This window comes from Cetorhinus maximus, unplaced genomic scaffold (assembly GCF_964194155.1).
Source record: "Cetorhinus maximus unplaced genomic scaffold, sCetMax3.hap1.1 HAP1_SCAFFOLD_598, whole genome shotgun sequence".
Lineage (NCBI taxonomy): Eukaryota > Metazoa > Chordata > Chondrichthyes > Lamniformes > Cetorhinidae > Cetorhinus > Cetorhinus maximus.
This window is the reverse complement of record NW_027596540.1, coordinates 63977-206949: the sequence shown is the minus strand read 5'-3', so window position 1 is coordinate 206949 and position 142973 is coordinate 63977. Positions and strand designations below refer to the sequence as shown.

Below are 142973 nucleotides of genomic sequence, written 5' to 3'. Positions count from 1 at the left end.
GTAAGTGGAAAACTGGCGCAGTGACTGTTGGGGTGGTGGAAAAATTGCCCATTGCAGGGGTTCAATTTATTCTGGGTAATAATAGAGCTGGATCACAAATGTGGGTGATGCCAATGGTAGGTCAGCAGCCTGCAGAAGTGTTTTCAATAGAGGTGTTACAAAGGGAGCATCCTGGATTGTTTCCAGGTTGTGTGATAACGAATTCACAGGCACACAGGTTGAAGCAAGAGAAACAAAAAGGATAAGCAGTTCAAAGGCATGAAGAAGGTATTGAAATACAATGAGCAGGCTCTGTGTTTGATAACATTGTTCGTAAAGACACAGCAGAGCACAGTTCAACTGAAGTGTTTAACTCAAGGCAATTAATTGAGTTGCAGCAAAAGATTTGCAATTAAAATAGTTATATCAGACAGCTTTCTCAGAAACAGAGGCAAAATGTATTCCAGAATGTTATTCACACAGGAAGACTACAGCTCAGAATTTTATTGCTGGAGACAAAGTGTTAGTTCTGTTACAAGTACTGAGTGACTTGTTAAAGGCAAGGTTTAGTGGGCCTTACAGGATTGAAAAGAAATTGAGTGAAGTAAATTATTCAATAAATGCTCCAGATAGAAGAAAGAAGCAGATGGTGAGTCATGTAAATATGCTTAAAAAGTACTTTGACAGGGAAGAGAAACAAAAAGAGGTATTAGTGGTGGTAAATGATGAGAAAGAGGTAGGAATGCAGGACACTGACATTGATTTTCCTCTAGTCAAATTGGATATTGAGGGGAACTTGAAAGCTTAAACGTAATATTGAGTTCCCTTACAGCCAAGTGTCAAAATGATTTGGAAAAGCTATTGCAGTCATAAAAAGCTATTTGTGGAAATAAGTTGGGGAGGATAGATTTAGCTATATATGATGTCTCTGTAGAAGTTTCATCTTCGAGGAGGCAACATCCTTATAGATTAAATCTGACAAAGTTATTACAAGTACAGAAAGAAATTGACTTCATGCTTCAAAATGATATCATTGAGTCTAGTTGCAGTAACTGGAGTTCGCCTATTGTACTGGTACCGAAACTGGATGGAACACAGAGACTGTGTGTGGACTATCGAAAGGAGAATACAGTGACAAAAGCAGATTCATATCCTAAGGTTAGAGGGTTGTATTGCGAAAGTGGGACAATCAAAATTTATCACAAAGATTGACTTGCTAAAAGGATATTGGCAAGTACCGCTTTCGGAGAGAGCAAAGGAGATATCGGCTTTTGTGACGCCAAATGGACTATATCAGTTTAAAGTCATGCCAGTGGCATGAAGAATGCACCTGCGACATTTCAAATACTGACAAAAAATGTCATTGCAGGTCTAAGCAATTGTGCGGTTTATATTGATGACTTGATAGTTTTCAGTCAGACATGGGAGGAGCAGTTACAGCATCTGGAAGAGTTATTTACTCGATTACAAGAAGCTAATTTGGTGATGAGCTTGACTAGAAGTGAATTTGCAAAAGCGCAAGGTACATATCTAGACCATACTTTTGGACATGGTAATGTGGCTCCAAAGGATGTGAAAGTCAAGTTTCGGAACAAATTTCAAGACAAAAGTGCAAGGCTATTCAGGTGGAGTTTATTAACGTAACCATTTAATCTACAGATAATACATGTCACTGGGTGAGAGAATCTGATTGCAGATGCGTTATCAAGTGTTTGAAACATAAAGGGAATATTGGACATTTTAACACCTGGACACTGAACTGGAATGATTTCTGCTGATACCAAGGATTTGCATATATATTGTTATGTTAATGAATGCAACTGGTAATGTAATAGTGTAAGTATATAGTTAAGTATAGGAGACAGTGTAAGATGGGTTAATTAAAAAGCTGTCTTTTAGAATTATGGGAGTTCATTTTTGATTAGGAGGGGGATGTCAAGATATAATAATGTCCGTAATGTTATTGAAAATTTTTAAAAATAGAGTTTAGTGGTGTCTGTATCTATATATGTGTGTCTTAATTGAATTAAAACCAGCTGGTCTAGAGGCTTTGATGTATAGGAGAGAAGTAGATTTGAAATGGTAATTAGATAAACATAGGGAAATAGAAGGTGAGTTGTAAAAGGGCCAATTTGCATTTTTAAATAGACCATTCAAAAGAGTGGGTGAAATATTACACCTAACCAGGTGAAACTCAGAAACAATATGCTTATTTTTTCAAAGCTTACTAGCAAAGTGGCTATTATGAAAGGGTCTTATTGTCAGAAGATTTAAAATTGTAAAAAAGCTAGTGACAATGAGAATTTGCATTTAAAGAGGGAAATATGTATAAAGGAAGAGAAGGCTGTTGGTAAAAGGAGGGGGATTCTAAGATCTAAAGCCTCCATCAAGTCCGTATGCAAGGGCCCAGTGCTGAAAGAAACTCATTTTGAATGTGACTGTCCAGGGAGTGCTTTGCCAGGGGTCATAGAGGTCTACAGCACAGAAAAAGGCCCTTCAGCCCATTGAGTCTGCGCCAATCAAACAAGTACTAATTATTCTAATCCCATTTTCCAGCACTTGGCCCATAGCCTTGTATGCCATGGCATCACAAGTGCACATCCAAATACTTCTTAAATGTTATGAGGGTTTCTGCCTCTACCACCCTTTCAGGCAATGCGCTCCAGATTCCACCACCCTCTGGGTGAAAAAAAATTCTTCCTCACATCCCGTATAAAGCTCCTGCCCCTTACCTTAAATCTATGCCGCCTGGTTATTGATCCCTCCACCAAGGGGAAAAGTTCCTTCCTGTCTACCCTATCTATGCCCCTCATAATTTTATACACCTGAATCATGCCCCCCCCTCAATCTCCTCTGCTCCAGGGAAAATAACTCTAGTCTATCCATCTCTCCTCATAACTAAAACTCTCAGCTCAGGCAACATTCTGGTAAATCTCCTCTGCTCTCTCTCTAGTTCAATCACATCCTTCCTACAACGCGGATTCCAGAACTGCACGCAATACTCTAGCTGTGGCCTAACCAGCATTTTATACAGTTCCAGCCTAACCTCCCTGCTCTTATATTCTATGCCTCGGCTAATAAAGGCAAGTATCCCAGATGCCTTTATAACCCACTTATCTACCCGTCCTGATACCTTAAGGGATTGGTGGACATGCACACCAAGGTGCCTCTGATCCTCGGTACTTCCCGAGGTCCTGTCATTCATTGTGTATTCCTGTGCCTTGTTTCTCCTGCCCAAGTGCATCACCTCACACTTATCCGGATTAAATTCCATTTGCCACTGATCAGCCCATTTGACCAGCCCGTCTATATCCTCCTGTAATCTAAGGCTATCCTCCTCACTATTTACCACCCCATCAATTTTCATGTCAACTACGAACTTACTGATCAACCCTCCTACATTCAAGTCTAAATCGTTTATATATGCCACAAACAGCAAGGGACCCAACACCAATCCCTGTGGAATCCCAATGGACAAAGGCATCCAGTCACAAAAACACCCCTCGACCATCACCCTCTGCTTCCTGCCACTCAGCCAATTCTGGATCCAATTTGCCAAATTGCCTTGGATCCCATGGGCTCTTATCTTCATTATCAGTCTCTGATGTGGGACTTTATCAAAAGCCTGTTTAAAGGTCTGTTTAAATCTGTGTTTTACTGTTGCCTTAACTGAGGTGTAACTGAGAGTCAGGTTAATTAGGGGATTTTTGTAGTTTTAAGAGCAGTAATTTTGTAGACATATGTATGTGCTTACAATCTTTCTTGTATTAATAAATGTCTAATTTAGTTTTATAAAAAACCTGAGACTCAGTGATCTTATTACTACTGAATTCAAAGCCTGCATCTCGAAACATACAAAATGCAAAAATGGATTATGACAGTTGTTTCAAGTTTCCTTCCGGGATTTGAACATCTCAGCATTTGCCATTGGCTGTGTCATAATACCCACACAACCCTCCACTCAATGGATTTCCTCCCTGGCTGTGGTCATCCCTATCTCTGTAATCTCCTCTACCCACAGAACCCCCATGAAACATTTGTTCATCTACCATCAGCCTCTTTAATATTCCTGATATTAATCACCCCACCACTGGTGGCCGCTCTTTCAGTTGCCAAGACCACAAGGGTTTTAAATTCCTCCTTAAACCTCTCCGTCTCCCTATCTCAGTTTCCTCCTTTAAGGTGCTCCTTAAAACCTACCTCTGAACAAACTTTTGGTCACCTGAACTCATGTCTGCTCATGAGGCTGTGTCAAATTTTGCTGTGTAACATTTCTGTGAAATGTCTTGGAATATTTTATGACATTAATTTGTATTTATATCTCACTTTTGTCATTGACTTGGACATATATCACCATTCCTTCATCATCACTGGTGAATAACCTGTAACTCCTTACCTAAGAGCACTGTGGGAGCACCTTCACCACACGGACTGCAGCAATTCAAGAAGGTCAAACTTCATCATCTCCACAGGTAACTGGGGATTGGTAATATCTGCTGGAATGTATGAAGAGAGAAACAAGGTTAACATTTCAGGTTGTGCAAAATAAATTACACGGAATTACGATGATGCAGAATTTGATGGTTAATATAAGTTCTGAAACATGAGAGAAATGTACAATCGCACCGGAAAAACAATTCCTGACTGTAAGATGCTGCAGGAAGATAAAACTGGTAAGTCGGCAGCACAAGGTCGAGGGATGAACAATAGTGGAAACCTCATTTAGACACGGTTGCAGAAGTAACAGTAAAATACTAAACACAGCTCAAACACACCCAGAGACAGAGGAAGTTAGACGACAGCAAAGAGGTGATCAGGGAGGGCAGAGGTGAAACAGGGCAGTGGAAGGACATGGATTAGATCCACCAGTCCAAGAGCCATGGAAACCCTTACAGACAACACAGCATAGCACTAAAAGCTCTAAATTCTAGATGAATGGTTAACTAAGCCGACAAGTGAAACAATTTCGGTTTTCAATTTTAAAATCTCCTGCTGGAGCCTGCAGGTGGAAATATATCAGAAGCACTGGAGTCAGAAAAAAATCTCCCAGTTGAGGAAATACTCAGGGAGCGGGGTGATGTCACTGAGCAATTGTCGGTGTGTGATGTCATAGACACGAACACAGAACATCTGGGTCTGTGCAAACCAGTGATCATTACACATTATGAAGGATGTGAGGGTCCTGGAGAGGGTGCAGAGGAGATTTACTAGGATGGTTCCAGGGATGAGGAATTTTAGTTGCAAGGTTAGGTTGGAGAAACTGGGGTTGTTCTCCTTGGAGAAAACGAGATTGAGGGGAGATTTATAGAGAGGTACAAGTTTATGACAGGTTTACATGAGGTAGATAAAGTGAGTTGAGATGAGTGCTTCAATCCAGTCCCACAGTAGGAGCACCTGAACGGCCTCTCACCAGTGTGAATTCGCTGGTGTGCGGTTAGTTCAGACAATCGAATGAACCCAGTCCCGCAGTGAGAGCACCTGAATGGTCTCTCATCAGTGTGAACACGTTGATGGGACATCAGTTCCCCAGAGCTTTTATAGCACTTCTCACAGTCTGGACATTTAAAAGGTCTCTCCCCAGTATGAACTCTCTCATGTCTCAGCACATGAGACAATTGAGTGAATCCCCTCCCACACACATAGCAGGTGAACAGTCTCTCACCACTGAATTCGCTGATGTACAGTGAGTTGAAATGATCCCCTGAACCCAGTCCCATAGTGAGAGCACCTGAACGGTCTCTCATCTGTGTGAACACATTGATGGTACATCAGGTCCCCAGAACCTCTGTAGTATTTTCGACAGTCTGGACATTTGAAAGGTCTCTCCCCAGTGTGAATTCGCTGGTGTGTCAGCAGGTCGGATAGCCGAGTGAATCCCTTTCCACATTCGAAGCAGGTGAACGGCCTCTCCCCAGTGCGAATGCGTCGATGAGCTTCCAGCTCAGACAGGTAACTAAACCTCTCCTCACGTTCCCCACATTTCCACCCTTTCTCCCCACTGTAAACGGTGCTTTTTCCTTCCATGTTCAAAATCTGATGACATTCAGGTTACGATAAATTGAGCGACTCCATCAGATCCTGATGTGATATTTGCTTTGAGTTTCCCAACTGCAAATCCTCCCCAACTAATACTCTGCGAAGTTGATTTAAAACAGAAAAAAAGGGAGTGAGAGAGAACCCACAAAAACACAAAGGCAAGTTCTGAAATTGAGATGAATGAATCTGGTAATTTGTGGAGCTGACACTAGCAAAAGTGACCATGAAAGCTGCTGGAACCCAACTGGTTCACTAATGTCCTTCAGGGAAGGAAACCTGCCACCGAGACAAAGGGGAGGCAGAGAGCGAAAGAGAGGGATTTTATATATCTACAGCTCGACTAGAACTTTGACAGAATCTCCCAAATCCTCAACCTCCACTAACTAAAAGGATGAGGGGAGCAGGTGTATGTGAACACCATCACCTCCAAGCTTCCCTCCATGGACTGCAGCGGTTCAAGAAGGTGGCTCACTCCCACTTTCTCAAGGGCAATTAGGGATGGGCAATAAATGCTGGCCCAGCCTGCAACTTCCATAAATGAATTTTAAAAAGTCCAAGTCACACACCATGCAGATTTGTCTGACATCCAGCACTGGATGAGCAGAAATCTCCTCCATTTAAATATTCCTTCCCTGCCACTGGGTCAAAATCCTGGAACTCCCTTCCTAACAGCACTGTGGGTGTACCTACACCACATGGACTGCAGTGGTTCAAGAAGGCAGCTCACCACCACCTTCTCAAGGGCAATTAGGGATGGGCAATAAATGCTGGCTGAGCCACCAACGCTCACATTATTACCTTCAGTGCATACTACAAATTCCACTCCCTAACCACTGACTCTCTCCCTCTCCTTGGCAACTGCTTGAGGCTGAATCACACTGTTCACAATCGCGAGATGAGCTTACAGCCACATACCCGCATCAACACCAAGACCGCCTATTTCTGCCTCAGTAACATCACCCGACTCCGCCCTAGTCTCAGTTTATCTGCTGTTGAAAGCGTCATCCATTCATTTGTTACCTGTAGTCTAAATTATCCTAATGCATACCCAACCGGCCTCCAACATTCAACTCCATCCTCCCACCCCCAGAATCTTGAGGTCATCCAAAACTCTGCTATCCATGTGCTTACTCACACTCAGTCTTGTTCACACATCACCCCTGCGCTCACTGGCCGACAAAGGCTCTCATTTAAAAAGCACCAAAACTTTAAAATTCTCATGCTTTCCTCCATGGTTGTGATGATCCCGATCTCTGTATTCTCCTCCAGCCACAGCCCTCACCGCCCCCTCGCCAGGATCTCTACACTGATCTAATTCCAGCCACTTGAGCATTCCCGATTTTAATCGCTCCACCATCAGTGACTGTTCCTTCAGTTACCTAGGCCACAGCTTTACGCCCCACTCTTCTTCTTTAAAATACTCCTTAAAACCTACCTCTTTGACAAAGCTTTTGGTCTCCTGCCCTAACATGGCTCATGTGGCTCAGTGTCAAACGTTACTTTGTAATATTTCTGTGAAATGCCTTGGAAAATTTTATTATGCTAAAAGCATAATTATTGTCACTGCCTTGGACATATATCGTTGATTTGCCTCATCAATTACACATTGTAACTCAAAGTGTGAAGCAGCTTGATGGACAATTGTCCTCAGTTTGTCCTTGGGAACCTTTCAAAAAATGCCCACAACAAAGATGGCGGCCGCGCACGCGCCCTGCTGCGCATTGCCCACAATAAAGATGGCGGCCGTTACCACGGGGCTGCAATCGGAACAAAACTGCCGTCCTGGCTCCGTGCAAAAGTGGGAACGCTAAGGTCTTTTTCGGGGTTTTGCGGATTACGCAACATGTTTACAAAACCTTTCCGCCTACCCACCGGATCCATCGCTTCCTCCGTCCCCCTACTTTTCCCCTTACCGATCCAGATCCGGCAAATAACCGTCTCTCCATCGCCATTACTCGCTATGCGCATGCTCCAATGTTTTTCACCACTGCGCCAGCGTACTGCTTTCCTGTGATGTGGACAGGGGATATTCCCCACCGCGGGGGATGATGGGTGAAGGCCTCGCCATTGAAAGTACAAATTATTGTATCACGATTTGTTTTCCTGGTGTGGTACGGAGACTGGGGCCGGAGGATCAAATAATAAACTTAGGAAACAAATTATATCGTTATATTGAAACTATTGGAGAAAATTCTGAAGGAGAGAATCTTTCGCCACTTGGAGAGGCAAGGTTTGATCAGGGATAGTCAGCATAGCTTTGTCAGAGGGAGGTCATACCTAACAAATTTGATTGAATTTTTTGAAGAGGTGACCAGGTGTGCAGATGAGGGTAGTGCAGTTTATGTAGTTTATATGGATTTCAGCAAAGCCTTTGACAAGGTTTTGGCTTGAAGGAGGCAGAGGGTGCTTTATTGACTGGAAGCCAGTGTCCAGTGGCGTACCACAGGGATCTGTGCTTGGTCCCCTATTATTCGTCATTTATATAAATGACATAGATGACTATGTAGGGGATGGGATTAGTAAGTTTGCGGATGACACAAAGATTGGCCGGGTGGTTAACAGTGAGGTTGAATGTCTTGGGCTACAGGTAGAAATAGACGGGATGGTCAAATGGGCAGATAAGTGGCAGATGAAATTTAACCCTGAAAAGTGTGAGGTGATACACTTTGGAACACCACTAGTCACAGCTCTCCATTCAGAAAAGCACCCTTCCACTGCTACCCTTGAATGTGTGCGCGCACACACTCACACACACCATTTTGTGTTGAGCTGGTTTCAGTTGTGCCTGTTAACCAGTTGATAGATTTTTAATTGGATACCATTAGGATCCTGCAGCAGTCCATTCGACTGAGGAGACAGTTCTAGATTCTGTCTGACACCATCAGTGGGTCAGGTGGAAGCTAAATAGAAAATCCTGCAGGAAAAATAATTCTTAACATTAAAAATCAATCTGAGCAATTGACTCAATACTACACCAGTGTGAATTAGTAAACTTTAACACAACAGGGTTTGTCACTAAGTAGTGTAAAGTACAGTGCACTAATGCTCACCTTTAGTCTTGCCCCTCTATCCCAATCTCTGGGAGATTGTTACTAGATTCACCCCATCCTTTCGACACAAATATTACCCACATAACACTGGAGTCATTAGAAATTGATGTGTGCTTCCCACATCCCATCAAAGAATAAAACAAAATATATTTTGCATGTGAAGATTTAATCATTTCAAGCATAAGTTTAATCTCATTGACAGCTATCAGCAGCTATTAACCCTGTTATGTTTTTGATCAGTAAAGGCTGGTAGGAGTGAAGTATATTTAAAAGGACAGTGTGTGGGAAGCACACATCAATAAAACTGGGAATTCTTGGACATACGCTGCAGGTTGTTCTTTTTCTGGGAATCAAACTGTTGTATTATTGTCCCAGCAGTTAACAGCCTCCTGTGAACTCATCCAGCTTCTAGTTTAATGCAGATTTTAACCCAATAAATTTCAGCATATTTCGATTCAGTGACTCGGGACTGACACACAAACACGTTAAACCTTTTTAGACTTATTAAGAACCATTTTCCGTCTGGAAACTTAAACCTGCTGTTTCACTTTCAGTCAGGAACAGATCACAATTTTATACCAACCTTTGATTTGGCAGCACGTTTCCAGCATTCACCATTGTTCTTCCTGACTCTAAAACCAGTTGTAAAAGTGCCTTCTGTTCTGTGTCTAGGAGCTCTGAACCATGGAAGAGAGCAGCTGAGGCACATTTCTTACACACCTCAGGATTCACCCACATTGGGATTGTGCCATCAGTGAAGAAAGATGAGAAAGACCAAAGTGTTGTTTGGGGGTCCCTCAGTGTGACCCTGATGGACTGTGTCCAGGCTGAAGTTCTGTTCCTACCGTAAGATCCTCCCCCAGATTGTCCTTTCTGACTCCAGCCAGGTGATGTTAAACACTCAGGTGAGGAAAAACAAAAATATACAAACAAAGCTGATTTATTTCACATTTATTCAGAATATTGAACCTCATCAACAGGTCAGGACAGTCAGAATGAACATGGTTCAGTCCTGGTATGATTAACAGCATCAACAGGAGTAGAATCCAAACTTTGCAATCGCTTGTGAACCCACTGGTGTGTTCGGAGGTGTGATGACTGAGTGAATGCCTTTCCGCAGGCATTACAGGTGAACGGCCTCTCCCCACTGTGAACTTGCTGGTGTTTCAGCAGATAGGATGAATGAGAAAATCTCTTCCCACACACAGAGCAGGTAAATGGCCTCTCTCCAGTGTGTACTTGCTGGTGATTCAATAGGTTGGATGACCGAGTGAATCCCTTCCCACACACGGAGCAAGTGAATGGTCTTTCCTCAGTGTGAACCTGTTGGTGTGTCAGAAGGTTAGATGAACGGGTGAATCCCTTCCTACAGTCAGAGCAGGTGAACGGTCTATGCCCCGTGTGAAGTTGTTGGTGTATCAGAAGGTTGGTTGAATTAATGAATCCCTTCCCACAGTCAGAGCAGGTGAACGGCCTCTCCCCAGTGTGAATTCGCTGGTGATTCAGTAGGGCAGACGGACTGCTGAATCCCTTCCCACAGTTGGTACAGGTGAACGGCCTCTCTCCAGTGTGAGTATATTGATGTGTTAGCAGATTCTTTTTGCTTTTAAAGCTCTTGTCACAGTCAGAACAATTAAAAAATTTATCAGAGCGAACAAATTGATGTGTCAGAAGGTGGGATGACTGAATGAATCCCTTTCCACACACGGAGCAGGTGAACGGCCTCTCCCCAGTGTGAATACGTTGATGTATCAGCAGATCTTTTCTGCATTTAAAACTCTTCTCACAGTTAGAACATGTAAACGGTCTCTTATCAGTGTGAACAAGTTGGTGTGTCACAATGTGGGATGACCGAGTGAAGTCCTTCCCACACACAGGGCAGGTGAATGGCCTCTCCTCAGTGTGAACTCGCTGGTGTGTCCGAAGGTTGTACAAATGGGTGAATCCCTTCCCACAGATGGAGCAGGTGAACGGTCTCTCCCCAGTATGACTGCGCCGATGAACTTCTAGTTGGGATGGGAAATTGAATCCCTTCCCACAGTCCATACATTTCCATGGTTTCTCCATGGTGTGGGGGTCCTTGTCTCTCTCCAGGTTGGACGATTAGTTGAAGCCTTGTCCACACACAACACATGTACAGTTTCTCCCCACTGTGAATCGTGTGATATTTTTGCAGACTGTGTAACTGCTTAAAGTTTTTTCCAAAGTCAGTTCACTGGAATACTCTCAATCGGGTGTGTGTGTGTGTTGAGGCTTTTCCAGTCACAGCGATGTTTGAAATCCTTTCCCAAAGACAGAATAGACAAATATTTCTCCTTCCACATTCAAAAGTTGATGATATTCAGGTCCTGATGAACTCAGTGCCTTTGACAGATCTTGATGTGATGTTCGCTTTGCGTTTTCTGTCTGCCAGTCATCCCCGTTTCATACCCTGTAAAACGAGTTTACAAAAGTCATCACTTCAAATCCAGGACAGAAATTCTGAACAGACAATTCTAGTTTCAATGGAACATCTTTTTTTCTCATGTTCCCCCAAAGCTGTAAATCCCCATCCCACACACTCTCCCTCCTCTCTGGGCTGAAATCCAAACCCATCTCACCATCTCTTTCCTCCACTCCCAATTTTCTCCCTCCCTCTCCTCTGCCTGGGTTCAGTTCTCCAGCTCCTGTGTCTCTGATTCAGGGTCTCAGGCGGGACCCCAGCTGCCGTCGGGCGGGACACAGGAGGGGGGACCCTCCCGTGTGGGTCTTACCCGGACCCTGAGTCCGACCCCCAGTTTCTGAGCCCCCCGGGAGGCCCGCGGTCTCCCCGCAGTTTCTGAATCTCCCGCTCCGGATCCTCTTCCCCTGAACTCGGCTCTGTCACCGGGAAGAAGCCCCGGGGCTGGAAACACGGGACATGGAGGCTATGATCCGGGATTGCGGCCTACACCGGGTGTTTCTGAAGCCTCTTCCCCGACCCGCCGGCTCCATTCGGCCTCACTCACCCGCCGCCTCCAGTCAGTTTCTGTCTCCCTGTGGCTCCGACACCAGCCCGGCCGACCTGACCCAACACCCGCACTGCACATGCTCCAGTCAGAGCGGCACTGCGCCTGCGGAACAATCGCCTGTTGTACAGATAGGGCACATTCTGCCTCTCGGTGAATGCTGGGTAACCACCTCCGCCATCGACAACCTGTTTCATCGAATACAACATCATCTTTTGTGGTCCGATTACGATTTGAACCCTGGATATAAAATGGTTAAGTCAGTTGACACAGCATCTATGGTTCTATCCTGGATTTGATTAACAGCAGGAAAAAACCCTCAATGTCAAATGTGAACTCACTGGATTCTTAGCAGGCGGTGTGAACGAATGTGTCTTTTCTCGCAAACAGAACATTTAAACAGCTCCTCATCACAAATTGATTGTATATCAATTGCTTTGAACTTTTAAAGCTGAAGTGTTAACTAGTGGAAATACTGAATAGATCCCTCTGCGCATATAAAGTATCTGAATGGTCTCCCTCTGACGTGACTGTGTTCTTGTGTCAGTAAATGGGATGACCAAGTGAATACCTGTCTACATACAGCTGGTGGACGGTGTTTTTGTGGTGTGATTATACCGATGAGTTCCCAGCTCAGACATGCTTCGCAAACTCTTAATATAACGATTTCCATATTCTTACATTCCCCTGGTCAAAGAAAAGCAAAAATACTGTGGATGCTGAAAATATGCAATAAAAATAGAAAATATTGGAAATACTCTGATATTGAGCAACTTCCAGATCAGAATTGACTTGATATGATGTGTTGCAGCCGTAGCATTTGGAAGTTGGTAGGCACGAATGTGATCGACAGCAACCACAGCTGCAGTAAGTGCAGTTCATGGAACTTCAGTTCAGAGTTGTTAAGCTGGAGCCTGAACTTTGGACAATGGGGAGAAAGTTGCCTGGACAATTTGATTCAGCAAGCAGCCACTCGCCTTAAGTTACATAATATCAGATTTAGTCTGTGGTCAGGCGTGGGAGGGTTTGACTACTGGTGATACAGGTATGGGTATCAAGAAGGTAGCAAAGGAAGCGCATTAGCCTTTGCACTTGTCCAATAAATCCAAAGTTCTTGGAGCCATGAGGACAGCAGCTTGATGTATGAGAAAAGTGACCATGGTACCGAGTTACAGGGGACCATTCAAGTTGGGGGTGGGGGGTGGCGGGGAGAACAAAATGTAGGAATAGTCGGGGACAGTAGCCAAGTGTGTGAGTCCCGAAAGCTGTGCAGCCTGCTCAGTAATGGATTTAAGGACATCACCTTGGGCTGGAGAATAACGTGGAGAGGGAGGAAGAGGGCCCAGTTATCGTGGTTCATGTAGGTACCAGCTACATAGGTATTATCGTGTAAGAGGTTCTGCTCAGGGAGCATGAGCAGCTAGGGCCTAAATTAAAAAGCAAAAACAAAAGTAATAACCTCTAGATTACTCTCTCATACATCAGTAAATTGGCATAGAGTAGACAAGATCAAAATGTTGAATGTGTGGTTCAACATCTGGTGTCACAAGGGTCATTTGGAAGAACTCCTTCAGACTTTTATAAAACTGGATTGCCTGGGCGGTTATGTTATTAGGCTAGCAATCCAGAGGCCTGGATGTGTGTTTGGATCTTTACATGGCATGAGGGAATTTAAATTCAGTTCATTAAATAAATCTGGAATTGAAAGCTAGCCTCAGTGACAGTGACCATGAGACTATCTGATTGTTGTAAAAACCCATCTGGGTCACTAATGTCCTTTAGGGAAGGAAATCTGACAACCTTACCTGGTCTGGCCCACGTGTGACTCCAGGCCCCAACAATATGGTTGACTCCTAACTGCCCTCTGAAATGGCCTAGCAAGCCTCTCAGTTATACTCAAGGCAGCAGCTCGCCACCACTTTCTCAAGGAGCAATTTAGGGAAGGGCATTAAATCCTAACTTTGCCAGCGGTGCCCAAGTCCCGTGAATGAGAATAAAAGCTTGGAGGCGATCAATCTCTCATCAGATATTCAACTAGGGAAGACTGCATTATACTACTGAAACTGGGGCAGGTCTTAGGGAATAGCAGAAATATATATATTCTGCTATATCCGGCACTGTATCAGTCTCGGGAGTATCGGAATAGTTTCACAATGCATTCTCTAAATTTGCCTCTGACGCCAAATTGGCAGGGGGTGCTGGGGGAAAGAGTGAGGAGGGCTGCAACAAATTACAGGAGGACAGCAACAAACTTGCAGGATGGGAAAATAATTGGCAAATAAAGTTCAGAACAGATAAATGTGAGGTAATTCATTTCAGTGGGAAGAACAGAGAGGTCACGAATTACTTGGAAGATGGTAGTCTAGGTGTAGTAGAGGAACAAAGGGGTCTCGGTTACGAATACGTCAATCATTGAAAACCGTGCCACAGGTTAGCGAGGCCGTAGAAATAAGCAAACAAACACCAGGCTTTATCTCTAGAGGGCTAGAATTGAAAAGTAGGGAAGTTCTGCTGAACCAGCACCAAACCGAGATTAGACCAGACTTACGGTACTGTGTGCAGAACTGTTCACCATATTATAAAAAGGATACAGGGGCACTGGAGAGGGCGCAGGGAAGATTTACAAGGGTGATCACAGAAATGCGTGGGTATATATATCAGGCAGGGGTTGGCAGGCTGGGTCTCTTTTGGAAAAATTGGAAGGCTGAGGGGTGACTTAGTAGAAGTCTTTAAAATGATGAAAGGTTTCGATAAGAGTGGATACAGAGAGAACGTTTCCTCTTGTGGGGAAGTGCAGAACCAGAGGCTGTCAATATAAGACAGTCACCAAGAAATCCAATGGGAAATTCAGGAGAAACTCCTTTACCCAGAGAGTGGGAGAGAATGTGGAACTCATTCCCACAGGGAGTGGTTGAGGTGAATAGTGTAGATGTATTTAAGGGGGAAGCTGGATGAACACATGAGGGAGAAAGGAATAGAGGGGTTACAATGAGAGATTTGGATGAGGAATATCGGAGGAGGTTCGAGTCGAGCATAAACAGCAGCATGGGCTGGTTGGGCCGACTGGTCTGTTTCTGTGCTGTATAATCCTGTGTAGTTTCCGATCAGTGTCTCAGTTCCTTCTGCTAACATCCTTCATGCCAAAAGCCAACACATTTGTAAGAGTAGGCAGAGATTTAAACAGTAGTGAATAAAAATGGGGCTCATGAAATAATTCAGGAGCCACCTGCGAGCTTTCCTCATCACCGTCACATACACGGGTGGGCAGTTTAAACCCACAACACTACACCAGCACTCTACTCGCGGTCTCAAATTTCTAGAACACAGCCAGGACAGTTTTTCTAGAACAGTATATTTTCAAACTGGCTCGGGAACAGGCCAGGCGAGAGTTAGAGAGGAGGGACAACCGGGGCGTGGGGGGGGGGGGGGGGGGGTGGGGTTTGTTAATCATCCAACAGTCAATGACTGCATTGCAAAGGGTGACCACAATACCACTGAATTTGAGCTCCGGTTTGGGAGGGAGTCAGCGGCTGTATTTTGGTTGAGAGAATGATGAAAGTCAATATAAGTTACAATGGTACGATTTTTAAACGGGGGATTCCCTTCCTATTTACTTCCTAAATAATGAATTATTTCATGAGCCCCGTTTTTATTCACTGTTTAAAGGTCTGCCTGCTATTACAAATCTGTCGGTTTTTCGCATGAGGGGTGTTAGCAGAAGGAACTGGGGCACTTGTCGGAAACCACACAGGATATAGGGCACAGAAACAGGCCATTCGGCAGCACAGGGAGAGGCCATTCAGCTCCTCGGGCCTGCCCCCCTCCCCCATTCCCCATTCATTAGGATGGCGGCTGATCTTCTGCCTCGACTCCACCTTCCTGCCCTATCCCTTCGCGCCCAAAATCCTATCAGTCTCAGACTTGAATAGACTTAGTGACGGAGCATCCACAGCTCTCGGGGAGGGGTGGGGGGGGGGTTAGAATTCCAAAGATTCACAACCCTCCGAGTGAAGGAATTTCCCCTCATCTCAGTCCAAAATCGACGACCCCTCACCCTGAGAATGTGACGCTCCCACCGCCCCCCATTCTAGACTTTACAGCCGCAGGAGGGAAATAGTCTGTCGGCACCGACCCCGTCAAACCCTCGAAGAATGTTCAAAGTTTCAATCAGATCACCTCCCATTCTTCCAAACTCCAGCGGTAACAGGCTCCCCTACTTCAATCTCACCTCGTAGGTCCGCCCTCTCGTAGGGATTCACGGAATGAGTAAGGAGGCCATTCTGCGCTTCACCCCCATGCCAGCATCCCAGGGATCAGTCTCTTGAACCCTCACTGCATCCCCACCAAAGGCAAGTCTCCTTAGCTAAGGAGACTGAAACTTGTGCACATGTGCTCCAGGCGTGGTCTCGCCAAGGCCTTGTATAATGGGGGCAAAACTTCCTTACTCTTAAAACAGCACCTCCCTCGCAAGGGGAGAGCCGACATGCCATTCGCCGCCCTTTATTGCTTGCTGCCGCCAGCGGGGCAGCTTGCAGCGTTTCGGGTGTGGGGCACCCAAATCCTCCCACGCGTCAACATTGGCCAGGGCTCGGCAAGGTGGCTGAAGGGTGCAACGCCAAAGCAATTCGCTCCGGGGCGTCGCCCTGGCTCCGTTTGAGCGAGGGGCACTCGGCGAATCCCAAGTGAAATTGGCGCCGTTCTCCCTTTTGCCCACATGCAATGATGATGGTGTGATGATGATAATGATGGTGTGTGTGTGCACGTAATTCCTGCCATTTCGTCTTACCTGGACCTTTGGTGCTCTGAGACCCTTTACTGCCTTATTTAAACTCTTCAGCCTGCCACTGGTCACTTGCCTACCTCCAACCTGATACGCTTCACTGACTTGCTCTAGGACTATGTCGCAACCTCTCCTATCTCTTAAAGCCTATCTTCCCTCTTAAGAGGGAAACTTTTCATTTAAGTCCAACAGTTCTGACATGCAGTCAGAGCCACATTAGTTGGCCAATGTTTGGGCGACCTTTGACCCTGCCTAAACTGGCATCCCAATGAGGTCCTGGCTGCCTTTTATTTCACTTTTTAAAACAAAGGGGAGCCTCTCCTGTTTAGAGTAACCTTATTTCAAAAACAGTGTTCCCTCTTATAATGTTTTATTTCTACTTTATTCCATGACCAGCCCCTCCACCTCACATCCTCAAATGGTGTCGCTTCCCCCTCCATCCAACGGCTTAAATATCGGGGCGGCCGCAGGGAGGGGGCAGGGACAGCCATCGCCACGCCCCCGCGTCCAATCACGGCGGGCGCTTCTGCATCGCCCATCGCGCGGCGGCGGCCCGCCGTCCAATCAGCTCCCCACCACAGCCAGACCCCGCGCGGGCGGCGGGCGGCGGGCGGCTCGAGCTTTCCCGCCAACGGTCGGAATTCAAAATGAGGACCACGTGGTTGGGGTGGTTATTCGGCCCCTCCAGCCATTACAAGCCCCTTTCCCCAAAAATGCGTCGCAAAAAGGCATTAACATGTTGAAGGATATGGGGACCTATCTTCTCAAAAGACATGAAGATGAAGACATTAAGATGACTGAAAAAGAGAACATCTTAAAAGGCATTCGCAAAAGGAGAGCACATCTTCTTAAAAGGCCATGAGATGACTAAAAAGGACATATTTTCTCAAACGGCATTAAGATGATTGATAAATAGAACACATCTTCCCAAATGACTGGAAAAGAGGACAAATGTTCTAAAATGCATTAAGATACAGAACATGTCTTCTCAGAAGGCATTAAGATGACTGAAAAAGAGAACATAACTTCTTAAATGCATTAAGATAACCAAAATGAGGACATAAACAAACATATGAACTAGGAGAAGGAGTAGGCCAAAAGACCCTTCGAGTCTGCTCCGCCATTCAATAAAATCATGGCTGATCTGATTGCAACCTCCTCCTACCCCTGATAACCTGTCACCCCCTTGTCAATCAAGAATCTATGTAGCTCTGCCTTAAAAAGATTAAAAGACCTTGCTTCCACCGCCTTTCAAGTAAGAGAGTTTCATGACCCACCACCCTCCGAGAGAAAAATTTTCTCCTCATCTCTGTCTTAAATGAGTGACCCCTTATTTTTAAATAGTGACCCCTAGTCTAGATTCTCCCACAAGAGAAAACAGCCTCTCCACATCCACTCACCCCTCAGGATCATAAATGTTTCGATCAAGTCACCTATTACTCTTCTAAACTCCAGCGGATACAAACCTAACCTATCCAATGTTTCCTCATAAGACACCCACCCATTCCTGGTATTAGTCTAGTAAACCTCCACTGAACTGCTTCCAACGCACTTACAACCTTCCCTAAATAAGGTGACCAATACTGTACACAGTTCTCCAGGTGTGGTCTCACCAGTGCCTTGTACAACTGAAGCATAACCTCCCTACTTTTGTATTCAATTCACCTCGCATAAACTATTACATTCTATTAGCTTTCCTAATTACTGCATACTAACCTTTTGTGATTCATGCACTAGGACACCCAGATCATCCAGAATCTTAGATCTCTTCAATCTCTCACCATTTAGATAATATGCTTCTTTTTTATTCTTCCTGCCAAAATGGACAATTTCACATTTGCCCACATTGTACTCCACTTGCCTGGTCTTTGTCCACTCACTTAACCTATCTATGTCTACCTCTTTATGTCCTCTTCACAGCTTACTTTCCTACCTATCTTTGTGTCGGCAGCAAATATAGCCACCAAACCATCTGCCCCTTCATCCAAGTCATTTACATAAATTGTAAATAGTTGAGGTCCCAGCATTGATCCTTGCGGTACACCACTCGTCACATCCTGCCAACCAGAGAAAGATCTATTTATGGCTACCCTCTGTTTCCTGTTAGCCAGCCAATCTTCTATCCATGCCAATACATCCCTACACCTATGAGCTTTTATTTTCCACAATACCGTTTGTGTGGCACTTTATCAAATGCCATCTGAAAATCTAAGTACAGTACATCTACTGGTTCCCCTTTATCCATAGCACATGTGGCTCCTTCAAAGAACGCCAATAAATTGGTTAAACATGATTCCCCTTTCAAAACACCATGTTGACTCTGCCTGATTGCTTTGAGTTTTTCTAAATGCCTTGCTATAACATCTTTAATAATAGCTTCTAACATTTTCCCGATGACAGATGTTAAGCTAACGAGCCTGTAGTTTCCTGCTTCCTGTCTCCCTCCCTTTTTGAATAAAGGAATCACATTTGCTATATGCCTATCTAATGGAACCTTCCCAAAATCTGGAGAATTTTGAAAAGCTTCTTAAAAGGCATTAAGATGATCAAATATCTCCTCAAATGCATGGAGGCGGCATATTATAAGGCATTAAGATGACTGAAAAAGAGAGCATTTCTCAAAAGGCATTAAGATAATTGAACAAAGGAAAATATCTTCTTTAAAAGGCATTAAGATACGGAAAAAGGGAAAATATCTTCTTAAGAAGCATTAAGAGGATTGAAAAAGAGGACATATTTCCTTAAAAGGCATTAAGATGGCTAAAAAAGAACATAACCTCATCTAATTGCTGAAAAATTGGGAGGAAATATCGAAGGCAAGTTAATCAACGGTCAACGCCAGAATGGTTGATCAAGGCCAAATAATTACCTCCATGTCCAAACAAGAGTTGTCAACACAGGCCATCAAGAGTCACTAAACTTTCTTGAAGTGCAACCACCCACTAAAAACTTAAATGTAGCCCAAAGAGTTTCAGGGGAGATGACGGTGTAGTGGTACTGTCACTGGGCTAGTAATCCAGCGGTCCAGGCTAACGCTCAGGGGACACGAGTTCCGATCAAGAAGATTTAGCAGAAGCAACATATATTCAGAAACAGGAACCTGTCCTCTGTAGGCAAAAGGAACATGTCCAGGCATTGCGCCTTTTTTTGAATTAAACAAAAGCCTGGGGGCGAAACAGTTCCCTTGGTGCATTGTCCAAAGTAACACCTTGACCAATCTGCTAAGTGCAAGACAAAAATATTCGCAGCATGTCTCCTCAGCAATAAACAACTCATCTATTCTAAACAATTTGGTAGATATCATGCCTTTATAAAGCACCTTTCATGACATGCCAAAGTACTTTACAAGTCATTGAAGTACTTTTGAAGTGTAAGCACTGTGGCATTGTAGGGTTACCAACGCGATTGCTTGCTTTTTTGAATGTCATTGAACAAGAGATAAATGCTCATGGCACAGTAAGGAGAATTCCCCTGCACTTCTTCGGAATAGTACCCTTGCGATCCTTTACATCCACCCGAGAGGGCAGATGGGGGGCCCTCAGTTGAAAGCCTCATGCGACAGTTCAACATTCCCTCAGTACTGCATCAGGAGTGTCAGCTCTGCTTGTTGGCTCGAGTCACTGGACTGGGCCTTGAATCCACAACCTCTGACCCTGCGGCCAGGCTGCTAGCCAACAAGCCATGCTGGGTATACAGTCAGGCTTTGTATTCAAAAATCAGGGTGATTTGATTGAAGTGTATAGAAGATCCCGAACGGCCTTGACAAGGTAATGTCGAAAGGATGTTTCCTCTTATGGGTGAGTCCAGAACTAGGGGGCACTGTTTTAAAATTAGAGGTCGCCCTTTTAGGACAGAGATGAGGAGAATTTTTTCTCTCTCAGAGGGTAGTGCGACTTTCGAATTCTCTTCCTCAGAAGATGGTGGAGCCGGAGTAATTGAATATTTTTAAGGAGGAGGTGGACAGATTCTTGTGAGGCAAGGGAATCAAAGGTTGCCGGGGTTAGATGGGGATGTGGAAATCGAAACACAAGAGGATCAGTCATGATCTTATTGAATGGCGGAGCAGGCTCGAGGGGCTGAACGGTCAACTCCTGTTCCTATTTCTTATGTTCTAATGTTCCAATCATGTCAATATTTCCTATGGGGGAAAATGTTAACATCTCCACTGTTAGAGGTGAATAAGATTAGGGCAGGTTTAGATAAAGTAGACAAAGTAAAGCTGTTCCCATTAGCGAGGTACAGGAGACACAGATTTGAGGTTTTGCACAGGGGATGCGAGGGAGATGTGAGGAAGAACTTTTTTACATAGCGAGTGGTAATGAACTCGCTGCCCACGAGGGTGGTGGAAGCAGAGATGATGAATGATTTCAAAAGGAAATTGGGTGGAAACCTGATGGAAATAAACTTGCAGGGGTACGGGGATAGAGTGGAGGGAATGGGACTGACTGGATTGCTCTACAGAGGACCAGCATGGACCCAATGGGCCAAATGGCCTCCCTTCTAAGTGGTAATGGCTCATTGACCATCATCTGTGGCCTTATACCCTACTATTGAACAAAATGTTAAAGTCTCTTTTCCTACATATATCCAAAAACTTTCTACACAAATTTCCATTTGCTTTTTCAACTCATTAAAACTTCTAGCATACAAATTGAGGCTTTAAAAAAATTACGCATTTCACATGATTAAATTTATCCATAGGGTTTTTATTTGAAAGGGCCGACTTTTCTACACGACAGCAGCACAGAAACAGACCATTCGGCCCATCTGCTGCATGCCAGTATTTCTGATCCACATGAGCCTTCTCCCACCCCCTTACCACATCCTTCTGTTCCTTTCTCTCTAATGTCGCTCCAACTTCCCTTTAAACATATCTATGCTATCCACCTCAACCCCTCCCTGTGGTAGCGATTTCCACATTCTCACCACTCGCTGGGAAATGAAGTTTCTCCCGAATTCCCCATCGGAGTTTCCATTCAAAAGGTCTCAACCTCTTCCAGCACTTTGAGTTTAAGACTCAATATCCATACACTTACAGCTGTATGTTCACTGTCTAAATATATATCAAAGGCTCCTTGGTAGCTGGAATATAATGGCACTGAGATAGACGAGTCACTGAATGTTCTGGTTCAACCCTTATCAGACTCGAAAGAGTTTCAACCCTTATCAGTGTGTGCATTACTTTTCAAAACTATTTAAATGAAATGCAGGAGGGGAACATTTTAATAAGTTTATTTGGATAAAATTCCTGTTTAATATTTTGAAAGGTGATTATTTGTGCAGTGATTTAACATCTCCTACTTGGGCAGCCCTTCAGGGTCGAGAATGACTTACTTACACTCCAGTCCAGTGGGTTCTATGGTGGCTGAGAAGCCCAGCGTACGATCTCAGACTGTGCCACATGCAGCGGCAGCTGGAGATTGAAGGGTGGGGCAGATGGCTCCTCTGCGGGTTTGCGCGCTCTTTCGGACGCCTGGGCTTCACCTTCACAAAAGAAACTCCTCCATCCATTTTGGTCGGTCACAAGCCAGGGACTCCCATGAGTCGGTGTTACTTGGGGCGGGGGATGCGGGGGAGGGGGGCGGTGAGGAGAAGCGTCACTGAAGCGTCTCCTGCCTCCACTGAGTTCTGAGTACAGCAGTTGCTTCCAGAGTCTGGTATCAGGCATATGAAAGAACTGTCCTGCGCACCAGAGTGGGTTTGGAGTGATTTGCGCCTCACCACTGGGCATATTGGCTTGGGAAGAGGAAGCTGGTGTTGGATGGCTTTTCTAGTTTAAAAAATAAACGGCAGGAATGATTACACATAATTATGCTTTTGAGGGATTCTGCATAGAGGTGGTTGGACATTGGAGACTCATTTTTCAGATTTTTTCCCCCCAAACACACCATACTTTGGGAAGTCAAGATGCCAAATGTGCTGATGCTGTAGCATATTAAATCATTCTGCTAGCATAGACGCGACCCAGAGGGACTCATCAACTTGGTAATGATATTCTTTGTTCGCCAATATGCAAAAATTTGAGGTTTAGTCGTCAGAATCCTCCAGGCCCACTTCAAACTCGCAGGCTTCCCTTCTAAAACGGAACACAATTTATTGGCTGCGATCTCACCTTAAATCTGGCCCTGCCAAAGGGGCTTCCCCGAAGGAAATGTTGCCAATTTCGCTTTCTTTGGAACAGAGGAGACCAAGGAATAGAATGTAAGTGGTGTACAAAGTTAGGCATTTTATCTATAATGGAGAGGGCCATGATGCAGAGTGGATATGAAGTACCCATTTCCTCAAGGAGCTCTGTATTTGAGAGGACTGCCTAATTGTGTTGATACGTGCGCGTGCAGGAGATTAATTGGAGTCAGGTTGTCTTTAGGTTTTGAAAGATGTAAAGGATAGGGGTGTTAAGCTTGAGGTACAAGTAACTAGGTTAGATCTAAAATTTGCATTTTTAGAGAAGTTGAGAGTTTGTTTGAATATCAAAGGGGAGTCAGAGGTACCAAAAAACATCTTTACATTTCGCAGGGAGTTCCATAGGTAGAGTAGTGGGGTGACGATATTTTATTGACCCAAAAAGCAAAGACAAGACAGAAACAGAAAAAGATTTTATATGTGGAAGGATTTGAGTTTCAAAGGTGTGAGAACAGTGGAACTGGGATGGAAGGGGAAAGAGTTTAGGATTAGAGATAGCTGGAGCTCTGGGCCCGGAGAGCTTGCCATTTGAACCGGCCATTAGTAAGTCCTGGGCTGCAACAAGCAGTTTTATTCTGAAGTGGATTCCAACGTAGAGTGGAAGAGGTTAGAGGTCATGTGCTATGCCTTTATTAAAGCTACAACACTTCACCTTGTGTAATATTACTGGATTTTATAGTTAACCATCTATAAAGGGACTGTTGCCCGGGAGGTGTTGCCTGGGAGGTGTTTACATGTAGGATTGACCAAGTAGAATTTTCCTTTTTTTGGGGCATGTTTTTTAAAAACTAACATTAATGGTGTAACTAATCGTGTGTGTTTACGTTTCCTTTTATTGTTGCTAATAAAACTTTTGGGATTTTAAGAAATAAAAGTAAAAGCATTACTGGACTTCTTACTAAGATCGGTACATCGCCTTGTTTTCAGAATACAAAACAAAGGGTATCGTCCATAAGACAAGTTTCCCTGAGATTTGGTTTGCTCAGCAATTAACACCGGCTGTGGTTATAACAATGGAAGATGGCCACACTCCCAAGGACCTTCCATGTAGCAAGGTACATGGACCCAAATTACTAGTGGACAACAAAAGCAATGGTTCAGGGATAATTGTAGCCATGACACGAAGGCCCTAACCATCGACAATTGCACCTGGAAGTCAATTCTTTTAGGTTGGCATGCTATGCCACAAATGGCCAGTGGCAACAATCCCCAATGTCACTTGGCAGCTTCATGGTGCAATGCCTGAGACAGAACCTGTCACTTGGCCTTCAAAGAGAAAGGTACACCAAGTGAAGACACCCCTCTGAATGGATCATTTGCTACCTGCCCACCATTGCCCACAGATTGACCTCACCAAGGGGAATGTTGGTGTCCTTCAACAACCAGGAGACAAATATAATGTCATTGGCAGAAGGATTAGATGGGCATAGAAACGGAACTATCCATATAAATATTGTGGCTACGAGAGGTCAGAGGCCAGGAACCATGTGACAAGTAACTCATATCCTGACTCCAAAGCTTGTCCACCATCTGCAAAGCACAAGTCAGGAGTGTGATGGAATACTCCACTTGTCTGGATGAGTGCAGCTCCCACAACACTCAAGAAGCTCGACACCATCCAGGACAAAGCAGCCCCGCTTGATTGGCACCCCATCCACAAACATTCACTCCCTCCACCACTGACAGTAGCAGCAATATGTACCATCTACAAGACGCACTGCAGGAATTCACCAAATCCCCTTCAAAGCACCTTCCAAACCCACAACCACCACCACCTAGAAGGACAAGGGCAGCAGACACATGGGAATACTACCACCTGGAAGTGCCCATCATTGTCACTCACCATCCCGAGTTGGAAATATATCAGCCATTCCTTCACTGTCATTGGGTAAAACTCCTGGAACTCCCTCCCTAACAGCGCTGTGAGTGTATCGGTACCACATGTACTGCAGCTGTTTGAGGCAGCTCACTACCACCCTCAAGGGCGACTAGGGATGGGTAATAAATGCTGGCCCAGCCCGCATAGCCCACATCCCATGAATGAATTTTTAGAAATTCATGTGATGGGGTACAGGCAGCAACCTTATACACATTTATTGGATGTGGACATCGCTGGCCTTGTCAGCATTTATTGCCCATCCCTAACTGACCTTGTTCAGACATTAAGAGTCAACCACGTTGCTGTGCATCTGGAGTCACATGTAGGCCAGATAAGGACATCTGAAGGTCAGTGAACCGGATGGGATTTTACAACAAGAAAAATGGTCAGACATGGGGTCTATTTTATTTTATAAATTGACTTCAAATTTCACCATTTGGATTTGAACTTAGGGCCCCAGAGCATTATCCTGGGTCTCTGGAATACCAGCCTGGTGACAATACCACTACGGCACCACTTCTCCAAAAAGTGCACTTGGAAATCTGCGTGTCATGCTGTAACCCACAAGGCTAGGGACCAATCCCAGTTGGCACAGACATGGGCCAAATAGCTTCACTATGCTGCAAATCAAAACAAAAATTGCTTTTAAAGTTATCCAGGGTTTGGGAATGTGTGTATACCTAATCCAGTTTTACAGAAACAGAACTACACAGTTAGCATAGAGAAACAAATTCCAAGGTAGCTGACTCCAGGATAAATTGCATAAGTTATTCATTTTAATAAATCAATTCCTCACGGGTGACAGACAGCTCCAATACAAAAGTCTTTGATGACCCACATACAAACATGCATTTATGAAAACAGTATTTACAGGAAATTTTTGAACAGAACTGGAAAATGAAAAAGTGGATGACAAACAGGTTACATGCAGCAGTTAACAAAATGTTGAAGTTTTTTAAAAAAAATTTTTTTAAGTCAACTGCAGTTAAACCCTTCACTAAAGCTACTTTGAAAAGTCAGATAACAGTCACTGTGCACATTAATAATTTTATTTAAATTCTGAAGTTTCTCAAATAACCGTAGTGAGTTCAGTTATCAATTGGAAATAGACTGAAACGTTAAGTTGTGCGAATTTTGACACTCCCAATAGCATTCCTTTCGTGAAATAAAATGAGACTCACTCAGCAGTAATCTGTACAAGAAACAGCTTTGTTTACATTTTCAGCAAAAAAAGTGAGTTTACTTGCATTGCTCAGAAATCACATCTTTCATTTCTTTTGCACACACTTGGCATTTCCTTTGAATCCTGGCCTTTCACCCACCAATTCCCCCTGCAGTGACAATTCTCTAAAATCTCCTCCTGTTGGGAGGAGAGGAAAACAAAGCAGTGCCGTCAATAGTCAGCCATTCTGCCAAAATATTGGCCTCAATTAGTGTTGATGTGCTTGAAACAAAGGTTAAATTTTTTTTAAAAATTGAAGTGTTGCTCGACAACCACACTGGACTCAGGTTGAAGTCAAAAATATCACGCCCATCACCTTTAAAAGTGGAGAGTCAGCAATTCAATCTACACTCGGGCTTCCAAAGACGGTCATTGGCTGTTTAATGATGGTGTTTACTATTACAACATCTACAAGAGCTATTGCTACTTTTAACATGGGAAGGATAGAAGAAATGATCCCCAATATTGCATCAACACTTGGATGTACAATACAGGTTAAACTTACAAAAGAAAACACATCTGGGTTATGTTGCTCATTCAGACAAAGAGGGTCAGTCAATATGTTGCATTGACATCAGCTGGAGTTGCAGTAATGTGCTTAGGCGAAACCTCACACCCAGCTAGCATGGTAGCTACCAGCTGCAGTGAAATACGAGTCTTGTAATGCCTAGCCTTCAATTTTGGCCCATGCCCATGTGGACTGCCAATTAGAATTTCATCTGCAAGCCAATCTCGTTTAGTTAGTTGTGGAAGGTCTTGGGATGAAATGGCTATGTTTTGTACTTGAAGAGAATGCATTGTGCATTAACAATCTTGGACTGGCAGAGCATGGAATGCCTCTGCAACAAGATTACATTGCAGACTATGGAGGAAAATAGGGAATTAAGCCACTTCACCCACCAGAGGATGCCAATGTTGGCCTTTGATATTGAAGTTGAGCTTTCCTCTCCCTTCATGTGTACCAAACACCATTAGATTGTTGGGCCTCAAACAATGTTATTCACCCTTCAGTACATCCTCCATTTTCCTCTGAACACGGCAGGCATCGTCCGTAAACTTCTGCAGCATGGTATCCAACAAGCGGATGGTGGAAGCCCCAGACAGCTTCCCTCCAGGCAGGGTCTCGAGGAAGGGAATCCACTTCACGTAGCTGTGGGGGACCGACACGTTTATCTTCGTCCACTTCAGCAGCTCCTCCGAGACGCCCTTCTCCGTCAGCATCTTCGCCATCGTGGTGTGGATCTCATCCGAGAGGACAAAGGTCGGCTGGCGAATCAGCTTGGCCCTTTTGCTCAAGGCCGGGTAGTCCAGCCCCAACAGGACGCGGTAAAGCCGGATCTCGTTGTACAGAAAGTGGACATTGGCCTGGTAAGGTAGCTGCTCGACCGGGATGGGGTCGATGAGGCAGCTGTAGACCGCCGACACCGGAATGAACTCCCTCAGAGAGTCCTTCAGCTCCATCTTGTTGGCCAGGTAGTGCAGGGAGAGCAGCAGGGCATGTTTCTGGAGTGGAGGAGAGGAATTTCTCTGCAGAGCCTGGACGCATTCCAGAAAGTCGAACCTATCAACCTGGTGGCAGGAGACACAGAAGAAGTGAGCAATCGCGTATTCAATGTTCAGATTTGCAAAGTGGTCGGCGGTGAAAACATTCAGGACGTCATCAACGAACTCCTTGTCCCTGTAGCCAGGAGGGCCCAAGTCAATCTTGGTGCGGATGAGGTAGAACTGCTTGCCAAGCCGCCTGAGCTCGCTGGCAAGGGTTGCGACCTCCCACGTGAACCACGTCGATGACAGGATGAAGAAGCCGACGTACTTGTCGACCTCCACCGTCTTCAGGTAGTTGCCCGACGAGAGGCCGGGTCCCGGAACGCTAGGCAGCTCCCAGAACACGGAGCTGGGGTTTCCCGGCCGGCAGTAAGGCGCCGGCTTTGTCACCTGTTGGGCGGGGCCGGTGGGTGCCGCGCCATCTTCGCCATCCTTGAAACCCATGACTGAATTAATGAAAGCAGACTTCCCCACTCTCGGGGTCCCGGTGACCGCCACATGAACCGTCACGCTTTCCAATCTGCTCCTCTCAGCTTTCACCAAAGATGCCACTTCGGATATCCCGCCACGGCTCATGGCATCTGAAAATCTTCCTATTATCCATGCAATTTCAAAATCCATGCTCGTAAGCTGAGAGAAAAATGAAACATAGTTAGAATCTAATCTACAGCGTAGAACAAAGAATGAACACACCGATGAGCTCCAAGAGTCCTCCTTCCGTTTCTAAGAACCACAAACAACACGTGGGAGGAGAGAGGGAGTGGAGGTGCCACATAATGGATGGCACTAGTAATCCGGAGACACAGGGCAATGCTTCAAATCACAGGGCCCGGGTTCAAATCCTGTCATGGCAAATGGTGGAATTAGAATGCCATAAAAATCTGGAACTAAAAATCTAGTGACGGCCACGAACCCAAGTGGTTCACTAATGCCCTTCCGGGAAGGAAATCTGCCGTTGTCCTTACCTGGTCTGGCCTACATGCGGTTAATTCTGACACCCACGCCCCATGAATGAATTAAAAAATTTAACTCAAGGCCAACTGAGGGAAGTCACCTTTTTCTCAGGCCTTGAGGAAACAGACAGGTCACTTTGTATAGATGGATGCCTGATTTTAATCTATTGCGTGCTAGTCTGCTAAACACAACAAGATTTGTCACACAAGGAGGCCATTCGATCTGTCAACTGAGCAATTCAGCTAGTGCCATTCCCCTGTAGTCCTGCATATTCTGCAAAGATCAAATCCAAGGAAATTGTACAAAGACCAATTACATTTCTAAGGCCAAGGCTTGGCCAACAGAGACGACCAGTCTGATAGTTCAAAGGACCCCAAAACCTCTTGGAAATGATTAATGATTGAAACATTAACCAGCAAGAATCCAGACTAAGGAATATAAATAAATCCTTTGTCCGAACCAAAGTGGAGAAGTGGGAGTAATATCACATGATTTCCCCACCATCCTAGCTGGGAGAACCAGTTACCTTGCCTTGTGGAGCTGCGAAGCAGATTGCTATCTTCCATAGAGCAAGTGGCAGCAGAGCCAGGATTCTGTCCAAGTTTAAATGGCCCTAGCCCCCATCTGCACTGTTTCTACCAGAACCTACAAGACTAATTCATCTCATCATAGAAGTTCTGCGCACTGGAAAAGTGAATTATCCAGGATTAGTCTTCAAGCTGCTGACTCTGAAAGGAAAACAACATTGGACCTTTGATTCTGGATTCCAGTGAAATAATTTTTATTTTCTGTGGTCTTTGCCCTGTCCTTGTTCCTTTATCCCTCTTTTGTATGAACGTAAAAGTGGGTGGCAGGTGTGGTACGTGTTTTCTTTGTATGTGTAAAATAAACTACTCCTCCGATTCTACCCTCGAGTTTGCTGTGGAGTGGTTAATAAAAATTGGATCACATCAAAACTGAGGCTTGGGGAAAAAAATGCCACTACTTTTGAAATAATTCATCCCCCCTACTTCCACCACCCCTCGCGGGCATCACGCGCGCAGTGTTAAAAAATAAAAATGTTCTTCACACTTCTCCTCCACCCTCTCCCCGCCCCACACCCCGTCTCTTAACTAAAATCTGTGTTCCTAGTCCATGGTATCATCAGCTTTTCCTCGTACAGGTAAAACGTGGAGAAGCTGGGATTGTTCTGAGAATGGAGAAGCTTAAGCAGACAATGAGGTTCTCAAAAAAAATCACAAACCGTTCAATGGCAGCAGAGTTTGATTTTAAACGGGGGCTGCTGAAAAAACCGTAGCAACACGAGAAAGTTTTTTTTTTAAAAACCGTTGTGAAATGATGGCAGCAGCAGATTCTAAAATGAATATTCCTATTTGTGGAACTTTAAGGCTACAGGGAACACCGCAAGAGCGGAACTAATCAGATAAGAGTCAGTACATGCAGGGTGGGAAGAATGGCCTCCCCGTGCGGTACAAATGCAGAAACTGTTTAGCCTGCAGATGGTCAACCGTCATGGTCTAGCATTCAGCTGGATGGCAGTGTAAATAAATGCAGGATTAATTACATCTAATGGAGGCAAGTCCCATATGGAAGAAGTCAACCAAACCCATTTCTACTCGGATGTAGAGAGGACAATCTCAAGGCACAGGGCCCTCTATGACCAGTTGTCTATGTTAGTGTGCGGGTAAATCATTTCTTCAAAAGATCTCAAGCAGGCTATCAGGGTCACTGACCAGGGGAAGTCAATTCTGACAGCATAGAATAAACAAAACACTCAAATTCAACCTTTTGATTTGCACATCAATCCAAGAAATACTATGATTGAATGCCAAAAGTATCTTTACAGTGCAAGAGGACAACACTTGGCCCGTTGTGTCTGCACTGGCTCTCTGAAAGAGCATTCTGCGTAGCCCCACTCCTCTGCCTTCTCCCTGTAACCTCGCACACTTTTCAGGGAGCAATCCAATTTCCCTTTGAATAGCTCGGTTGAACCTGCCTCCACCACCCCTTCAGGAAGTTCGTTCCAGACTCCAACCACCCTCTGGGTGAAAAAGTTTTCCTCAAATCACATTTACTGCTTTTCCCACAAAAATTTTGAATCTGTGCCCTCTCGTTCTTGATGTTCTCTTGAGTGGGAACAGTTTCTCACTATTTACCCTGTCCACAGCCCTCAGGATCTTGAATCTCTCTTATCTAGTCTCTTCTCAGCCTTATTTTCTCCAAGAGAGTCCCAGCTTATCCTTATAGCTACAGCTCTTCATCCCAGTTATCATTGAGAATCTAGAGAAAATATATCAATCAATATTTACTTTGGAACATAGGGAAACCTAATACAACCCCTCCTGCCCACGCCAGTGGTAATGCTCCAGTCAAGCCTCCTCCTAACTCAGTATACCTCTCTATTCCCATTTCCCTAATGTATTTAAAGGGGGAAGATGGATAAATACATCTACACTATTCACCTCAACCACTCCCTGTGGGAGTGAGTTCCACATTCTCCCGCACTCTCTGGGAGAAGAAGTTCCTCATGAATTCCCCACTGGATTTATTAGTGACAATCTTATATTGATGATCCCTAAATCTGGTCTCCCCCACAAGTGGAAACCTATTATAATCACATTCATATGTTTAAAGATCCCAGTCAGCATCTAAAAGCTAAGTACTAGGGAACATGATTGGGTGATTGTCAAAAACAAGCCGGAATATCCAATTTAGAACAAAGTCAGATTTTTCGTTGTAAAATAATGTAACATTACAACTCAGTCAGAACTCTAGACTAGAAACTCAAATTAATGAGCATCATTATTTGTCAGGAAAATCAATAGCATTTCAAATCAAATTAATTGTGCAAAGCTGCTCAATGGCCTGATTAAATCTATCACTGCAGTGCTTAGCACATTTAGATTTAACATATATCTCCACCAAGACAGCATCATTCAACTGAGAGATTACATCGTGCTAAAAAGGGACTGGAAATTAATTACAGACACCAAACATTCACTTTCCCTCTCCCAATAACCATTTCTATCTCAATTTCAAATCAGTTTTCCTGGTTTACGCTGGAGGCCAACAGCTCCAACGAACATTAGCCATATTAAAAGGAGGATCGGCTCTGCGCTACCAGTCACAATTACAGGACAAAAAAGGTAGCACTTTCAAATAAACCAACACAAATAGCCGTCTTCCTCTCGGACATGTTATTCCATGGATCATTCACTAAGAAACTTTAATGGTTTTGGACAAGTCTGGCTGAGCTCACTGGAAACAATCAAAGCCTCCCTAATTTGTTTAGTGGAAGGACAGACAAGGAGCTGCTCAGCAATTCAAATTGCCAAAAACGCAAAGGGAACGTTGCTTCAAGAGCTTTGGGTTCCTCCTTCACCACAGAAGTAACAAGCATGCGAAAAACAGTGCTATGACCAAGAGATGAGGAAAAAACCTATTGTTCCCCTCACTAGTTCACAAAAACTGTTACCAGCCATTTTAACTCTCTACCTTGTTCTCACTCCAACCTGTCCTCAGCCTGCTCCACTTTTCCAGTGAAGCCCAAGGAACAGCACTTCATCTGTCAAATCAGACACTGCCTACAGCCTTTAAAGTTCAAAAATTTCAGACTAATCTCTGCCCCCATTTTGTTTCCTTTGCCAGTTTCACTTTTACTTTTTTTAAGCACTCAGACAACAGCTGCTCTTAAAAATTCTGCCATTCACACCTATAGACACATTTTGTTTCTTTACTTATCCCAAAACTAATTGCCTTGACACCACACCATAAAACCGCTCATCCTTCAATCACTTACATTTCAATTTTGAAAACAATCATCTCCACTTGCTGAAAATCTATTCCATTTCTATCTTTACTCAGTTCTGATAAAAGAACTTGCTTTTCTCGTTTCTCACCAAAGATAGTGCCCAGCCAGCTGATTGCTCCCAACATTTCCTGTTTGTCTTCAACTGAAGGTTCATCATTCACTAACCACCCAATCATACAACTCTGCCAAATGCTCCCACAGCTTTTATATAATGCTAATTGATCTCTTCTGACTACTTAACTGAAGCACCTATGTCAATGTGTAAAAGGTGCAGCCCAGTTTCCATTGACTCATTGTCGCCTCTCAAAATATTTATTATGTAACATCTCCACCATCTCATTGAGCCAATTATTGGTTAATGGAAGCAAAGTGGCATCCAAAGTGACTAACTTGACTCAGAAACCAGCTGTGAAATGTTGCATCCACTTAGACATGATAATGGTCAAGTAAAATGGCCACTCCCTTGGGACACGACAGTTAAATAGTGGTCAGGGTGCAAGGGGTAGTAATCTCGCCCCCGAATCAAAAAGTTGTAGATTTGTAGTCCCATTCCAAAGACATGAGCACAACATCAAGTCTCACACTCCTCAGTGGCAGTATTGAGGGTGGGCTGCCCTGTCAGAGGGCCAGTACTGAGAGAGTGCTGCTCTGTCAGAGGGTCAGTACTGAGGATGATCTGCACTGTCAGAGAGTCAGCACTGAGGATGATATGCACTGTCAGAGGTTCAGTACTGAGGAGCGCTGCACTGTCAGAGGGGCAGAAATGAGGAGCGCTGCATTGTTGGAGGGTCAGTACTGAGAGAGTGCTGCAGTTTTGGAGTGGAGGTCAGTACAGAGGGAGTGCTGCCTCTTAGAGGGTCAGCAATGAAGGCAAGAATTACTGACGGTGTGTTGCACTGTTAGGGGTGGGGAGGGTGAGTACTGAGGCAGCGCCGCCCTGTCGGAGGGTCGGGACTGAGGCAGCGCCGCCCTGTCGGAGGGTCGGGACTGAGGCAGCGCCGCCCTGTCGGAGGGTCGGGACTGAGGGAGTGCCGCCCTGTCGGAGGGTCGGGACTGAGGGAGCGCCGCCCTGTCGGAGGGTCGGGACTGAGGGAGGGTCGGGACTGAGGGAGCGCCGCCCTGTCGGAGGGTCGGGACTGAGGGAGCGCCGCCCTGTCGGAGGGTCGGGACTGAGGGAGCGCCGCCCTGTCGGAGGGTCGGGACTGAGGGAGCGCCGCCCTGTCGGAGGGTCGGGACTGAGGGAGCGCCGCCCTGTCGGAGGGTCGGGACTGAGGGAGCGCCGCCCTGTCGGAGGGTCGGGACTGAGGGAGCGCCGCCCTGTCGGAGGGTCGGGACTGAGGGAGCGCCGCCCTGTCGGAGGGTCGGGACTGAGGGAGCGCCGCCCTGTCGGAGGGTCGGGACTGAGGGAGCGCCGCCCTGTCGGAGGGTCGGGACTGAGGGAGCGCCGCCCTGTCGGAGGGTCGGGACTGAGGGAGCGCCGCCCTGTCGGAGGGTCGGGACTGAGGGAGCGCCGCCCTGTCGGAGGGTCGGGACTGAGGGAGCGCCGCCCTGTCGGAGGGTCGGGACTGAGGGAGCGCCGCCCTGTCGGAGGGTCGGGACTGAGGGAGCGCCGCCCTGTCGGAGGGTCGGGACTGAGGGAGCGCCGCCCTGTCGGAGGGTCGGGACTGAGGGAGCGCCGCCCTGTCGGAGGGTCGGGACTGAGGGAGCGCCGCCCTGTCGGAGGGTCGGGACTGAGGGAGCGCCGCCCTGTCGGAGGGTCGGGACTGAGGGAGCGCCGCCCTGTCGGAGGGTCGGGACTGAGGGAGCGCCGCCCTGTCGGAGGGTCGGGACTGAGGGAGCGCCGCCCTGTCGGAGGGTCGGGACTGAGGGAGCGCCGCCCTGTCGGAGGGTCGGGACTGAGGGAGCGCCGCCCTGTCGGAGGGTCGGGACTGAGGGAGCGCCGCCCTGTCGGAGGGTCGGGACTGAGGGAGCGCCGCCCTGTCGGAGGGATGACATTCGGATGACACATTAAACTGAGGCCCAGTCTTCTCCAATTGGCATTTAACAGCTAATTCTCTTTGACTGAATTGCTTGTTAACTTTGATGTGCTCCATGCAACCCACCTTCCTGTGGAACTAAGAAATTTTTGGGATGGATCAATGATTACTGGCCATCTTCTAGTTGTCTCTATCAATGTATGACATTTAATACCCCCATGCTCTAAACATGCTTACACAGGGCTAGGAATTGGTATGGTTAAAATTTAAAACTTTTTTTTAAAACTTAAAGATAGTTTGTCCTGTTGTAAAATTGTTTGTTCATTCTTTCATTTATTGCCCATTCCTATTCGCGCCTTGAGAAGGTGGCGGTGAGCTGTCTTCTGGTGTCAGCTGTGGCTCAGTTCATAGCACCCTCGCCTTTGAATCAGAGGGTTGTGGGTTTATGTCCCACTCCCGGAAAAACCCAGAACTGTGATTGTACTCGAAAGGGTTGCAATCTGTGACTGTTGATAACTCGAAAGAGTTTGAACAGCTGCAGTCCCTGTGGCGTAGGTACACCCACAGTGCTGTTAGGGAGGGAGTTCCAGCGATAGTGAAGGAACGGCGATATACTTCCAAGTCAGGATAGTTTGTGACGTGGAGGAGAACATCCAGGTGGTGGTGTTCCCATTTATCTGCTGCCCTTGTCCTTCGTGGCGGTGCAGGTTGCAGGTTTGGGACGTACTGTCAAAGGATCCATGGTGAGCTGCTGCAGTGCATCTTGTAGATGGGGCACACTGCTGCCACTGTGCGTCGGTGGTGGAGGGAGTGAATGTTTGTGGATGTGGTGCCAATCAAGCGGGCTGCTTTGTCCTGGATTGTGTCGAGCTTCTTGTGTGTTGTGGGAGCTACACTCATACAGGCAAGTGAAGAGTATTTCATCGCACTCCTGACTTGTGCCTTGTAGATGGCTTTGGGAAGTCAGGAGGTGGGTTACTCACCTCAGAATTCCCAGTCTGTAGCTCTTGTAGCTATAGTATTTTATATGGCTCGTCCGGTTCAGTTTCTGGCCAATGGTAACCTCCCAGGTGTTGATAGTGGGAGTTTCAGTGATGGTAATTTCATTGAACATCAAGTGGAGATGGTTAGATTCTCTCTTGTTGGCAATTGTCATTGCCTGGCACTTAACAATTCACGAATGTTACTTAAAGAAATGGTTCAAATTGTTCATCCCCCGAGATGCTCCTGAGTTTAGTGTGACACTGTACAATTCAGCTGAGTGCACTGCTAAGGTTTTATTGAATGGCGAAGTTTAATCAGTCAGACAATAGATTATTAGGCAAGAAGGGGCCAGCATGGAGCAGAAGGAGAATATTCAGCCCCTCGGGCCTGCTCCGCCATTCAATAAGATCGTAGCTGATCTTCTACCTTACTCCACTTCCTCACCCGACATATCCCCATATCCCTTAATATCCAAAAACGTATCAATCTCAGTCTTGAATATACTCAACGACTGAGCATCCACAATTTTTTAGGGCAGGGAATTCCAATGGTTCACAATGCTCTGAGCGAAGAAGTTTCTCCTCATCTCAGTACAAAATTGCCAACCCTTTATCCTGAGGCTGCGCCGGCCCGCCCACCCGCCACCCCGCCCCCGCCCCCGCCCCCGCCCCCGTTCTGCCTCTCCAGCCAGGGTGGAAATCCAGACTTGGAAATTTATCGCCGTTCCTTCACTGTCGCTGGGTCACAATCCTGGAACTCCCTCCCTAACAGCACCGTGGGTGTACCGACACCACATGGACTGCAGGGGTTCAAGAAGCCAGCTCAACACCACCTTCTGAAGGGGCGATTAGGGATGGACAATAAATGCTGGCCCAGCCAACGAAGTCCACATCCTATGAACGGTTTTTTTAAAAAAAGTGATCGCTTATTGTCTCAAATTCTAACTTGATGGTGGACAGATTGGCATACGGTATTTTTTTCAGGCACCATCTGGTTTCTGAGACAGCTTTGCTGAATCATCTAGCACAGTGTGCATGACTAGAGATCAATAAAGATTTTAGCTTTCCATCACAATCTGTAAAGTGAGACAAGGACAGAGGTCACATCTCTACCCAAACGGGAATCAGGATAATTGCGTATATTTCTCAGTATATTCACTGCTTCGAGGCATTATCTCTGTCCAAGAGTGGATTAAGGAGAAGAAAAGGCTTGCGTTGCCATTAAGTTACAGCACAGAAGATGGCTATTTGGCCCATTGTGACTGCTGGCTCTCTGAAAGAAGTCATACAAGTTCTGGTACAATCACATTGCTTTTATATTCTGTGCCTCCATTTATAAACTCAAGGAACCCATTTGCTTTTATTACCACCTTATCAACTCTGTTGAGTTGAACAGTAGCCTTGTGGTCATGTTACTGGACTAATAATCTCGAAACGTGAGTTCAAATCCCACCATGGCCAGAAGGAATTTAAATTAGGCTCATTAAATGAATCTGGAATTAAAAGTGAGTAACAGTGATCATGATACCATAATTATTGTTGTAAAAAACCATCTGGTTCATTAATGTCCTTTAGGGAAGGAAATCTGTCATCCTGACCCAGTCCTGCCTGCATATGATTCCAGAACCACAGCAATGTGGTTGACTCCTAGCTGCCCTCTGCAATGGCCCAGCAAGCCACTCAGTGGAATTCAAGAAGACAAATCCCCATCATCTTCTCAAGGGGAAATGAGGGAGAGGCAATAAATGCCAGCCATGAATGAACAAAATAAGGGACCTGCCTCCCTTAGGTTTGGCCTAATGCCTCTCTGCTCATCTCCACATGACCCATACGTTACGTTTCCTGGTGGCACAATGATCAAGGGTTGCATTTAATTCTGAGGATACTAGCTTGGGTGCCAGGAAGTGGGAACTTCAGTAAGGAAAGCAACAACTAAACGCAGAGTAGATGGCGATGTAAGGTGTAGAGAGATTGTATTTAAACTACATAACATTGTGGTGTGAGCACTCATCCTTTTATTTTCGTGTTCAGAAGGTGCCAGTGTGTGGTACACTCATGTTCCTCCATCTTTGGCAGGAAGGGATCATTCTGGCTTCCTGTTATGATGTGGTGAAGACAGCAGAGACAAGGTGTTTATAGTCTGGGATCCTTAAAAGCCCGTGTCTCTCGTGTGGAGACATCAGTTGCAAGTTTCATGGTCTGGTTCGCTTGGCTCTCAGTCCCTGTTCCAGGGTCAGTCCCTGTTCCAGCTTTAGCAATGCAAGATCTTCATGATGGCTTTGCGGAACTCCACATTGAAGGTCGTGTAGATGATGGGGTTGATGACGTAACCCAGCCAGGCGCAGGCGCTGTAGAGCGCTGGCGGGATGTAGCACATCTGGCAGTGGACGTTCAGGATGTGAGTGATGAAAAACAGCAGCCAGCAGATGATGAAGATGCCTGCCAATCCGACAGAGAGAGAGAGAGAGGAAAAGAGTCGTCAATGCACGTGTGGGCCATTTGTCATCGCAACACAGTGACTCGCGAAAGGGTTCCTACCCCACTCAGCTCCTCAACCATATGGCAACAGGGCATCCATTAATTACTTATAGTTGCTAGTTCTTTGCTAAAATTCACATTACATCTCTGGCACACAAGCTTACAAATTTGGTATCATCGGTATAGAATCCGATCCTAGAACATAGCGATTTCATACAACTTAACCTATTATTCTAGATCATTGTAACACTATAGGACTCTGACTAATCTACTGAGAGTATGGTAACACTATACACAGCCAATTAGTCTAGATCATTACATTTCCGTGCAGCTTGGCCTATTGCTCTAGAACTTTGCGGTCTAGTGGAATGCAGCCTATTGTTCTAGATCACAGCAAAACCCATGAACTTGGACTGTTGATCTAAGTCATTGTGCTACAATGCAACTTAACCTATGGTTCTAGATCATTGTGCCACAACGAAACTTTGACTATTTTGCTAGATCATTTCCAGACTATGGAAGTTAGTCCACATTTATAGAGCATGTAATTTATCCTACAGCCCTAGATCATTTCAGGATCTATCCTGTTCTTATAAATCATTGAGACACAATGGAATCTCGTCTATTGTTCTAGATGGTTGTAACTACATAGAACTCGGTCTGTTGTTCTAGATCATTATAATAACCGATAGAATTGGCCTGTTCTAGATCATGTTGTCACAATGACACCTAAAACATTGTTCGCGACCACCGAGGCTGTGGATCTTGGGCTATTGTTCTAAATCATTGTGTCTCGGTGGAACATAGTCTATTGTTCTAGTTTGTTCTAGACTCACCTAAGACAACCGCCAACCGTGTTGCTTTCTTCTCCTTCTGGTGGGACAGTTTTCTGTCACTGCTGATTTGGCCACTGGCACCTGTTTCTCGTCCGACACCCTCTGCACTTCAAAAGCGCTCCGCCTGAAGAACCTTGCTGGCCCATCGCACTCGGGGTCCCCGGATGCCTCGATGGAGGAAGGGGCCTTCCATTTGTCACACCAACTCATTCATACTCAGGAGAAGCCATTCAGCTGCACTTTCTGTGGAAAGAGCTTCAGGCAGTCAGGCACTCTCATTACACACCAGCGAGTTCACACAGGGGAAAGGCCATTCACCTGCTCTGTGTGTGGGAAGGGATTCACTAAGTCATCCAACCTGCTGACACACCAGCGAATTCACACTGGGGAGAGGCCATTCACCTGCACTGTGTGTAGCGAGGGATTCACACGGTCATCCCACCTGCTGATACACCAGCGAGTTCACACTGGGGAGAGACCGTTCATCTGCTCCGTGTGTGGAAAAGGATTTACTGATTCATCCTGCCTCCTGTCACATCAACAAACTCACACTGAGGAGAGACCGTTCAGCTGCACTTACTGCGGAAAGAGGTTCAGGAGTTCATCACACCTCATTGCACACCAACGAGTTCACACTGGGGAGAGGCCGTTCACCTGCTCCGAGTGTGGGAAGGGATTCACTAAGTCATCAAACCTACTGACACACCAGCGAGTTCACACTGGGGAGAGGCCGTTCACCTGCTCCAAGTGTGGGAAGGGATTCATTAATTCATCCAAACTTTTGGCACACCAGCGAGTTCACAAATGACTGCAGGGACTGGATTATTCTGTTAATCACATCCAGGACTGAATCATTCTGACAGTTCAGCTTTGATTCTGCTGATGTTAATACCCCCGGTAACTGGGCTTGATCTTAGTATTTGTAACTGTAGCTAATTGTGTTCTAGGGGCTGCAATTTTTAAGAACTGCTGTCTGTGACCTTCCCTGTAGTTCAGGAACTTGCATTAGTCGTTAGTTCAGAACAATATTATGAACTTTTTCTTCAATCCTAAATTGATCTTTGGTACGAACTCTACAATTCAGTGACTGAAAGGTTTCACTGATTAACATCTCCATTTAGAAAGTGCTGATTAATCCTTGCTGACAATTCTTACTGACATACATATTACACACAGTGACAACTCCATTATCCACCAGAAAGAAGGGGAATGAGAATTGGTGGAGAATCAAGAGTCCCCAAATATTACCCCTCCCGTCTGGTACAGAAATCCCTCGAGTGGGAATGGAGACAAGTCCAATCCATGCCACGGGCTGTAGGAAATCACCATCTATTAACCGTAAGAAATCTTAAGTAAGTTGTTGACTATTGTAGAAATAACTCTCTTTCTTATGAAAAAAGACTCCATAGCAGCTTGGTGCTGACAAGCATGGATAGGGCTGTTGTCTGAGGACATGTCTCTAGCACAGGCCCTGAACCAAGACATTTCTAACCCTGATACAACTGGATCCCATGACCCAGATGTAAAGCAGCTGTCTGTGGTTTTTTTAAATTCAATTCATTCATAGGATGGAGACGTCGCTGGCTCAGCCAGCATTTATTGCCCTTGTTCAGAGGGCATTTTAAGAATCAACCACATCACTGTGGGTCTGGGGTCACATGTAGGCCAGACCAGATAAGGACAGCAGATTTCCTTCCCTAAAGAACATTAGTAAACTAGATGAGTTTTTTATGACAATGATTTCATGGGCATCAGTTTTTTTTTAATGAATTCAAATTTCATCATCTGCCATGGTGGGATTCAAACCCAGGTCCCCAGTGCATTAATCTGGCTCTCTGGAATACCAGTCCAGTGACAATACCACTACTCCACCACCTCCCCAATGACTGTGTAAAGGTTAACACAGGCTCTTGAGAGGAAAAAAAAATCTCTTTGACTAGGAAGAAAATTCCATACTGATCCATATTGGCTCCAGTACAACACCCACACTTTGGCACACACCAGCAAACTGTTGAGAAGAGACCGCTGCCATCAGCCACAGAGCCCAGCACTTACTCTGCATCATCCATCTGTTTGTTCTCCGGGACAGTAAACTGTTCTCACTCCTTCAGCTTCAAGGGTCTCTTTCTGAAAGGGCTCCAGCCATGAGTCTGTAGCATGTGGGGTGTTTGTGACACTATGGCAATGACCTGGGACAAGTTGTTTCAACATTCCCATAGGTCCACGAACAGACCCGTGATAACTCCACTAGCACCCACGAAGAGGAAGACCCTTGCCTGGCCAGAAATCTGGACCATCCAGGAACTTCATGCCAGAAAGGGATGACCCGGTGCATTGTCCTAATTGTAACCGCCTGGGCCACTATGCCCGTCACTGTCACGATAGGTGCAGTAAGGAGACTGACATTAACAGTGAGTCCTGCTTTCCCCCTCCCCCTGCACAGGTGAGTCCTGATCCTGTTGATCAGTGGCTGGAAAGAACGGAGGCAGCGATAGAGACTAGGTGAATTAGTAATAGAGTTTTGCTGGCTGTCACAGTGTATCAGGTACCCCAGGCACATATCTCCAGACTCCCAGTGACTTCAGCAGGGCTCCCACAGAGTTGTTTCCCCTCTCTGACAGATAGTGGGAGACCGGTATTCTGCACTATTGATAATGAAGGCCATCAATAATCCACGATCTTCCTCCTGACCCCATGAAAGGTGTGCCCCAAGTTTTATCAGGCTTTGCAGAGGAGTACGAACCCGTCACCTCTGATGATCCTGAGGTCCAGGCAGTTCTCGAATCTGTGCCAGGTGCATTCACATGGTTGTGGAGACAAGACCAAACCGGAAGATATTAGCAGACTGATACATCCTCCCATGAAGAAGTGTCCTTACCCTGCTGAGAGTATACCATACATTCGAAACACCGTCCAGTCATTGTTAATGCAGGGCATTGCTCGCAAATCTCAAAGATTCAAAAATTCTTTCAAGGAAGAAGCTAAAAAATTTGGAACCAATTGGCATTTAAGCGAAAATGCCACCAACTTAGGTGCTGAGAGAAGTGAAACGTTATAATTACTCAGTGAAAGTAAATCTTTAAGTACGAATTACAATGCACTTGTACAATTGTAACAGGCATTGAAAGGCTTGCTTCATGGAAGAAACACTTTAGGTTTCAAGTCATGTTTCAGAGTTGAAACATAACCAGTGGGAAGTTCCACCTCCTTTAACTCTTGTTGGTCTAAGAAGGTTGAATCTTTTGTTTAACAGTAAAAGCTAACTTTTTAAATTTTATTTTTCCTCAGTTTTAACACAGTCATTTGGAAAAATACTTGAAGAGAGAATCAAACAAAAGAATAAAATTTGGGCAAAGATTAAAAAAAATGATTAGAAAAATAAGTTTAAAATGGTAGTTTCATTTATCTTTGATCTGAAGAAGTTATGTAACGTTTCCACAATTGTGCACATTTGAGAATGTTTGCTCTGTGCTTTTGCAAACATGCAGAAAAATTAACCCTTTCCAATGATGTGATGTTTTGAACTAAAAATTTGGCTTTATCCCATTTGTTATCTTTAAAGACAAAGTACTTGAGAATGGGAGTTATCTCCAAACTGATTACAAGTACCTAGACTTCTTTCTCTGATCCAATTACACCATATTATGAGAACATTAAATTGGATGGCAATGTTCCTCCATGGCTCATGAGTGAGATAGAATGGTAATTAATGCGATGCCCCACTGAGAATAAAAGATAGAGTAAATTATACCACCAAATGGGAATTGGAATAACCCCCTGTCCCTACCTTGGGTATACTTCAATAGAATAGATCAATCTGGTAGCCATGAACATTCTAGTGAAACTCAGAGAAGTTTAGATGGGATGAGTAAATTGATAGCTTTCTTTGTTTGTATCCTTGCCTCTGAACTCTTAAGAAAACTGCATTTTATAGTCTGGCCACTACCCAAGGCATCAGAACCATAAGCAAAGATCTTCAGTCAGATGCCCCGTTTGATCTTTCAATAAGATCACCTGAAAGTTCAGGAGTGGTTTGTATCAGGTGGAGCATATGTGGCATGATACTAACATACCGATGTGAGTGTGCAGGTGTGATTTGTAACGTTTGAAAAAATTCCGAGGAGACTGTGACCTCCAGCCATGGAGATCAGCATCCCCCTGATCCAGGACTAGTAAACCATTCTGAGGAGACTGCGACCTCCAGCCACGGAAATCAGCATCCCCCTGATCCGGGACCAGTAAACCATCCCGAGGAGACTGCCACCTCCAGCCTCGGAGATCAGCATCCCCCTGATCCAGGACCAGAAAACCATTCCGAGGAGACTGTCACCTCCAGCCACGGAAATCAGCATCCCCCTGATCCGGGACCAGTAAACCATCCCGAGGAGACTGCCACCTCCAGCCTCGGAGATCAGCATCCCCCTGATCCAGGACCAGAAAACCATTCCGAGGAGACTGTCACCTCCAGCCACGGAGATCAGCATCCCCCTGATCCGGGACCGGTAAACCATCCCGAGGAGACTGCCACCTCCAGCCATGGAGATCAGCATCCCCCTGATCCGGGACCAGTAAACCATTCCGAGGAGACTATGGCCTCCAGCCATGGAGATCAGCATCCCCCTGATCCAGGACCAGTAAACCGTTCCGAGGAGACTGCCACCTCCAGCCACGGAGATCAGCATCCCCCTGATCCGGGACCAGTAAACCATTCCGAGGAGACTGTCACCTCCAGCCACAGAGATCAGCATCCCCCTGATCCAGGACCGCTAAACCATCCTGAGGAGACTGCCACCTCCAGCCATGGAGATCAGGTTCCCCCACCGCATATCCCCATCCATTTGTCCACACCGGGACCAGTAAACCATTCTCACCTGTTATGGGTTGTATGTTCTTTCTGCCTATTTAACTGATGTATCATATCTAAACTGTTGCTTCTTAATAAAATGCTTTAAGATCACCTAGGACTTCGACCCACTTTTTGGGTAATCTGTGACTCCCAGAGTAAAATCTTACACTCGTCCATGAGAGTAACCGAAGATATGAGGACTGAAATAACCTGGAGTAATGATGAGGTGTTAGTTGTGGCTCAGTGATTGTATTCTTATATCTGAGTCAGGGGGTTGTGAGTTCAAATCCACATCCAGAAACATGAGCATAAAATCCAGGTTGATATTTTGATGCAGTACTGAGGGAGCACTGCATTGTCAGAGGTCCCATCTTCCAGATGAGACATTCAACTACAGCCCCATCTGCCCTCTCAGTTGGTGTAAAAGTTCCAATAGTGTTATTCCAAAGAGCAGGGGAGTTCTCCCTGGTGTACTGCTTCATATTTATCCCTCAACAAACATCACTGAACAGATTATCTGGTCAAAGTCACATTTCGATTAGTGGGATCTTGGTGTGCATAATTTGGCGACTGCACTTTCTCCATTACAGCAGTGACTATGCTTCAAAAGAACTTAATTGGCTGTAAAGCACTTTGGGACATCCTGAAGTTGTGAAAGGCGCTATATAAATACAAGTCTTCATTAACAAAGGAGAAAAAGCCCAAAAGTGGAACAGTCGGTAACAGGATATCAATCAGTCTCTTATCTTAGAGAAATCAAGGACTCGAACACTGTGTTTGACACAAAGCTGATTTATTTAACCTATATCCAGAATATTAAACTCCAACCTAGTTACAGAGATTATTAACATCAACTGAAACAAACTCCAGCTGTCAGAATGAACATGGTAACAGCATAACACATAATAACAGCAGAATCCGACTCCTGCAGTCACTTATGAACTTGCTGGTGTCTCAGCAGGTACGATGAACAAGTGAATCCCTTCCCACAGACGGAGCAGGTGAACGGTCTCTCCCCAGTGTGTGTGTCGGTGTCTCTGCAAGTGAGATAACTGAGTGAATACCTTTGCACACACGGAACAGGTGAATTGCCTCTCCCCAGTGTGAACTCGCTGGTGATTCAGCAGGATAGATGACTGAGTGAATCCCTTCCCACAGGCGGAGCAGGTGAATGGCCTCTCTCCAGTGTAAGTGCGCTGGTGAATCTGCAGATCCAGTTTGCCTTTAAAGCTCTTCCCACAGTCGGAACATTTAAAAGGTCTCGTGTCAGAGTGAACTTGTTGGTGTCTCAGCAGGTGGGCTGAAATGGTGAATCCTTTCCCACACTCAGAGCAGGTGAATGGTCTCTCCCCAGTGTGAGTTCTCTGGTATTTCAGCAGGCTGGATGATTGAGTGAATCCCTTCCCACACACGGAGCAGGTGAACGGCCTCTCCTCAGTGTGAATTTGTTGGTGCATCAGCAAAACCTTTTTGCTTTTAAAGCTCTTCTCACAATCAGCACATTTGAAAGGTCTCATGTCAGAATGAATAAGATGGTGTGACGTGAGGTCGGTTACTTGACTGAATCCCTGCCCACACTCGGAGCAGGTGAATGGTTTCTCCCCAGTGTGAGTTCTCTGGTGTTTTTGTAAGCTGGATGACTGAGTGAATCCCTTCCCACAAACGGAGGAGGTGAACAGTCTCTCCCTGGTGTGACTGCGTCGATGAATTTCCAGCACGGACGGGGATCTGATGCCCTTCCCACAGTCGCCACATTTCCACGGTTTCTCCATGGTGCCAGTGTCCTCGTGTCTCTCCAGGTTGAATGATCAATGGAAGCCTCGTCCACACACAGAACACGTGCACGTTTTCTTCCTGCTGTGAATGGTGTGATTTTTTTTTCAGGCTGTGTAGCTGGTTAAAGCTCTTTCCACAGTCCGTGCACTTGGACACTCTCCCGCGGATGTGTGTGTGTCTCGGTACTTTTCCAGTCACGCTGATGGTTGAAATCTTTTCCGAAAGACAGAACAGACAAACATTTCTCCTTCCACATTCAATGGCCAATGATATTCAGGTCCTGATGAACCGAGTGACTGTCAGATCTTGACATGATGTTTGATTTGATATTTCCCTCTGCAAATCCTCCCATTCTAATATCCTGTAAAAGGAGTTTACAAAAGTCATCACTGTCAGTGCAGGATAGAAATTCAGAACAGATTATTCTAGTTTCTATGGAACATTTTTTCCTCTTCCTTGTTTCCTCCAAGCATGTTGCCCAATCAAACTAAAAGAAACCAAAATCAGCAACAAAGTCCCAACAAAAGCAAAGGGAACTTTCCCAGCTAAACCAGAATGCTGTTTCCAGTGTCTGAGACACTCAGTACCCTGAGGTGCCCACCAGTTGTGGAATGTACCAAGCATACCAGTGGACACTGTTACCTCTCCAGGGCCACCTGGGCACAGACAAGACCACGGAAAAGAGGTTGGTGGCCAGGGTGATTCCCCCCACCACCCTCCCCATGGGACTCACCCATCCTGGATCTACAAATGGCTGTTTCAACCAGGTCCAGGAGCAGGTCCAGGGCGTCACACTCAGTACAAGCATGAGATACTGGATATTAGAGACTGTAAGATCATACTTTGTGAAACTGGCCAAAAAACTCTGTTAAGATGGCTGCAATTTAACATGTGACAACGGACATTAAACTGTGGACAGCGTTCGATTCCGTGGCCAATATTTAGTTAAACATGGACCTGAATAAGGGAACTTCACAGGCACCTGTGAAGTTTAAACATCTCACTGTGTAAGGATGAACAGGCATGTGGGGAATATGAAGTCTCTATACTGTCGGTCTCAGAGTGCCATATCTAACAAAGGAGGATATTTGAGCTCAAGGATGGGCAGAGATAAGAATGAATGACCATTATCGACTTCTTTTGTTTCATGGTGGTCTGGACCCTAGAAGTGTTAACCCTGCAGTCTTGTGACTGGAATTAACTGTCAGTGACTGGAGTATAATACAACCTCAACAAAGCAAATCTGTGTCTGAAAGACATCTGAAGCACCATGAAACATCTGAAACAACTGAACCATCATAGCTGAAAGTCTACCAATGCAGCCAAAGTACTGTACTTGTTCCAGCTTCCAACTCTACCTGAGAACTAATCTCCTGGCTGTTCATCAACAAGAGGATGCACAGTTTGATGAGAATTATTTTCTTCTAAAAGCCCTTCACTCCAACTAAAGGATCAGCTCAGCCAAGAAGACAACAGGCCCGTATTGATATAAAGACTGAGTTATAAATTCCATTTTTATAATTACGGCTTTAACTTCATCCGTATCTCTGTGTGTGAGATACTGAGTGAGAAGAGTGATTGAGATGTTGCATTTAAACATCCAGGGCAAGAGTGTGACAATAAATAACCTGTTTACTTTTAAAAATCACCAGAAAGCCTGCTGCTGGAATTTATTTTAAATTAAGAAAAATCACTCAGAAGGAAAGGAAATGACACACAAACATCCTGATTATGGACTGGAAGGGACCACCTAAATTCTGTCTGTAACAATGAGAAGATCCTCTGACTTACCCACCCGCACCCCTCCACACTGGGCAGTCAAAGATTAGGAGCCTGGGGCTGAAGTGTAACCAAAAGTTGTGTAACTCATTCCAGTAACAATACGGGGACTGCAGCCTCTCACACTATATACGTGCCTTTTAAACTCCACCAGCACTAGGACCCGGTTGGGAACACAAATCTTGAAACCCCGCCCACTTTGTTACATCACCAATATGGCCGCACATTCACTCTGCCCCCTTGAATCAAGATGGCAGCCGTTAACCTGGGCTTTTTCTCTGGAAATAGACTAAAAGCTGCAAACGCGGGAGCTGCAGGTCCGTATTCCAGATTTGAGGGCTTCACCAGGCGTTTAAAAACCTTCCCTGTCCACCCACCGACTCCACCGCTGCCTCTGCATTTCCCTTTTCTTACCGGCTGCAAATGAGACAAAGAAGCATCTTGCCCAACCGCCATCCCTCGTGTTGCGCATGCACCCGACACTACGCCTGCGCACTACTCTCCTGAGGCGTGGATAGGGAACATTCACTACCGCTCGTAATGCTGGGTATAGAACCCGCCATCAAAAATCAAATAAGCGAATAGTCATTTTTCGCTGTGATGTCGAGATTGGGGCAGGGTATCGCAATGAATAACATTCGGATCAAATCCTACTGCATTTCTGTCTCTGGCCACCGCATCTTTCTATCTGGTCTTAGACCTTCCCCTTCTTCCTGACAGTCCCATGTCCATCACTCACCTCACCACATTTCCTCTCTCTCTCCACAAATGAAGACCAGACCATTTCAATCTCTTCTCAGCTACTTCCTTTGATGTTTCCACAATCTTCACTGACCCCCTGATGTACTGGTTCCTGATTGTATCCTTTCTTGTCACTCCACACATCCATCTCAGTATCTCTATCACATTAGTATCCAGGCATTGTTCTTCTCTTCTTGAGATTGCCCAAGTTTCTGCTCTGTATAACAAGGCCGGTCTCACAACTGCCCTGTAGATTCTTCTTTTTCAATTTCAGTGACAATTTTCTATCAAATCACACTGCACTGCACTTCTTCCAATTACTCCAACCAGAGCTAATCCATTTCCTAGTTTCCATACTTCCATCTCCTGTCATCACTGACCCCAGGTACTTGAAGCTATTCACATTCTCCAAGCCTTTGCCTCTAATCTTACACCATCACTCTGATTCTCTTCCCTGGACTCGAACTGACAGTCCATAGATAAAAGCAAAATACTGCAGATGTTGGAAATCTGAAACAAAAACAGAAAATGCTGGAAAAACTCAGCAAGTCTAGCAGCATCTGTGGAGACAGAATCAGAGTTAATGTTTCAAATCCGAATGACCCTTCTTCAGAGCTCTTCTGACAGACCATAGATTGGGTCTTTGGTTCACTAATGTCCTTTAGGAAAGAAAATCTGCTGTCCTTACCCAGTTTGGCCTACATGTGACTCCAGTCCCACAGCAATGTGGTTGACTCTTAACTGCCCTCTGCAATGACCGAGCAAGTCAGTCAGTTCAAAGGCAATTAGAGATGGGCAACAAATGCTGGTCTTGTCAGCGACTCCCACATCCCATGAAAGAATAAAAACAAAACTAATCTTTATACCTGTGTCTTCCAGTGCATTTCTCCAGTTTCCCAGATATTGATACAAACATATGAATTAGGGGCAGGAATAGGCCACTTAGCCCATCGAGCCTGCTCCGCCATTCAATAAGATTATAGCTGATCTGAATGTAACCTTACCTCCACATTCCCACCTACAACTCACCGCCCCCCAAGATAACCTGTCACCCACTTGTTAATCAAGAATCTATCTAACTCTACCTTAAACATATTCAAAGACTCTGCTTCCACTGCATTTAGAGGAAGAGAGTTCCAAAGATTCACTATCCTCTAAGAAAAAAAAATTCTCCTCATCTCTGACTTAAATGAGCGACCCCTTATTTTTAGACAGTGACCCCTAGTTTTAATTCTCCCATAAGAGAAAACATGCTTCCACATCCATCGTGTCAACACCCCTCAGGATCCTATATGTTTCAATCAAGGCACCTCTTACTCTTTTAAACTCCATCGGATACAAGGTCACTCTGTCCAATCTTTCCTTATAAGATGACCTGCCCATTCCTGCTATTAGTCCAGTAAACCTCCTCTGCACTGCTTCCATTTACATCTTTCCTTAAAAAGGAGACCAATACTACACACAGTACTCAAGATGTAGTATCACCAGTGCCCTGTATAATTCGACAATAACCTCCCTACTTTTGTATTCAATTCCCCACGCAATAAACAATAACATTCTATTAGCTTTCTTAATTGCTTGCTGTACCTGCTTATTAACCTTTTGAGATTCATGCACTGGGACACCCAGATCTCTCTGCATCTCAGAGCTCTGCTATCTCTCATCATTTAGATAATATGCTGTTTTACTCTTCCTGCCAAAAGGGACAATTTCACATTTTCCCACATTATATTGCCAGATCGTTTCCCACTCACTTAACCTAACTAAATCCCTTTGTAACCTCCTTATGTCCTCTTCACAACTTATTTTCCTACGTACTCAGTCATGTTCTCATCATCCTCACCACATTTCTCAATGTCATCTGCAAATATAATTGACCATGGCATTTCCTGTTATACTTGCTCAGTTAGAACATCCGCGGCCATCAGGAAGAGGAAGAGGTTCAGTGTCCATCCTTGATGCAATTCAACTTTGACGTTGAAACTCTCTCTCCCCCCATACTGCTTCTTACTCTTGGCTTGGCACTCCTTGGACATGTCCTGTAATAGTCGTACATGCTCCTCAGGGACTCCATGAATTCTAACACATCTCAAGACTTCCTCCCTGGGCACCCGGTCATAATTCTTCTGTAGATCAATGAATACAGTCCTCATGTTGCATTGACCTTCCAGATATTTCTCCATCCCTTGTCTTAAAACAAAAATAGCATTGGGATATCTTTCTACTGATGTTAAGAAGCTCTAGCCCAGTTATATACGTTAATATTCTGGATAAAAGTCAAATAAATCAACTTGATGTTAACAGAGTGATGAGTCATTTAAATATCCCTAATACAAGTTTGTTCCTTTTGAAATGTTCTCTCTCTCCCCTGTTTTCTCCATCCTCACCTCTGACAACAGAAGAGCTTATGGACTTCTTTGTCTCTAAGATTGGGACAATCTGATCAGCTGCCTCTGCTGCTTCCCTCCACTCCATTAGTTCACTGGTCTAAACTTCCTCTAAAGATCTGACCAGCCCCAGCCCTGAACCCACATCTTTCTTTAGTTTCTCTCTTATATCCTCTTATCTTCTCACAAGCTCATCTTGTTCATGAGACCCAGCTTCATCTCTATTTACCCTATCCCCACTGGACTGCTGTCCACCCAGGAGAGTTTTGGAGGAGCGTAAGCTTATGCAGGGTGGAAGTTGGGAGACCAGCCAGGAGGGCAATGGAATAGTCGAGTCTGGAGGTAACAATGATGTGGATGAGCAGCAAATGGGTTGGCGTGGGATGGAGACAACAGATATAGAGTTGGAAGGAGGCGATCTTCATGATGGAGAGGATATGTCATCGGTAGCTCAGCCCTCAGCTCAGAGTCAGATCGGAAACTAAGGTTGCAATGGATCTGGTCCAGCCTCAGAATGTGACAGGGAGAGGGATGGAATTGGTAGTGAGGGTAACTGAACTTAGGATGGTGGGTTTTTATAGGCCTGAGTATTAATCCACCTCATGGGTCGCAGCTGTACAGACCTGAGCATTAACCAACCTCTGCCATGTATGATTCCATTACAGTAACAGGCCTTTCAGCCCAACCTCGATCTATAAAAAAAATGTCTGTTCACCAATTGGGCTTTCAATGACACTGTTACAATCCATAATTTTCCACGTGGCCGAATATGTTCCATCAGTGACTGCAGAGCCCAGTGTAATTACTCAGCACTGGGTTGTACTCTGAGCATGTGCAGTACAAGTGATGGATGTGGAACATGATGATCAGGATTTGATAGGAGATGACATTGAATTACAGAGAACGTCGAGTCTGGAAACAGACTATTTGATGCAACTCATTTGTTTTCATGGTTATCTTCAAAGAATCTCACTCCACTGCATCTCCCTCACTTCAGCCTTTCAGCTTTTCATTCTAATCTCCTTTCTCTCGTGTACTCATCTAGTTTCCTTTGAAAGCAACTAAGTTACTTCACCTCAACTGCTTCCTGTGGTAGTGAATTTCACATTCTAACTACTCTCTGACTAAAGACATTTCTCCTTATTTTCCTGTTGGTCTTATTAGGAACTATCTTGTACATATGGCCTGGTTTTTGATTTCCCCCCCCCGCCCCTGCCCACCACATGGAAACATTGGCTCCACTTCTACCCCGTACAACATATTCATAGTTTAAAGAATCCTCTGGCAGGTCACATCTAAGCCTTCACTTTTCTAAAGAACAAAGCCCTATCCTTTTAATTTTCCCAATAACTGTAACCGCTCAGTGAGGATATCATCCTTAAAAATCCTTTGTGCACAAGCTCCAATGCTTATTTGACTTTTTAATTGTATGGAGACCAGAAATACCTACATGGTCCTAACCAGTTTGAACAATATTTAATTATTTCTTAATTTGGTACCCCTGGAAATAAATCTGGGCCTTTTGTGAACATTTTTATTTGATTTGCTGACTTGCAATAACGTTTTTCATTATTCATCTCTTTCTAGAGATTGCATTTCTCTTCTTCTCCATTCAGTTTTTTATTCTCTAAGGTCTAGGCAATATTTGTATTTTTGCTCCCACGGTATATCATTGCATATTGCACGAACATATGGGCAATGAGCAGGAGTCGGCCATTCATCCCCTCGTTGTTGAAGTTCATTTGCCACTTAACGACCAGTCTGCAGGTGTTCTAATGTCTTCTTGTATTATGTTACATTCTTCCTCAGTGTTAGAAATGCTGTTTGGCATCAGCTGCCAATATTTTCATTGTTCCCAAGTCCCGGTCCGTAGTGTAAATGATGAATAACGGTGTTGGATCATCACTTTGAACCTTCTTCCAATCTGAAATTGCGGGTGGATGTGGTGGTGATTGCATAGATTACATCAGGGAGGAGGGTCCAGACATTCGGGTTTCCACATAATAAAGTGTTTATTTTATGTATTGTGCCTCTCGAACTGACCTTAATTGGGATGCCGAAACATTACATTCTCTGCCCGCATTCAAGCTATCAATGGCGGCTCCAGAAGGTCCCCTATCAATGACTATTGGAGTCCAGTGCGCAGGTGCATTGTGGGTGTGCGCTCTGAGCATGCTCAGTGTCAGTCATGGTGACAGAGTGAGGAGGAGCGGACGGTTTGGGAGGCGGGAGGAGATTGTGGGCACAGGGTAGGAATGGAAACCGCGGCTGGACTGGGAACTGGATCAACTTCTGGGGTAGGCCTGAGACCCCGAATAAGAGGCCCGAAGCCCCGCGTTTACCCCGCGGTGACAGGCCCGGGGACAGCGGGCTCACTGGCCGCCATCTTGCGAGTCGGGGCGGGGCGGATCCGGGAGGCGGGGCTTCCTCCCCAGTGACAGACCCGGGTTATTAAAACAAAAATTGCAGGAAAAACTCGGCAGGTCTGACATCATCTGGGAAGAGAAAGACAGAGTTGACATTTCGAGTCCGTATGACTCTTCTTCAGAATTGAAGAGAAGTAGAAATGTGGTGAAATATATATGTTAAAGGGCGGGGCGGTGGGGGGGTGGTGCGGCGTGGGACTGGTGAAGCTGGATAGGAGGCCAGTGATAGGTGAAGGCAAAGGAGAATCCGATTACCCGGGCAACATGGGAGAGGAAGGCGGGGCTTGTTCAATGAGGGGGCTCTTGGGCGGCCATCTTGGTGAGGTAAGAGGCAGTGGGCGGGGACTCAGGGACCCATTGGCCTGTGCAGCATTGTAAGATGGAATTCACTTCCCCAGAACAAAAACAGAATTACCTGGAAAAACTCAGCAGGTCTGGCAGCATCGGCGGAGAAGAAAAGAGTTGACGTTTCGAGTCCTCATGACCCTTCAACAGAACTCGAAACGTCAACTCTTTTCTTCTCCGCCGAGGCTGCCAGATCTGCTGAGTTTTTCCAGGTAATTCTGTTTTTGTTTTGGATTTCCAGCATCCGCAGTAGTTTTTTGTTTTTATTTCACTTCCCCAGAGATCAGTGAAGGCTGGGTCATTGCACATTTTCAAGGCTGAGTTAGCTGCATTAATTTTTGATCCACAAGGCAGTCATGGGTTATGGGTGCGAGGAGAAATGTGGCGTGAAGGCCAGAATCAAATCAGCCATGATCTCACTGAGCAGGCTTGATGGGCCGAATGGCCTCTGCTGCTGTTATTTCTCACAATCTTATGAAGGTGGGCTGCTTCAGCGAGCGGAGTGCATGTTTGGCCATCTTGTTGGGGAACAGAGAATTGGTGGAACTTCAGCATCCCAGTCATCAGGAGATAAGAGGGGAACGTATGTGAAGCAGGGTGTTAAACCTTCGGGGAACCAAGAGAGAAAAAAATGCTTCATAGAAACTAGAATTTTTCACTCTGAATTTCTGGTCTTTCCTGACAGCGCTAACTTTTGTAAACTCCTTTTACAGCATATCAGAAAGGGAGGATTTGAAAATGGAAAGCTCAAACCAAACATCACAGCAAGATCTGACAGAGCCACTTGTTTCATCAGGACCTGAATATTATCCGCCTTTGAGTGTAGCAGGAGAAATGTTTGTCTGTTTACCCGTGGGAAAAGATTTCAAGCATCAGTGTGACTGGAAAAGCACCAAGACACACACACCCATGTAAGCATGTTCCAGTGAATTGACTGTGGAAAGAGTCTTAACCAGTTAAACAACCTGTAAAACATTACCCCATTCACAGTGGAGAGAAACCACACACATATTCTGTATGTGGATGAGGCTTCAACTGATCATCCAATCTGGAGAGACACAAAGGCACCCACACTATGGAGAAACCATGGAAATGTGGGGACTGTGGGGAGGGTTTCAGTTACCCTTCTGAACTGGAAATTCATCGACGCGCTCACACTGGGGAGAGACCATTTACCTGCTCCAATTGTGGGAAGGGATTCACTCAGTCGTCCAGCCTGCTGACACACCAGTATGTTCACACTGATCAGAGACCTTTTGAATGTTCTGACTGTCAGAAGAAATTTAAAAGCAAAAAATATCTTCTCAGACACCAACACATTCACAGTGGGGAGAAGTCATTCACCTGCTTCATGTGGGAAGGGATTCACTGCTACATCTAACCTGCAGAAACACCAGCGAGTCCTCACGAATGAAAGACCTTTTAAATGCCCAGACTGTGGGAAGTGCTTTAAAAGTTCTGGGGAAGTGATATGCCATCAACGTGTTCACACAGACGAGAGACCGTTCAGATGCTCTCACTGTGGGACTGGGTTCAGGCGATCATCTGAACTCACTGTACACCAGCGAGTTCACACTGGGGAGAGGCCGTTCACCTGCTCTGCATGTGGGAAGGGATTTACTCAGTCATACAACCTGCTGAAACACCAGCGTATTCACTCTGCTATGAAACCCTTTAAATGTTCTGACTGTGAGGAGAGCTTCAAAAGCAGCAATGATCTGCTGAGACACCAGCAAATTCACACTGTGGAGAGACCGTTCACCTGCTCCGAGTGTGGAAATGGATTCACTGACTTAAAACGTCTACTGAGACACCGGAGAATTCACGAGTGTCTGCAGGAGTTGGATTCTGCTGTTTTTGCTACTGTTAGCCACATCCAGTATTAATCACTGTATTAACCTCTGTATTAATCCTGAGGTGTGTAAGAAATGTGTCCCAGCCACTCTCTTCCATAGTTCAGAGCTCCAGGCATGGAACAGAAGGCTCCTTTATAACTGTATTTGGAGTCAAGAAGAGCAAATGTGAATGCTGGAAAGTGTAAGATTTTAGTCCAGAAGTCACAGATTACCCAAAAAGGGAGCTGTTGAAGTCATTGGTGATTTTTCAGCATTTTATTAAGAGGCAACATTTAGATACGATACATCAGTTAAATATTCAGAAAAGATACACAACCTGTAACAGCTGAGAATGGTTTACCAATCCTGATCTCTGTGGCTGGAGGTGACAGTCTCCTCGGAATGGTTTACTGGTCCCGGATCAGGGAGATGCTGATCTCCATGGCTGGAGGTGACAGTCTCCTCTGGATGGTTTACTGGTCCTGGATTGGATGATCGGACAGATGAAGCTGATCTCTGCAGCTTGATGTGGCAGCCTCTTCTGTTCTCATTCTTCTGGATCTAGTCCAAGTGTTTGGTGTTAATCTGAAGCCAGATCATTATGGATCAGTTTGAAAAAACCTTTACTGTCCAAAATGATGTTCCCTCTCGAGCCTGTTTAAACTTCACTCAGACAGTTGGTTTACATGTGGGTCATCAGATCCAACCTGATCAGGGTTAGAGATCTCTTGTTTCAGGGACATTGATAGAGAGATGTCCTTGGTAGAGATAACAGGCCTGTCCTGTGTTTGTCACCCAGCCAGCTGCTGTGGAAGCTTTCTTCGTAACAGAGAGTACGAGAGCTGTTTCTATTAATATTCAATGAATTTCTTAACATCTCATGAAGATTATTAGATGGTGATATTTTACCAAACAAACTGTTAAATCAGAGATTGGTGTGAAACTGCGACCTGTTCCTGACTGAAAGTGATGTTTCCAGTCTGAAAATTTCCAAGCGTTTGTGTAACATTCTGGAGTCTCCCAATGTAAGGCAGTGACAACAACAACTTGGATTTACCCTTGAACAGATTAAAATGTCCCGAGACCCTTCACAGAGAATCAAAAGCTGGGTCGAAAAGGTACGAAGGAGACAGGTTTAGTGAGGGAATTCAAGCCCCGAGGACCTCAGCAGGGTGAAAGCGCCTCTGCCAATAGTGGAGTGATGTAGGTGTGGGGAGCTGAAGGGGTCAGAATTTTATTTTTGTTCTTTCATGGGATGTGGGGGGTCACTGGAAAGGCCAGTATTTGTTGCCCATTCCTTGTTGCCCTTGAACTGATGGGTTGCTCAGCACAAGAGTCAACTACATTGTTGTGGGAGTTTGGAGTCACATGTAGGCCAGACCAGGTAAGGATGGTAGATTTCCTTCCCTAAAGGGCATCAGTGAACCAGATGGATTTTTACAACTATCGATTACTGAGACTAGCTTTCAATTCCAGATTCATTAATTGAATTTAAACTCCATCAACTGCTGTGATGGGATTTGAACCCATGCCCCCAGAGGATTAGCCTGAATCTCGGGATTACTGATGCAGTGATATTAGCACCACACCACACCACTGCCCTCAGCCCCTTGATTTCAGGAGCACACAAAATGAAGTTGAACACAGTTAAATGTGAGGTAGTAGATTTTGGTCAGAAGAATGAGGAGGTCATTTATTACTTGGAAGGTGTGAGCCTGGGTGGAAAAAAGGAACTAAGAGATCTCTGAGTATAATTGTATCATTCAGAGCAAGGCCATAAAATGAGCAAATCGAGCACTAGGTTTTATTTCTTGAGGAATGGAATTGGAATGTGGGGAAGTTCTGCTAAAGCTGCCTGGAACCCTGGTCAGACCACACTGAGAGTAATGAGTACAGCTCTGGTCACCATTTTATAAAACAAATAGAGAGACCCTGGAGAGGGAGCAGAGAATATTTACAAGGATGATACCAGAAATACATATGAGGAAAGGGTTGACAGACTGAGTCCCTTCCCCCTGAAAAATAGCAGGCTGAAGGGTGACCTAATAGAGGTCTTTAAAATTGTGAAAGATTTCGATAGAGAGGAAACAGAGAGAACGTTTTCTCTCGTGGGAAAGAGAATAACCAGAGGTCTTCAATAGAAGATGGTGTAAAATTATTAACACTGAACTCTGTTAAAACCCCTTTTGTGTTATATTGAGGAAGGAAAATGGAGAAATAGGGCATAATATAAATTAATTCCACGGGAGAAAGATTCTGGGAAATAATGACAATCTTTAAAACACTTACTGCAGCTAAAAACTAAAGTTCTTGAAGATTGGTTGTGTGAGCCAAAGGCAGGAATGTAGGGGCCTCTCTGAGATAAATGGCAACAGGATGTAGCAGCCTGCAGGTACGAGGAAATAGAACCATGGTGAATACACGGAACATTACATGATTAACCAAGGCTAACATTCCTGACATGAACTGTGAATACGAAAATTTAGGTGATTAACTAAGACTAACATTGCTGACATGAACTATACCTGATTGGTTAAGAGAAACATTCTCAGGGCATGATCACCACAGGGATGAATATTGATTGGGATGGGGCAGAGGTTAATTGGATAAGAGGCAACAAGAAAGAGATCCTCCTGAGCAAGGCCATGTGGAGGAGAAGAAGCCGAGACCAGCAGCCAAGAGAAGGAGAAACAGAGAAGAAACAGATTTGACACAGGTAGAATAACCCACATTAAACTGTAAATCATTGCCAGAGCTTGTTGCTGTAGTTTACATGAAACTTGATAAACTTGTCCTGACTTTGTCTCCATAAAGTTGTTTCACAATTGAAACTTTGTTACTATGTCTGTTTCTGTTGATAAATGAGGAATTAAAACCTCCCAAAAGTACAGATTGAGTTACTGTTTATATTAAAATAGACTATCGGTATTTATGTTAAAGTAGAATGTATCTCTGATTACATTACTGAAAACACTGTCTCAGATTCCTGCACTAAGCCAATGCCTCTATTTATAACATACTAGGATCTACCTCAGTTATTACTGCATTGCACCATATCTCTCCTTATATTACAATCGGCTATATTCAAGATATTACTGCACTAGACCCTATCTGATTAGTACCAAACTCGACCATGTCTCTCTTTATATTACACGTTACTCTGCCTCAGTTCACAGAATTGTTACGGTGCAGAAGGAGGCCATTTGGCCCATCGTGTCTGCACCGGCTCTCTGAGCATTGTAACTTGGTGCCACTCTCCTGCCTTTTCCCTGTAACCCTGCACATTGTTTCTATATAAATAATCATCTATTGCCCTCATGAATGCCTCAGTTGAACCTGCCTCCACCACACCTCCAGGCAGTGCATTCCCAACTCGAACCAGTCGCTGTGTGAGAAAGTTTTTTTTCACATCACATTTACTTAGACCATAAGACATAGGAGCAGAAATTAGGCCGTTCGGCCCATCGAGTCTGCTCCGCCATTCAATCATGGCTGATAAGTTTCTCAACCCCATTCTCCCGCCTTCTCCCCGTAACTTCTTTTGCAAATCACTTTAAATCTGTGCCCTCTCGTTCCCTCGATGAGTTTCTCCCTATTTACTCTATCGAACCCCCACGTGATTTTGAACACCTCAGTCAAATTTCCTCTTCACCTTCTCCTCTCCAGAAGAACAGTCCCAACCTCTCCAAACTATCTTCATAACTCAAAACAAAAAACAGAATTACCTGGAAAAACTCAGCAGGTCTGGCAGCATCAGCGGAGAAGAACAAAGTTGACGTTTCGAGTCCTCATGACCCTTCAACAGAACTAAGTAAAAATAGGAGAGGGGTGAAATATAAGCTGGTTTAAGTTGTGGTGGGGAGGGGGAGAGAAGTGGTTGGGGGGGGGGGGGGGTGGTTGTAGGGACAAGCAAGCAGCGATAGGAGCAGATAATCAAAAGATGTCACAGACAAAAGAACAAAGAGGTGTTGAAGGTGGTGATATTATCTGAAAGAATCTGCTAATTATGACTGGATGGCAGGACACGCAAGGTACAGCGTGGCGCCCAGAACTATATACAATATTCCAACTGAGGCCTAACGAGTGTCTTATATTGAGGGAACAGCGCCACTAATTGGCGAATACCTGTATTGCAGCCAGTGGCCCAGGAAGGCGGTTTGTCTCCTTTTAAGGCATTATGCAAATATAAATGGAGGACAGTATATCAGCTACCTTTTCTCCATCTAGAGGGATAGTTAAGCATGTTCTACAATACATGAGAAAAACTGAGCTGTTTAATGGAAAAATATGAACAGGGTGACGTTATGATTTTTAAAAATTAGTGTATGTGACTATGAGAGGTAGTGCTTGATGCCGGCTGGCAGCGTGTGAGAGTTTAGGGCATACTTACCTGGCAGGGGAGCAAACAATGATCATGCAGGTTGTTCTCCCAGGTCGAGGCTATCTCATTGCACTTCGGGTGTGCTGATTCCTGCGATGTCCCCAAATGCGGGATACTCGACTGCAAAATTTGTGGTAGTGGGGGACTGCGTTCGCGCTCTCCCCTGTTTTACAATTCAAAAAATAGATTTCAACGTATTTGTTTAATGAGGTTCTTTGTTATATCTTATCCAATGTAAACAATTTGGGCCACAAAATACTCTTTCGAAATCTAGACTCTTTTGTTTTCCCTCCCGCAACTATCCAACCCCCATTCTTTTCCTCCCTGCGATTATCAGCAGGCGATTATTCCATCTCCGCATCATTTTATCGCTGCCATTTCTGTTGTGGCCGCCAAATTCCACGCGCCATTTTTAACCCCGCATTTGCCCACTCCAATATTCTCTCTCAAACCCCCAAATAATACCCAACCCACCATCAAAACAGTCCCTGCACTCCTTCCAGCACCACCCTCCACCTCCCAACCCACCCCGTATCTCTCTGGACTTCGGTATATCATCAGTCAGCTATTCATTCATTTACATTCACCATTTAAAACATGCAGCTGCGAACCCTCACTATTTCAAACATGTGCAAGTACCCTGTCCCCATGTACATTCTAATTACCCCCCTCCGAAATCAACAGCAGCCTCCCACCCCCTCTGTATAATCTCCCCCTTCAACAGCCCCCTCTATGATTCCTACCTTCTCAAACTCCTGCCCCCCTCTCCCCATGTGTAAAGTCTTTCCCTGCCCCTTCTGCAGCTCACTTCCCCTGCTGTGGGTTTATCTCATAAACAGGCTTTCCATTCACTTGCCATTATTTCTTCAAGACTTCAATAGCGCAAAGCGAAGAAATAAACGGAGAAAGAAAGCTGGAGAGAGACAGAAAGAAATCTAAACCCAAAACCTCCGTAAAATGAATAGAAAATGACCAACAGGATGATCACACAGCCTAAAACACATGCATTATCCCTGAATTATAACAAGACTTTAGACAGCTTCACATTAGGACTTCTCACTTTCTCTTGTGGGGCTCCAGTTCCTCACACACCGGAGGCTAACATGTATGTTTTAGATTGCAAGGCCGGGCTACTTTAACCCCAGGGCTATCTTTTTGAAACTCCAGGCCCACAGCCTAACAGGAACTGGTTAACCGGAGCCACCGAAAACCAGGCAATTAAATCTCAGGGTAAGAACCAGACACAAACTCACGTGGGCTCATGGGGCGCGGCCTTGGAGAAGGTCTCAGTCTGTCCCCTCTGGAGGAAGCTCCTGAAGAGGAAGAGTCCTTGTCACAGTCTGGATCTTCACATTGCAGGTTTCAAAATAAAAATTCATTGAGAGTCATACAGTTACTAGGGTTCTAGGCCCTGTCTCAGTTATTACTGTAATAGATCTTGTTTCGGTTTATATTTCATTAGACAGTGTCTCAATTATTACTGTAATAGATCATGTTTCTAATGATATCTACCTATATCACACTAGGCCCTGTTCTAGATCGGCATCAAATACTGGCCTTGTAAGTACATTTATAATACATGATACTCGGTCTACTGATTATTGCACGGGACCTTACCCCTGTTCATAACACATTAGACCCAGTTTACTGATTACGGCACTGGACCCTGTCCCTGTTTATAATACATTAGACCTGGTTTACTGATTACTGCGCTAGACCCTATCCCTGCTTATACTACATTAAACCATGACCCTGTTTATAATACACGAGACCCAGTCTACTGCTTACTGCCCTAGACCTTCTTCTTGATTATAATACACTAGATCATGTCCTTTTTTATAAGACACTATACCCGGTCTACTGGTTACTGCACTGGACCATGTTCCTAATGGCAGCCACAGCTCCCATAATCCCCCGCGCCCCAGAAAACGCTCTATCCAACTCACGCCTTTCCCCAGGCGCTGAGAGTGCGCGTGCTCCCCCGGGTCAGCCGCGGGGCATTCTGGGCGGCTCCTTTGTTGTGAGTCGGACTCGGTGGAAACGGGAGAAGAAACCGGGAAGCGGCGGCGAGGATGGGGGAGGCGCTGCAGCATCGCTTTAATGGGCAGCCCTGACCCCCAGCCCGGGGAGATCACCGCACGGCCGCCGGGCCCGGCCGCTCTCATTCGGCCTCTGAGAGCCGCACTCGCTGCTCCTGAGGCTGCGCTCGCCCCCCGCTCAGTTTCTCCATTGAATCCTGTTTCTCTCCTTGTTTCTCCCAACTCAGATTCACCGCCTCATTTTCTTTTCTCCCTCTGCGCCCCTGAACTCCATCTGACAGGGTCATGTCGGAGAGCGGGCATTGACTGTCCTGGGAAACAACAGCAAGAGGAGCTCAGAGGCCGGAGGAGCAAAGGGAGCAGCGAGTTCAGTCATCAATCGGGGGGATTGAGGACTGGACCCTGAGTCAGTCAGTCAGAAGAGTCAGAGTGAACCCCTGGGGAATCATTCATCTCTGAAAAATTAAAGGAGTATCTCTTTTATCAACAACATTATTTAACATTTATCAGTATTTTTATTTATTTCATGGGGTGTGGGCATCACTGGCAAGGCCAGCGTTTGTTGCCCATCTTAATTGCCTTGAATTGAGTGACTTGCTCGGCCATTGCAGCAGCAGTTAGGAGTCAACCACGTTTCTGTGAACTTAGGGTCACATGTGGGCCACAACAGGTAAGGATGACAGGCTTCCTTCTCTAAAGGACATTAGTGAACCAGATTGATTTTGCAATGATCTGGTCACTGTTACTGACATCAGCCTTATATTCCAGATTTTATTAAAGGGAGTTAAATTGCACCAGCTGTGCTGATGAGATTTGAACCAATCTCCCCAGAGCATTAGCTTTAGCATTATAAGTTCAGTGACATTATCAATACGCCACCATCTTCCTGGAGTTCCTGGCCTTTGTTTCAGATGCTTCTGTGCCAAGTTGAGCAGGTGTTTAAAGGTCATTCATTTCCCTCGTTCCATGTTGTTGTTAGTTAAAGATATAGATTAATTCCTCATTGATCATGCAACCATTTGTGATATTTAGAGAGACAATCATTCAGATTTCTGCACATTTATGAGTTAAAGAAACATCCTTCATGCAATTAGTGATCCACATTCTGTACTGGGGGAGATGTCTGGCGACTTCAGCCTTTAAAATTCTAATCCTTTTGTTCAATTCCCTCCATGGAGTCACCCCTCCCTATCTCTGTGACCTCCTCAAGCCCTATACCCTCTAAATAAGGAGAAGCACTTTCCAGTGTGAGACGGGTCAGTGAGCAGATAACACAGATTGAAGGTAATTGGCAGCAGAACCAGAGGTGACATGAGGGAGATAATGCAGTGATTTGTTATGCTCCAGAATGCACTGCCTAATAGGGTGGTGGAAGCAAATTTAGTAATACCTTTCAAATGGGATAAATACTCAAATTGGAAAAAAATTGCAGGGCTGTTGGGAAAGGGCAAGATTGTGATGTTAAAGTGCACAGCTCTTTCAAAGATCCAGTGTGGCCATGATGGGCAGAATGGCCTCCTTCCATGCTTTGCCATTCCATGACATTAGGCACTCTGCATACCTCTGATTCTGGCCCCTTACTTGCTAATGACCTCAACAAAAGAGCTAAATTCCAGAGATGATTTGAAAGTGACTTACCTTGGCCCAGTGTGGCATCAAGGAGCCCGAGTAAAATTGAAATCAATGGGAATTGGGAGGGGGGAATCTGGCTGGAATCATGGCCAATACTAAGGAAGGTGCTTGTGGTTGTTGGAGGCCAATCATCTCAGCCTAAGACATTGGTGTGTGACTTGCAGAGGAATTTGGAGGTGATAGCATTTTCATAATCCTGCTATCCTGGTCCTTCGAGGTGCTGGAGGTTGAGGGTTTGTGAGATTCTGTCAAAGTTCTTGTCGAGTTGTAAATATATAAAATTCCTCTCCATCACCCACTGCCTCTCCCACCTCTCCCTTTCCTTCTATAGATGCTGGAGCCTTGTGTAGACACAGACTGATTCTTTTCCCTGAAGGACATTAGTGAACCGATTGTGTTTTTATGACAATTTGATAACTTTCGTTGTCACTTTTCCCTAGTGCCAGCCCCACAAATTACCAGGTTAATTCAGCTCAGTATCACAACCTGCCTTTGCTTTTCTGGGATTCTCTCTCACTCCATTTTTTCTGTTTTAAATCAAATTCACAGGATATTTGAAGTCGAAGGATTTGCAGTCGAGAAACACAAACACATCATATCAAGATCTGCCTCAATCACAAAATTTATCATAACCTGAATATCATCAGATTTTGAACATGGAAGGAAAAAGCACTGTTCACAATGGGGGGAAACCGTGCATGTGCTCTGTGTGTGAACAAGACTTCAGCCATTCATCCAGCCTGTCAGAACATAAATGCAGTCAGAATGGGGAGAAACTGTGCAGATTTGGGGACTGTGGGAAGGGATACAATTATCCATTCAAGGTAGAAATTCATCAGGGTCGTCACAACGGGGAGAGGCCATTCACCTGCACTGACTGTGGGAAGAGATTCATTACCTCATCCCACCTTCTGACACACCAGCGCATTCACACCGGAGAAAAGCCGTTCACCTGCTCCAAGGGTGGGAAGGGATTTGCTCATTCATCCAACCTGCTGAGACACTAGCGAGTTCACACTGATGAGAGACCTTTTCAATGCCCAGACTGCAGGAAGCACTACAAAAGCTCTGGGGAACTGATGTCTCACCAACGTGTTCACACTGATGTGACACCGTTCAAGTGCTCTCACTGTGGGATTGGGTTCAGACGATCATCTGACCTCAGGGTACATCAGCGCATTCACACTGGGGAAAGGCCATTCACCTGTTCAGAGTGTGGGAAGGGATTTACTACCTCATCTTACCTTCTAACACACCAGCGAATTCACACTGGGGAGAGGCCATTCACCTGCTCTGAGTGTGGGAAGGGATTCACTCAGTCATCCCACCTGCTGACACATCAATGAGTTCACACTGGGAAGAGGCCGTTCACCTGCTCCAAGTGTGGGAAGGACTTTTCTTACTCATCAAACCAGCTGAGGCACCAGCGAGTTCACACTGGCAAGAGACCTTTTAAATGTCCAGATTGCGGGAAGTGCTGTATAAGTTCCAGGGAACTGTTGTCCCATCAACGTGTTCACACTGGCAAGAGACCATTCAGATACTCTCACTGTTGCATTGGATTCAGCCAATCATCTGACCTCACTGTACATGAGCGGGTTCACACTGGGGAGAGGCCATTCACCTGCTCCAAGTGTGGGAAGAGATTCACTCGGTCATCCTACGTGCTGACGCATCAAAGAATTCACACTGGGGAGAGGCTGTTCACCTGCTCCGACTGTGGGAAGAGATTCAATCAGATATGCACGCTTTTGGGACACCAGCGAGTTCACACTGGGGGGAGGCCGTTCACCTGCTCTGAGTGATTTCAGACCTTCCTCTGAACAGTTTTCAAACTGACTCCAGCTCATTGTCCATTCCTTCACTCAAGACCCGGATGGAAAACCCTCAGCTCAAGATGGCGGCGGCCGGTTGCCCGGGTAACCCGGACCTGTCACCGGGGAGGAAGCCCCGCCTCCCTGACTCCCACTCGCATGATGGCGGCCAGTGAGCCCGCTGCCCCCGGGCCTGTCACCGCGAAGAAAAAGTCCAGTTTCCCGCTGGAATTTGTGACAAATCAGCTTTCAAAATGATGCAGAGTTTCAGCCAATGAGGGAGATCCGGGCTCAGCCCCGCCCCTCATTCACTCCGATTGGTTGGGGGACCTGTCGCTGCTGCTCGGTCCTCCAGACCGCCCCCTCTTCCTATTGGTCCGGACCTGCCATCAATCACCGGGCTTTGTGAGTTGAAGCATGCGCAGTGCTGATGCTGTAGCTGGAGTGAGGCCTGTCGGCCCCAAATCTGAATAAGAAGCTTCTGGTCCCGCGTTTGTATCGAGCGGGGGAAACAGCTGCGGCTTCTCCCGGCGACAGGCCTGAGTTTACGGCCGGCATCTTTATAGAGGCCGCAAACCAGCAGGAGGCAAAAAATCAGAGAGAGAGTTTGTTGTGAAGTCAATGGGTTGTTGTAAATCAGGAGGTCAGGGTTACAGTCAACAACAACAACTTCTATTTATATAGAGCCTTTAGCATCAGAAACCATCCCAGTGCATTTCACAGGAAAATTATAAAACAAAGTGTGACACCGAGACACATGAGGAGATATGAGGGCAGGTGACCAAAAGCTTGGTCAAAGAGGGCAGTTTTAAAAAGTGCCTTAAAGGAGGAAAGTGAGGTCGAGACGGAGAGATGTAGGGAGGGAATTGCAGAGCTTGGGGCTGAGGGAACTGAAGACGCAGCCACAAGGGGTGGAGAAACCACCTTCACGATTGCTCATTAAATCTCGACACAGTAAGTTCTGGACACAAGGCTCATGTTTTATTCTGTATGGTTGGTCAGGCTGTTTCAGATTAATATTTTAACACGAGTAATGAATAAAGTGAATTATCAAACATATTGTTCTCTCTAGTTGTACAAACTTGTTAAAAGGATACAGAAAGAATTATCCAACACTTTGTCTGGATTTCAGCCCAGGGAGAATGTGTGGGATGGGGATCTGCAGCTTTGAGGAATAAGAGAGGGAAAAAATGTTCTATTGAAACTAGAATTGTCTGTTCTGAATTTCTATCCTGTACTGACAGAGATGACTTGTGTAAACCCCTTTTACATGATATTACATGGGGAGAATTTGTAGACACGTAACTTGAATCGAACATCACATCAAGATCTGACAGTCACTGGATTCATCAGGACCTGAATATCATCAGCCCTTGAATCTGTAAGGAGAAATGTTTGTCCGTGGGAAAAGGTTTCAAACATCAGTGTGACTGGAAAAACACCGAGACACGCACACACTAGTGAGAGTGTTCCAGCGCACTGACTGTGGAAAGAGCTTTAACCGGTTACACAGCCGAAAAAAAAATTGCATCATTTACAGTGGGGAGGAACTGTTCTGTTTGTGAAAAAGGCTTCATCTGATCATCGAATACCACGGAGAAACCATGGAAATGTGGGGACTGTGGGCAGGCATTCACTACCCCCTCCAAGCTGGAAACTCATCGACGCACTCACACTGGGGAGAGACCATTCACCTGCTCTGAGTGTGGGAAGGGATTCACTCAGTCATACAGCCTAGCATTACACCAGTGAGTTCATACCGGGGAGAGGCCTTTCACCTGCTCCGTGTGTGGGTAGAAATTTATTAATTCTTCCAACCTTCTGAGGCACCAGCATGTTCACAGTGAGGAAAAGCCATTCATTTGCTCTTATTGTGGAAAGACTTTCAGTCTTTCAACCATCCTCATCTCACACCAGCGAGTTCACACTGGGGAGAGGCCATTCATCTGCTCCGTGTGTGGGAAGGGATTCACTGAGTCAGCCAACCTAGCATTATACCAGCGAGTTCACACTGGGGAGAGGCCATTCATCTGCTCTGTGTGTGGGAAGGGATTTATTAATTCATCCAACCTGGTGTCACACTAGCGAATTCACACTGAGGAGAAACCATTCAGCTGCACTTCCTGTGGAAAGAGTTTCAGGCATTCAAGTAATCTCAGTCTGCACCTGCAAGTTCACACAGGAGAGAGGCCATTCACCTGCTCCCATTGTGGGAAGGGATTCACTTGTTCCTCTCACCTGGTGAGGCATCAGCGACTTCACAAGTGACAGCACGGACTGGATTCTAATGTTATTGCTGCTGTTAACCATATCCAGGATTGAACCATGTTCATTCTGACAGCTGGGGTTTGTCTCTGCTGCTGTTAATAATCCCTGTAACTGGGTTGAAGTTTAATATGCTGAATCTATAGCTGATTGTGTTCTTGGGACGGCAGTGTCCCTTTAAGAACCGCTGTCTGATCTTTCCCCACAACTCTGTGACATTCATCAGAAATTAGTTTACATCAAGATTATGAACTTTTCTTCAATCCTAAATTGATCTTTGGTACGAACTCTACAATTCAGTGTCTGAAAGGTTCCACTGATTAACATCTCCAGTTAGAAAGTGCTGATTAATCCCTGCTGACAATTCTTACTGATTTGCACATTAAGCACAGTGACACATCCATTATCCACCAGAAAGAAGGGGAATGGGGTTTGGAGAATCGAGAGTCCCCAAATGTTACCCCTCCTGTCTAGTACAGAAATCCCCTTGGCACAGGAATGGAGACAAGTCCAATCCAAGTGATGGACTAAGAAATCGCCGTCTAATAAACTTATGAAATCTTCAGAAATTTATGGAATATTATAGAAATTGCTCACTCTTATGAAGGAAGCTTCCATAGCAGCTTACTGGATGACAAACACAGGACAGGCCTGTTATCTCTGCCAAGGACGTCTCAAGCACATTTCCTGAAACAAGACATTTCTAACCCTGATGTGATTGAATCTCATGACCCATATTTAAACCAACTGTCTGTCTGAAGGTTAAAACAGGCTCACGAGAGCAAAACGATTTCAAAGTGACTCGTACTGGCTTCAGCCCAGCACCCACACTCTGGCTCACACCAGTAAACCGTTCAGAGGAGATTGCAGCCACCAGCTACAGAGACCAGCACTCACTCTGAGACATCATGCGTCCGTTTGTCCTCCGGGACTGGTCGACCATTCTGACCTGTCACCGGTCATCTGTTTTCCTGTCTATTTAGCTCTTTGATCATATCTAAACTGTTGCTTCTCAATAAACTACTTTCAAATCACTTCTGAGCTCGGCCCCCTTTTTCAGGTAATCTGTGACTCCCAGACCTAAATCTTACAAGGAGTGTTAGGAGCAGGATCACAGTGGTCGAGGTCATAGGCTTGAGAAGTAACAGTCTTAGTTAAATGTGAATGGGGAAATTCCTAAGTGAAGCCAGGAGTATATAATGACATTAACATATTACAGGGAACGATGGACAGATAGGCTGACAGAGAACATGGACACGCCAGGGGTGAGAGATATCCTGGTGATTGTAGAAGGGTATGATGAGAATTACGAATATATCTCTATAGACTTTCTAAAGAGTTTCAGAAAGGCCAAATTAAATTGAAGAAAGTCCAGAATCAGTTGGAAAATATCCACAAGGTGAATGCAGGTGAAGAATGAGCTGGAAAATCTTTAAATTCTGCGCCGGAACTTTTGTTTGAACCATATGTATTTACGACATGCCAATAATTTAGAATTGTGTGAGATTTTCTGCAGGTGGGGAGGATGAATCGAAATTGATAGCTATCACGTTTACTGGATATAGTTTTTACATTTATTCTTGGCAGCTCAAGGGTTTGTGTTGCTGATTCTGATAATTCTAGTAACTTGAGTATGTTATTGATGGTATGTAATCATGAAATTATGAAAACAAGCTCTTAGCTTAGAAATAACTGGGTTAGCCAGAAATTGGTTTGTGAAAAGTCAGTAAGGATATTTCCTTCTCAAGGTGGGGAGATCTGGAAGAAATAATTGTCCAATAACCATGTAATTTTTAAAGAAATTTACTGATTGTAGGAATCTCTCTCTCTCTCTCTCACTTATGAAGAAAGCTTCCTGGGTTGACAAACACAGGACAGTGTAAGCCTGTTATCTCTGCCAAGGACATGTCTCCAGCACACACCCTGAAACAAGACACACTTGATCGGGTCAGTGGAGGGTGATGGGGGAGGAATCTCATGACCCAAATGTAAACCAACTGTCTAAGTAAAGGTTAACAGGATGCCCTAGAAAGTGATGAACCACTAAATGACTTCAAGGATTTCCAATGGAAATAGGAGGGATTAACCTGAAAATCTATCCCTTGATAATTGAATAAGCGATTGACAAAAGACCCCCAGAAATAATGTATACAAACAGCCTTTCAAGAGGAAAATCAGTTTAGAGAAGAAAGAACTTCTCAGTGATCTATGCTGGCTTCAGCTGAACACTTTGGCTTAAAGAAACCGAGAAAGGGAGAGACTGTCACCTCCAGCCATGGAGATCAGCCTCCCCCTGATCCAGAACCAGTAAATCATTCCGAGGGGACTGCCAACTCCAGCCAAGGAGATCAGCATCCCCCTGATCCAGGACCAGTAAACCATTCCGAGGAGACTGTCACCTCCAGCCACAGAGATTAACATACTCTTGCTTCTCCCTATCCATTTGTCCAATCAGGGACCAGTAAACCGTTCTCACCTGTGATGGGTTGTATGTCCTTTCTGCCTTTTTAACTGATGTATCGTATCTAAACTGTTGCTTCTTAATAAAATGCTTCAAAACACCTACGACTTCAAACCCCTTTTTGGGTAATCTGTAACTCCTGGACTAAAATCTTACACTTGACCATGAGAGTAACTGAAGGTACGAGAACTGAAATAATCTGGAGTAATGATGAGGTGTTATTTGTGGTTCAGTGTTTGCATTCGTATCTCTCAGTCAGGAGGCTGTGGGTTGAAATCCACATCTAGAAACATGAGTTTAAAATCCAGGTTGATATTTTGATGCAGTACTGAGGGAGCACTGTCAGTCTATGGCCCCATCTGTCCTCTCATTTGGGTGTAAAAGTTCCCAGGATGTTCTTCCAAAGAGCAAGGGAGTTCTCCCTGCTGTACTGCTTCATTTTTATCCTCAACAAACATCACTGAACAGGTTATCTGATCACAATCACATTTCTATTAGTGAGATCTTGCTGTGCACAATTTGGTGACAACATTTCATACATTACAACAGTGACTACACTTCAAAAAACTTAATTGGTTGTAAAGCACTTATGGACGTCCTGAAGTTGTGAAAGGTGCTATATAAATACAAGTCTCCATTAACAAAGGAGAAAATGCCCAAAAATACAACAGTTGGTAACAGGACACCAATCAGTCTCCTCTTATCTTAGAGAAATGAAGGACTGGGACACTGTGTTTGACACAAAGCTGATTTATTTAACCTATACCCAGAATATTAAACTCCAGCCCAGTTACAAGGATTACTAACACCAACAGAAACAAACTCTAACTTTCAAAATGAAACGGTTCAGTCCTGGATGTGATTAACAGCAACAATAACAGCAGAATCCAAGCCCTGCAACTTGTGAACTCGCTGGTGTGTCTGCAGGGTGGATGAACAAGAGAATCCCTTCCCACAGATGGGGCAGGTGAATGATCTCTCCCTGGTGTGAATGCGCTGGTGTTTCAGTCAGAGGGAATGCTGAATGAATCCCTTTCCACACACAGAGCAGGTGAACGGCCTCTCTCCAATGTGACTGCGCTGGTGAGTCAGCAGGTCCATTTTGCCTTTAAAGCTCTTATCACAGTCGGAACATTTAAAAGGTCTCATGTCAGAGTGAACACGTTGGTGTGAAGTGAGATGAATTCCTTTCCACAATCAGTGCAGGTGAACGGTCTCACCCCAGTGTGAATGTGCTGGTGTCTCAACAAGGTGGGTAACTGAGTGAACCCCTTCCCACACACAGAGCAAGTGAACAGCCTCTCCCCACTGTTAACTCTCTGATGATCCAACAGTTTGCATAACTGAGTGAATGCCATCCCACACTTAGGGCATGTGAATGGTTTCTCCCCAGTGTGAACTCGCTGGTGTAACTGAAGGCTGGATAACTGAGTGAATCCCTTCCCACACATAGCACAAGTATACGGCCTCTCCGTGAACTCGCTGGTTAGTCAGCAGGTTTTGTTTTCTTTTAAAGCTCTTCTCACAGTCAGAACATTTAAAAGGTCTCGTGTCAGAGTGAACGAGTTGGTGTGCAGTGAGGTGGGTTAGTCGAGTGAATCCCTTCCCACAATCTGAACAGATGAACGGCCTTTACCCAGTGTGATTGTGTCAATGAATTTCCAACGCAGTTGGTGATGTGAATCCCTTCCCACAGTCTCCACATTTCCATGGTTTCTCCGTGGTGTCAATGTCCTTGTGTCTCTCCAGGTTGGATGATTAGTTGAAGTCTCGTTCACACAGAACACGTGTATGGTTTCTCCGCACTGTGAATGGTGCAATGTATTTTCAGACTGTGTAACTGGTTAAAGCTCTTTCGACAGTCAGGGCACTGGAACACCCTCACTGCGGAATGTATGTGCTGGTGTTTTTCCAGCCACAGGCAGAACATACAAAAAATTCTCCTTCCACGTTCAACTGCCAATGATATTCAGGTCCTGATGAATCGAGTGACTTTGTCAGATCTGCAGAATTTTTTGCAAATTACCTCCTTCTAATCCCTGGAAAAGAAGTTGACAGTGTCAGTATCACTATCAGCCCAGGATTGAAATTCAGAATAGGCAATTCTAGTTCCTACAGAAAACTCTTTCTTCTCTTGTTTCTACAAAGATGGGTTCAATCAAGGTAAAAGAAGTGACATCAGCAACAAACCCCTAACAAGAATTCAGAGAACATTTCTATCTAAACCAGAATCTTGTTCACCGTGTCTATACCCTGTCTATCACTCTGTACCCTGATGTCCCCACCAGCTGATGAAGGTGGACACCACATGCTCCCTCTCCAGAGTTACTGGGGCACAGGCGAGACTGCGAAAGAGGCCGGCAGCTGGTGTGAAGCCATGCCACTGTCGCCACCCCGCACCCCCCCCCCCCCACGCCCACCATATCCCCCGACCATCTTCAATCTACAAATTGTTGTTTTAACCAAGACCAGGTTCAGGAGAAGATCCTCTAACTTACCTAGCCCCTCCACATTGGACAGGCAAAGATTGTAATCAAACACTGAGGAGCAGCGCCTTCAGGTAACGATACAGGGGCTGCAAACTCTCACAACGAATGTATGCATGGCCAATGGACTCCTCGAGGTTGCAAACATCACCTGGGCACCCATGTATGCAACGGACACTAGGACCCGGATGGGAACAGAGGCCGTGAAAGTCCGCCCATTCGGTTACGTCACCAAGACGCGAGCATTATGCTCCCTGCTGAACCAACAGGCCGTTTCGTGGGAAGAGACCCGAAGCTGCAGGTTTGTTTTCGGGGCATGAGGCCTTCCGCAGGTGTTTAGAAACCCTCCCCTTCGATTCCGCATCCATTCTGGTGATACGACAGACAAGCGGCTCTCCAGAGCCATCATTGCGCATGCTCCAAACGATGGGTAGAAATGCGCGTGCGCACTGCTCTCCTGTAGTGCGGATAGGAGGCATTCACCATTGCGAGGGATGCTGGGTAATGTCCCCGCCACGGAAAGTCCTAACCAGTGTATAGAGATTTATTTTGATATGACGTGGATTTTTGAGCGCGGTGGTGTGGAAATCAATGAAAATCGGATCCAAGTTATACAGAAACCCGAGTAAAACTCTCCTTCCATCTTATGTGCATAAGCCAGCAGTTTTTCCATCCACGGGTCTTTTAATGCTCCAGGGTCAGGGAATCCAGCTAGAACTAGTTTGTGTACAAGGTGATTGCGTGGATCCTGAGCTGTGGAGGGATTTACACAAAACAATGGTAATTTTAAAGGTTGAAGGCATCGAAATTTTTACTCCATTCTGAAGACCAAGAATGTTACCTTAACTACTGAAAGAGAGAAAAAGTGAAACATTGTCCATCTAAATATTGGAAATAGGTTAAAAATGAGGGGGAAATCAAACTCCATATCTTTAACAGATATTGACATGGAAAGAGGGAAATGATTGACCTTCAGAGATCCAGTCCACTTGTGAATCAATCACCACTCACCAACACTGTTACACTGTCAGAGTTCAGGGGCTCAGAGGGAAAAAAAATTGCTGCTGTGAATCTAATTTGGGAAGTACAGTTAGAGAAACAGGATTCAATTTATAAACTAAAGTATTGAAATTCAACTAACAATAATTGTTTCCAATTAACATATTCATTTTGCCCAGCACTCGTGGGAAATGTTCACTGTTTTATACTATTCTATTTTTCTATGATTATGATGCATGACCTTCCCCTCCATTCTGTAACATATAAATGGTGAAGCATTCTACCCAGAATGTTCCATGTGGGTGAATATGGCCAATCTTCATCAGAAGGGCCGTAACGTACAGGTGGGGGAAGGCCCCACCTCTCCCGGAAGGAAGGGATCTGCTGGACACAGCCTCTCCCACCTTACAAATATGTGGGGCTTCTTCATATTGCAACATCCCAGCCAATTCGTAGTTGTGAGATTGCAGGAGAGTAATGTTTTTACTTAGGCTGGGAGAGTTTGATGGGACAGTGTCGAGGGCGTTTAACTCTCTATCAAAACCGTGCTGTACCTGCTCTGTGGCACTGTTTGATGTGGCATGTTGTGGGAGTTCTCTGTATCTAAGCTGGGCTGTACTCGCCCTGGACATGTTTAACGAGACGATTTGGAAGAAGCTTTGTTCGGCCTCTAATTCTCACACTTGTTGTACCTACCTTGGGAATATTTGATGGGAAAGTGTAGCGGGACCTTTACTCTGTTTCTAATACATGTTGTACCTGCCCTGAGTGAATTCCACATTGGAACAGGCAGTGAGATAATGTTATTCCTCTTCACACAATGTTTGCCTGAAAATCTCATATGAGAGACCTAATAATGTCTTTGTATTGAGTTCATCTCCTGACCCTGGCTCAGTGTCAAGAACATGCATTATCTGTCCTTTCAGATCATTGGTCTATTCATGTCCAATCTTATCTTCAACAGGACCTCCTAGAACCTGCTCTGATTGCAGATTCTTAGTTTTAATTTGTGTAAGTGCCTTTGCTATTGAGAAATGTTTAATAGAGTTATTAAAATTATTCAGATCTTCCTCACCTGGCTTCCCTCTGTCTACATTCCCCACCTTGAGGCTCAAGAATGTTCTTCCTTTTGTAGCTTCAAAGCTTTTCTCTTGGTCAGTGCAAACATTTCCATTATATCCTTTCTCCTTGTTACCTGTCTTTGAATTCTCTTCATCAACCAGACCATGAACGTTAGGGGACTTAGCATCATCGGTAATACCAAGAGGAAATTAGAGGCAGTTATTATCCAAGTATGTTGTTCTGTATTTCACACTATTTGCTACGGGGGCTGATCACCCAGTGTAACAATGGACCATACAATATTAACAGTAAGAGGTGGAATTTAATGTGTTTATTTCTATCCTGATTGTTTTAAAGTCTGTTTCTCCATGGAGTATGTGTAATGCATTGATAATATAAAATGTCTCATCCTACTAACCACATTAATCACTTTATGCTGTTATGTTGTTGAGTTCCTGAGCATGTCTGGGATTCATTCCTCAGAGCAGGTTCACCATGCATTTCAACATGTTAGTTACTTCAAAAGTAACCAATCACATCTACACACTCACACCAGTATCCCAATATCATGCTACACATGCCGTCTGATACAAGCCATTCTTGACTTTCAGGTAATCTTACCAAAAGATCAGGAGGGTGTCTGACGATCTTGACTTATCTCCCCATTGCAGGGTGCAATTCCTCAGGTACTGACCAGACAATTAAATGCATTTACCTTGAAAAGTTCAGAGGCAAGAAAACTAAAATCTCCAAGAAAAGGCTTTCAACTTATTAGTCTCATTTACACTTTCCTTTCTTCCGCTTAAATGTACATGGATACAAAATTGAGCTATTTTATTGACCTATACCCAGGATGAGTTCTTACAATTTCCATTTGTTCATATGATTTTCTCTATCTTTTACTCAAAGTGGGCCATCCCATTAATTATCATTCTATCTCATTTATGAGCCCTGGAGGAACTTAACTGTCCAACTCAATATTCACGTAATATGGTGTTTTTACATCAGAGATAGAAATACTTACAATTCTCCCATATCTCCCGTTCTCAAGTACTTTGTCTTAAAAGGTAACAAATGGGATAAAGCCAAACCATTAAAAGGCAAAGTCTTTAGTTCAAATTGTCACAGTGGAAAGGGTTAACTATTCTGCTTGTTTGCGGAAAGGTTGGAGCAAACATTCTCAAATGTGCACAATTGTATCAACTTTACATAACTTTTCTTTTCAGATCAAAGATGAGCCAAAGACGATTTTTGTTTCTCCAATTCTTTTGGTATTTCTCACAGCTCTTTTGTTCTCTCTTCAGATTACTGTTACGATCCCAGCTGACGTTCATACTGGACAATAAGATCCCAGAGTGAATCCTGGTTTGAGAGATCCTAATTTTCTTTGAAGAAACCGTGGAGGAAAAGTCATCAACAGGAGTCTGTTGACGAATTTCTAACGCAAGGAATAAACTATTTATTAAACAAGAAAAAATGAACTATATTATGCCAGACAAATAATGGGAAAGATCTCAATACCAACACAAGAAGACACTTCAGACACACACTATTCCTTTACCCCAACAATATCTTTACAGGGAAGAGTTACCACGAGATTGACACAAAAGCTTTTCGCTTCGGACTGCCACAGTTGCAAACAATTTTCTTCCGGTGAAATCCTGAGCATTCACTCGATGCTTATCACCCAACTTGTATCTCTCCCTGAAACACCCAAAAAACACATTCTGAACTCTTTGCTTCTTCAACTGCAAAGTGAACAAATGAGTTCCCTAAACTCTATCTTCCAGTAGCATCTCTGCTAAACTGATCAATTTACTGAGTTCTATTAGCTGATTATTCAGTTAACTACTGTCCCCAAGAGCCTCAGAATTTTTCTTATCAGAGAGCTTAAAATTCCTGTCCTCTCTCTCTGACACACTCTGAACACTCAATGACAGATGCGACCAAAGCAGATTCCATGGATTTCTCAACACCCCACCCAGACGTTTGTCACATTGTGAGACAATCAATCCCACAGAAACTTTGTCTTTCTCATGAGGGTTTCTGATCTCCACATCTGAAGACCTTGCCTTGGAATTCTTTCCAAAAGTATTCCGACTCGGGCAGTTTCAACAATGGCCCACCTCACAGGGTTTTAATCTCTCCTTCTGAGATTCCTTTCCCCTGGATTCTCGAGCACACTCAAGCATCACATTCCAAGCACAATTTCAGATCTTTGGCTGTGCCAAGCAGAACACCACTGCTTCAAAGAGGTACCCAACAGCCCACAGCATTGAGTCACCAACCTTCAGCTGCCTTCTCGGATCTTCAGGGCTTCTCTCAAGCCCAATTCACTATAAGTCTGCTCACTGCAGCTCCTTCTTTAACTCTGAACCTATTTCTCTGCTCCTTTCCTTTACCTCATTCAAGGGGATCTATTCCTGTCCCCTCTCTTCATTCCTTACCTGGAACTACCTTTTGGGACCTCGCCCTGGTTTGGGAGCTTCTCCCTGTCCCTGTCCCAAGTCCTGCTCCCTGGGACACCTCCAAGATAATGGTGCTCCGTTTCAGGTCATCTGACTTGCATTTCCAAACTGAACCAACAGAGATGAGTTGAGGTTTCATCACACACCTTTTCAAATGTGTAATATAACTGAAGAAAAATGAAACTAAATAAGTTAGCATTGAAGTTTCAACCTTCTTAGACCAAAAAGAGTCAAAGAGGGTGGAGCTTCCCACAGCTTGTCAACTCCAGCTCATAATTTCAAGGCTGAAGCTTATCTTTAGGGAATCCAACTTTTCAGTGCCTTTGATAATTCTACAAGTAAATTGTGATTAATGCTACAAGGTTTAATTTAATCAGTAATTGTAATATTTCACTTTTCTCAGCACAGAAGCTGGCAGCATTTTAAATCCCAATTGTATGCTTCTCTTGTAGCTGGTGTATGGAGAAGATCATGTCCACTGTAGATCCGCCAGCACAGAAACTGCACTGTGCTTCTGGGTACACATGACCGCAGTGAAGGTCTTCCCTATGATACTAAGGAATGAGATACCCCTGTAGTTGTTGCAATCCCCTCTGTCACCATTGTTTTTGTATATTGTGATGAGTTTTGCATTATGCATATCTTGTGGAACAGATCCTACTTTTCAGAGAAGGAGGTGGTCACAATATCTGGGACTTCCTGTGCCTGAGCAGTTTGGTTAGAACACTATCCTTGCCGGGTGATTTACTGCTTGCTAAGCAATAATTGGCCTGTTCAAACTCAAATGATGCAGGTTCCTCATCCAACGCAACCATGATGGGAAGCTGCAGGAGAGTCAAATGGAGACTGAGAGATGTACGTCTCACAGGAGTACAGCTCACAGTAATGTTCAACCCAGTGGGATATCTGTTTACTTCTGTCAGTGAGTACGTCACCATCCGTGATTTCAGGGGTCAACTTTGGTGATGGTCGGACCAAGCACCCTCTTGATCCCATCATACATAGCACATACATTTCCACTGTCACAGGCAGTTTGGATTTCTTGATATAGGCTGATCCAGTGTTTATTTGCACAGGATCTCCCTGTCTTTTACATGACTGTCTTGACTACTTTCAAATTGTGCAGTGTTCTAGCTGTTGGGTTTATGTTGTGCATCAGGTAGGCTTTGCTTTTTGCTTCAATGACAGATGTCATCTCAGCTGAATAGGTCCTAAACCAGTCTTTGTTGAGGGTTCCACCTTTACCAAATGTTGCTGCTGCTGTGTCAGAAATGATTGAATCAGCGACTTCCAAACTTCATCAATATCAATGAAGCTTTTATTGATGTGCCTGTAAAATATTTACTGCTTTGTTTAATGTTCCTTATTAATTTAACCTCATGATGAAGGTGTCACTGAAGAATGTGCAAGTCAGTAAGAATTGTCAGCAAGGATTAATCAGCACTTTATAACAAGAGATGTAAAAAATGGAACCTTTCTGACACCAAATTATAGATTTATATAAATTAGGATTGAAGTAACAGTTCATAATTTTATTGTAAACTTGTTCTTGAGAAGAGTTCTTGTATTAAGGGGTAAGATCACAAATGGTGCTTTCAAAAGGGTCATTGCAGCCCCGAAAGTCAGTGACATCTCCAGAATATTAAACTCCAGCCAGTTATAAGGTTGTGAATATCAGCAAAAACAAACCTAATATTGTCGGACTATCAGTCCTGGGTGTGATTACCAGCAGCAATAACAGCAGAGTCCAACCCCTGTAATCACTTGTGAACTCACTCGTGTCTCAGCAGGTGTTGTGACTGAGTGAATCCCGCCCCACACAAGAAGCAGGTGAATGGTCTGTCCCCGGTGTGAACTCGCTGATGTGTCAGTAGTTGGGATGACCAAGGGAATCCCTTCCCACACACGGAGCAGGTGAACGGCTTCTCCCCGGTGTGAGTACGTTGGTGTTCATTGAGGTCGGTTGACTGCCTGAAACTCTTTCCACAGGAAGTACAGCTGAATGGATTCTCCTTTGTGTGCATTCGATGGTGTGACTGGAGGGTGAATACCTGAGTAAATCCCTTTCCACACACGAAGCAAGTGAATGGTCTCCCACCCATGTGAATCCGCTGGTGTTCAGTGAGGATGGATGAAGACTTGAACTTCTCTCCACAGGTTGTGCAGCTGAATGGCTTCTTCTCAGTGTGAACTCGCTGGTGTGACGGAAGGCCGGATGACCGAGTGAATCCCTTCCCACACACAGAACAGCTGAACAGCTTCTCCCGTGTGTGAATGCGCTGATGGATTTTCAGCCGGGATGAAGAATTGAATTCTTTTCCACAGTCCTCACATTTCCATGGTTTCTCCATAGTGCTGCTGTCTTTGTGTCTCTTAAGGTTTGAGGATCAGTTGAAGCCTTGTCCAGACACACTGAACACATGTACAGTTTATCCCCACTGTGAATGGTGTGAAGTTTTTTCAGGCTGTGTAACTGGTTAAAGCACTTTCCACAGTCAGTTTACTGGAACACTCTCACTCAGGTGAATGTGTGTCTTGGTGATTTTCCAGTCACACTGATGTTTGAAACATTTCCACACAGACTGAACAGGCAAACATTTCTCCATCCACATTGAAAGGCTGATGATCTTCAGGTCCTGATGAATCGAGTGACTCTATCAGTTTATGCTGTGATGTTCGGTTTGAGCCTCCTGTCTGTAAATCCACCCGTTCTAATATCCTAGAAAAGGATTTACAAAACTCATCACTGTAAATACAGGACAGAAATTCTGAACAGACAAGTCTTGTTTCTATGGAACATGTTTTCCCCTCATGTTCCTGCAAATCCTCATCCCACACACTCTCCCTCCTACCGTGCTGAAATCCAAATCCCAGAGTGACCAACCTTACTGTATTTTACAGAATTGTCCCCTATTTGAGAGTCAGTTATTCTGGTCTTCCTGGTGCCGGAACTCCGTTTTGTCCCTTAAATTGGACCGGTCAATGGGACTAGCGGAATAATATTTCGGCACAGACTAGAAGGGCCGAATGGCCTATTTTTCTGTGCTGTAGTGTTCTATGGTTCTGGTCGCTCTCCATACAGAACCCTGTCCCCCACTGTTTCTGTGCTCCAACAGCTCTGGCAGCCAATTCACCGCATCACCCCCCACCTCAGGCAACACCCCACCCAACAAACCCCCACCCACTCGTATGGACTCCCAAGGCAGGCTGTCCCTCAATTTTCTTCCTGTGATATGGTCATCCTGCCAAACCTTTCATACCATATCCACCATTCCTTTCCTCACTCCCAGTTTTATCCCTCTGTCTACTCTGGCTGGGTTCTGTTCTCAAATACCTGTGTGGAAAGTGAGAATATAATCGATGAATCAATCATTTTCTCTCCTGGTCACTGGGCCCCTGAAGCCCCGCCCACTTACTGTTGCTTCAGCAAGAAAGTAAAAGACCCGGAGCAACAAACGCGGGTCCTGCAGGTTCTTATTGGGAGTTTGGGGCCTCCAGCGGGTGTTTCTGAATCCTCCCCGCCCACCTCCCAGGGTTTCCTTCCTTCCCACAGATCAGATTCCTCATTGATTTGAGCCCAAAGTGTAACCTCTTATTTATTGTCCCCCTCTCCCCCATCCTCTGATGTGAACCATCCTCCACTCGCTGACCCAGGATGGCGGCCGTTAACCTGGGCCTGTTCCCGGGAGGGAGAAGCCCCGCAGCTGCACACCAGGCGCTGATAATTATTCATAACGGTCACTCCAGCTCACAATGCCCGGGCAGTGATTGACGGCAGGTACGGACCAATAGGAATAGGGGATGGGGCTGTAGGACCGAACGAGAGCGGTTGGTCCTCCAATCGGACTGAATGGGGGGGCGGGGCTGAGCCCATAACTCCATCATCCCTCATTGTCTCCGCAGGCGCCCCGGCTGCGCACTGTCCCCGATAAAGGTGGCGGCCGTTAACCCGGGCCTGTCTCGGAGAAAAGCCCGAGAAGCTGTCGCCCTTTCAAATACTGTGCCCAAGCTTCGTATTCGGGGCTGGAGGCTTACACGAGGTGTTTATGAAGACTTCCAACACACCCGCCGGCTCCTTTCCTCCCTCCTGACCCACCCGGCGGTAACTCACCAGCTGAGAATTTCCACACAGCCGCTTCAGTCATCCGCCATCGTCGGCAATGCGCATGCTCCAGCTCACAATGCCCATCATCAATAGGTAGATGGGGCAGGGTTCGAGGACCGAGAGGGAGCGGCTGGTCCTCCAACCAATCGGAATGAATGAGGGGCGGGGCTGAGCCCGGATCTCCCTCATTGGCTGAAACTCTGCATCATTTTGAAAGATTTGTCTCAAACTCCAGGAGAAAACTGGACCTTTCTGTTTGTGGCTTAAAACAGATGAAACCCTGTGGGTGTGGAGCAAATATTTCAACATTTGTTACTGAAATGTGGGAACATGATGAAACAATGGACACACAATTCAAGGGCTGACTTTGAGGAATAACTGGGCAGACAGGGAATGTCACCATTGGAACAAGGAGAGTCTCTGGTTTCAATAAATGAACTGGAAGAAGGGTTAGGATAGGTTAGGGAGAAGGTTAATACTGTCATCATTCAGAACAACAAAGAATATAAAGGAAGAACTGATTTCAAAGACAAACTCTTGTATTATGTATGGATGAGATATGCTGAATAAGTTTAAAAGGGGTTTTCTATATTAGACAAAATCTAGAACTCAGATGAGGATATGGATTGGTGTTCGGTGGGAAGATCTGGATCAGTGTTTTACTCCAGGAAGCCTTAAAGTCAGGGTGACAGTATTTCAGAACAGATTTCTGTGATAGCAGCAATCCCATTGCTAACTGTCAGTATGACCAATGGAAGTATTTAAAGTGGAGACCAGAGGGGTGCTTAAGGATGATGTACACAAGGAATTTGTGAACTATCTGAGGATAACAGTGTGCGGAAAGGAAGGGATGTGGAAAGGAGCAGACATTTCATGTTGTTCCAGGCGAAGTGGGTCCTAGTTGTGTCGGAGTCAGGTTTTACACAGCACAAGGTCAGCCTGTGGTTTCACCCTGGATGAAGAATCTCTGAATGGTACCATTCAAATCACTCGATGGGATTCTCTGAGAACCAACATCGTCTGCTCAAAGAGAGGAAGGTTTTGTGTTACAGCTAATGAGAAGCAGCATACACACTCAGAGACCTACATACAAAGACCCATATGCTCTCTCACACACAAGCACACACATCCACATGTACACAAACTAACACACACAGCCATCCTCCCCCCACCCACCCCCGCACATTCTCACATGGAACAGGTCCTGTGCCATTGGATGGACACTTGCCACCCTGAATAAAACTGGGGATAAAGTATTGATGTCTGTAAGGGCCATAATATTAGATAAATCCAAGTAAATATTACTCTTGACTCCCTTGTAGATCAAAAATCTGTCTAACTCAGCCTTGAATATATTCAATGACCTGGCCTCTACTGCTCTCTGGGGTAGAGAATTCCAAAGACTGACGACCCCCTGAGAGAAGAAATTCCTCCTCATCTCTGTCTTAAATGGGAGACTCCTTAGTTTTAAACTGTGTCCCCTAGCTCTAGATTTCTTCATGATGGGAAACATCTGCTCAGTATCTACACTGTCATCCCCCCCAGAATCTTCTTTGTTTCAGTAAGTTCACCTCTCATTCTTCTGAATCCCAACAAGTATGGGTGCAACCTGTTCAACCTTTCCTCATAAGACAACCCCTTCATCTTAGGAGTTGGCCTAATGAACCTTCTCTGAACTGATTCCAATGTTAGTATATCATTCCCTAAGTAAGAAGACCAAAACTGTACAAGTACTCCAGCTGCTGTCTCACCAATGCCCTGTGTAGTTGTAGCAAGTTCCCTATTCCACCCCCTTCCAATAAAGGCCAACACTCCATTTGTCTTCCTCATTACTTGCTGAACCTTCATGCTAATTTTTCATGATTCATGTACAAGAACACATGAGGGAGTGGTAGAGGCAGGAACCCTCACAACATTTATGAAGTATTTAGATGACCACTTGAAATGCCATAGCATACAGGGCAATGGGTCAAGTCCTGGAAAATGGCCAGCACAATCACAATGGGCCCAAGGGCCTGTTTCTGTGCTGTATAAGTCTATGACTCTATGACTATGACTCTATGACACCCAGATCCTTCTGTACTGCAGCATTGTGCAGTCTCTCACCTTTTAAATAATTTTCTACTTTTATATTCTTCCCGCCAAAGTGGGAAAGCTCCCATTTTCCCACATGATGCTCCATCTGCCAAATTTTTGTCCATTCAGGTAACCTATCCATGTCCTTCTGCAGACTCTTGGTATCCTCCTCACAACTTGCTTTGTATCATCAGTGATTTTGGCTACAATACAGTCAGTTCCTTCATCCAAGTCATTATTAGAGCCGGCTGCTTTTGTCTTCTTCAATTGTGGGTGATATTGGTCCCCATTCTCCTGGACACTGAATCCATCTTGTTCTAAACTGGGTTCAATGTCAGACAGTTCAGGGAGTCAGGAATCATTCACCCCTAGACCTACACTGACAGACAAAACTGCAGACAGTTCTCAGTAAGGATTCCTCTGGTTCCTCACTTTAGTCAGTTGTCTGGACCATTAGTCAGGATACTGAAACCCACCTTTCTTACAGTCCACTCCTGGAGGCCCCATCCCTGAGCCTACAATCTTCAGCAGGGTCAGTGGTGGAGTTCCACAGCGGGAGTGATCTCAGAGTAACTATCAGGAATGCACCCTTGGGGATGTTCCAAGGCATATGGTTTTAGTTATCCTGGTGTCTTACACACACACACACATTAATAAAACAGGGAGTTTCTGAAAACACGCTGCAGGTCCTCCTTTATTTGGAGATCAAATGTCTGCTGTATGATTGTCCCAGAAGTTAACAGGCTTCTGTGAATCCTCCAGTTAGATGTTCCCAGTTTTAAATTGGTTTATTTTAAATGTTTTAACACCAGCTTTAAAGTGCTAGATTCAGGACTGCCACAAAAACACATTAAATCTCCATGGAATAATTACCACAGTCATTCTCTTAAACTTAAACCTGCTGTTTCACTTTTAGTCAGAAACAGATCACAACTTTACACCAATCTCTGATTTGACAGCACATTTCCAGCATTCACCGTTGTTCTTCCTGACTCTAAACACAGTTGTGAAGGAGCCTTCTGTTCCGTGTCTAGGAGCTCTGAACCATGGAAGACAGCGGCTGGGACACATTTCTTACATACCCCAGGATTAACCCACATGGGGACTTTGTCGTCAGTGAAGAGAGATGAGAAAGACCCTGTCAGTGTGACCCTGAAGGACTGTGTCCAGGCTGAAGTTCTGTTCCTGCCGTATGATCTTACCCTAGCTTGTCCTTTCTGAGTTCCAGCCAGGTGATGTTAAACACTCAGGTGGGAAAGACAAAAATCTACAACATGTTGAAAACAAAGCTGTTTTATTTCACATTTATCCAGAATATTAAACTCCAGTCCAATTAGCGAGGTTATTAACATCATCAGAAACAAGCTCCAACTGTCAGAGTAAAAACATCAGAAAGTTCTGGTACAGAAAAAGGCCATTTGGCCCATCGTGTCTGAACTGGCTGAAATAAAGCTATTCAGCCAATCCCACTTTGCAGATCTTAGTTTGTCACCCTGTATGTTCCAGTAATTCAACTGCATATCCAAGTCTTTCTGTTAAATGCAATGAGGGTTTCTGCCTGTACGACCCAATCAGATAGTGAGTTCCAGACTTGCACCACCCATTGGCTGAAATGATTTCTCCCTCCCCCTCTCATTCCTTCTGCCAATTATTTTAATTCTAAACTATACCCTCCCTCTGGTTATTGATCTCTCTGCTAAGAGAAAAAGGTCCTTCCTGTCCACTCATTCTGGGCCCCTCATAATTTCATACACATCAATTAAATCTCCCCTCAGCCACAGAAAATAACCCCAGCTTATCCAATCTTTCCTCATAGTTGAATTTCTTCAATCCTGTAAATCATAAATCTCCTCTGTACCCTCTCTGGTGTGAGAATATCCTTCCTGTAATGCAGTGTCAGAGCTGTACTCAGTACTCTAGCTGTGCTCTAACTAGTGTTTTGCACGATTCCAGCATAATCTCCCTGCTTGTATATTCTAGACTTCAGCCAAGAAAGGAAAATGTCCCAAATGCCTTCTTGACCACCTGATCTACCTGTCCAACCACCTTCAGGGATCTGTGGATATGCACTCCAAAGTCCCTCTGTTCCTCTACACTTCTCAGCATTAACCCATTAATTGTTCATTCCCTTGTCTTGTTTGCCCTCCCAAATTCATTATCTCACACTGCTCCAGATTGAATTTCATTTGCCATTTTCCTGTCCATCTGACCAGTCCATTGATATCTTCCTGCAGTCTATGGCTTTCTTCCTCATTGTTAAACACATAAACAACTTCAGGATCACCTGCAAACTTCTTACTCATGATCCCCACATTTAAGTCTAAATGATTGCTATAAACCACAAAACTGTGGAGCCCCACTGGAAACAGGCATCCAGACATGATTCAGCACTGGATGTGATTAACAGCAGCAATAACAGCAGAATCCAACCCCCACTGTCGCATGTGAACTTGCTGGCATCTCAGCAGGTTGTTTGACTGAGCGAATCCCTTCCCACACACGGAGCAGGTGAACGGCCTCTCCCCTGTGTGAACACGCTGGTGTGTCAGCAGATTCTGTTTACTTATAAATCTCTTTTCACAGTCAGAACATTTAAAAGGTCTCTGATCAGTGTGAACAAGCTGGTGTGTAGTGAGATGGGATGACTGAGTGAATCTGTTCCTGCACAAGGGGCAAGTGTATGGTCTCTCCCCAGAATGAAATCGCTGATGCTTCAGAAGGTTGGATGAATCAATGAATTCCTGCCCATACTCAGAGCAGGTGAACGGCCTCTCCCCAGTGTGAACTCGATGGTGTCTCACCAGGTGGGCTAACCGAGTGAATCCCTTCCCACAGATAGAGCAGGTGAATGGCCTCTCCCCAGTGTGAATGTGTTGATGTTTCAGAAGATCCTTTTTGCTTTTAAATTTTTTCTCACAGTCAGAACAATGGAACGGTCTCTGATCAGTGTGAACAAATTGGTGTGTCAGAAGGTGGGATGAACAAGTGAATCCCTTCCCACACACGGAGCAGGTGAATGGTCTCTCCCCAGTCAGAGTGCGTTGGTGGTTCAGTAAATCCTTTTTACTTTTAAAGCTCTTCTCACAGTCAGAACATTTAAAAGGTCTCTTATCAGTGTGAACAAGTTGGTGTGTCAGGAGGTGGGATGACTGAGTGAATCTCTTCCCACACACTGCACAGGTGAATGGCCTCTCCCCAGTGTGAGAGCGTTGGTATATCAGTAGATCCTTTCTGCTTTTAAAGCTCTTCTCACAGTCAGAACATTTAAATGGTCTTTGATCAGAGTGAACCTGCTGGTGAGTCCGGAGGGTTGATAATGCATTAAATCCCTTCCCGCATTCAAGGCAGGTGAATGGCCTGCCACCAGTATGAACATGCTGGTGTGTGTGGAGGCTGGATGACTGAGTGAATCCTTTTCCACACACAGAGCAGGTGAACGGCCTCTCCCCAGTGTGAATACGTCGATGAGTTTCCAACTCAGATGAGTAATTGAATCCCTTCCCACAGTCCCCACATTTCCATGGTTTCTCCATGGTGTGGGTGTCCTTGTTTCTCTCCAGGTTTGACAATCAGTTGAAGCCTCATCCACACACAGAACACGTGTACAGTCTCTCCCTGCTGTGAATGGTGCACTTTTTTTTCGGGCTGGTTAAAACTCTTTCCAATCATTGCACTGGAACACTCTCACTCATGTGTGTATGTCTCAGTGCTATTCCAGTCACAACGTTGTTTAAAATCTTTCCTTACAGACAGACATTTCTTCTTCCAAATTCAAAGGCCGATGATATTCAGGTTCTGATGAATCGAGTGACTCTATCAGATCTTGACATGATGTTTGGTTTGAATTTCCCATCTGCAAATCCAACCCTCTGAATGCCCTGTAAAAGGAGTTTACATTAAAATACTCAGAATATTCAAAAAGCAAAGGCCATTCTGTCCAACGACTACGCTGGTTTTTATACACCACATGCTTCTCCTCCCATTCCATGCACCTCATCTCATCCTTTCAGCTTATCTTTCTATTCCCATTTCCCTCACGTACTCATCTAGTTTCCTTTCAAAATTATCTCAATGGTTTCCTATGAGTTTCACATTGTAATCACTCTCAAGAAATTTCAAGTGAAAACATTCTCTCCATATCTACCGCGTCCAACCCATTGATCATTGTGAAGACCTCTATCAACTCACTGCTAACTCTTCCATTTTCTAAAGGAAAAAGAAAGCTCCACCCTTTTCAATCTTTCATAACAGAAATATTTGTTCTGGTTTACAAAACTCATCACTGTCAATCCAGGATAGAAATTGAGAAGAGACAAACATCTCTCTTGGTTTTAGTTTGCTGGGTGTAAATCCTCCCCTTCTAACCCCCTGTAAAAGGAGTTTCCAAAATCCATCCCTGTCAGTCTAGGATAGAAATGAACACCATTCTCTCCTCCTGCTGTCAGGGACAGGGATTACTGCGCATGCGTACTGCTGCACATTGACCCTAGAAAGATGGCGGCCGTTCATTCGGGCCTGTGACCGGAGGAGGTCGGCAGCTTTGCTCGATTTGGTGCAAACGCGGATCCGGCAGCTTCTCATTCGGGTTTAGAGGCCGATACCTAGCGTTTATGAAGCATCCAGTCCATTCTCCGGCTCCATTCCTCTCCTCAGTTACGCTGTTTCTCACCTTGTCCCCCCATCCTTCCTCCTTCAACTCCCGCAAGCCCCAGTCTTCAGTCACAACGACATTGCGCCTGCGCGCAGGGCGCCAGCCTGATGGATGATCAGGTGGCACCCTTCCTTCATTTCGATTGGTTGGAGGACCACCAGATAGTCCCGCTCAGTCTTCCAGTCCCGCCCACTCTTCCTATTGGTCCGGAGCTGCCGTTAATCACCCGGGCATTGTGACGGTTTCAAACGCTGAGAGCGGCCACAGACTCAAGCCTGACTTGATGACTCTTGGCAGCATTTTCTGTTCGGGAATTAGAGCTAGAGATGGAGTGTCTACGGAGAGGGAAACAGAGTAAATGTTTCAGGTCGCTAAATTTTTATCCAAGCTGGAAGAATTTAGAGATTTAGTTGTTTTCCAGCATGTACGGAGTCAGGGAAATGAGAAGGGGAAAGGAGAAAAGAACAAACGGTCTTGTGATAGGATGGAAGGCTGGAGTGATTAAATGACAAAGCGGATGATGCAAGGCAACACTGGGTGATAAGGAGACAAGTAAATAAACTAATGGGACAAGTGAAGAGACAAAAGACAGGTCCAGATGAGATATGAATGATAACAGCAGAACAATTACAAGCACCTACTGTCTGAAAAAATGGGAGTGGTGGTTATGATCCAAAATTGTTGAAATTAATGTTGAGTCCAGAAGGTTGCAAAGTGTCTAATCAATGATGAGCACTGTTCCTCGAGTTTCCTTTGAGATTTATTGGAACAGTGTAGGAGGCTGAGGACAGAGAGGTCAGAACTGAAGTGAGGCAGAGAACTAAAATAGTAAATGATCAGAAGCTCAGTATCACGTTTGCAAACTGAATGGTGATGTTCCACAAAGCAGTCACTCAATTTAATTTAATCTCCTCAGTGTAGGAGAGATGGCATCATGAGTAATGAAAACACGATGCTAAATTGCAACAAGTACAAGGAAATCACTGTGCCACCTGGAAAGCGTATTGAGAGCTGGGAATGTAGGAAGGGAGGAGATGAAAGGGTGGGTGCAGCATCTGCTGTGCTCACACGGAAATGATACAAAATGATGTTCATAAGAAGACCAGAAATAGGAGCAGCAGGAGAACGTATGGCCACTACACCATTAAATGCTCTTCCTCCTTAACTCCACTTCTCCTCCCTATCTCCAAACCATTGATTCCCCAGTATCTAAACGTTCATGGATTTGCATCTGGAATATATTCAAGACAGAGAATAATTTGCAAGTGCTCCTGATCACTGCTCGGCAATCATATTAACTGAACTTTAGTCTGGCCTAGTGTCACAGCACTGAAATCTTGTCTTTCTCTGACATGTTATTCTTAATGTCATAATTGACAGATTAAGAGTAAAACAGCCACCGTTTCACTGTAAGGAGAAGAGACAACTTTGTAATTACTCCAGTCTGGCTCATTAGATCTGGTTATTCCATCCCATTTTATATTCATCTCATGGGAAAATGAGTAAAATACTGAAACATACGCGCTTTTGGGGACAATGGTGAGTTTGCTGCTCAGATTAGCTTAGGTCTCCATATTATAAGATAGAACTAAAAGGACTGGAGAAGATGCAAGAAAAAAATACTAGAATGATGCCAGAACTGGCAGGTGACACCCATTAAGAAAGACGGGACAGGCTGTAAATGTTTTCTCTAGAAAAGAGAATGAAGGATGACCTGATCCTTTAAGACTATGAAAGGGTTTGACAGGGTAGACAAGTGGCAGATGTTTCCACTTGCAGACAGAATGAGAATAAATATCATTTAGTCGCTAATAAATTTAATATGCAATTCCAGAGCAACATTTTAAACCAGAGATTAAAAACAGAAAACATTGGAAATACTCAGCAGATCTGTGGATGGAAACAGAAGATTAATATTTAAATCTGTGCACAGATGCAGTCCAGTTCTGATGAAAGATCATGGGCCTGAAATGTAAACTGTTTCTCTCTTCACAAATGCTACCAGAATTGCTGAGTATTTCCAAAATTTTCTGTTTTTAATTAAGATTTGAAGCATCCACAGTATTTTGCTTTTCTTTAACTGGAAAATGCTGAAATGAACTCCATGTGACATCAAGAAAGAGCTAAAGACACTGGATACTGCAAAGGCTATGGGCCCAAACAATATTCCAGCAATAGTACTAAAGACTTGTGCTCCAGAACGTTCCACGTCCCTAGCCAAGCTGTTCCAGTACAGCTACAACACTGGCATCCATCTGGCAATGAGGAAAATTCCCCAGGTATTTCCTGTACACAAAATGCCGGACAAATCGAACCCATCCAATTACTGCCCCATCAGTCTCCGGCCCCAATAATCTGGTCATTGACGCCCAGTTTGGGTTCCGCCAGGGCCACTCAGCTCCTGACCACATTACAGCCCTGGTTCAATCAATGCCAAAAGAGCTGAACTCCTGAGGTGAGGTGAGAGTGACTGCCCTTGACAGCACGGCCGCATTTGACCGAGTGTGGTATTAGGTAGCCCTGGTGAAACTGGAGTCAATGGGAATCAGGGAAACCTCTCTGCTGGTTGGAGGCATACCTAGCACAAAGGAAGATGGTTATGGTTGTTGGAGGTCAGTCATCTTAGCTCCAGGACATCACTGCCGATTAGGCCTCGGACACTACCTCAATTGCTACATCAATGACCTTCCTTCCATCACAAGGTCAGAAATGGGGAGGTTCACTGATGACTGCACAGTGTTCAGCATCATTTGCGACTCCTCAGATATTGAAGCAGTCAATGTTCAAATGGAGAAAGACCTGGACAATATCCAAGCTTGACTGACAAGTGGGAAGTAACATTTGCAACACAAGTGCTAGGCAATTACCATCTCCAACAAGAGAGAATCTAACCATCACCCCTTTACATTCAATGGCATTACCATTGCTGAATCCCCCACTATCAACATCCTGGGGGTTACCATTGACCAGGAACTGAACAAGATTAGCCATATAAATACTGTGGCTACAAGAGCAGGTCAGAGGCTAGGAATCCTGTGGCAATAACTCACCTCCTGACTTCATCATCTACAAGACACAAGTCAGGAGTGTGATGGAATACTCTCCACTTGCCTGGATTAGTGCAGCTCCCACAACACTCAAGAAGCTCAACGCCATCCAGGACAAAGCAGCCCACTTGACTGGCACCCCATCCACAAACATTCACTCCCTCCACCACTGACGCACAGTAGCAGAAGTGTGTACCATCTACAAGATGCACTGCAAGAACTCACCTTAGACAGCACCTTCTAAACCCAAGACCACTACCATCTAAAAGGGCAAGGACAGCAGATCCCTGGGAAACACCACCACCTGGAACTTCCCATCCAAGCCACTCACCATCCTGACTTGGAAATATACTGCCGTTCCTTTGCTGTCGCTGGGTCAAAATCCTGGAACTCCCTCCATAACAGCACTGTGGGTGTACCTACACCACATGGACTGCAGTGGTTCAAGAAGCTAGATTACCACCACCTTCTCAAGGGCAATTAGGGATGGACAATAAATGCTGGCCTAGCCAGCGACGCCCACATCCCTTGAATGAATTTTAAAAAAGATTGTGAAACTAACCACCAGAAGGATTTGTGATTCCCGCCTGAGCTGGAAATTCTTAGATAAAACCTCACCGTGCAAAGATAATTTGAAAGCTGAATGTGGAAAAGGATTTACTCAGTCATCCCACTTACTGACGCAACAGCACGTTCACATTTGAGGGAGGAGAATCAGACTCATTGTGTGTGCAAAGGCATTCACTCAATTTGCCCCCTGGTTAACACTCCAACTTTAGAAACCCAACACTTTTGATCTACGACTAGTCCATTCTTATTCGGGAGGGATAGTTTAACCCTTATGTCTATGGAAAAAAAATCACTTGTTCACCCCACCTACTGAGACTCCAGTGAGTCCACATCTAACTGTAGGGGTTTGTTCTGCTGTTAATCACACCCAGGACAGAACTATGGTGGAAGACACGTGCTCTTTAGTTGCTGTATCAATTGATTTAGTAAATTTGTAACTTGGACAAATGGCTCCAATTGTAATCGGAATTCTGATCGCAAATCACAATGTTCTACTAAAAAAAATGTATGATCACAATGGCGTCGCTCTGACCCAGCATTCACTGCGGGTAAGAATGTGCCCTATCCACACGACCGGCGTGCCTCGCGCAGGCGCAGTTTCCCGCTGAGAGTAGAGCATGCGCAGTGCAGACTGTCAATGGCGCTGCAAGGAACGGGGAAGAAACAATCGAGTGCAGTTGAGTAATGGAGTCGGTGGGTGAGCAGGGAGGATTAGAGCCAGCAGAATGGGCGGGGGGGCTTCATAAATACTACGCGGAGGCTTCGAACCCCGAGTAAAAAGTTACCGGTCCCGCATTAGCACCGAAAGGTCTATGAGCTGCGGGGCGCCTTCCGTTCACAGGCCCGGTACAGCAGGGCGCATGCGCTGTGATCCTGGATTAGGAGACAGGCAAAGAGTGGGTTGCCATCTTCCAGGATTGGACTGGAGTTTCCAGGAGCTGAAGCTCAATCTCCAGGACATTGCTGTGTGCAGCACTGGAGAAATATCTTAAGGGCATTAAAAAGATTGTTTTAATTTGTAATTTTCTTTGAATGTTTCTCTTTATTAAAATATTGAAAGTGGGACAAATCATCATCCAATTGCGTCACGAGACATTTTGCTTTCCAATTGGCCTGAGAAGGCAGTGTGTCACAAGGAAGGATGTGTTGGCCGACTCATGGCTGGAGCATAGGGACAAGTCATGTGATGGAACCTCCATTTAATCAGAGTTGGCAACCCTAGAGGAGAGAATATTGTGAATTTCTGTCCTAGACTGACAGTGATGGTTTCTGTAAACTTTACAGGGCACTGGAATTGGAGGATTGATAGACGGGAAACTCAAACCAAACATCACAACAAGATCTGACAGATTCACTCGATTCATCAGAAACTGAATATCAGCAGCATCTGAATGTGGAAGGTTTGTCTGTTCTGTTTGTGGGAGAAAATTTCAGATATCAATGTGACTGGAAAAACACCAGGAGGGAGTGTAGCACAGTTTTACCTGAGTGATATCCAAACTCCAAGGGTTAAATTACAGAAGAAGATTACACAAAAGAGTCATTATGGCACAGAGGAAGCCATTTAGCCCATTGAGTCCATGCCAGTTTTCTGGAGCAATCCAGTCGTCCCATTCCCCTGCCCCTGCTCTATCCCCATATCCTTGCAGGTTTATTTCCCTCGCGTGTCTGTCCAATTTCCTTTTGAGATCATTCATCATATCCGTTTCCACCTCCTTTCGTAGGCAGTAAACTCCAGGTCATTACCACTCACTGTGTAACAACATTCTTCATCACATTTCCCGTACCTTTTACCCAAAGCCTTAAATCTGTGTCCCCGAGTCCTTGTACAATCAGCTGATGGGAACAGCTTTTCTTTGTCCACCTTATCTAAACCTGCCAGAACCTTGTGCACCTCAATCAAATCCCACCTCAACCTCCTTTGCAGGAACTATTCTGGTAAACCTCCTCTGCACCTTCTCAAGGACCTTCACATCCTTGCTAACGTCTGGTGACCAGAAGATACTCAAATTGGAGCCTAACCAGTGCTTTGTAAAGATTCAGCATAGCTTCCTGTTTTTGTTCTCAATGTCACTATTTATGTAGCTCAAGATCCAATCGGCTTTGCTAACTTCTCTCTTAATACATCCTGTCACCTTCAGAGATCAAAGCACATGAACCCCGGGTCCCTCTGTCCATGCACACTCTTTAGAACTGAGCCATGAATTATATCTTCCCTCTCCCTATTCCTTCTGCTAAAATCCAGCACCGCACCTCACTATGAGCATTGTAATCCCGGAAACCCGGGAATTTAGAAGATGAAGAGGTGATTTGATCAAAGTTTTTGGGATATTAATTGGAACTGACCGGGTTGATAGAGAGAAACTATATTCACTGGTTGGGGAATCTAGGACCAGTGGGCGGAGACTAAACATAGAATCAGGTTCCAGCACCTTTTCAGGTAGAGCGTTCCTGATCCTGACAACTCTCTGTTGGTGCAGAAACTACTGAACTCGATGCTGAGTCTGGAAGGTTGTAAAGTGACGAATCGAAAGATGAGCTGCTGTTCCTCAAACTCCCCTTGAGCTTCATTGGAACAGTTCAGGAGGCCAAGGACACAGAGGTCAGAGTGGGAGTGGGGTGGAGAAGTTAAATGATAAGTGACCAGAACTTCAGGGTCCAGCATGCACTTAACATGGTCAAATCCTTCATAAAATCCTGGCAGTATAACATCCAATTTCCTTTTGAAATGATTAATCGTCTCCACTTCCACCACCCTCGTGGGCTGAGTTCCAGGTTATTATTGTAGAAACATGCTCTCAGAGGCTTTTTAGTCAAACAAATTAAGCTTTATTTAGACAAGAGCTTGTGTGGCTGCTTGTATCCAGCCAGCCCCTCCTGCAACCACTTCCTAGGAAACTCCTCCCCTAGAATTTATACCCCCGCACTAGCTACACATTGGTTGAACAAATCACGTGACCCTACTTGCTGTGAAAAACGTTCTTCCTCATATCCCCTCTTGCATCTCTTGCCAAAAACCTGTATCCTTGTACCATCAGCTAATGGAAAAGGATTTCCTTTGTCTATCTTATTCTAAACCTTTCATAATCTTGTACACCGCTATCAAATCTCCCCTCAATCCCCCAGCTCCAAAGAGAACAACCCCAGCTTCTCCAGCCAAACCTTGTAGCTAAAATCCCTCATCCCTCGAACCATTCTGGTAAATCTCCTCTGCACCTTATCAAGGCCCCTCACATTCTTCCTAAAGACTGGGGACCAGAACTGGATGCAATATTCTAGTTGTGACCTAACCAAAACTCTATAACATAAGAACTAGGAGCAGGAATAGGCAATTCGGCCCCTCGAGCCTGCCCAGCCATTCAATACGATCACGGCTGATCTCATTTCGGCCTCAACTCCAATTTCTCGCCTTCTCCCCATAACCTTTCAACCCATTACTAATTAAAAATCTATCTCCTCAAAATTATTCAGTGTCCCGGTATCCCCTGCACTCTGGAATAGTGAATTCCATAGATTCACGACCCTTTGAGAAAAGTAATTCCTCCTCATCTCTGATTTAAATCTACCACACCTTAGCCTCAAACTATGGCCTCTTTTTCTAGAATGCCCCACAAGGGGAAACATCCGCTCCACGTCTACTTTGTCTATCCCCTTTAGCATCTTATATACCTCAATTAGATCTCCTCTCATCCTTCTAAACTCTAGCGAGTATAGGCCTAAACTGCTCAATCTCTCCTCATAAGACAAGCCCCGCATCTCTGGAATCAATCTAGTGAACCTCCTCCGAACCGCTTCCAGTGCAACTAAATCCTTCCTCAAGTAAGGGGACCAAAACTGTGCACAGTACTCCAGGTGCGGTCTCACCAATGCCTTGTACAGTTGCAACAACACTTCCCTATTTTTATACTCTTCCTTTTGCAAAAAATGCCAAAATTCCATTTGCCTTCCTTATAAATGCCAAAATAATGCCTCTGTTTTTATACTCAGTACCTCTATTTATGAAGCCGAAGGCCCCATATGCTTCACTGACTACCCCTCAATCTGTCCTGCCATAAGAAATTGATCCCACAAATGGTTTAATCATCACCCATACTCAGAAAGCCGATATAATGATACAAGATTTAAAATAATTCCTGTAATATTTGCCCTGAACCCCAATACACCCGTCCCCAAGGTTATATCATCCCATCTTCAAGCACCTTGATGTTCAGATGATAAGGGAATTATCCGGGGATTTCAGAAGTCAGAACGCAGGGAGAGAGATGGGTGGACTATGACCACCAGTAGCCAAGACCCCGGCGTTAAGGCAGTTTTGCAAAACTCTGCAATCGTTCCTGTGATAGTGACACCAGTAAAAAGGGTGGAGGGAAGAGAGGGATCAGTGACTGGGCTGGAATAGGGGCCACGGCTGGCACGGCCGCTGGGAAGCACTTAGATATGGAGAATATGTGGGAACAGGACGAGGCTGTGAGGCAGCAATGGACAGGAATCTTCAGTAAAAGAAATAAAAGGCAGAGAGATGAAATCCTGGAACAACAAGAAGGAGTGAAATCCAGAAAAGAGATGGTGGACGGACTGATCGAGAGAAAGGGAACGGTCAGTAAGATCATTCAGCAGAATAAGATTGAGGTGAAAAGTCAGAACATGTCTAAAGCTGTTCCCTGTGTGATGTAAAGAGGGTTTTTATTGGATCAGATACAACAAGGCCAGGAGGACATTGAAAAACAATACATAGTCCAACATTAGACAGTCCAAAGGGCCTGGAGAGGGAGGGTTAATAAACCTCGGGAGTCACAGGGCCGGGAGGATATTGAGAAACAATAGAGAGCCCAAAGGGTCTGGAAGGGGAGGGTTAATAATCCCAGGGAGTCACAGGCTGCACAAACTTCGAGTGTGAGCCCAGGCCCATTTTAAAACAGTGAACAAATAAATCCCTGATTTTACTGAGACTCTTTTCCATGTCCCAGCTCCTGTAAATACTGACTGGAAAGGGAACAGAATCTCAGGAGGCTCCACTCAGCTGGCTGCTCATGAGGAAGTGATCTCCGATCAGATTAATGTGCTTCTGCTGTGAGTATTTAATAAAGTGTCTGAACCTCTCATTGTGCTTCCTGTCCAATATCCCCCTCATTCATGGATCTTCTGTTTTACCAACTGGGGGAAAAAAAATTGCCTAAGGCAAAAGCAAAAAACTGCGCATGCTGGAAATCTGAAACAAAAACAGAAATTGCTGGAAAAGCTCAACAGGTCTAACAGCATCTGTGGAGAGACAAACAGAGTTAACGTTTCGAGTCCATATGACCCTTCTTCAGAGCTGGTGTTGAAAAAAATTGTCTGTTCGCTGATTGGCCTCAATGGTGGCAGGATTACTCAGAATGCCTCATGGGTCAGAAAGCCCCCTATCGATGAGAACAGGAACCCAGAGCGACTGCGTGGGGGCCGGGCTGTGCTCAGAGCATGCTCAGTGCGGCTGGTGGAGACGGACTGGGGTGGAACAGGCAGCTGAGGAGGCTGGAGGAGATTGTGGATGCACGGGAGGAATTGGAGCCAGGGGTGGGTCAGAATTAGATGATCTCAGATAATCCTGGAAGGCTGAAGGGCTGGAGACGACCACGACCGTCAGGGAACACAGGGGATGATGGTGAACAAGACTTGGTACAAGTAAGGACATGAGCTGCTGAGTTTTGGGTGACCTCCAGTTTCTATGGAGTTGAATCTGGGAGGCCGACAAGAAGCACAGTCAAATCGTTCAGTTTAGAGGGAACAAAGGAATGGATGAGTTTCAGCAGCAGATGAACTGAGGCAGGAACACAGTTGGGCGATTTTACTGAGGTGGAAATGGCTGGTTTTAGTGATTTGTAGTCAGAAGCTCAGCTTGGGCTAAAATATGACAACAAGATTGTGAACAGTCTAGTTCAGCCTCAGAGAGCTGCAAGAGGGATGGAGTCAGTGGTTAGGGAGTGGAGTTTGTAGCAGGGACTGAAAACAATGGCTTTCATCTTCCCAACATTTAAATGGAGGAAATTTCTGCTCATCCAGTACTGCATGTCAGACAAGTCAGGACAGTGTGTGAGCTGGAGGTGATGGTGTTCATTGACACCTGTTACCTTCGTCCTTCTAGGTCGTGGGACGTTGAGGGCTTGGGATATTCTGCCAAAGTTCTGGTTGAGCTGAAGATGTATTAAACACATCTTCACCCCCTGCATCTCCCACCTCTCTCTTTCCTCCCATGGAGGCAGAGTCTTGTGTAGACCCAGACCAGGTGACAGGTTCCATTCCCTGAAGGACATTAGTGAACCAGTTGGGTTTTTATGACAATCCAGCATTATGGTCACTTTTGCCTCGTGCCAGCCCCACAAATTACCAGATTCATTCAGCTCAACCTGCCTTTGTGATTTTGTGGGTTCTCTCTCACTCCCTTTTTTCTGTTTTAAATCAGTTTCACAGGGGATTAGAAGGAGGGGATTTGCAGTCAGGAAACAGAAACAAAACATCACAGCAGAATCTGACAGTCGCCCGATTTATCGTAACCTGAATATCATTTGATTTTGAACGTGGAAGGAAAAAGCACCATTCACAGTGGAGAGAAATCGTACACGTGTCCTGTGTGTGGACGAGGTTTCAACCGATCATCTGGCCTGTCAAGACACAAGCACAGCCACATCCGGGAGAAACCATGGAAATGTGGGGACTGTGGGAAGAGATTCAGATTCCCATCTGAGCTGGAAGGGCATCGGCGCAGTCACACTGGGGAGAGGTCGTTCACCTGCTCAAATTGTGGGAAGGGATTTACTCTTTCAGCCCACCTGCTGAGCCACCAGCGAGTTCACAGTGAAGAGAGACCTTTTAAATGCCCAGACTGCAGGAAGTGCTATAAAAGTTCCTGAGAGCTGATGTCCCATCAATGTGTTCACACTGACAAGAGACCATTTAAGTGCTCTAAATGCGGGACTGGGTTCAGGGGATCATCCCAACTCACTGTACACCAGCGAATTCACACTGGGGAGAGGCCATTCATCTGTCTCCAGTGTGGGAATGGATTCACTCAGTCATCCCACCTGCTGAGACACCAGCAAGTTCACACGGGGGAAAGACTGTTCACCTGCTCTGAGTGTGGGAAGGGATTCACTGAGTCACACAGCCTGCTAACACACCAGCAAGTTCACACTGGGGAGAGGCCATTCACCTGCCCCCAGTGTGGGAAGGGATTCACTCAGTTATCTAGCCTCCTGAGACACCAGCAAATTCACACTGGGGAGAGGCCATTCATCTGCCCTCAGTGTGGGAAGAGATTCACTACCTCATCCCACCTGCTGAGACACCAGCGAGTTCACACTGGGGAGAAGCCATTCACCTGCCCCCAGTGTGGGAAGGGATTCACTCAGTTATCCACCCTGCTGAGACACCAGCAAATTCACACTGGGGAGAGGCCATTCATCTGCCCTCAGTGTGGGAAGAGATTCACTACCTCATCCAACCTGCTGGCACACCAACGAATTCACACTGGGGAGAAGCCATTCACCTGCCCCCAGTGTGGGAAGGCATTTAGTCATTCACCCCACCTGCTGACACACCAACGAGTTCACACTGGGGAGAAGCCATTCACCTGCCCCCATTGTGGGAAGGGATTCACTACCTCATCCAACCTGCTGGCACACCAGCGAGTTCACACTGGGGAGAGACCATTCACTTGCCTCCAGTGTGGGAAGGGATTCACTACCTCATCCAACCTGCTGAGACACCAGCAAGTTCACAAGTAACTAAAGTGCTGGGAATTTGCTATTAATCACATCCAGGACTGAACCATGTTCCCTGGGATCTGTTTCTGCTGATGTTAATAAACTACAGACCACTTAGAGGGGCTAATATTCTGGATAAATGTCACATAAATTAGTTTTGTGCTAAAGACACAATGTGTTGAATCTTTTTAATATCTCTAACACAAGTTACTTCATTTTGAAGTGCTCTCCCTCTCCCCTAGCCTCCATCCTCACCCCCAGCAACCGGTGTGAGGATCTCATGGAGCTCCTTTGTCACTAAGATTGAGATAATCCGATCAGCTGCCTCTGCTGCTTCCCTCCCTTCCACTCGCCCTCCCTAAAGTTCCCCATTACCCGAGCCTTGAACTCTCATCTTTCTGTAGTTTCTCTCCCATCTCCCCTCAGGCCCTCTCAGAGCTCATCTTGTCCATGAAACCCACCTCCTTCATCAACCCTGTTGCAACTAAACTACTGATCACTCAACTTCCCCATGTTCACTGACTATGATAACAGTTTTCTCTCTCAGGTACTGTCCCTCTCTCCTTCAAATCTGCCATCATTATACCCTTCTCAAAAAACAAATCTTTGTCCCCACTGTCTTTCCAAACTACTGCCCCATCTCCAGTCTCTCTTTCCTCTCCAAAGTCCTTGTTGTTACCTCCCAAATCCCTGCCCATCTTTCCCAGAACTCCATGTCTGAATCCCTCCAATCATGTTTTTGCCCCTGTCACAGTACTGAAACAGCTCTTATCCAAGTCACAAATGACATCCTATGTGACTGTGACTAAGATAAACTCTCCCTTCTCGTCCTCGACCTGTCTGCAGCCTTTGACAAGGTTGACCACATCATTCTGCACCTTCGCCTCTCCCCTGTCGTCCAGCTGGGTGGGGCTGCTCTCTCCTAGTTCCATTCTTCTCTATCTAATCATCGCCAGAGAATCACTTGCAATGTCTTCCCTTTCCACTCACAGAGTCACCTCTGGTGTCCCCAAAGGATCCAGACTTGGTCTCCTCTTATTTTTCATTAACCTGTTCCAAACAGTGACATCATCTGAAAACACTGTCACTTATCACATTTACACTGACAGCTCCCAGCTCTGCTTCACCACCACCTCTCTCGGCTTCTCCACTCTTGGTAAATTATCAGACTGTTTGGCGGATGTGCAGAAAATTTCCTCCAATTAAATATTGGGAAGACTGAAGTCATTGTTTGAATGGTTGTTAGAAGCAAATTCAGTCGTAACTTTCAAAAGTGATTTGGATTTTAAATTAATACGGAAAGATTTGGAAGGCAATCGGAAAAGAGCAGGGGAGTGGGACAGATTGGTAACGTTTTCAGGCACAGTGGGCTGAATGGCCACCATCCATGCTCTATGATTCTATCATATGTTTATTATGAATCATTATATTATTATAGATGATAGAATCTCCTAATAGTACAGCAGAGAAGGAGGCCGGTTGGCCTATCAAATCTGTGCTGACAAATTCGACGAGCTATCCAGTTAGTCCCACTCCCCCATTCTTTACTCATCCCTGCATCATTTCTCCTTCAAATATTTATCCAGTTCCTTTTTGAAGTTTACTCTTGAACCTGTATCCATCAGATAGTGAATTCCAAATTCTCACCAGTTGTTGCTGAAAAGGTTTCATCGTGATGCTAGCGTAAAAGCAAAATATTGCGGATGCTGGATATCTGAAATAAGAACAGAAAATACTGGGAAAACTCAGCAGGTCTGACACCACCTGTGGAGAGAGAAACAGAGTTAACATTTCAATTCCGTATGACTCCCCTTCATTGCACAATACCAAATCTAGGATAGCCTGTTCCCTAATCAGTTCCTCGACATTCTGGCCTAAATACTATCTTGTACATTCCAGGAATTCATCTGCCAGAGTATTTTTGCTAATTTGGCTTGCCCAGTCTATATGCAGCTTAAAGTCACCCATGATTACCGTAGCACCCTTGTTACATACATCTCTAATTTCCTGTTTAACACTGTCACCTACCTTATCGCTACTGTTTGGAGGCTGATAGACAACCCCCACGAATGTTTCCTGCCCTTTGTTTCTTCTTAGCTCCACCCAGACAGATTCTAGGTCTAGATTTTCTAAGCCAATATCCTCTCTCACTACTGCACCAATTTCATCCTTAACTAACAATGTCACACCACCTCCTTTTCCTTTTTGCCTGTCTGTCCTAAATATCGAGTACCCTTGGATATTCAGTTCCCAGCCTTGGTCACCCTGCAGCCATGTCTCCATAATCACAATCATATTGTACCCGTTCACATCTATTTGCACTGTTAATTCATCTACCTTATTGCAAATGCTCCATGCATCCATATACAGTGCCTTTCGACTTGTCTTTTTAACATTTTTTATACATCTCTTTTTGTACTATGGTCCTATTTGCTGCTAGCCCTTGTTTCCTCTGCCTTCCACTTTTGCTTTCTACTTTTCTATCTTTCATTCCTATCTTTGTTTCCCTCTCTTGTGTCTCCTCACTCAGTTTCCCTTTCCCTTGCCAGTCTAGTTTAAACCCTCCCCCACATTACTAGCAAATACCACTGCGAGGATACTGGTCCTGCAACCCATCCAGCTTTTACATGTCCCATCATCCCCAGAGTCAGTCCCCATGCCTCAGGAATCTAAATCCCTCCCTCCTACACCATCTCTCCAGCCATGTATTCATCTGGTTTATTCTCCAACTCCTGATCTCACTAGCACATGGTACTGGGAGTAATCCTGTGATTACTACCTTTGAGGTCCTGTTTTTTAATTTATTTCCTAGCTCCCTATATTCTGCTTTCAGGCCCTCATCCCTCTTTTTACTTATGTTGTTGGTACCGATATGGACCATGACCTCTGCCTAATCTATGATATAGTAATATATCATATATTAACTATATATATATAATATTTTTTAAAGTTCATTCACGGGATGTGGGCTTCACTGGCTGGGCCAGCATTTATTCCCCATAGCTAGTTGCCCTTGAGAAGGTGGTGGTGAGCTGCCTTCTTGAACCACTGCAGGTACACCCACAGTGCTGTTAAGAAGGGAGCTCCAGGATTTTGATCCAGCAACTGAAGGAATGGCGATATATTTCCAAGTCAGGATGGTGAGTGGTTTGGAGGGGAACTTCCAGGGGGTGGTGTTCCCATCTATCTGCTGCCCTTGTCCTTCGAGATGGCTGCGGTCGTGGGTTTGGAAGGTGCTGTCAAAGGAGCCTTGGTGAGTTCCTGCAGTGCATCTTGTAGATGGTACACACAGCTGCTACTGTTTGTCGGTGGTGGAGGGAGTGAATGTTTGTGGATGGGTGCCAATCAAGCGGATGCCCTGGATGGTGTCAAGCTTCTTGAGTGTTGTTGGAGCTGCACTCATCCAGGCAAGTGGAGAATATTCCATCACACTCCTGTCTTGTGCTTTGCAGATGGTGGACAGGTTTTGGAGAGTCAGGAGGTGAGTTACTTGCGGCAGGATCTCCAGCCTCTGACCTGCTCTTGGAGCCATAGTATTTACATGGCTGGTCCAGTTCTGTTTCTGCTCAATGGTAACACCCAGGATATTGATAGTGGGGGACTCAGTGAAGGTAATGCCACTGAATGTCAAGGGGTGATGGGTAGATTCTTACTTGTTGGAGATGGTCATTGCCTGGCACTTGTGTCTTGCGAACGTTACTTGCCACCTGTCAGTACAAGCCTGGATATTGTCCAGATCTTGCTGCATTTAGACATGCACTGCTTCAGTAGCTGAGGAGTCGCGAATGGTGCTGAACATTGTGCAATCACCAGTGAACATCCCCATTTCTGACCATATGATGGGAGGAAGGACATTGATGAAACAGCCTGAAGATGGTTGGGTCTAGGACACTACCCTGAGGAATTCCTGCCATGATGTCGTAGAAATGAGATGATTGACCCCCAACAGCCACAACCATCTTCCTTTGTGCTAGGTATGAATGCAACCAGTGTAGAGTTTCCCCCCTTATTCCCATTGACTCCAGTGTTGCCAGGGCTCCTTGATGCCACACTTGGTCAAATGCTGCCTGGATGTCAAGGGCAGTCACTCTCAACGCACCTCAGGAGTGCAGCTCTTTTGTCCATGTTTGAACCACGGCTGTAATGAGGTCAGGGGCTGAGTGACCCTGGCGGAACCCACGCTTAGCATTAGTGAGCAGGTTATTTCTTAGCAAGTGCTACTTGATACAGAAACAGGCCCAATCTCAATGTGGTGATGAACATTTTCATTCACCAATTAAGCTTTGAGCGACACTGTTACAATCGATAATTTTCCATGTGCCAGAATGTGCCCCATCAATGACTACAGGAGCGTGGTGTGATTACTCAGCACTCGGTTGCACTCTGAGCATGTGCAGTACAAGTGATGGACGTGGAACATGCTGATCAGGAGCTGGTTGGAGATGACACTGAATTACAGAAAATATCAAGTCCAGAAACAGTGAATTCTGTTCAACTGACCTGTGCTGGTGTTTATGTTTCGCACAAGATACATTCCATTTCGTCTATCTCATGTCTGCTTTTCAGCATATCTTTCCTTACAGAGATACCAGCACTGAATTAAAAGCAAAATACTATGGGAACTGGAAATCTGAAATAAAAACGGAAAGTGATGGAAAAACTCAGCAGGTTGTTTCCACCAGTTTGTACCAGTCTTGATCTTTGTAAATTTCAACATCGACCTTTTTCCAATCTGCAATTGGAGGTGGAGGTGGGGGTGAATTGCACAGATTGCATCATGGAGGAAGGCCCAGACATTCTGGTATGTACATACTTTAAGTACCTATTGTGTGTATTGCGCTGTCATGAAAATATAATGCATTTCATCATATTGATGTGATACATTGTAAAGGTAGGTTAATTTTGGGGTTTGGACTAGTTTCTCTGTGTGGATTTGTTTGGGGGAGGGGATTTAATGGAATTGGAGACAGCTGGTCTGGAGCTTTTGAATGATCAAAAGGGAAGCTAGGTTTGAAATGCTAAATACATAAACCTGGCTGAAGTTTTAGAATGCGAGGTGCAAGGACCAATTGCATTTTTAGATATATTAGATTAGTTTGAACTTCAAAGAGACGATAAGATGTTACATCTAGCCATAGGAAGCTAAGTAAAACAGTGTTTATTTTTCCCAAAGGTTACTGTTAATATAAGTACTATGAAAGATTTATGATATAAGAAAAGTAAATTTGCAGACATATTGGGACATTGGAATTTACATTAAGAGAGAAACATGTATGAAGGAGAGGGAAGGCATTCTGAGATCTAACACAAGTATGAAAAGCCTCCAGCCTCTATGCATTAAGTTGCTGTCTGCAGGAACTGAAGCTAAGAAAACTCACTTTGAATATCATTCACGCATCTCAAGATAAAATACAAATTGCAAAACAGTACTGGCAGCTGTTTCAGGTTTTGTTCTGTGACTTGAGCAGCTCAGCATTTACCATCCACTGTGCCAACAGCGCCCCGGGTCCCGATCTCGATTGGGAAGCCGATGCATTGAATTTTGTGTTCCCAAGTCAAGCTATCAATGGCGGATTATTTACCCAGAACAAACCGCGTTGCAGAAAGTCCCCTATCAATGACTACAGGAGTCCAGTGCGCAGGTGCACTGTGGGTGTGTGCTCTGAGCATGCTCAGTGTCAGTCATGGTGACAGAGTGAGGAGGAGCGGACGGTTCGGGAGGCGGGAGGAGATTGTGAGCACAGGGTAGGAATGGAAACCGCGGCTGGACTGGGAACTGGATCAACTCCTGGGGTAGGCCCCAGGCCCCGTGTTTACCCCGCGGTGACAGGCCCGGGGGGAGGGAGCGATGGAGCCGGCGGCTGGACGGGGAGGATTTGGAAACACTTTGTGGATCCGCAAACCCTGAGGAATAATTGTCAGCTCCTGGTTTGCAGCTGCGGGGCTTCTCCCTCCCGGGAACAGGCCCAGGTTAACGGCCGCCATCCTGGGTCAGCGAGTGGAGGATGGTTCACATCAGAGGATGGGGGAGGGGGGACAATAAATAAGAGGTTACACTTTGGGCTCAAATCAATGAGGATCTGATCTGTGTTTGGGAAACTGTTAACAAATGGCCCCTTGTAAAACATGATCTCCAGTTGTAGAATTTAATCAAAGGATACAGAGAATTATCCAACACTTTATTTAGATTTCAGCCCAGGGAAGAGGGAGAGTGTGTGGGACGGGGATTTGCAGCTTTGGGGGAACAAGAGAGGAAAAAATGTTCCATAGGAACTAAAATTAACTGTTCTTAATTTCTATGCCGTGCTTACAATGAGGACTTTTGAAATTTCTGCTTACAGGGGCATCAGAAGGGAGAATTTATAGACTGGTAACTCAAACAAAACATCACATCAAGATCTAACAGAGTCACTTGATTCATCAGGAGCAGAATATCACCAGCCTTTGAATGTGGAAGGAGAAATGTTTGCCTGTTCTGACTGTAGAAAAAAAAAATCACTCATCTATATGACTGGAAAAGCACTGAGACACATTCACACCGGTGAGAGTGTTCCAGTGCACTGACTGTGCAAAGAGCTTTAGCTAGTTACACAACCTGAAAAAAAAATTACAGCATTTACAGTGGGATGTTGTGAATTCCACGTACACATGTTTTCTGTGTGTGTGTGTGTGTCTGTGTGTGTGTGGACAAGCATTCAACTGATCATCCAATCTGGAGAGACACAAGGGCACCGGCACCACGGAGAAACCGTGGAAATGTGGGGGCTGTGGAACTGGATTCATTTCCCCATCCCAGCTGGAAATTCATTTACGTATTCACACTGGGGAGAGGCCGTTCACCTGCACCGATTGTGGGAAGGGTTTCAAGCAGTTATCAAATCTTCTGACACACCAGCGTGCTCACAGTGGCGTGAGGCCGTTCAGCTGTTCCGTGTGTGGGAAGGGATTCATGAGTTCATCTAACCTGGGGACCCACCAGCGAGTTCAGACTGGGGAGAGGCCGTTCACCTGCTCTGTGTGTGGGAAAGGCTTCACTCAGTCATCTGCTCTGCTGACACATCAACTTGTTCACAGTGATCAGAGATTGTTTAAATGCTCTGACTGTGAGAAGAGTTTCAAAGGACCAATAAATCTGCTGAAACACCAGCGAGTTCACACTGGGGAGAGGCCATTCACCTGCTGTGTGTGTGGGAAGAGATTCACTCGGTCGCACAACCTGCACAGACACCAGCGAGTTCACACTGGGGAGAGGCCTTTCAACTGCCCCATCTGTGGGAAGGGATTCACTTTTTCATCTAACTTGATGAGACACCAGAAGTTTCACATATGACAACAGGGGTTGGATTCTGCTGTTATTGCTGTTGTGAATCACATCCAGGTTTGAACTAGGTTCATTCTGATAACTGGGGTTGGATTTTCACTTTCTGATGGGGGTGGGAACCGGGACTTGTGCGATTTGAAAATTACTTTCCCAGTCGGAGGCACTGGATCCGCTGCCTCTGAGACAGTTTGTAATTTTCAAAGTGCCGGTGGAGGGGAGGAAACAGACAACCCACTCACCACCAATTAACGGCCCCTTAATCTCATTAAAGAACTTGTTAAGGAGCCTGTCTGGAACAGAATGGGATTTTCAGTCTTTTCTTCTGGATTCTAAATTGATTTATGGGGTACAGGTTGTTTGCAATAAATCCCCAATTGTGAATGAAATCATCAGGTTCTACTGGACTGAACATCCGGTTGGAATGAACACTTTAAATCGTCATTTTAAAAAGATTTATTAACCATTAAAATGTGGAAAGGTCACAAGTTAGAAAGATAAAAATCAAGTTTCAATTAACAGTAAGAGGAGAATGTTTAACTTTAACAATTAAACGGACTTCTCACAACATTCCTCGGTTGATCAGGCTGAAGACATGAAGTGAGGATAACCCTCCGTCATTCGATACACAGATAACATGCTAACAAAATGGCTTCTCGAAATCTTCATTTCTACACTTAAAAGATGCTGTAAGCCCACCTTAGCCAAGTTATTGGAAATGGCTAATTGGTCTGTGGTTTGTCAATAATGTGACAAAAGTTAACTCCATTGGTTTTAGCTAATTTGCCACATTGTCTTAAACATGGAACACTGCCTTCCTTTAAGCTATGTCTCTCATCTTGATGTTTTTTCAGGAGCCCATTCATTAAGACAGACTCAACAATCAAGGACAGTGTGTGTTCCCGATAGGGAGCAAGTCCAAGGCTTATCCCATTCCTTTCCCAAATGTTACAGCCTTTAATTCTCTCATAAGAAATGCTAATGGAGAAATATTGAGATAACATGAAGCGACTTCTAAGCAACTACCAATCATCTGTTGCCCATCAGTCACTGCTTCGTAATACTGTTTTGGGAAAGTTTGTTGGAAAAGGTTAAAATCATCAAAATGGCTTCTCATCTCAATGTTAGCAGAAAATTGTGTTTTGACATTGTTAGCTTATTACAATGAATATGACATGAAATGAACCTGAAAATGGTTGGGCTACACTAAAATCTAGTACCCAGGCTTACTTACAGGATGAAGTCAGACAGCTTGCTGCATGTTAGTGCACAGCTGTTGGAGTTACCATCGGTTGAAAGGAAGTTAATTTTCATCTGGTTTTTGTTTGTAGAATTTGAAGGATAGACTTGTTCTAGTTTGAGCACTGTACCTCAGAAAAGCAGCAGCAAACCCCAAAATGGCTGCCTTCTGCCTTTGCTGCTGGCATCAGACAGGAAGCTCCCTGCCCCCGGAGGCACTTGGTGCCTCGGTTTGGATGCTGAGCTCACCTTCTGCCAAAACAGCTTATTTACATTTAAAAATAGTGCTGCAAGAGCGATGCAGTTCAGGTGCAGAGTGCGGACCCGGAATTGATCCAGTGTCAGGTTCCCAACCCTCTTTGAAAATCCAGCTCTTGAGGGTTTTATTCCTCCCGATGTTAATAATCCCTGTGACAGGGCTGGAGTTTAATATTCTGGTTAAATGTCAAATAAATCACTTTGGCGTCAAACACACAGTGTGTGGAGTATTTGTTTACTCCAGGATAAGAGGAGACTAATTGAAATCCTGTTCTCGACTGTTCCATTTCTGGGCCTTTTCTCTTCTGTTAAAGAAAATTTTTTATTTCTGCAGAGCCTTTCATGACATCAGGATGTCCAAAGCATTTTACAGCCAATGAAATTCCTTTGAAGTGTAGACAATGTTGGAATGTAGGAAATACAGCAGCTAATTTATGCACAGCAAGATCCCATAGACAACAAATTAATAATACCCAGATAATCTGTTTCAGCGATGTTGATTGAGGGATTAATATTGACCAAGACTCCTGGGAGAAACCCCGGCTCTTTGAAATAGTGTCAATGGATCTCTTACACCCGTCCATTCTGTCTCAGTGCCATCTATGACAGTCTGTTTCTAACAGTGCAGTGCTCCCTCAGTGGAATGTCAGCCTGAATTTTATGCTCATCTTTCTGGATGTGGATTTGAACCCAAACCTCCTGACTCAGACATGAAAATGCACCACTGAGCCATGACTAACACATCGTCACTCTGAATTATTTCAGGACCTAGACCTTTGGTTACTCTCATGGACAAGTCCCAGCTCCCCATACCTTCCAAAGTGTCTCTCCCAGCCTTGGTAGCAAACATCTCACTTTTCTGAAAAGGAGGAAGAGAGAAAATGGGGAACTAGAGATCAGTCAGTCTAACATCAGTAATTGACAAAATGTAGGAATCTATCGTGAGGGATGTGGTAACAGGGCATTTAGAAAATCATTAACTGATTGAGCAGAGCCAATATGGATTTATGAAAGGGAGATCATGTTTGACAAATCTGTTCACAGCTTTTTGAAAATGTAATAAGTAAGGAGGATAATGAGGGTATCAGAAGATGTTGTGTATTTGGATTTTCAAAAAGCATTTGATAAGGGGCCACACAAGAGGTCATTACACAAAATTCGGTCTGGTGTTTGGGGGGTATCTGAGCATGGACTGAGGAATGGTTAATGGTCAGAAAATAGAGAGTGGGAATAAACAGGACATTTTTAGGTTGGCAGGCTGTGACTAGCAGGTACCACAAGGATCAGTTGTTGTGCCTCAGCCATTTACAATCGATACCAATGACTTAGATGAGGAGACTGAGTGTAATATATCCAGGTTTTCTGACGATACAATGTTGGGTGGGAAAGTAAGTGTTGAGGAGGACACAAAAAGGCTGCAGAGGGATATAGACAGGTTCGGTAAGAACGTGGCAGATGGAATACAACATGGTGAAGTGTGAAGTTATCCACTTTGGTAGGAAAAATATAAGAAAGAATATTTTTCGAATGGTGAGAGACTGGGAAATATTTACATTCCGAGGGACCTGGCTGTTCTTGTACGTGAATCACAGAAAGTTAACATGCAGGTACAGCAAGCAAATGGTAAATGGTCTGTCAGCTTTTATTACAAAGGGATTGGCGTATAAGAGTAAATATGTCTTACTACAATTACTCAGAGCATTGGTGAGGCATCACCTGGAGTACTGTTTGCGGGTTTAGTCTCCTTACCTAAGGAAGGACACACTTGCCCTAGAGGGAGTGAAACCAATGTTCACCAGGCTAGTTCCTGGGATGAGGAGATTGTCCCATGAGGAGAGATAGAGCAGACTCGGCCTATATTGAATGGAGTTTGGAAGATTGAGCGATCTAACTGAAACATTCTTAAATGGCCTGACAGGGTAGATGCTGAGAAAATGTTTCCCATCTGGTGAATTTAGAACACGGGGATCAGTCTCAGAATAAGGGGTCGACCATTTAGGACTGAGATGAGGAGGAATTTCTTCACTCAGTTGTAAATCTTTGGAACTTTCTATCCCAGGCATCCTTGGCTCTCAGTTATATTTAAGACTGAGGTCGACAGAGTTTTGGGTACAAGGGGAATTAAGGTTTATGGGGAGTGTGGATCTAAGGTAGAAGATCAACCATGATCATATCGAATAGCAGAGCAGACTTAATGGGCCAAATGGCCTCTTCCTACTCCTATTTTTTATGTTCATTAAACCTCAGTCTGGTTCCCCTCAAGGTGCTGAGTGAGTGAATTAAATCTTTCTTCACAAATCACCCGGATACCAGACGACAAGTCAGGCCATGAACATTGTTTATTGTTTACAAATCACAGTGAAATGTGGGCACACAGACCCTTTCTAGACATGTCGAAATGTAATCAGAGTTATCCAGCAGTTCAGCACTAATGGGGAGAGCTATTTCACAAAACAAAGAACAAAGACTCCACAGGATATTCAGTAATTCACCGTAAATCAGCACGAATGGATGCTGAGTATTAATTACAGCAGGGAGCAGAGTCTGAGGTTATCAATTGGTGAGTTTATTTTCAGAGTAATTCCTTCAATATCTGACAAGTTAACAGTTTTGAACAGCCCATCTCTCAAATAGCTTGAGCCTACTTGTAATTACAAACATTCAGAGCTTACCAAGCTTCATCCTCGAGTTACAGAACAGACTTTCTCCAGTCAATATAGAGCTGCAGGGTTGCACTGTGATCTGCTCATTGTTCATCTTTAGTTCAATACAATTTGAGTGATGTACATTGAAAACGAGGTTTGCAGACATGATGATCTAGTCACATGATTGAGAGATGGCGTGGGTACACGCTAAGTCTAAACTGGGCAACTGACATTTGAGATCAACCCCAACTTTCAGAATGAATATGATTCAGTCCAGGATGTGATTAACAGCAGCAATAACAGCAGAATCCAACCCCTGTAATCACTTGTGAACTCGCTGGTGTGTCACTAGGTAGGATAAGCGTGTGAATCCCTTCCCACACTTGGAGCAGGTGAATGACTTCTCCCCAGTGTGAACTTGCTGGTGTGTCAGCAGGTTGGATGACTGAGTGAATCCCTTCCCACACTCAGAGCAGGTGAACGGCCTCTCCCCAGTGTGAATTCGCTGGTGTGCAGTGAGATGAAATGATTGCCTGAACCCAGTCCCACAGTGAGAGCATCTGAATGGTTTCTCATCAGTGTGAATACGTTGGTGGTATTGCAGATCCCCAGAACTTTTAAAGCACTTTCCACAGTCTGGACATTTAAATGGTCTCTCGTCAGTGTGAACTCGCTGGTGTCTCAGCAGGTGGGGTTTCTGAGTGAATTTCTTCCCACACTCAGAGCAGGTGAATGGCCTCTCCCCAGTGTGGGTGCGCTGGTGTGCAGTGAGATGAGATGGTTGCCTGAACCCAGTCCCACAGTGAAAGCACCTGAACGGTCTCTCATCAGTGTGAATACGTTGATGACATTGTTGATGCCCAGAACTTTTGAAGCACTTCCCACAGTCTGGACATTTAAACGGCCTCTCGTCAGTGTGAACTCGCAGGTGTTTCAGAAGGCGGGATGATGTCCTGAGCTTCTTCCCACGCTGTGAGCAGCTGAATGGTGCATACGCAGTGTGAATGCGCTGGTGCTCCCTCAGTCCATGTGGGTTTTTAAAGCTCTTTTCACAGTCGGGGCATTTAAACTCTCTCTTGTCAGTGTGAACTTGCTGGTGTTCCAGCAGGTGGGATGAGCGAGTGAATCCTTTTCCACACGTGGAGCAGGTGAAAGGCCTCTCCCCAGTGTGAAGTCGCTGGTGTCTCTGAAGGCAGATTAACTGAGTGAATCCCTTCCCACACACGGAGCAGATGAACGGCCTCTCCCCAGTGTGACTGCGTCGATGAGTTTCCAGATTAGACGGGGATCTGAATCCCTTCCCACAGTCCCCACATTTCCACGGTTTCTCCCTGGTGTAAACGGTGCTTTTTGCTTCCATGTTCAAAGGCTGATGATCTTCAGGTCCTGATGAATCGATAGACTCTGGCAGATTTTGATCTGATTTTGGTTTGACCTTCCTGACTGCAAATCCTTCTCATACTCTGTAACGTGAATTCAAAACAGAAACAAAGAAATATGAAAGAGAACCCACAAAAACAGAAAGGCAGGTTGTGAAATTGAGCTGAACGAATCCGGTAATTTGTGGGGCTGACACGAGGAAAATGTGACCATGAAAACTGCCAGATTGTCATAAAAACCCAATTGGTTCACTAACGTCCTTCAGGGAAGGGAATCTGCCTCCCGGTCTGGGCCTACACGAGATTCTGGCCTCTATGGGAGAAGAGAGAGTGAGAGGTGGAGGAGGGGAAAAGGAGATGGATCATAGATCTGCAGCTCAACCGGAATTTTGACAGAATCTCCCAAGCCCATGACCCCCACCACCTGAAAAGACAAGAGCAGCTGGTGCATGGGGAAGCCACCAGCTCCAAGACACACAGCAGCAAGTTCACACTGGGGACAGGCCGGAAACCTGCTCCATGTGTGAGAAGGGATTTAATCCATCATCCAACTGGCTGATACACCAGCGAGTTCAGCATTGACTCCAGGGGTTGGATTCTGCTGTTATTGTTGCTGTTGATCACACTCAGTACTGAACCTTGTTCATTCTGATAGTTTGGGTTTGTTTCTGCTGATGTTAAAAATCACTGTAACTGGACTGATGGTTTAATATTCTGGAAATTACTTTGTAACCTTTACTCTTCAAATAAAGTATATTTCTTCGGCCTACAACAAAGTCATTTACTTGTGATTGTTTTCAATTTAGTTACTGTATTCAGTGCTCATCATGTGGTCTGCTCGACATGGGGAAGATCAAACACAGATTGTGTGATCACTTTGTGGAACAACCTCTGTTCAGCCTGTGAGCTTGACCCTGAGCTTCCAGTCACTTGTCATTTTAATTCTCCGCCCCACTCCTACTCTGACCTCTCTGTCCTTGGCCTCCTGAACTGTTCCAATGAAGCTCAATGGGAGCTCTAGGAACAGCAGCTCATCTTTCGATCTGGCATTTTACAAACTTCCAGACTCAACATCAAGTTCAGCAGTTTCTGCACCAACAGAGAGTTGTCAGGATCTGGAACTCTCTACCTGAAAAGGTGCTGGGACCTGACTCTAGAAGGAATTTTAAAAGGAAGTTGACAGGGATTTGAGAATGAGGAACATATGGATTTCAAACAGAAAGTGGGTGTCTGGGTCTAAACATGACTGCTCTTTCAAAGAAACAGCACAAGCATAAAGGGTTGAATGGGCTCTTTCTGTGCTGCAAGTTTCTATGATTCTAGGAGTTGGCCATTTAGTCCCTCGTCCCTGTCAGATTTAAATTTAATTTCGCCTCAACTGCTGTTTGTGGAACAGAGTTCCTAACTTCTACCTCCCTTTGTGTGTAGAAGTATTTGCTGACTTCACTCCTGGAAGGTCTGGCTCTCATGTTTACACTATGCCCCCAGAGTCTAGGACTATGACTCTTCTTTGGAACTGACTGAATCTTTGTCTGAATCTGGGGAAGTGAGGACGAGCATGGTCTAAAAATTGTAGCCATGTCTTTCACAGTGAAATGAGGAAACAATCGTTGACACAAAGCTTGACAAGTTTGGAGTTTTCTGCCACAAATGACAATTCCCTCACCAATATCACTACCCATTCACTCCACCTTCCCCTCCCAAGATGGCAAAATGCAGTTGCCTGCATAAGGCAGGCCTCTTACCAGGGTTTCCAGTCCCGCACACACCATGTGTTTTTTTATTCTATGATGGGATGTGGGCATTGACCATCCCTAATGGCCCTGGAGCTGTGTGGCTTGCTGGGCCGTTTCAGAGTGAACCACATCACTGTGGGTCTGGAGTCACATGTAGGCCGGACTTGGTAAGGACGGCAGATTTCCTTCCCTAAAGGGACATTAGTGAACCAGATGGGTTTTACGATCATTGATAGTTTTATAAATTATTAACCGACTCTTGGAGTCCAGGTGTCATTCAGGTAAAACTGTGCTGCACTCACAAGGACAATAACCCATAGTCCTATGTTGGGACTTGAACCCATGTCCCCAGCCCAGTGGCATTACCACTGGGGCACCGTCTCCCCGCCCTCCAAGCTCGCGCGCGGTGTCCAGGCTCCCCCCCGGTTCACAATCTCCACCCGCCCTCCAAGCTCGCGCGCGGTGTGCAGGCTCCCCCCCGGTTCACAATCTCCAGCCGCCCTCCGAGCTCGCGCGTGGTTTCCAGGCTCCCCCCAGTTCACAATCTCCACCCGCCCTCCAAGCTCGCGCGTGGTTTCCAGGCTCCCCCCCGGTTCACAATCTCCAGCCGCCGGCTTCATTTCTCACCCTTTGTTGATCTGAACTCGACCGCTCCTTCTTCCAGCTCGGGTTCTAGTACTGCGCATGCTTCAGTCGCGGCCTAGCCCCGCCCCTCTATCACTCCAATTGGTTGGATGGCAAACCGCTCCCGCGCGGTCCTCTAGTCCTGCCTCTCTCTTCCTATTGGCCCGGAACCGCTGTCAATCAGCCGGGCATTGTGAGCTGTCAGGTGAGAGGTCACTGTCGGGAGCGGGTTAATAAACCCCGGGCAGGGGGGGCGGGGTTTACAAATCCCGAGTGCGGCCCCAGAGCCGAATATTATACAATGAACATTCTCCACTCTCACTATCCGCCGGACAGGTAGATAAGGTGGTTAAGAAGGCATATGGGATACTTGCCTTTATTAACATTTAAGTTATGAAGAGAGGTTGGATAGACTTGGGTTGTTTTCGTTGGAGCAGAGAAGACTGAGGGGCGACCTGATCGAGGTGTACAAGATTGTGAGGGGCATGGACAGGGTGGATAGGGAGCAGCTGTTCCCCTTAGTTGAAGGCTCAGTCACAAGGGGACATGAGTTCAAGGTGAGGGGCAGGAGGTTTAGGGAGGATGTGAAGAAAAACTTTTTTACCCAGAGGGTGGAGAATGCGCTGCCTGGGAGGGTGGTAGAGGCGGGTTGCCTCACATCCTTTAAAAAGTACCTGGATGAGCACTTGGCACATCATAACATTCAAGGCCTTGGGCCAAGTGCGGGTAAATGGGATTAGGTAGGTAGGTCAGGTGTTTCTCATGTGTTGGTGCAGACTTGAAGAGCCGAAGGGCCTCTTCTGCAATGTGTGATTCTATGAACAACCTCAAAGAGACCAGGACCCTCCGAGCATGCACAATTCACCTGGCCAACCCGCGGCAGATAGAGCGGTTTCTGAGATGTTTGGGACTGTGGGTAATATGGATGCCATTAGAGACCCAGAGTCCATTGATCATTAAAATAAAAGCAAATTACTGCAGATGTTGGAAATCTGAAATAAAAACAGAAATACTGGAAAAACTCAGCAACTCTGGCAGCATCTGTGGAGAGAGAAACAAGAGATAATGTTTCAAACCCACTATGACTCTTCATTGGAGAGAGACACCCTGGTCCACTCCTCCATTACCCCCTACTCCTCAACCCCCACCTATGGCACCTCCCCATGCCCACGCAGAAGATGCAACACCTGCCCCTTCACTTCCTCTCTCCTCACCGTCCAAGGGCCCAAACACTCCTTTCAAGTGAAGCAGCATTTCACTTGTATTTCCTCTAACTTAGTCTACTGCATTAGTTGCTCCCAATGCGGTCTCCTCTACATTGGAGAGACCAAACGCAAACTGGGCGACCGTTTTGCAGAACACCTGCGGTCTGTCTGCAAGAAAGACCCAAACCTCCCTGTGGCTTGCCATTTTAACACTCCACCCTGCTCTCTTGCCCACATGTCTGTCCTTGGCTTGCTGCATTGTTCCAGTGAAGCCCAACGCAAACTGGAGGAACAGCACCTCATCTTCCGACTAGGCACTTTACAGCCTTCCGGGCTGAATATTGAATTCAACAACTTTAGATCTTAAACTCCCTCCCCCATCCCCACCCCCATTTCCGTTTCTTCCCCCTCCCTTTTGTTTTTTCCAATAATTTATATAGATTTTTCTTTTCCCACCTATTTTCATTATTTTTAAATCTATAACTATAATACCCTGTCAGTCTTTCCACCCCACCCCCACTAGAGCTGTACTTTGAGTGTCCTGCCATCCATCCTTAATTATCACATTCTCTTAGATAATATCACCACCTTTAACACCTCCCTGTTCCTTTGTCTGTAACATCTTTTGATCATCTGTATCACTGCTCGCTTGTCCCTACAACAACCCACCCAACTTCTCCCCCCACCACCAACCGACCTTAAACCAGCTTATATTTCACCCCTCTCCTAACTTCACTCAGTTCTGCTGAAGGGTCATGAGGACTCGAAACGTCAACTCTTTTCTTCTCCGCCGATGCTGCCAGACCTGCTGAGTTTTTCCAGGTAATTTTGTTTTTGATTAGAGTGGTAGTTGGCAAGAACATTGGGGTCAAGGGCTTGTTTTATTGAGGATAAGTAGTTATGGCAGATTTAAAGGAAAGGACAGTACCTGAAGAGAGAGAGAGCTGTTAACAATATCAGCGAACATGGGAAGGTTGGGTGATCAATTGGAATAGGAATGGAGGAGGTGGGTTTTATGGAAAAGATAAGTTCTGAGAAGCATGAGGGAAGATTGGAGAGAAGCTAAAGAAAAAAGCAGATTCAGGGCTGCAGCAAGGGGGCTCTTTAGAGGCAGTTTGGCCCAGTGAGTCAGTGGAAGGGAGGGAAGCAGCAGAGGCAGCTGATCGGATTGTCTCAATCTTAGTGACAAATAAGCTCCATGGAAAGTTTGGCCCAGGTCTCTCTCCCTCTTAAAAACATTGACATCTTTTGCTTTCCCAGCTTGACACATTTATTTGTCTGACAAAGGATGGCCTCTTTCTTAATATTCACAATTAAAGGGGCGGTTACCCAGGGGCCAATAAATTGATATAGGGCAGAGGTATATCTAGTGTTGTTAAATGGTACATATGGTTCTCTAATTAAGTAGATTTATTTCATTCCTTGTGAATAAATCCATTTCAGTAACAATTGCTGAAATGTTTGCTCCACACCCAAAGGGTTTCATCATGTTTTCTCGTGGAGTTTGAGACAAAATCAGCTTTCAAAATGATGCAGAGTTTCAGTGGCCAGTAAGTTCACGGATGACATAAAAATTGGTGGTGTTGTAAATAGTGAGGAGGAAAGCCTTAGATTACAGGATGATATAGATGGGCTGGTAAGATGGGCAGAGCAGTGGAAAATGGAATTTAACCCTAAGAAATGTGAGGTGATGCATGTTGAGAGGACTAACATGGCTAGGGAATACATAATGAATGGTAGGACCCTAGGAAGTACAGAGGATCAGAGTGACCTTGGTGTACATGTCCATAGACCCCTGAAAGCAGCAGCACAGGTAGATAAAGTGGTTAAGAAGGCATATGGGATATTTGCCTTTATTAGCTGAGGCGTAGAATATAAGAGCAGAGAGGTTATGTTGGAGCTGTATAAAACACTAGTTAGGCCACAGCTGGAGTACTGAGTGCAGTTCTGGTTGCCACACTACAGGAAGGATGTGATTGCACTGGAAAGGGTGCAGGGCAGATTCACCAGGATGTTGCCTGGGCTGGACCGTTTCAACTATGAAGAGAGATTGGATAGGCTAGGGTTGTTTCCCTTAGAGCAGAGAAGGCTGAGGGGGAACATATTAGAGGCTTACAAAATTATGATGGGCATAATTAGCGGAGGTGTCAATAATAGGGGGCATGGAATTAAGGTTAGGGGCAGGAAGCTTAGAGGGGATTTGAGGAAAATAATTTCACCCAGAGGGTGGTAGGAATCTGGAACACGCTGCCTGAGGGGTTGGTAGAGGCAGGAACCCTCACAACATTTAAGAAGTATTTAGATGAGCACTTGAAAAGCCATAGCATACAGGGCTACGGGCCAGGTGGTGGAATATGGGTTTAGAATAGACAGGTGCTTGATGGCCGACACAGTCCCAACAGGCCAAAGGGCCTGTTTCTGTACTGTATAACTCTATGTGACTCTGTTCAACAAATGAGGGAGATCCGTGCTCAGCCACGCCCCTCACTCACTCCGATTGGATGGGGGGCCTGCTGCTCCCGATCGGTCCTCCGTCCCGCTCCTTCCTCCCACTGGCCTGGAGCTGCCATCAATCACACGGGCATTGTGAGCTGGAGCATGTTCAATATGGCTGCTCCATTTATATCGGTGCGCATGCGCATTGCGAGTGGTGTCCAGAGACAGACAATTGAAGGGGTGGTTACCCAGGAACAAAAGCAAAAATTGCTGGAAAAACTCAGCAGGTCTGACAGCATCTGTGGAGAGAAAGACTAGTTAACATTTCGAGTCCATATGACTCTTCATCAGAACTAAAGAGAAGTAGAAATGTAGTGAAATATAAGCTGTTAAAGGGGGTGGGACAGGTGAAGCTGGATAGAGGGCCAGTGATCGGTGGAGGCAAAGGAGAGACTGCAAAAGATGTTATAAATAAACGGTCAAAGGGGTGTTGACAATGGTGATATGAGCTAAAGGATGTGCTAATGGTGACATTAAGGGTGGAAAGCAGGATGAGCAGTGACAGATGGCCCTAGTGGGGGTGAGGTGTGGGGGAGGGGATCGAAATAGGCTTAAAGGTGGAAAATAAACAATGAATAGAAATAAATTTCAAAAATAATAATAGAAATCAGTGAGAAAAGAAATATATATATATAAATAAAATTAAATTTAAAAAGGAGGATAAAAGAGGGGTGAGGATGGAGGAGAGAGTTCATGACCTGAAGACACATAGAAACATAGAAAATAGGAGCAGGAGTAGGCCATTTGGCCCCTCAAGCCTGCTCTTCCATTCAAATGATCATGGCTGACCCTCTACCTCAACATCATACTCCCCCTCTTTCCCCAAACCCCTTGATGCCTTTCATGTCTAGAAATCTATTCAGCGGCTTGGCCTCCACAGCCTTTTGTGGTAGACAATTCCGCAGGTTCACCATGCACTGAGCAAAGAAATTTCTCCTCAACTCAGTCCTAAATGGCCTGCACCATATCCTGAGACTGACCCCTTGTTCCAGACGCCCCCCACCACCCACCCCTCCAAACCCAGCCAGGGGAAACATCATCCCTGCATCCAGTCTGTACATTTCTGTCTGAATTTTATACATTTCAATGACGTCCCCTCTCATTCTTCTGAACTCTAGTGAATACAGCCCTAGTCGACCCAAAACTCTCCTCATACAACAATCCTGCCATCCCAGGAATCAGGCTGGTGAAGCTTTGCAGGCATTTCCTCTGTGGCAAGTATATCCTTTCTTCGGTAAGGAGACGAAAACTGCACACAATACTCCAGGCTGCCTGCTTCCAGCTCTGTGACATCTCCCATTGCCCATTTCAAAATGATGCAGAGTTTCAGCCAATGAGGCTGATCTGGACTCAGCCCCGCCCCTCATTCACTCCAATTGGTTGGAGGATCAGCCGTCGGTGCTTATGCCCCCAACCCCGCCCCCTCTTCCTATTGGTCTAGCTCCGCCGTCAATCAGCCGCGCATCGTGAACAGTCGGGTGAATAAACCCCGGGCAGGGGGGCGGGGTTTACAAATCCCGAGTGCGGCCCCAGAGCCGAATATTATACAATGAACATTCTCCACTCTCACTATCCGCCGGACAGGTAGATAAGGTGGTTAAGAAGGCATATGGGATACTTGCCTTTATTAACATTTAAGTTATGAAGAGAGGTTGGATAGACTTGGGTTGTTTTCGTTGGAGCAGAGAAGACTGAGGGGCGACCTGATCGAGGTGTACAAGATGATGAGGGGCATGGACAGGGCGGATAGGGAGCAGCTGTTCCCCTTAGTTGAAGGGTCAGTCACAATGGGACATAAGTTCAAGGTGATGGGCAGGAGGTTTAGGGAGGATGTGAAGAAAAACTTTTTTACCCAGAGGGTGGAGAATGCGCTGCCTGGGAGAGAGTGATGGAGGTTGCCTCACATCCTTTAAAAAGTACCTGGATGAGCACTTGGCACATCATAACATTCAAGGCCATGGGCCAAGTGCGGGTAAATGGGATTAGGTAGGTAGATCAGGTGTTTCTCACATGTTGGTGCAGACTTGAAGAGCTGAAGGGCCTCTTCTGCACTGTGTGATTCTGTGAACAACCTCAAACAAAGAGACCAGGACCCTCCGAGCATGCACAATTCACCCGGCCAACCCGCGGCAGATAGAGCGGTTTCTATAGATGTTTGGGACTGTGGGTAATACGGATGCCATTAGAGACCCAGAGTCCATTGATCATTAAAATAAAAGCAAAATACTGCGGATGTTGGAAATCTGAAATAAAAACAGAAAATACTGGAAAAACTCAGCAACTCTGGCAGCATCTGTGGAGAGAGAAACAGGGTTATTGTTTCAAACCCACTATGACTCTTCATTGGAACTGACTTAATTTTTGTCTGAATCTGAAGAAATGAAGACAAGGTTATACTGATATAGAGATTGCAAACTAAGAAAGACCAAGGCCCATCACCTACTATCCGAACCCTGCAACAATGGATCTGTTGTCCAATCTTCGCAATGAATCTGACACATTTATTCGTCTGACAAAGGATGGCCTCTTTCTTAATATTCACAATTAAAGGGGCGGTTACCCAGGGGCCAATAAATTAATATAGGGTGAGGTATATCTAGTGTTGTTAAATGGTACATATTATTTATGGTTCTCTAATTAAGTATGTTTATTTCATTCCTTGTGAATAAGTCCATTTCAGTAACAATTGCTGAAATGTTTGCTCCACACCCAAAGGGTTTCATCAAGTTTTCTCGTGGAGTTTGAGACAAAATCAGCTTTCAAAATGATGCAGAGTTTCAGTTGTCAGTAAGTTCACAGATGACATAAAAACTGGTGGTGTTGTAAATAATGAGGAGAAAAGCCTTAGATTACAGGATGATATAGATGGGCTGGTAAGATGGGCAGAGCAGTGGAAAATGGAATGTAACCCTGAGATATGTGAGGTGATGCATGTTGAAAGGACTAACACGGCAAGGGTATACATAATGAATGGTAGGACCCTAGGAAGTACAGAGGAGGCGTAGAATATAAGAGCAGAGAGGTTATGTTGGAGCTGTATAAAACACTAGTTAGGCCACAGCTGGAGTACTGTGTGCAGTTCTGGTCGCCACACTATAGGAAGGATGTGATTGCACTGGAGAGGATGCAGGACAGATTCACCAGGATGTTGCCTGGGCTGGACCGTTTCAACTATGAAGAGAGATTGGATAGGCTAGGGTTGTAGGGTTGTTTCCTTTAGAGCAGAGAAGGCTGAAGGGGAACATATTAGAGGCTTACAAAATTATGGTGGGCATAATTAGCGGAGGTGTCAATAATAGGGGGCATGGAATTAAGGTAAGGGGCAGGAGGTTTAGAGGGGATTTGAGGAAAATTCTTTTCACCCAAAGGGTGGTTGTAATCTGGAACACATTGCCTGAGGGGTTGGTAGAGGCAGGAACCCTCACAACATTTAAGAAGTATTTAGATGAGCACTTGAAAAGCCATAGCATACAGGGCTACGGGCCAGGTGGTGGAATATGGGTTTAGAATAGACAGGTGCTTGATGGCCGGCACAGTCCCAATAGGCCGAAGGGCCTATTTCTGTACTGTATAACTCTATGTGACTCTGTTCAACAAATGAGGGAGATCCATAACAAAAACAGAATTACCTGGAAAAACTCAGCAGGTCTGGCAGCATCGCTGGAGAAGAAAAGAGTTGACGTTTCGAGTCCAACATGACCCTTCAACAGAACTGATGTATAGTTAGGAGAGAGGTGAAATATAAGCTGGTTTAAGGTGGGGGGCGGGGGGAGAGAGAAGTTGAGGGTGGGGTGGTTGTGGGGACAAGCAAGCAGTGATAGGAGCAGATAATCAAAACATGTCACAGACAAAAGGATCAAAGAGGTGTTGAAGGTGGTGATATTATCTAAGAAAAGTGCTAATTAATAATGGATGGCAGGATACTCAAGGTTCAGCTCTAGTGGGGGTTGGGTGGAAAGACTAACAAGGTATTAGTTGTAGATTTAAAAATAATGGAAATAGGTGGGAAAAGAAGAATCTATATAAATTATTGAAAAAAAGGGATAGGGAAGAAACGGGGTGGGGATGGGGGGAGGGGGAGTTTAAGATCTAAAGTTGTTGAATTCAATATTCATCCCGGAAGGCTGTAAAGTGCCTAGTCGGAAGATGAGGTGCTGTTCCTCCAGTTTGCGTTGAGCTTCACTGGAACATTGCAGCAGGCCAAGAACGGTCATGTGAGCATGACAGCAGGATGGGGTGTTGAAATGGCAAGCGACAGGAAGGTCTGGGTCATGCTTGTGGACAGACCAAAGGTGTTCTGAAAAGTGGTCACCCAGTCTGCGTTTAGTCTCTCCAAAGTAGAGGAGACCACATTGGGAGCAGCGAATGCAGCAGACTAAATTGATGGAAGTGCAAGTGAATTACTGCTTCACTTGAAAGGAGTGTTTGGGCCCTTGGACGGTGAGGAGGAGGTAAGTATAGGGGCAGGTGTTGTACCTTCTGTGGTTGCATGGGAGGGTGTTGAGGTGTAGGGGTGATGGAGGAGTGGACCAGGGTATCCCGGAGGGAATGGTCCCTACAGAATGCCGACGGGGGGGCGGTGAAGGAAAGATGTGTTTGGTGGTGGCATCATGCTGGAATTGGCAGAAATGGTGGAGGATGATCCTTTGAATGCGGAGGCTGTGGGGTGATAAGTGAGGACAAGGGGGACCCTATCATGGTTCTGGGAGGGAGAGGAAGGTGTGAGGGCAGATGTGCGGGAGATGGGTCGGACAGGGTTGAGGGCCCTGTCAACCACCGTGTGTGGAAAACCTCGGTTAAGGAAGAAGGAAGACATGTCAGAAGAACTGTTTTGGAAAGTGGCATCATCGGAACTATGCGACGGAGGTGAAGGAACTGAGAGAATGGGATGGAGTCCTAACAGGAAGCAGAGTGTGAGGAGCTGTAGTCGAGGTAGCTGTGGGAGTCGGTGGGCTTGTCATGAATATTGGTGGACAGTCTATCACCAGAAATTGAGACAGAGAGGTCAAAGAAGGAAAGGGAAGTGTCAGTGATAGACCATGTGAAAGTGTTGGAGGAGTGGAAATTGGAATCAAAATTAATAAATTTTTCCAGGTCCAGGTGACAGCATGAAGTGGCACCGAAGCAGTCATCGATGTACCGGAGAAAGAGTTGTGGGAGGTTGGGAGACTATGAGGTTGGAAGCTGTGGAAGGAAGATCTCCTTTTGACACACAAAATAAACCCAACAGCCAAGTACTGTGTGCAGTTCTGGTCACCAAATTATAGAAAGGATATAGAGACACTGGAGAGGGTGCAGAGAAAATTGATAAGAATGATACCAGAAATGCATGGGTTTACATATCAGGAAAGGATGAACAGACTGGATCTCTTTTCTCTTGAAAAAAGATGTCTGAAGCTGAACTAATTTAGGACTTTAAAATGATGAAAGTTTTAATGGAGAGGAAACAGACAGAATGTTTCCTCTTGTGGGGAAGAGCAAAACTAGAGACCATCAATATAAGATAGTCACCGAGAAATCCAATAGGGAATTCAAAAGAAACTTCTTCGCCCAAAGAGTGGTGAGAATGTGGAACTGAAGACCACAGGAAGTGGGTGAAGGGAATAGTATAGATGTATTCATGGGGAGGTTAGACAAACATATGTGGCTGAAGGAAATATTAGCTCATGATAGTAGATTTAGAAGTGGAAAGATGAGAGGTGGCTTGAGTGGAAAATAAACACCAACATGCACTGGTTGGGCTCAATGGCTTCCTTCTGTGCTGTATATCCTATATAATCCTGTGTAAGGCTTAACTGATCGTCCAACCTGGAGAGACACATGGACACTAGCAACAGGGTACTGCACACAGTACTTAGCTGTTGGGTTTATGTTGTACATCAGGTAGGCTTTGCTTTTTGCTTCAATGATATATGTCATCTCTGCTGAGTAGGTCTCAAACCAGCCTTTGTTGTGGGTTCCACCTTTACCAAATGTTGCTGCTGCTGTGTCAGAAATAATTGAACTCAGTGACTTCCAAATTTCATCAGTATCAATGTTGATTGATGAAGCTTTTATTGATGTGCCTGTAAAATATTTCACTGTTTTGATTCCTGTTGTTTGATAATTTAATTTCATAATGGAGGTTTCACTTTGAAGAGTGTGTAAGTCAGTAAGAATTGTCAGCAAGGATTAAGCAACAGGGAGAAACCATGGAAATGTGGGGACTGTGGGAAGGGACTCAGTTCTCTATCCCGGCTGGGAACTCATTGGCACAGTCACACTGGGGAGAGGCCATTCACCTGCACTGTGTGTGGGAAGCGATTTACCGAATCATCCAGCTTCCAGAAACACCAGCACATTCACAGTGAGGAGAAAGCATAAAACTTACTCCGTGTGTGGGAAGAGATTCACTCAGTCATCCATTCTCCGGATACAGTCTGTGAGAATTCTGTTCTTTCTTTGACTGTGTATTAATATAGTCTGCAGGAGTTGTGTTCTTTCTTTGCCTGTGTGTTGATCTGTAGGGTAGAATCTCTGGAGGTGATGTCATGCTTTGAACCGGCTTGTCTGAGTTTAGAACTGTGAGATGGTGGAAGTGCAGATGTTCTATGTAATCATAGAGGAATATGTGTGCTCTCATCAACAGGCGAATGCTGTTCACATGAACACACCTGTGATTGGACAAGAGCCACATGATTGTGTAGTGAAATGTCCATGGACAGTTCTGATTGGCGGCCTCAGGGGAGCCAGTTGGGGGGTTTCCAGCATAAGAACAGTCCACCTGAGGGGTTTGGTACAGTGGAGAAAAGAACAAAGGAAAGAAGAGAAAGAAACACGAAAGCTGGAAACTCCACAAGAAAACTGGAAGCTCCAAGGGAAGAAGTGTGCTCTGCTGTCCAGATATGACAAGGGAAGTATAGAGCTCACGTTGTTCTGTAAATCACTGCCTGAACTTTACCTTTAGTCCTTAAGTTTGTCCTGCCTTTCTCTTAATAGAGCTGCTCCATAACTGAAATTTATTGACACATCCAATCCTGATTCACTTGTGTGTCCAACCTCACTGCCCATCAGGTTGTTGAGTCTGATAAGAGACCTTTTAATTGTTCTCACTGTCTGAAGAGTTTTCAAAGCTCTAAAGATCAGATGAAATACCAATGGAGAGAAACCATTCACCTGCACTGAATCTGGGAAGGGATTCACTCGATCATTCAACCTTCTGACACACCAGTAAGTTCACATCTGACTGTATTGGTTGGATTCTATTATTCTGTTGTTATTCTGGCCACTGTCTGAGTCTGAGCCACATTGTTCATCATCTCAACGTTGATTTCACCCTGAGCTGATTTTGTGACCAACATCTGCTCCTTTACCAAGGCATAGACACTTAGAAACATAGAAAATAGGAGCAGGAGTAGGCCATTTGGCCCCTCGAGCCTGCTCTTCCATTCAAATGATCATGGCTGACCCTCTACCTCAACATCATACTCCCCCTCTTTCCCCAAACCCCTTGATGCCTTTCATGTCTAGAAATCTATTCAGCGATTTGGCCTCCACAGCCTTTTGTGGTAGACAATTCCACAGGTTCACCACGCACTGTGCAAAGAAATTTCTCCTCAACTCAGTCCTAAATGGCCTGCACCATATCCTGAGACTGACCCCTTGTTCCAGACGCCCCCCACCACCCACCCCTCCAAACCCAGCCTGGGGAAACATCATCCCTGCATCCAGTCTGTACACTTCTGTCCGAATTTTAAACGTTTCAATGACGTCCCCTCTCATTCTTCTGAACTCTAGTGAATACAGCTCGAGTCGACCCAAAACTCTCCTCATACAACAATCCTGCCATCCCAGGAATCAGGCTGGTGAAGCTTTGCAGTCACTTCCTCTGTGGCAAGTATATCCTTTCTTCGGTAAGGAGACGAAAACTGCACACAATACTCCAGGCTGCCTGCTTCCAGCTCTGTGACATCTCCCATTGCCCATTTCAAAATGATGCAGAGTTTCAGCCAATGATCTGGACTCAGCCCCGCCCCTCATTCACTCCAATTGGTTGGAGGATCAGCCGTCGGTGCTTATGCCCCCAACCCCGCCCCCTCTTCCTATTGGTCTAGCTCCGCCGTCAATCAGCCGCGCATCGTGAACAGTCGGGTGAATAAACCCCGGGCAGGGGGGCGGGGTTTACAAATCCCGAGTGCGGCCCCAGAGCCGAATATTAAACAATGAACATTCTCCACTCTCACTATCCGCCGCTTCCGGCTTCTCTCCGGGAACAACCTCAAACAAAGAGACCAAGACCCTCCGAGCATGCGCGACCCACCCGGCCAACCCGCGGCAGATAGAGCGGTTTCTGAGCCGTATGGTATTGTGGGTACTGCGGCCGCCATTAGAGATCGAACTCACTTAATCTTCGTTTGATTCTAGGAAAGTGGGGGTGAGATTCCGCTAATGTCGGTGTTGAAAAATAAGAAAGATCAAGCTCCATCTTCTACCATCCGCATCCTGCAATAATGGAGCTTTTGGCCAATCTGTGTAATGACTCTGTTCCAATAAGTCACAGAAGACACAGTTGCTCTGCAATGCCTTGCATTTTAATGGGAATTTTCAGATATTTTTACTGCTATTAGATTGGGTTGTGGACTATACCGTCTTCACTTTTCCCTGTTGATCTAATCCAGGAGCGGTGATATATTTAGAAGGACTTGGTCTGTAAGAGACAGTCAATGTGAGACCGATAATGGAACATTTTTATGTTAATGTCTAGTGACACATGATCATTTTCCCAGTGAGTCAGTTTGTAAAAAAAACTCAAATAATCACAGCTACTGCAGCTGATCCTCTTGCTGCAATTTGATAATAAAGGAATCAGGGATCAGTCCCACCCAGCTGGACAACAATGAAGAGGCATTGAAGGAATTTATGTTTTAATTCATTTATGGGATGTGGCTAGGCCAGCATTTATTCACCATCGCTATGGATGGTTTGGTCAATGGTGTCAAAGACTGTAGATGGGCCAAGAAGGACAAAGGACAATGAGGGAGAGTTTACCTTGGTTACATTGGATGCAGTTTAGGATGATGAGAAGAGCTACTTCGATAATGTGGCAGAGGCAGAAATCTTATGTGTCGAGGGGCCAAATGGCCTACTTCTGCTCTTATTTCATATGTTCAGATTCAAAAATGGAATTCCAAAAAGATGGGCAGGATTTGGGAGGTGTCAACACATTTCAGGACTTTGAAGGGGAAAGGGAGCTTGGAGTGGTTTGCAAGGATGGTGGGATCAATGGTTGATTTTATTGAGGAGGGGGTGATAATGTCAGATTTGAAGGAGAGAGGAGCAGTGCCTGAAGAGAGAGAACTGTTAACAATGTTAATGAACATGGGAAGCTTGGAGATCAACAAATGAGTGAAAATAGGGCTGGGGTAGCAGGAGATGGGTCTCATGGCAAAGCTAAGTGCTGAGAAGGAACGAGGGGACATGGGAGAGAAACTACAGAAAGATGTACGTTCAGGGCGAGGGGGGAACATTCAAGGTTAATTGGACTGGTGATCTAGTGGAAGGGAGGGAGGCAGCAGAGGCAGCTGATCAAATTGTTTCAATCTTAGTGACAAAGAAACTCCATGAGCTTCTCACACTTGTTGGCAATGAGGATGGAGGAGACAGGGGAGAGGGAGAGCCCTTCAAAAGGAACTAACTTGTCTCAGAGATACTAAAAAGACTCAACACACTGTATTTAACACAAAGCTGCTGATTTGAATTTTATCCACAATATTATGCCCTATAACTGGGCTGGAGTTTATTAACATCAGCAGAAACAGACCCCAATAAACATAGTTCAGTTCTGTTTGTGATTAACAGCAAAATCCAATCACAATAGTTACTTGTGAATTCCCTGGTGTGCCAGTAGGTGGGATGATGAGTGAATCCCTTCCCACACTCAGAGCAGATGAATGGCCTCTCACCAGTCTGAAGAACTGGTGTTTCAGTGGGCTGGAAGTGTATTCAAAATCATGAGGGGTCTGGACAGGGTTGATGGGGAGAATCTGATGAGATCCCCCTTCTGAAAGGATCTAAAACGAGAGGGCACAGATTTAAAGTAGTTGGTAAAAGAAGCAAAAGTGACACGAGGAAAACCTTCTTCACGCAGTGAGTGGTTAAGGTCTGGAATGCACTGCCTGGGAGTGTGGTGGAGGCAGGTTCAATTGAAGCATTCAAAAGGGAATTAGACTGTTATCGGAAAAGGAAGAACATGCAGGTTTATAGGTAGAAGGCGGGAGAGCGGCTCTAAATCAAATGACCATTCAAAGAGCCGGTGCAGTCACGATGGGCTGAATGGCCTCCTTTTGAGCTGAAACAAATCTGTGCCTCCCGGCCACTTCGGAGGCTGAGGATGTTTCTCCTTATGGGAGAGACGACAACTAGGGGCCACTGTTTAAAAATAAGGGGTCTCCCATTTAGGACAGAGATGAGGAGAAATTTGTCTCCTCACAGGGTCGTCTATTGTGGAATTCTCTTCACCAGAAAGCAGTGGAGGCTACTGAATAATTTTGAGGTTGAGTTAATTCTTGATTGACAGGGAATCAGAGATTATGGGGGTAGACAGGAAAGTAGAGTTGGGGCCTCAATCAGATCAGCTATGATCTTATCACATGGCTGAGCAGGCTCACAGGCCTGAATGGCCAACACCTGCTCCTAATTCATATGATTAACTGCTTTCTACCACAAGGCCTTTCACTGGGAGGGCCACTGTAGATTTCATCCTCTAGCTCCAAGCCAGGCAAATCTTCCAGCTTCTTTTCCCTCACCAACTCCAAGTGAGCTGCAAAATACACAAGCCCAGATGTGCAACTGCCTTCTGTGGGAAACACCCAGATAAATTAAACTTCTAACTCCAACAGCCCATCTCCATGGCAACGTGGCATGCTTTGGGCGATTCCAAACAGAAATGCATGAATATCTTTTTCCATCCATACAGCATTTTATTTTATGATCCATATGAAATGTGCAATAGATATTCGCAACAAGCCTCAAAGAGCATCAGCCCACTGGAAACAAAGTTGTGAGACCGGCCAGTCCAGCAGAAAGGGATCCTCCCACTTCACCAACTGTCAGGATGAACATGGTTCAGTTCTGGATGTGATTAACAGCAGCAATAAGATCAGAATCCAATCGTTGTGATCACTTGTGAGCACGCTGGTGTGTCTGCAGATGGGATGACTGAGTGAATCCCTTCCCACACACAGAGCAGATGAAAGGCCTCTCCCCGGTGTGAACTCGCTGGTGCCTCTGCAGGCTGGATAATCGAGTGAATCCCTTCCCACACTGAGAGCAGAGGAATGACCTCTCCCCAGTGTGAAGTTGCTGGTGTAGCAGCAGGTTGGATGACTGGGTGAAACCCTTCCCACACACAGAGCAGGTGAACGGCCTCTCCCCGGTGTGGACTCGCTGATGTGTCTGCAAGTTGAATAACCGAGTGAATCCTTTCCCACAATGAGAGCAGGTGAATGGCCTCTCCCCGGTGTGAACTTCCTGGTGTGTTAGCAGGTTGGATAACTGGGTGAATCCCTTCCCACACTCAGAGCAGGTGAACGGCCTCTCTCCAGTGTGAACTCGCTGGTGTCTCAGCAGGGTTGATGAATCACTGAATCTCTTGCCACACTGAGAGCAGGTGAATGGCCTCTCCACTGCATGAACTCGCTGATGTGCGTGCAGCTGCCATGAACCACTGAATGCCTTCCCACACTCAGAGCAGGTGAATGGCCTCTCCCCAGTGTGACTGCGTTGATGAATTTCCAATGCAGACGGGCATCGGAATCCCTTCCCACAATCCCTACATTTCCATGGTTTCTCCATGGTGCGAGTACCCTTGTGTCTCTCCAGGTTTGACAATCAGTTGAAGCCTCGCTCAAACACACAACCCCTGTGCGGTCTCCCCGGCTGTGAAAGCTGCAATGTTTCTTCAGACTGTATAACAGTTCATAGCTCCTTCCAAAGCCAGTGCATTCGAATACACTCACTCGGGTGTGTGAGAATCGGTGCTTTTCCAGTCACACTGATGTTTCAAATACTTTGAAGCAGACATAACAGACAAATATTTCTTCTAGGTTCAAAGGCTGCTGATATTCCGATCCCGATGAATCGAGTGGCTCTGCCAGATCTTGACGTGACCTTTGGTTTGAGCTTTCTGACTGCAAATCATCCCCTTCTAACGTCCTGTAAAAGGAGTTTACAAAAGTCATCACAGAAAGTCTGCGATAGAAATTCAGAACAGACAATTCTAGTTTCTATGGAACATTCTTTCCCCTCTCATTCCCCAAAAGCTGTAAATCTCCATTCCCAACATGCTCCCTGCATTTTGAGCTCTCAGGAATGTTCAGACAGATTCAAAATGTTAGCTCTGTTTCTCACTCCACATATGCTGCCAGACCTGCTGAGTTTTTTGCACCATTTTCTGTTTTTACTCCCTTCATTCTCACTCTGTTACATCTCATTTATACACTCCCAATTCTCCTGAAGGAGCCAAAAAGATTGTAATACTTGATTAGCGATACAGAGGGGATTTGAGGAAGAACTTTATTTAGACAGCGAGTTGTCATGGCCTGGAATTCGATGCCTATGAGGATGGCAGAACCGGAGATGATCAATGGTTTCAAAATGAAATTGGATAGGGAGTTGAAAGAAAAACTTTCAGGGGAACGAGGATACAGATGGAGAATGGGACTCACTGGATTACTCTACAGAATGTCAGCATGGATCTGAGTTTCCAATTGGACACCATCTGTGCTGTAATGAGTCTATGACCGGAAATATATAATGCAGCTACAGTATTATTACAGGACTAGAAATAATAATAAATGAACTTTAATACAGAATAATAAATAACTAGACATTTCTCTGTTGTTACGATCCCTGTGGAAACCAATAACCTTAAAATATACAAATTCCCAGACAACCCCAACGGAATAAACAGAAGGACAAGGTTTTATTCTTTAAAAACGATTCCGGTAACAATCAAACTAAATTCAACATAAATGAAGCCTGCATTAACAGACAAATAGCATTTCAATAGACCGGATAAATATGACTTTAAACAGCTGGAGCATCAGCCTGGTTCACAAAATCACCAGCATTTCCCCCCTCAGCATATTTGGCACTAATTCCAGTTACAGAGTCCCGCAACTCTCTGTACTTCCCAGGGGAAGGAAAGAAAGTGATTTACTCACAGATGTTGGACCGAGGAAGAAGTTTTAATGTTTATGAACCTAAACACAAATGCTGTGCCGTTTAAAATCAAATTGCATTGGAAGAAAATGAGGAGAAGACATTTTACACAGTCCCCTCCCCACTCCCATAGCTGGCAGCCCAGCACGCAGGCGCAGAAAGCGCTTTCTGTCCGGAGCAGGCGCAGTGCGGCTGTCGTCAGCGGTCGCTCTCGATCTCTTTTTGGAGAAGCCAGTCGCCGTAGACAGAGCGGGGAGGGGGAATTCGCTGAGCGGCTTCTCGCTCTGGCCGGAGCCGTCAGCCGGTTGCCTGGAAACTTTGGCTCGAGGAGGTTAGGGGGATGGGGAACAATGGGTGGGGCTACCGTGTCCGCGCGCCTGGTCTGCAAACTGGAACCCGAGGACGTCACCGCGGAGCACAGTCAGTCCTATTGGCTGATTCAGGCGTCACAATGATTCAGAGGAGCGTTCCCAGTTCACATTGAGAGCACTGGACTTGATGGTCAAACTCTCTCCACCGAACACGCGCTCGGGTTACTCTCCCTCATTGTGGTCGGACCGAGGTTAACCAATGGGAGGAGCTGGACGACCGGAAGGTGGATGGTCCTCCAACCAATCAGAGCGCGGGCACTGTCGCAATGACGACACGGAGCTTCCCCCATTGTTTGAATGCGGATGTTGGACAATGAGCTTTTAAACCTGTCCGTTACTGCCCAGCAAAGCTGCTGATGCTGCTTCTCTCTCTGAATGAGGATTTAGCTTCTCACACACGAAAACTTTCTCCCCAGTCCCGTGTCAAATATCTGTGAGTAAAACACTTTCTTTTTCTCCCCCTTTCCATTTCTTTTCTAATTCTGGGTTTAAATTGTTGACCTGCAGGAACTGAAGGGAAAGGAAGAGGGTGCAGACTGTGGAAAGGTTGACCCAGGTCTCTCTTTCTCTCTCGCTCTCTCTTAAAGACATTGACACCCTTTACTCCCTCAGCTTGACACATTTATTTGTCTGGCTAAAAGGATAGCCTCTTTCCTAGTATTTCCAATAAAATAGGCGGATTCCCCAGGAGATGCCTGACATTTAAGCTGGCAGTAAACTAATATAGGGCAGAGATATGTCGAATGTTTTTATATGGTAAATATTTGATATATTTTTTGTTGACCGATAATAACTTTCATTTATAAATATGTCTAGTCTTGTAATATAGTACTCTAGCTACCGTTATATATTTCCAGTTATCGAGTCATTACAGCACAGGAATGCATTCAGCAACTCAAGTCCATGCTGACTCTCTCTAGAGCCATCCATCCCATTCTCCCTCTCTACCCCGTTCTCCTACAAGTTTATTTCCTTCAAGTGTCCACCAATTTCATTTTGAAATCACTGATCATCGCGAGTTCCTCCACCCTTGTAGGCAGTGAGTTCCAGGTCATGCACATTCGCTCCTAAATAAAGCTCTTCCTTGCATCCTCTCTGTATCTTTAATCAAGTAATGCCAGTGTATATTATGCACATTTTAAATCCAATAATGTATACATATATATATAGCCTGCATAATGATTTCAAAGGCCCCTGTGCCCTGGACAGGAAGCAGTGCACATGGATCTGCTGATCAGCATGAAATGGCACCTTCAGGAGATTTGGGAGGTACAGCAAAGTGAGAATGGAGGGACTGTGTGTGGGACAGAGAGCTACTGCTTCTGGGGAATATGAGAGAAAGAATGTTCCGTAGAAACTAGAATTATGTGTTGTGAATTTTTATCCTGCACTGACAATGATAACTTTTGTAAACTCCTTTTACAGGATATTAGGAGAGGACTTGTATCTGGGAAACTCAAACCAAATATCGCATCAAGATCTGACAGAGTTATTGGATTCATCAGGACCTGAATATCATCAGCCCTTTGAATGTGGAAGGAGAAATGTTCCCCTGTTCTGTCTGTGGGAAAACATTTCAAGCATCAGTGTGACTGGAAAAGCAATGAGACACAGACAACTGAGTGACAGTGCTCCAGTGCACTGACTGTGAAAAGAGCTTTAAACAGTTATACAGTCTGAAACAACATTACGCCATTCACAGCCGGGAGAGATTGTACACATGTTCTGTGTGAAGATGAGGTTTCAACTGAGCGGTTAACCTGGAGGGACACAAGGACACCTGCACCATGGAGAAACCGTACAAATGTGGGGACTGTGGGAAGGGATTCTGCACCCCATCTGCGCTGGAAACTCATCAACGCATTCACACTGGGGAGAGGCCTTTCACCTGCTCTGAGTGTGGGAAAGCATTCACTCAGTCATCCACCCTGCTGAAACACCAGCGAGTTCACTCCGGGGAGAGGCCTTTCGTCTGCTCTGAATGTGGGAAGGGATTCAGTAATTCATCTCACCTGCTGACACACAAGCGAGTTCACACTGGGGAGAGGCCATTTATCTGCTCTGAGTGTGGGAAGGCATTCACTCAGTCATCCAACCTGATGATGCACCAGCGAGTTCACACCAGAGAGAGGCCATTCACCTGCTCTGAGTGTGGGAAGAGATTCAGCGATTCATCTGCCCTCCTGACACACCAGCGGGTTCACACCGGGGAGAAGCCTTTCATCTGCTCTACATGTGGGAAGGGATTCCCTCAGTCATCCAACCTGCTAACACACCAGTGAGTTCACACCGGGGAGAGGCCTTTCATCTGCTCCGAGTGTGGGAAAGGATTCACTCAATTATCCCACCTGCAGACACACCAACATGTTCACAATGGGAAGAGGCCATTCACCTGCTCTGGATGTGGGAAAGGATTCATTCAGTCATGCAACCTGGTGATGCATCAGCGAGTTCATACCAGGGAGAGACCGTCCATCTGCTCTGAATGTGGGAAGGGATTCAGAGATTCGTCCACCCTGCTGAGACACCAGCGAATTCACACTGGTGAGAGGCCATTCACCTGCTCTATGTGTGGGAAGGGTTTCAGTCAGTTATCCAGTCTGCTGAGACACCGGCGAGTTCACAAGTAATTACAGGGGTTGGGTTTTGCCGTTATTGCTGCTGTTAATCACATCCAGGACTGAACCATGTTCATTCTGACAGTTGGTGAAGGGGAGGATTGGAGATGTACTAGAATGGTGCCAGGGATGAAGGGGCTTGGAGGAAGATTCGGTCATGGTTTTCAACAGAAAATTGGATCATTATCTGAAGGGGAAAAATTGACAGGATTATGTGGAAAAGGTAGCGGAATGACACTATGTTCGCTGCTCTTGCAGAGGGCTGGCACAGACACAATGGGCTGAATAGCCTCTCTTCAGTGTTGTAACCATTCCATCATTCTAGAACACCAGCGAGATGATTTTATTCAACACAGCATGACAGTGGGTCGCACTCTTACCTCTGAGTCAGGAGGTGCTGTGTTCGAATCCCCAACCCAGAGACTCAAGCCCCCAGAATCCACGGCTGACACCTCCGGTGCCAGTTATGAGGGAGAGCTGACCTGTCGGAGGGACCGTCTTTCCAGTGAGACATTAACCCGAGAACCCCGTCTGCCCTCTCAGGTGTATGTAAAAGATTCAATGGCCACAATTGGAAGGAGAGCACGAGGGGGAGGAGATCTCCCCTGGTGTCCTGGTGCCTGATATTTATCCCTCAATCAACATCAGTGAAAACAGACACTCTGGCCATTGCCGTCTGTGGGAGCTTGCTGTGCACAAATTGGTTGCCACGTTTCCTACAGTGTGACCACATTTCAGAAAGCGTTTCATTGGCAGTGGAACACTTTGAGACTCCCTGAGGTGGTGGAAGGTGCTATATAAATGCAAGTTTATTTTTAAATCAACACGCTCCTATTCTTACAGGCAGATTGTCCAGCAGGAGCAGGAGCCAGCTGACCTGAGGCTGGGGGGAGGGGCAGTGCAAGAACTCCCAGTGTGGACCAATCTGCTTCCCTCCAGAAGCCACTGAATACATTGTGGGAACTGGCTATTTAAAGGGGATGCCTTATCTTACTCGTCTGAGAATCCACCCCTTTCCCCCTGTGAAATACTGGCAGACAATAGATTTTGGGGCTGGTCAATGTACTGAGAGTATCTCTGCCATTGAAGATGTTTGTCTGTAAACAATTGATCTCACAAATTAATGGATGGATTTACTGAAACTTGGTACACCGACCATGCAAGAACTGTCCTATCTTTGGTGTAGTTCCGGATCCTGGAATTTTTTTGAAGGATCCGTTCATATTGGGAGAGCTGGAGAATTGACTTTTTCTTTTCAATTGTTGTGGTTTGTTTTATTTCGAATGGCGATTGCTTTGGAATGTTGTGGATTGTCTCCGCTGCTGGGGTGGAATTTATCACAGCTGTCAAAATATCAGCAGAGTTTTCAGAGCAGGTTGTTGGCTGTGGATTAGCCTAAGGCTTCCTCGGTCTTAATAAAAACGTTTATTTTTTCAGCTTGTCCTTACAGAGAATGTTTTCATCCCTGTTTGTTTGTCTGTCTGTCTGTAACAATATATCTTAAAAACTAATGGATAGATTTTAACAAAACGTGGTACACGAATAGGCTATGGCCATAGGAAGAAATGATTAGATGTAGTGAACATGCAAACTGGATCCAGGCACTGGATTTTTCATATTCAAATACTGGGCCCTGTTTTCTGCACACAAAAGGAATTTGTTCCAAGCATTTTGCCTTTTTAATTAAACAGGAGTTTGGGGGACAATTGTTCCTTGATGCATTCCCCATGGCAACATCTCAACCAATCAGAATTGACTTGCCATTTCTGAATTTGAACAAAAGCTTGGGGTAACTGTTCCCTGGTGCATTCTCCATGGCAATGCCATGACAACCAATTAGCACCCTGTTTCTCAGACAGTTTAAACTGTTGTTCCCTTTGACATTTGGTATTCTTGCATCTATCCTGATGAGTGCAAGACGAAAAGCTTTGACAGCATGTCTCTTTTTTCAGCAATATTCAAATATTTAAAAGGATTTGATAACATTAGGAGATTGGTTGAAATAACATTTTTTTCTCCCCAACAATTTATTGTAAACAAGAACAACAAATTGGCTGAAAAGTCACATATGCTTGCGCTAGCAAATTGGTTAATTTTAGTGGTAAATGTTCACGATCCAGACCATTTCCGTATTGAAAAATAAGTTATGTACATGTAGTTAAAAATTCTATTTATGAAATCACACAAACGATCGTTTCTGCTTACTGCGCAAAGGTAAAGGATTGTACAGGCATCAGCTAATCCCACACTCCCAATAAAGTATATAGTCTGGTGTCAGCTGATTATATAATCAGAAAAATGCTGAAAGTAATCTTATGACATCATCACAATAGAATGTGATGACATCAGCGGATTACACAATGGAAAGGTTTGATGTCAGCTCAATCTTAGACATAAGTAGTGTAATGGGAAATGTACAGAACTGGACCAGTTTTCTTCAGTCGACAAACTCTGCTGCCCGTTTCCCAACTCACACTCAGTCCCGTTCACCTATCACCCGCTGTGCTCACTGACCAACACTGGCTCCCACTCAAGCAACACCTCGATTTTAAAATTCTCTTTTTTTTCAAATCCCTCCCCAGCATCCTTTTTTCAAATCACCACATGGTCTCACATCCCCCTCTCCCCATCTCTGTAATCTTCTCCATCCCTAAAACCCTCTGAGATATCTGTGCTTCACTAATTCTGGCCTCTTCAATATCCCCAATTTCAATTGCACAACAACTGGGGGCTTTGCCTTCAGCTGCCTGGGTCCCATGCTCTGGAATTCCCTCCTTAAACCTCTCTGCCCCTTGATCTTTTGTGCTTCTTTAGGAAACTCCTTAAAACCAAGCTACTGGTCATCTCTTTATGTGGCTCGGTGTAAAATTTTGTTTAGTAATGGCACCTGTGAAGCACATGATTAAAGGTGCTATACAAATGCAGGTTGTTTTTGTTGTTGTGGTTTAATTATGTTCAGCGGAGGTTGCTATTGTTAAGCAGTCAAATGCTTTCTTGCTGCCTCCTGAGAGAGCGACAGGAAGGCTGTTGACTACAATTGGCCATGCAATCTTCAATGTTTAAATATACAGAGGATTGGAGACATTGTTATGTCGGTCCCTCAGAACTAAAGAGAAACTTGTCTCTTTAAATATATATACCAGGAAGAGGCTGAAATGAAATCTGACCCTTTTAACCTGCACAAAGACAAGAAGCTCAGATTCACAGGCTGCATGAGTCCATTTGGCTCATCATGCCCATGCCATCTCTTTGAAAGGAATTTCTGATTCATCCAACTGCTCTCCTCTTTCCCTACAGCCCTGCAAATTCTTCCCTTTCAAATATTTACACCTTGGAAATAAATAATTGAATCTGCTTTCAGGCAGATCAGAACAACTCGCTGTGTGAAAAAAATAAAATTTACATAGAAACTAGGAACAGGAGTAGGCCATTCGGCTCCGCCATTCATTATGATCGTGGCTGATCATCCAACTCAATAGCCTGCTCCCGCTTTCTTCCCATACCTTTTGATCCCTTTCGCCCCAAGAGCTGTATCTAACTCCTTGAAAACATACAATGCTTTGGTCTCAACTACTTTCCGTGGTAACGAATTCCACAGGCTCACCACTCTTTGGGTGAAGAAATTTCTCCTCATCTCAGTCCTAAATGGTCTTCCCCATATCCTCAGACTGTGACCCCTGGTTTTCGACCCCCCCACCATCATCTCACCTGGATCCTTTGCCAATTACCTTAGAGGGACTCACTTTCTGTTAAACAGCCTGCCAATTCCTTTCACCCACTTTCCCTAAAGTGCATAAATCTAATCAAAAGTCCAGCAAAATCAAATATTTTTACTGATAAAATTAATGTAACAGAACATGGTTTAAAAAAACAAAATTACCTGGGGATCAAAGACAACCAGAGTAAAAGGATGTGCACAATGTTCTGGATCCAAATGGTTTCTTTTTGGCCCCTCTGTACCCTGTCCTCATGACTCCCCACTTTGGACACAGGAGCACTGAACCTTGGGGGGGGGGGGGGGGGTCACATCACCATCTCTCCCTCCCTGATTGGCTGGAGGCCCATTTCCCAGTCATTCCTCCAGCACCCTCCTGTCTCTCTCTATTAGTGCGACGTCAGTGGCAGTTTCCCAACTGGGCCACAAGCCCTGTTATTCTCAGCTACATTGAGCCTTCAGCTCCATCGCCTGGCTGTCATTCACATGCGCAATAGAGAGACAGAAAGGCGTAGGAACTCAAATGGGAACTCGAAACTTTGGCTCTAAACCAACACTGTAACATTTGTCAGTCCTGTATGTGTTTTTTATACTAGGGTTTTTATTATTAGATTTAGGTGCTGGAGGCAAAGGGTGGGGGCTTTTAAAGGGTAACTTTCCCTTTCTAAATCTGTATTGTCTATCGTGTCAGCAGTGGCTCAGTGGATCTCACTCTTACTTCTGAGTCAGAAGGTTGTTGGTTCCAGTCCCAATCCAGGGGCCCAAGAACAACAATCAAAATTGACATTCCTGGTGCCAGCACTGAGAGAGTGCTGCACTGTCAGAGCTGCTGTCCTTCAGACGAGCAATACACCAAGGCCCTGTCTGCCCTCTCAGGTGGGCGAAGAAGAACCCACAGCCACTATTTCGAAGAAGGGCAGAAGAGTTATCTCCAGCAGGGACTGGGAGAGAAATCCTGGGCCCCGGTGCTTTTCCTGTTTCCAGGCTCTCAGGCTTCTCCGTGCAACAGAACTTTTAAGGGGCCAGAGAACGAAGACTGAATGGCTCACAGTTGTATCTGTTTGGTCATCAGCAAGTCCGAAGACTCTGCTGATTGCTGCTTCTCACCACAATATATTTTCAATATCTGCAACGCCCCATAACTTTATCACGATATTTCTAACCTCAAAAAACTCAGAAAAAAACAGCAAGATGGAGTGGGATAACAGGTAACTGGACAAAAGGATAAGATTGAAGTATATGGAAAAGACTCTTGTGAATTATGTGCAGTAAAACAGGTTACTGATTCACTCTGAGCTCAATCTGCACTCCTGTCCTGGTGATCTCATCCCACAAATCCTGCTCACAGTAAACTTTCACCAGCAACAAAATAAACAGAACTCCAGCCAGGATTCCACCCTCTGTTCGCAAGATAATTATAGATGACAAAGGCCATCGAGTCCTGTTCATCTCACCTATCTCCATACACACATATGTATTAGGAGCAGGAGTAGGTCATTCGCCCCCATGAGCCTGCCCCGCCATTAGATAACATTCTCTACATTTCACCAATGACTACAACTCAAAAGTGCTGAATTGGCTGGAAAGTGATTTAGGACATTGTGAAAGGTGCTATATAAATGTAGGTTTTGTCTTTCTTTCATTATAACTGCATGCAGTGGGCAGAGTGACAGTAGCAATGGTGAAAGTGGAGGCCCAATGCTGATTATTTAAAGATAATTAATCACCGAGCAATCAACTGATGTTAGCAAAGTGGCTACATTTACAAAAACAATTCAAATCTGTACCTAATCTACCCCCAAAACCCCTCTAGCTCCCCTGAACTCCTCCAACCATCCCCCCTTCTCCACCAAACTTCCCTGACCTCCCTCCAAATTTCCCCCAACCCCTTCCAAACTTCCCCAAATCCCTCCAACTTCCCTCCAAACCTTGACCTACCCCTCAACCCCCCTCCAAACTTTCCCCAACTCCCAAACTTCCCCACAACCCCTTTCAAAACCTACCCCCAACCACCCCTCCAACCTACCCACATCCCCCAAACCCCCTCCCACATCCCCCAAACCCCCTCCAAACTTCCCCCAACCCCCTCTAAACATGCCCCCCCTTCCTCCCACCCACCCCTCCCCCCCACCCCCTACCCACAACAGCATCCAATTGGTTGTAAAATTACAGGGATTTGACTGACTATTTCTCAAGCAGGAAAACTCTCAGTTTCTGCTGCTGCTGCTTCTCACCTTCGGGCAGCTTTGTGGTTTCCTGGCAGGCTTTTCAAAAAAATTGGAATTGCAAAGCTGCCTGAAGTTCGAGGCAGCAGCAGCAACTCGTGAAATTGACCTGACACTGACAGACTGGCTTCGAAAATATCAGAACTCTCAGCCTGACAGATCTGTTTTTTAAGCTGGTCTGTCAGGTTTGTAGCTCTGGCTGCTCAGTGAGGATGATGCAAAACTGTTTGAAACAATGAGCCCAGACCACACCTACTCACCTCCCCCACCCATAACATCCCAGGCCCTGCTGTTTGGCACTGTCTGAACCCCACTCTCCCGGGCCTTGATCCCTGGTGTCTTGGGCCAACATTTATCCTTCAGTCAACATAACCACAAACATATCATTTGGGTCATTATCACATTTCTGTTTGTGGGACCTTGCCGTGTGCAAATTGGCTGCCGAGTTTCCTACATTACAACAGTGACTACATTTCAAAAGTGGCTGTAAAAGGCTTTGAAACATCCTGTGGTTGTGAAAGGCGCTATAGAAATGCAAATCCTTGTTTCATTGTCAGCAAATTTGGACACATTACACTCAGTCCCTCATCTAGATCATTCATAAGGATTGAGACCTCATTTTGTGTATGAACCTCCTGGTTGACAGCTTTCCGAATGCTTTTTGAAAGTCCAAATACACCACACACAAGATGAGGAATTATTTGTTTTAAAAACACAGCGAGTTGTTACGATTTGGAATCCACTGCCTCAAAACTGACTGGAAGTAAATTCAACTGTATCGTTCAAAAGGGAACTGGACAGATTCTTGAAAGAAAAAGAATATTGCAGGGCAATGGGATTAATTGGAAAGAGCCTCCAATTGCCTCCTACTGTGCTCTATGAGCCTCATGTGCATTTAAAGGATCTTCAATTGTGGGTGACATATTAAAGCAATCAGTGCCTCCTCTTCTCTGTATGTTTAGTTTAACACTTCAATCTCCCCTTCACATTCTCTGAAGTGGCAGATGGAGTTTAATACAGGGAAAGTTGAGGTGATGTAATTTGGCAGAAGGAACAGGTAGAGGCAACACAGATGTCATGGCACAGTTCCAAAGAGTGAGCAGAGACAGAGGGACCTGGGGGTTCATGTGCAGCGATCTTTGAAGGTGGCAGGACACAGTGAGAGAGGAATTAGCAAAGCATGTGGGATCTTGAGCTTCAGAAATAGAGAGCTTGGGTTGGATCTTGGGTACCGAGGTGGGTAGCTTGGATCTGGAAATTTTCCAATTGCCGGACCTGCCTCGATTTAAAGGTTCCCAAATGTTGTGATCTTCACTCGGGGGCGGGGGGAGGGGGGTGGTGCTTTGAGGTGGGCGGTTATGGATGGAGTTGGTTGCTGTGCCACTGGAATCGGAGCTTAGGCGGCTAACAGGATGCCCGAGCACTGAGGTGGGCTGGTTAAAAGGCCTGCCTCCATCTCTGGGACTTTATCCCAGTTGCATTGTAACCTTTTGGAATCTCTGGTCCTCGCCAGTGGCACCCACATGCCAAGAGAATGTTTTAAAAATAAATTAATAGACATGATTATTTGGAATAATTGCCCACCCACCAGGGGCAGCAGCCCAACACAATTCCTCCTCACTAATTGCAAGTGAGCCAATTGCAAGCCCCCATTCCACCCCAAGGCCCTTATGTACTCCATGCCCGCTCATGCCAACTCTTGCCCTGGCATGGATCCCCCATCGCCCCTTTTACCCTACATCCCAACTCACATTATTCACTATGGGCAGACCCCAGGAGCCAGGTTGAGATTAATTAAAATAAAGTTCTAAAAATCTAAAACAGCCTTCACTATTTTTAAACAAAACTCCCATTCTTGCAACCTTATTCAAAACTTTTGGTTAATCTCATATAAAAACCAACATACTTCTGTCCATACCACTTCAAAGGCAGCTAAACCCTTAATGGTCTCTTTAAGTTGTCAAAGTGTGGACTCAGAACAGCTGCTGAGATGACTGTAGGTTTTGGAAGTCAGCCAAGCATTCATAAATAGCCCTTAGGGAAATGCCAGCAATTACTGAAACTGCTGGGACTGATGCTACATTGTACAGCCAACTATCTTTTTCACTTACACTGACAGCTGCAGACGAAGTCAGGAGAGCAGGGGATTTTAAAAAAGACTTTCAATCATGACAGTTAAACAGACCCTATCCACCCAACAAGAGTCTTTACGTCTACTCCATAAAGTCGTGACTTTCACACTATGAGTTAACTCCCTTGCAGAAGGCAAAATGGTGCCTGTTTGAACTCAGTGCTGAGTTCAGATGGCTCTGCTGAGTTCAGGTTCAACTTGGGTGTGAATCAAGCCCTGCCCCTGTCCCCTACTGGCAAAAATTGGATCTGTGAAAAATGGGAGTGGGACTTCCGCATCCGGGTCCCACCCACAATTTTTGAAGGTAGGTGAGTCTTTCTGACTCTGAAAATCCAGGTCATTGAGTAAAAAAGCAGGGAAGTGACATTGGACCATCATAAAGCTCTGATACTCTGAAGCCAAAATGGACATGTCCAGGCATTGCAACATTTTCGAATCCAACTAAATGCTGAGGTCACGAGCTTTCTGGTGAATTCTCCATGGCAACGACTTGACCAGTCGCAACTGACTTGCCAACTAATCAGCACCCTTTTCTCACATAGTATAAATAGTTGCTCCCTTTGAAATTTGGTGTTCTTGTGTTTGTCCTGATAAGTGCAATATGAAAACTTCAAGAGCATGTCTCTTTTTGCAGCAATAAATGACCTTCATCAGCTTCTGTGGAACATTTCAGTGGAAATGTGCACTTCCAGACCACTGGAAACAAAGTTGTAAGACTGGCCAGTACAGCAGAAAGAAACCCTTTGACCCTCCCACTTCACCAACTGTCAGAATGAACATGGTTCAGTCTTGAATGTGATTGACAGCAGCAATCACAGCAGAATCCAACCCCTGTAATTACTGGTGAACTCGCTGGTGTCTCAGCAGGTGAGATGACCGAGTGAATCGTTTCCCACACATGGAGCAGGTGAACGGCCTCTCCCCAGTGTGAACACCCTGGTGTCGCAGTAGGGTGGATGAATCACTGAATCCCTTCCCACACTCACAGCAGATGAAAGGCCGCTCCCCAGTGTGAACTCGCTGGTGTGTCAGCATGTTGGTTAACTGAGTGAAACCCTTCCCACACATGGAGCAGCTGAATGGCCTCTCCCCAGTGTGAACTCGCCGGTGCTTCTGCAAGATGGATGGATCAGCAAATCCCTTCCCACACTCAGAGCAGGTGAACGGCCTCTCCCCAGTGTGAG

The 142973-nt window shown here is 45.2% G+C and overlaps 9 protein-coding genes, 1 long non-coding RNA gene, 1 other non-coding gene and 2 pseudogenes across 15 annotated transcripts in view; 5 read left to right on the top strand and 8 right to left on the bottom strand.

Moving 5' to 3' along the window:
- Positions 1 to 11266, bottom strand: part of LOC144674253 (uncharacterized) — a 16963-nt gene extending 5697 nt beyond the window's left edge. Inside the window, exons 1-4 of the mRNA XM_078535684.1 lie at positions 10750 to 11266; positions 10057 to 10668; positions 5792 to 5977; positions 5363 to 5625 (exon numbers count right to left, since the gene is read on the bottom strand). Of these exons, the coding sequence (XP_078391810.1) occupies positions 5363 to 5625; positions 5792 to 5977; positions 10057 to 10668; positions 10750 to 11132 (1444 nt within the window). The 5' untranslated portion in view covers positions 11133 to 11266. The remainder of the gene's footprint in view (positions 1 to 5362; positions 5626 to 5791; positions 5978 to 10056; positions 10669 to 10749) is intronic.
- Positions 11267 to 27112: 15846 nt separating this feature from the next.
- LOC144674252 (interferon-inducible GTPase 5-like) lies at positions 27113 to 28282 on the bottom strand. The gene has a single exon (XM_078535683.1). The coding sequence runs from the start codon at positions 28280 to 28282 to the stop codon at positions 27113 to 27115; it is 1170 nt and encodes a 389-aa protein (XP_078391809.1).
- A 9360-nt stretch (positions 28283 to 37642) lies between these two features.
- LOC144674251 (uncharacterized) lies at positions 37643 to 68213 on the top strand (annotated as a pseudogene). The gene is made up of 7 exons (XR_013574495.1): positions 37643 to 37783; positions 38749 to 39503; positions 54158 to 54334; positions 54417 to 54820; positions 63730 to 64360; positions 64427 to 64550; positions 66351 to 68213. The product of XR_013574495.1 is annotated as an uncharacterized LOC144674251 (transcript).
- On the bottom strand, positions 44477 to 45677 carry LOC144674238 (uncharacterized). The gene is made up of 2 exons (XM_078535671.1): positions 44638 to 45677; positions 44477 to 44555 (listed from the first exon to the last, which is right to left on the bottom strand). The coding sequence occupies exons 1-2, from the start codon at positions 45315 to 45317 to the stop codon at positions 44477 to 44479; spliced, it is 759 nt and encodes a 252-aa protein (XP_078391797.1). The 5' UTR covers positions 45318 to 45677.
- LOC144674254 (U1 spliceosomal RNA) lies at positions 59217 to 59381 on the top strand. The gene has a single exon (XR_013574496.1). It is a non-coding gene; the product is annotated as a U1 spliceosomal RNA (small nuclear RNA).
- A 1943-nt stretch (positions 68214 to 70156) lies between the features above and the next one.
- LOC144674241 (uncharacterized) lies at positions 70157 to 70887 on the bottom strand (annotated as a pseudogene).
- Positions 70888 to 77946: 7059 nt separating this feature from the next.
- LOC144674242 (uncharacterized) lies at positions 77947 to 80607 on the bottom strand. 3 transcript variants are annotated; one of them, XM_078535673.1, is made up of 2 exons: positions 80553 to 80607; positions 77947 to 79160 (listed from the first exon to the last, which is right to left on the bottom strand). In XM_078535673.1, the coding sequence occupies exon 2, from the start codon at positions 78790 to 78792 to the stop codon at positions 78214 to 78216; it is 579 nt and encodes a 192-aa protein (XP_078391799.1). In that variant the 5' UTR covers positions 78793 to 79160; positions 80553 to 80607; the 3' UTR covers positions 77947 to 78213. The 3 variants fall into 3 exon arrangements, with proteins under 3 accessions (XP_078391799.1, XP_078391802.1, XP_078391800.1); XM_078535676.1 differs by having other exon boundaries at positions 80538 to 80588; XM_078535674.1 differs by lacking the exon at positions 80553 to 80607 and adding an exon at positions 80507 to 80537 and having other exon boundaries at positions 77947 to 79187.
- LOC144674250 (uncharacterized) lies at positions 79746 to 87203 on the bottom strand. Its single transcript, XM_078535682.1, has 3 exons — positions 87081 to 87203; positions 85241 to 86176; positions 79746 to 79775 (listed from the first exon to the last, which is right to left on the bottom strand). Exons 1-3 carry the CDS (start codon positions 87201 to 87203, stop codon positions 79746 to 79748), a joined length of 1089 nt encoding a protein of 362 aa, XP_078391808.1.
- A 4313-nt stretch (positions 87204 to 91516) lies between these two features.
- LOC144674245 (uncharacterized) lies at positions 91517 to 97350 on the top strand. Its single transcript, XR_013574494.1, has 4 exons — positions 91517 to 91566; positions 92175 to 92290; positions 95858 to 95960; positions 97330 to 97350. It is a non-coding gene; the product is annotated as an uncharacterized LOC144674245 (long non-coding RNA).
- A 483-nt stretch (positions 97351 to 97833) lies between these two features.
- Positions 97834 to 106092, top strand: LOC144674248 (uncharacterized). The gene is made up of 5 exons (XM_078535681.1): positions 97834 to 97845; positions 97964 to 98050; positions 98171 to 98646; positions 104098 to 104278; positions 105456 to 106092. Exons 1-5 carry the CDS (start codon positions 97834 to 97836, stop codon positions 105957 to 105959), a joined length of 1260 nt encoding a protein of 419 aa, XP_078391807.1. The 3' UTR covers positions 105960 to 106092.
- Positions 106093 to 109760: 3668 nt separating this feature from the next.
- Positions 109761 to 132796, bottom strand: LOC144674247 (uncharacterized). The gene is made up of 6 exons (XM_078535680.1): positions 132792 to 132796; positions 129577 to 129721; positions 128701 to 129382; positions 124179 to 124182; positions 111199 to 111345; positions 109761 to 111030 (listed from the first exon to the last, which is right to left on the bottom strand). The coding sequence occupies exons 1-6, from the start codon at positions 132794 to 132796 to the stop codon at positions 110412 to 110414; spliced, it is 1602 nt and encodes a 533-aa protein (XP_078391806.1). The 3' UTR covers positions 109761 to 110411.
- Positions 130987 to 135154, top strand: LOC144674243 (uncharacterized). Of its 2 annotated transcripts, none has more exons than XM_078535678.1 (2): positions 130987 to 131060; positions 132526 to 135154. In XM_078535678.1, exon 2 carries the CDS (start codon positions 132888 to 132890, stop codon positions 133380 to 133382), a length of 495 nt encoding a protein of 164 aa, XP_078391804.1. In that variant the 5' UTR covers positions 130987 to 131060; positions 132526 to 132887; the 3' UTR covers positions 133383 to 135154. The 2 variants fall into 2 exon arrangements, with proteins under 2 accessions (XP_078391804.1, XP_078391803.1); XM_078535677.1 differs by lacking the exon at positions 130987 to 131060 and adding an exon at positions 131415 to 131533.
- A 7360-nt stretch (positions 135155 to 142514) lies between these two features.
- LOC144674244 (uncharacterized) overlaps positions 142515 to 142973 on the bottom strand; it is a 4544-nt gene continuing 4085 nt past the window's right edge. Inside the window, exon 2 of the mRNA XM_078535679.1 lies at positions 142515 to 142973. This exon is cut by the window's right edge and continues 348 nt beyond it. Within this exon, the coding sequence (XP_078391805.1) occupies positions 142627 to 142973 (347 nt within the window). The 3' untranslated portion in view covers positions 142515 to 142626.

Bases quoted from the DNA above. Each gene is read 5' to 3' on its own strand.
- LOC144674242 (XM_078535673.1), bottom strand. From the start codon at position 78,792: ATGGAGAAACCATGGAAATGTGAGGACTGTGGAAAAGAATTCAATTCT.
- LOC144674243 (XM_078535678.1), top strand. From the start codon at position 132,888: ATGGAGAAACCGTACAAATGTGGGGACTGTGGGAAGGGATTCTGCACC.
- LOC144674247 (XM_078535680.1), bottom strand. The intron at 129,383-129,576 runs GTATTTGAAACA...TCAAACCTGGAG, and splicing joins TCTGTTATGTCTGCTTCAAA to AGACACAAGGGTACTCGCAC. The intron at 111,031-111,198 runs CCTGCTGGAACA...GACATCATCCCG, and splicing joins GGATTCACTCGCTCATCCCA to CCTTCTGAAACACCTGCGAG.
- LOC144674238 (XM_078535671.1), bottom strand. From the start codon at position 45,317: ATGGAGAAACCGTGGAAATGTGGCGACTGTGGGAAGGGCATCAGATCC. The intron at 44,556-44,637 runs GCAATTCACCTG...CACTGGGGAGAG, and splicing joins CGAGTTCACACTGGGGAGAG to ACCGTTCACCTGCTCCGTCT.
- LOC144674250 (XM_078535682.1), bottom strand. From the start codon at position 87,203: ATGAGAAGCTGCCGGATCCGCGTTTGCACCAAATCGAGCAAAGCTGCC. The intron at 86,177-87,080 runs GTAATCCCTGTC...TCAAACCTGGAG, and splicing joins TGCAGCAGTACGCATGCGCA to AGAAACAAGGACACCCACAC. The intron at 79,776-85,240 runs GTTCACACTGAT...CTTTCCACACAG, and splicing joins ATCTCACTACACACCAGCTT to GTATTTGAGAACAGAACCCA.
- LOC144674248 (XM_078535681.1), top strand. The intron at 98,647-104,097 runs GTAACTAAAGTG...TGACTTGAGCAG, and splicing joins AGACACCAGCAAGTTCACAA to CTCAGCATTTACCATCCACT. The intron at 104,279-105,455 runs GTGGGTGTGTGC...ATTCACACTGGG, and splicing joins GTCCAGTGCGCAGGTGCACT to GAGAGGCCGTTCACCTGCAC.
- LOC144674252 (XM_078535683.1), bottom strand. From the start codon at position 28,282: ATGGATTTTGAAATTGCATGGATAATAGGAAGATTTTCAGATGCCATG.